Source organism: Trachurus japonicus, chromosome 19 (assembly GCF_045865225.1).
Source record: "Trachurus japonicus isolate A0001 chromosome 19, Traja_1.0".
In the NCBI taxonomy this organism is placed as follows: Eukaryota; Metazoa; Chordata; class Actinopteri; order Carangiformes; family Carangidae; genus Trachurus; species Trachurus japonicus.
The window spans coordinates 8344731-8466336 of record NC_140925.1 but is presented as its reverse complement, the minus strand read 5'-3'; the positions used below and the strand labels follow the sequence as shown (position 1 = coordinate 8466336).

At 41.0% G+C, this 121606-nt stretch overlaps 11 protein-coding genes across 17 annotated transcripts; 3 read left to right on the top strand and 8 right to left on the bottom strand.

The window, feature by feature from the left end:
• Window positions 1-2224: 2224 nt before the first annotated feature.
• Window positions 2225-7035, bottom strand: LOC146967348 (G protein-coupled receptor 26-like). The gene is made up of 3 exons (XM_085761056.1): window positions 5957-7035; window positions 4986-5099; window positions 2225-2621 (listed from the first exon to the last, which is right to left on the bottom strand). Exons 1-3 carry the CDS (start codon window positions 6700-6702, stop codon window positions 2393-2395), a joined length of 1089 nt encoding a protein of 362 aa, XP_085617182.1. The 5' UTR covers window positions 6703-7035; the 3' UTR covers window positions 2225-2392.
• Window positions 7036-21417: 14382 nt separating this feature from the next.
• On the top strand, window positions 21418-36842 carry LOC146967347 (uncharacterized). 3 transcript variants are annotated; one of them, XM_085760890.1, is made up of 7 exons: window positions 21418-21540; window positions 21942-22069; window positions 22642-22742; window positions 23048-23196; window positions 23948-24176; window positions 24783-25003; window positions 35274-36842. In XM_085760890.1, exons 2-7 carry the CDS (start codon window positions 21954-21956, stop codon window positions 35439-35441), a joined length of 984 nt encoding a protein of 327 aa, XP_085617016.1. In that variant the 5' UTR covers window positions 21418-21540; window positions 21942-21953; the 3' UTR covers window positions 35442-36842. The 3 variants fall into 3 exon arrangements, with proteins under 3 accessions (XP_085617016.1, XP_085617017.1, XP_085617018.1); XM_085760891.1 differs by having other exon boundaries at window positions 21418-21544; window positions 21947-22069; XM_085760892.1 differs by having other exon boundaries at window positions 21418-21561.
• A 9760-nt stretch (window positions 36843-46602) lies between these two features.
• bub3 (BUB3 mitotic checkpoint protein) lies at window positions 46603-50691 on the bottom strand. Of its 2 annotated transcripts, XM_085761181.1 has the most exons (8): window positions 50504-50691; window positions 49557-49751; window positions 49383-49452; window positions 49113-49264; window positions 48585-48743; window positions 48260-48437; window positions 47825-48041; window positions 46603-46979 (listed from the first exon to the last, which is right to left on the bottom strand). In XM_085761181.1, exons 2-8 carry the CDS (start codon window positions 49749-49751, stop codon window positions 46970-46972), a joined length of 981 nt encoding a protein of 326 aa, XP_085617307.1. In that variant the 5' UTR covers window positions 50504-50691; the 3' UTR covers window positions 46603-46969. The 2 variants fall into 2 exon arrangements, with proteins under 2 accessions (XP_085617307.1, XP_085617308.1); XM_085761182.1 differs by lacking the exon at window positions 46603-46979 and having other exon boundaries at window positions 47821-48041.
• Window positions 50692-52288: 1597 nt separating this feature from the next.
• Window positions 52289-53967, bottom strand: hmx3b (H6 family homeobox 3b). Its single transcript, XM_085760974.1, has 2 exons — window positions 53245-53967; window positions 52289-52980 (listed from the first exon to the last, which is right to left on the bottom strand). The coding sequence occupies exons 1-2, from the start codon at window positions 53522-53524 to the stop codon at window positions 52388-52390; spliced, it is 873 nt and encodes a 290-aa protein (XP_085617100.1). The 5' UTR covers window positions 53525-53967; the 3' UTR covers window positions 52289-52387.
• Window positions 53968-56514: 2547 nt separating this feature from the next.
• Window positions 56515-60737, bottom strand: acadsb (acyl-CoA dehydrogenase short/branched chain). The gene is made up of 11 exons (XM_085761044.1): window positions 60686-60737; window positions 60239-60401; window positions 60027-60127; window positions 59740-59946; window positions 59355-59525; window positions 58703-58828; window positions 58522-58614; window positions 58352-58441; window positions 58096-58233; window positions 57707-57806; window positions 56515-57248 (listed from the first exon to the last, which is right to left on the bottom strand). Exons 1-11 carry the CDS (start codon window positions 60716-60718, stop codon window positions 57172-57174), a joined length of 1299 nt encoding a protein of 432 aa, XP_085617170.1. The 5' UTR covers window positions 60719-60737; the 3' UTR covers window positions 56515-57171.
• A 284-nt stretch (window positions 60738-61021) lies between these two features.
• LOC146967343 (zinc finger protein Pegasus-like) lies at window positions 61022-64693 on the top strand. 2 transcript variants are annotated; one of them, XM_085761052.1, is made up of 4 exons: window positions 61047-61136; window positions 61346-61501; window positions 61596-61787; window positions 62595-64693. In XM_085761052.1, exons 2-4 carry the CDS (start codon window positions 61366-61368, stop codon window positions 63524-63526), a joined length of 1260 nt encoding a protein of 419 aa, XP_085617178.1. In that variant the 5' UTR covers window positions 61047-61136; window positions 61346-61365; the 3' UTR covers window positions 63527-64693. The 2 variants fall into 2 exon arrangements, with proteins under 2 accessions (XP_085617177.1, XP_085617178.1); XM_085761051.1 differs by having other exon boundaries at window positions 61022-61501.
• A 62-nt stretch (window positions 64694-64755) lies between these two features.
• Window positions 64756-67746, bottom strand: pstk (phosphoseryl-tRNA kinase). 2 transcript variants are annotated; one of them, XM_085761053.1, is made up of 6 exons: window positions 67396-67746; window positions 66038-66293; window positions 65504-65705; window positions 65321-65396; window positions 65142-65235; window positions 64756-65044 (listed from the first exon to the last, which is right to left on the bottom strand). In XM_085761053.1, the coding sequence occupies exons 1-6, from the start codon at window positions 67627-67629 to the stop codon at window positions 64827-64829; spliced, it is 1080 nt and encodes a 359-aa protein (XP_085617179.1). In that variant the 5' UTR covers window positions 67630-67746; the 3' UTR covers window positions 64756-64826. The 2 variants fall into 2 exon arrangements, with proteins under 2 accessions (XP_085617179.1, XP_085617180.1); XM_085761054.1 differs by having other exon boundaries at window positions 67399-67726.
• Window positions 67747-68117: 371 nt separating this feature from the next.
• On the bottom strand, window positions 68118-75273 carry adam9b (ADAM metallopeptidase domain 9b). Of its 2 annotated transcripts, none has more exons than XM_085761170.1 (22): window positions 74917-75273; window positions 74486-74589; window positions 74322-74398; window positions 74148-74223; window positions 73985-74061; window positions 73517-73709; window positions 73335-73397; window positions 73018-73089; window positions 72725-72894; window positions 72527-72617; window positions 71925-72055; window positions 71566-71737; window positions 71185-71274; window positions 70892-71087; window positions 70649-70760; window positions 70159-70339; window positions 69896-69982; window positions 69698-69803; window positions 69352-69481; window positions 69142-69241; window positions 68900-68937; window positions 68118-68801 (listed from the first exon to the last, which is right to left on the bottom strand). In XM_085761170.1, exons 1-22 carry the CDS (start codon window positions 74981-74983, stop codon window positions 68678-68680), a joined length of 2457 nt encoding a protein of 818 aa, XP_085617296.1. In that variant the 5' UTR covers window positions 74984-75273; the 3' UTR covers window positions 68118-68677. The 2 variants fall into 2 exon arrangements, with proteins under 2 accessions (XP_085617296.1, XP_085617297.1); XM_085761171.1 differs by having other exon boundaries at window positions 68149-68801; window positions 74322-74395; window positions 74917-75085.
• A 219-nt stretch (window positions 75274-75492) lies between these two features.
• Window positions 75493-94676, top strand: LOC146967340 (poly(ADP-ribose) glycohydrolase). The gene is made up of 17 exons (XM_085760615.1): window positions 75493-75927; window positions 76036-76124; window positions 76216-76976; window positions 77454-77576; window positions 77660-77746; window positions 77959-78033; window positions 81291-81383; window positions 82329-82483; window positions 84723-84802; window positions 84919-84979; window positions 85148-85223; window positions 86481-86628; window positions 89749-89827; window positions 90478-90586; window positions 92422-92527; window positions 93638-93766; window positions 94035-94676. The coding sequence occupies exons 1-17, from the start codon at window positions 75809-75811 to the stop codon at window positions 94208-94210; spliced, it is 2466 nt and encodes an 821-aa protein (XP_085616741.1). The 5' UTR covers window positions 75493-75808; the 3' UTR covers window positions 94211-94676.
• Window positions 94677-107867: 13191 nt separating this feature from the next.
• chatb (choline O-acetyltransferase b) lies at window positions 107868-117622 on the bottom strand. The gene is made up of 15 exons (XM_085761552.1): window positions 117488-117622; window positions 116815-116931; window positions 115805-115996; window positions 115098-115216; window positions 113808-113861; window positions 113533-113704; window positions 111785-111962; window positions 111498-111667; window positions 111321-111421; window positions 111105-111233; window positions 110861-110983; window positions 110627-110768; window positions 110312-110374; window positions 109638-109775; window positions 107868-108599 (listed from the first exon to the last, which is right to left on the bottom strand). The coding sequence occupies exons 2-15, from the start codon at window positions 116857-116859 to the stop codon at window positions 108333-108335; spliced, it is 1893 nt and encodes a 630-aa protein (XP_085617678.1). The 5' UTR covers window positions 116860-116931; window positions 117488-117622; the 3' UTR covers window positions 107868-108332.
• A 709-nt stretch (window positions 117623-118331) lies between these two features.
• slc18a3b (solute carrier family 18 member 3b) lies at window positions 118332-121306 on the bottom strand. Its single transcript, XM_085761573.1, has one exon. The coding sequence runs from the start codon at window positions 120717-120719 to the stop codon at window positions 119151-119153; it is 1569 nt and encodes a 522-aa protein (XP_085617699.1). The 5' UTR covers window positions 120720-121306; the 3' UTR covers window positions 118332-119150.
• Between the last annotated feature and the right edge of the window lie 300 nt (window positions 121307-121606).

Sequence of the window (121606 nt, the reverse complement as noted above, 5' to 3'; positions counted from 1 at the left end):
CCACATAACACCATTACCTCCCTGCTCTCTGTCCAAATCCATTGAAAATACCATTGGAAGAACGTAAACTGAAAATAAAAATAAATAAATGTTAATTATACATATTCTGTATTCTCTGTCTGCTCAGTCTAAATCCCTCAGATACAAAACAGGTAAATCAGGCGATGCTGTGTGAGTCAAGAGGGCTCGTGACCTGTCTTCAGGAATCGCCAGGAAATAACTATACAGTACAAGCATTATGAATAAATTAACATACAGAATATGTATCTAATCAGTGTGCATGTAAAAGTGCGGTATTGCAGTCCCTATATAGCTATTCAAGGGACCTATGCTGATTAGTGATTGCCATCAATGTATCACTAAAAATGTCTTCATTTTAATTTACATGGATATATCTAAGTATAAAGCCGGAGATATAATTATACAAGTGTTTCATCTAGGCAACACTGTTCAGCAGGTAAAATAATTTAAAATGGGGAAAAAATCTGGCACCTCTCATTTATTGAATTATCTCATTTAACCTGTAACCTTATCTACAGTACTTTGCATCTTTCACTGGATGTTCATGGAATTTAACTACATACACTATACCACATTACAATACCCAACATGGTGCAGATTCCTAGATTTAAGTTTAGGTTTTTTGTAATAACTTGGCCCTTTGTTGACTAAACCAAAAGCTCCAATAGGTTGGTTAATCAAAACTAACAGTTGAATGTGTCGTACTTCTATTCTGATAAATTTGATAGTGAAGAGATGATGTTTCATGTGTTGCCTTGTTGCCCTAACTATCATTCCAGCTCTTACACAATCCTGTGCCAAAAGCCTAAACATTTTAAATGTGTAACCTGTATTTAATAATGGAAATGTGAGTGTTACAGGGTGATTTTCAAACATAATCTATTGCTTTATTTTGTAGCTTAAGACAGTTACTGTCTTTATTTAAAATCACACCTCTTGAGGTAGAAACTATTTAATGACAGTAAATATTATGAAATCTACTCCTTACAACACTAACCTAATATAGTGTTTCTGCCATAGAGAGGGAATCTATAGTAGTTTGTTATCACTAGCTCCCCATTTTCAGAGCGAATTAATTAGCTAGCATGTTAACTCCTTAAGAATACGTAACTGCTATAGCTGATGGAAAAGGCCGTCAATAATATTATTCTATACAACATAGTTCAGGCATGTTGTGTGTTTGCTAGCTCAGAAACAAGAAAATAATTTCAATCAGGAGAATGATGAAACCTTCTCTGAGCCTGAATAACATACTGACCAAACAAATATGAGGTGCTGCTTTCACGATGCTGTCACAAATATCACAACAACAGAAAATAAAGACATCATGTACGTTTCCCTTCCCTGTCCTTCTTTCCCAAGTGTGTGAGACAGCACGACGCAGTCTCTATGGATTACTCCTCTCTGTGAATAACAACTGAGGAGAGTACAGTCGGTCACGCTCCACTTGCCTAAACAACCTGAGGGGTACACGTCAGTCATGACAGCGAAGGCAGCCGGTTTTGAAGGCCCATTTTTCCCATTAAAACTCTGCTTGGCCGGGTCAGTAAGCCCTTTGAAATGGGCGCTGACAGCACAAATGTGTGAATACACATCAAACACATACTCTTGTTTTTTTCCCCCCCTCTGTTGGCCCAAATGCAGTATAGCCTAGCTACTACAAAATAAAAGTAGTCTTAGGAATCTATTCTTCGGGGGGGTGTTTTACCCAATTTTGAAAAAACCTGAGGCTGACTATGCAGTGGTACTGTCTTCTGTCTTTCTATACTGTATGTCTTATACAATTAGGGAATAAAATATATAATCAATTTTGGTTAGGCTAGTTTTCAGTGCTACATACAGTGTGAACCTATCAACTTCACTTGCAACACTTAGCACAGACTAAAACAGACATACAGCCGTTCCCGTCTTTTTTTTTCAAAGATAATATGAATATATGCTACAGTAATGTCGAAACAAAACATATACTGTAAAATAAATATATCTTATGTCAGGCTGAAAGCTACTCTAGTTAAAATAATGAGGCTATGAACTGGCCGTTCTTCTTGGGTGAGCACATCTGTCTCCAGGTGGATGTGAAATCTGCCATTGTTTAATGTCCTCACAGCAAGTTCGCTGCACTGATCTGCTGTTCTGGGAACTCAGTATGCAAGCACAGTGGTATTCCTGTGCAGGGATTTGCCCTTGTCTGTCATGACTCCTCTTCTTTTTTTTCTTTTTTTTTTGGCATGTCAGACCCAATTCAAGCAGAAGTGGACAGGAACAACCAATATTTGTCCTCTTTTTCCTCATCGACGATAAATCAGCTTCATGTTTTCCCTGACAGTTGCCAGGTCAACCCTCAGACCATATCCCATCAGTGCACGCTCTGTCACTCCACCGTCGGTATGCTGTTGCCTTGATTCTCGTGCCCGCGCCCAGACGTGTTCAAGGAGCTGCGCTTCAGAAGCCTATTGATGATGTCAGTGCATGTTTTCTTGTACTGATGCCGTAGCAGGGAGTACACGAAGGGGTCACAGGCCGCCTTGCTATAAGCTAAGCACTTGGAGACAATTCCCCAGTGAGGATTGATAGGCACCGCTGGAAATAACTCCACGATCCTGCAGGCAAGGGAGAGGGGAGGGGGGGTGAGAGCAGTGGAAAGGCAACTGAACACACTGGAAAAGACATGCATGCCCTAAGCTTATTATGCAGAATAAAAAATACATTTGAAAGACAATGTTACCCATAACATCACCATTTATTTTTCTTGGCCTGGAGCAGGGAGCTCCTTTACTGCTGTGTAATTATGTAAAGAAGCAGCATTTATTTCTGAAGAGAGTCACCTTAGAAGTATTTCGTGTTTAGTTATTGTTTGCAGTCGCCCCTGCATGATTAAATATAGGCAGCTGGCAAGTGAACTTCCATGAAGAGCTTCCCCCTCATTCTCTCGTGTGTGGATTTATAGTGCGAGGCTAGTTTTCACCTCATTTCTCATTTGCAGCCAGCAGCATTTCATGTCAGAAAAGGCAAAGGCAGAGTCCCCGGTAGAATAAAACAGACCTGTCTAAGCAGTAATGAGTGTCTGGAAACAGGCCAATTAACTGTGCTTGTGATTTAATACAGTATTAGACTGAAGGCTAAGAAGAAAAAGCTTAAATGACAGAGGACGGAGAGTTCTTTCAGCAAGCCTAAGGGATAAAAAAAAAACCTCTTGTGTACTTAAAGTACTGTATATTTGAGTGAAAGGGTCACCTAATGAGCCATACAGCCTCGTCTGTTGTTGGCTTTTCAAAGCGGCTCATCTCATGCTCATAAAGACACTAAATTGGTGCTTTCGCTCTAATTTTTGTCAAGTGTTGAAATATTTTACAGTATGTGATGTCATAAAAGGTGTAAAAAAAAAACAGAAAAGAAAAAGAAAATTGCTGATCCTATCCTCTTGCACTCTGTATGATTACTCGGTCCACAATCGAGCTCTGTCAGCACATTAACACTGGACCAACATGGGCCAGTAGCCATCACTGGCATTTGCCCACAACACTCCACAGCATCGTATAGTGAACAGGAGGTTAAGTCAGCTGCCACGCCGCACAGCAGGGTTTTTACTATACACACGATGACCCTGACAACAAATGAGCGCTGGAGAGGCAGTGGAGGAGCTTTTAGCGTAATATATTCAGATTGTTAACTGCCATTTGCAGAATGAGAGCATGCACAGTGCTGTTATGGTCATTCATTACTGTCAGTTTACTAATAACACAACAAGTTGTAGCTGCCCGTGGTCCGAATGGCTGGAAAAAGTCAGTGATAACCTGGTTTCAGAGTTCGGCAAAGTCCAGTTTAATATCTTAATAAAAGACGTTGATAAGCAAAATTTAGAAGATGATATTCAAAGAGCGCAATCATCACCTAATCAGTCATTTTATCTTCATCTTCATTACTGCAGTGTCGTACCAGTAGAGATTCATGTTACATAAGATATAGGCTATTAATATGATGTCTTGAAGGGCCAGTTCTGTGTGGTATTGTCTTTTTATTTACTATATTAGAAATTAATATAGCAGAAACAGATACTTGTATAATCAGATATTAATCAAACTGTGACTTTAAGAGTCGTGACCTAATTAAACTTAGAGAAAAGGCAGAAAAATGTTTTCCTAGAATAGTTATTTACTGTTTTTCTGGGGTGGTCCTGGAGCTGTTTACTGTCATCTGCAATTAGTTTCACACTTTCTTTTTTTTTTTTCCAGCCGTAAGCAGCTCATTTTGAAATTTACATTTTTTGAGTGTATTTTAATTTGTCACTTTTATAGTTTGGGAATGGGGCACGGATATATTCTCTGTCTTACTCAATTGGTCCCAAGCCATACCCAGCAGGTAACAGTGATGTTTTGAGATAGGCTGAACTTAGTACGTCTGAGATTAATCAACTTGGGTGTTGAGAAAAAAACGTGTCTCTGTTATTCTGTATAATCATTACCAGGAACTATGTCTCTGTTGAAATGTAACAAAACTCTCAAAAAAGGTGAGAAAATTAGGTGTTTGTGATGATTTGATATCCTCGTCTCCTTTGTATAGATTTTTTAACATGTGCAAATAAAACTCACATCCACTTGCATGTCACACTCACTATAGGCCTTGTCTGACATGCTGTCTTTATTCCCTGATTGATGCAAGTGGATTCTATACCTAACTGAGATGCACCCATCAAACTTGAGGAGAAAAGTGCTAATGCAGCAGCAACAGCAGAGCAGAGGCATATTACTTATCACAAGGTCAGCCAATCTCATCTTCCAACTCTTGCTGGTGTGGAGAGGCAGCAGAGATGAGGCAGAGGGGAGGAAGTGGGGGCAGTCGACAGCAGGGGAGGGAGGTTTGGGGGATGCCAGCAAAACAAAAGGGCTGCGTATACGCCGCAGTGTGTGTGCCAGGCCAGCAAGGTTTCCCTCTCCTCCTCCTCCTCCTCCCTCTTAAAGACTCACCTTGTGATCACATAGGGAGCGAAACAGAGCATGAAGGTGCCGATGAAGGTGCTGATCTTCCTCGTCGCTCTCTGTCGTCGCCTCTTCTGCTCCTCCAGGCAACGCTGGCGAACGCTGGGGAACACAGTGTTAATAATCAGTGGGACAGACTCACCGAGGACCTCAAAGTGTCTCCAGATATTTCATAAAAGACAGAGAGGAGTGGGTGTAGGCTAACTGCTGTCTGTTTCTGCTGGGGTTGAACAGAGAGGCAGCCAGCAGAGCAGATGAGCTGAGGCTAAAATAACCAATATATCTCAAAGACACTTTTTGTAACAAAGAGGGAGGGATTCCCTTTACCCAGAATTACAATTACAGCACTTTATATGTGTGCATGTGTGAGTTTTGGCGTAAATCTGAATGCAGCATGGCTGTGATGTCATGATGACACCCTGCATTAAATTATAGTTTATGGAAATTAGGTCATCAGTGTGAGGCAGGAGTTAGAACATCAGCATGTATCTAATAGAAAGTAGCTCACAGTAGTGACACACACACACACACACACAGACACACACACAGTGGGTTTCCAGCCATACTATATAAAGGCAGAATAAAGCAGTCACTCTGTATGACATTTCGGTGTAATCAGATTTTGCATCCCCTCTGAATACTGAGGGCACAACTCAAATGTCAGAGCAAAGCAGCATTAACTGTACTGTTTTGTCCTGGCACAGATACAGACCAGTGTCATTTCAGGTTTTAAAATCAACATGAAGAGGGACTGAACACTGACAGGACATCTTCCACTTTTATGATCCCAGGGTTGCTTTGTACAGTTTGTTCTTTTTCTTTTTTTTCCCCTCTTTTTTATTTTTTTAAACTGAACAATCTTGAAATAGGCGTTTTCTACACAGAACTACAGCTCTAGGATCAGTGGCAAGAAGTGCTTCAATGAACAGAAACAAGAGTGATAAGTGAAAGGAGCTCACCTGGGGTGTATGTCCACCAGCAGCACCAAAGTTTGCATTGTAATAACATCGATCCTCTTACAGTGAAACCTTGCCACTTTAAGCACTTTGAGGTATGTGACACATAACACTATAAAAGACAGGAGAAAGGTGAAGGAGTGGAAAAAGACGGTGAAGATTACAAACTGGGTCCGACTGCTCGCCCTGGGGTTGGACAGGGTGCAGGACGCGTAAAGCCGGTGGTATCCCACCCAGGAGAGGCAGGTGGCCACCGTGGAGAAGGACATGGAGTGCACCCACGTGTAGCCGAGCACAAAAGCCGCGTCTTTATGGCGCATTTTGGAGTGATACCTCAGGGGGAACACCACCGCGATCCACCTGTCGATGCTCAGAGCTGCCATGCTCAGCATCGAGTTGGTGGACAGGAAGGTCTCCAGGAATCCCACGATCTGGCAGAAGCCGTCTCCCCCCGGCTGCGCATTACTGACAAGTCCCACCAAAGTGAGCGGCATGTTGGACACGGTCAGCAACAAGTTGCAGAAGGTGAGGTTGAGGTTGAACAGACCGGGGACCTGCTTGCGGATCTCCGGGTTGTACAGAAAGCAGATCAGCACCAGGACGTTGGACAGCAACGACACTATAATAATCACAACCACCAACACAGAGAGAATTACCTCCGCAGTGTCCATCCTGTGGCCCCCCCGAAACTCACTTATCTCCACTTTTTGTGCACATATCCATTCTTGTTTCGCCGCATTAGATGGCATTAATCACCCATAGCCGTGTCCATGCATCCCCAGATCTCTCCACCGGAGGAGATCCCCGTTTTCTCTCCACTACATTGTCTCATGCGCGAGCCAGCAGAGATAATCAGGAGGATCCCGGCATGATAAGAAGTATGTTTGGGGATTCGCAACGTCGATTTCCCCCTCTCTCTCTCTTTTTTTCTCCTCTCCACACTAAACTACATGAAACAAGCTCCCGTGCCAAAGCTGCTCTATTCTGGCACTGCGTCTTGCAGTGGGGTTTTGTCGTCCTGTGATGCGCTCTTGAGGCATCACCCCTCCGCACACACTGCACAGTGTGTGGGCTACTTGATCTCTCCCCCGTCTCCTCTGAGAAACAGTCAAAGACAAAGGGCATTAATAAGAGTGAAGTGGGGGATTCTCAGCAGAGATAGGAAATGGCATCGATTCCCCTCAGACTTTCCTTCCTTTCACACAATCCAAACTTATCTTTGGTGGAAATTGGAAGAACTAATTTAACAGTAAATTGCACATCTGTAAAAGATGTGCAAATGTGTAAGATGATTTGGTTATTTCACTTCCCGGACTATTTTCTTTTCAGATGAATAATTTATTGTGAATTTCCTGCTGGCATTAAGTGATGTCATCCTTTGCCTGATGTACTATTCAAGGTGCATTTGTCTTTCTTCTCAGGCAAAGGGAGACCTGGCCAAGGAGACAGCAGCACATACAGTACATGACAGGTAGAGAAAACTGCCACACACTGCACAGCAGAGCATAAACATAAGCAGACTTTTCTCAGTTCTCAAAAATCATCACACCACATGTTACCATCTTCTCTCTGCCTCATTTACTCTAATCACATATTTTTGAACCAGACTCTCTGATAAAAGAGGAAATGAAATCATGTTAAGCTGGTTCAAGTTGGGTTCCATTGCGCTTTGAAACACCATTGCATTCCAGCAGCATCTCATCCTCCTCATGCTTTTCTCAAACATCTTCACTAATTAAGTCTGCCTCATCAGATTGATAAGGAGCAACATCTTCCGTTCCCCTGGAAGCCGGATGACGCCCCCGCATTCTGCTGCTGCCCCTCTGGACTTGGAGTGTGGAGAATTTTTCCTCTGAAGCGTGGGACTCATCGGAGTGTGCTGCGGCACGTGAGCCACTGAGAGCGCTGGAGCAGGGTGAGGTGGTTGGTTGTGGTTGCAATAAGGGAAGGGGTTGGGGGGGGGGGGGGGAATGTGTGGGTGGAAAGAGTTATTGTTACTGCAACACACATCCACATGGTGTTTGACTGTGGAGATGTGACACAATGCAGGCCACCTTGTTCTCTTCCACTTTCTCCAGAGTGGCAAAAGGTGAGATGGAAAGGGGAGGGGGGAAAAATAAGGGGGTTGGATGTAAGGCTCATTAAAATACCATCCTGTAATGGTGTCTGAGGAGTACATGGGATGGATGTTTGCTCCTGATGCAAAGGGAAGGCGCCTGCAAGGGAACGACCAGACACCTCTGGCAGCTGCTAGATGTCATTAGGCTGAAATGCAGCCCGAGTAAAGCTTTTGCTATGATGGAGGCATTTCCAGCATTACACTCTCACTCTTATGTCATGGGAGGGCGGAGGCAATCAGCCTCTTTGGAGAGATGGCACAATCATGCTTTGTCATGCCAGCCCAGCGCTCCTTCAGCTCTTTCCTGTCGGCCTTATCAGCACAGAGCCACCAGTTGATATTGAGCACAAGTGCAGCTCTTTCTTTTTTTTTTACGCTTTAATTATTCTTTTCATAATTGAATGGCAGTGACACAGACAATAGTGCTTGTGAAAAAAAGTCATTGTAAAAATATAGCTTGCAGGCGACTGAATGTTGAATGATGCGGAAGGATTTTGTTGTTCCAGGTGGAAAAGTCACTAAGATTAGGATTTTTTTTGCTGAAGAGAAAAACAAAGCAAGACAACAAACATCTTCACTGAGCATCATGCCACATTAGACAGATGCGTATGGAAATAGCTTTTGATAAATATGGATGCTGTCTTTCAAAAATAATACAAAATATCCTCTTTCATTCCACCTGAAAGAGTATTTATTTGAGGGGGAGTATTATGTGTATGCAGATCCATGTAAATGAGGCCTTATTCCAACTGGACACATGGGCTTTGACAACTCCAGACCTCAGGTGATATCACCTAGAATGAATAGAGCACAGCAGCTCCTTTGTCTGATGTCGGCAGAGTGCGCTTCACTGTCACATACAGGCTGTTTTCATTATCATTTATTCTGCTTCTTTTTTTTTTATTATTAATATGTCCAAAGATGCACAACAGAACAAAAAGAAGCCGGAACCACTGGATAAAACCTCTGGGTTCATACTGTGTTTGAGACAAGATCTTAAGTCCGCAGGTCCGCACTTTGAAGATAATACCTCTTGTCAGAAGATTTAACAAGTGCAGGACTTGACTGTGAGAGATGGTAGGACGAGAGAGAGCCTGCAGCGCTCCTCCTCCCTTTTTGCTGTGACAGTGTGGATTTGAATCCGCTGCCAGTTCCAATTCCACACTTGAGTTCCCTCAGATTGGCAGGCCAGCATAAATTTTAAACCTAGATGTATGCTTTAGCTCCTACGTTTTCCTGACTCACCTTTTGAGTATAGGCTTGTCACTTGTATATATTCAACATATCTCAACTAGCATTGCAAGGTTTTTAATGATGACTTGAGAGGAACTTACTTTTAAAGTTTGGGGAATTTGGTTCAAATGTGACAAGTTGGATGACTTGTGCGTTACGTAACTCAGGAGAGTGCAGCCGCCTTATGGCTCAGAAGGGTCTCATAGGTGAAGACAGGAGGGACACTCGCTCAGACAAGAGGCTTTATACAAACAGAGTGAAATGCCAACCTGCAAGTAAGGAGAGGAAGGTGTTGACAGTGCTAACGATAGTGCTGAGACGCCAACTCCATTTTACCCCTGACTTATCACCACTGCAACCAGTCTGATATTGACCAGCTTGTATACACAGAACAGTATAGCATGGTTTTTTTTATCAATATTTCATTGCAAAAATGTTAAGCCTGTTTATGGTTAAATGAGTTTACATGACAGGAAAGGTTCAACATTTGGGGAATCACATTTATTTGCAGGGAAATGTCAGTCTGATGAATCCTCTGGGGACTACGAATGACTGCAGCAAGTTAAATGGCAACTCATCCCATAATTTTAGTGAGTTTTAATGTGTGATATTTCAGGATGGACTAGTAGAAGTAGACAGACATTTCCACCCAGAGCCTAACAGCAAAATAAAACTTCAACAACCAACAATTGTTATTTTATCATTAACCTCATTACAACAAAGAATAGATAAGATTCAGACACAAATAAATACAATCACAGCATCAACAATAAAAAAACAATATAAACTCATTCCGAGAAGTTCCTTTTAGATCAAATGTTAGGCACGAAAAACTGAAGAAGAAACCAATAAACACATTATGAGTCCTTAAAGTTCTCCAACCTGAGCAACAATGGTTGATTGATACCTACGATTGCAATATATCCTGTCCCTCCCCTCAGGAAACACCTCAATCTGTGCTCCTAATTGTTCAAGTCACATTCATCTTAATTTAAACATATCCGTTAATGACGACAGGCTTCAATGCTCAGGGGAGCTCTCGTGATGAACCTGAGCAGCGCTTTTGTCACATCGTACATGTCCCACTACCTGTTCTTGTCAGACAGACACATCTATAATTAGTAAATGGTTCAGTCAATGAGAGCTATGACAGCGACAGGCTTTAAAAGGCTGTTGGAAACCAATTGAGGATGTAGAGCTAAAAATAAAAACCCCGTTCAGATCTCTTTTTCGTCTGTGATTACATCATATTATCGGCCGCGTCTGCTTGTTTGAACAATGCCGGGATGCTTTTGATTGTGTAACGACAGGTTTATGCTTTGAAGATCAAGCCTGTTAACACTGAAATAATTTGACTCCCTCTTGTTCATTGCTATTAAGAATATGCTCTTTAATCCACATAAACACTGTCTGCACTTATTTTACGTCCACACCGTGTAATAGTGGTGCAAAGTTGTCAGGCTCTGCCCTTGAGTATAATTTTGAGGCGCATTTATTTGAGCTTTTCCTTTTTATGCTACTTGATCATTCTACTCTGCTACATTTCAGTGGGGAATTTTACTCCGCAGCCTGCAGTACATCAGGCAGCTACTTACTGTTTACTTTGCAGTGGGAGATTTTACATAAAATCATATGGCATATGCTAACGGTGTTTTTGGGGCTGTTCTTTCTGAATAAAACAAAACTGCGATATGGATGCATAAATGCAAATCTAGATCTGATGATTAGACTAGTTAATACGTCAGGGAATCAGCAAATTCAGTAGATTTCATCCTCTGGGGACCATGAATGTCTGTACCAGCCTTCTTGATAAACTTAGATACCTTGATACTTGATAAATTACTTACTTTTGATGCTGCTGCTACTAAATACTGCACATGCATTCTACCAATGGCTTTCTTCAAACTTCTTAAACTATGAACAGTCTTTACACTTCCAGTAGTTACATTTCAGCACTCTGCACTGCATAAAGGACACATCATCACCCTCTTAACTATAAGGCACTGCTGCTGCATCATGGTCCAGAGGCATTTAAAATACAGTTCATAAAGCACTGCTGATGTTAATGCATCACTAACAATAATCCAATAATGTAATAACATATCACTGAGTGCTGTGTATGAATTCTAGGGAAAGCCTCCATGATAAGAGGCTTTTGTCCATGTCCTCCATCTGTATGTCTGGCCGGCCGGGCAGTGCACCATCCAAAACCCCCCTGAACAGTCTGAAGCCGCTGTCTTTTCACGTTAGCCTTGGTGATGTCGAGGAAACCCAGCACCGGGCTTTAGCTCGCCATCAGCAATTTATAATCAGCACACTGTTAATATGGGCTCTGGACTATGGAGGAAAAGCTCCTTTTTTTTATGGATCTGAGAGGTTTTTGGCTGTTTAACAAGATAGCCCTGGCTGCAGTGCAAATATAGGCAACAGTAACAAACACAAAACCAAACAAAGAAAGAAGGATTTTAGCTTTTGCATGTGCTTTACAGCAAGTTGTGACAAATAGCCTCTTTGTTAATATGTGTATCATAAAACCTTGGCCTGTAATTATTATCCCCAAGCTGGACAGTTTTCTGCAAATATTTGCTGTGTGTGACCGTTCACTGCTGGATGGCGTGAGATTTATAACATAATTATGTTAAAACTGTTGATCCTCACAGACAAGAGCGGGAATGAACTACATTTTTGTCTGATACTGACGGGAAAAAACTGCAGCTGAGTTTGTTACCGGTGGGATTTTCGCCACATTATAATATAAAAGACAGATGTTTTTGCACATTCACCCTTTACAGTGTCAAACTGGGTCATACAGCAGCTCAAATGGGAGGCAGTCTGTCTTTCATCTCTTTATTTCACAGATGAGTTCACGGTGTCATTATCAGCTGTTCTTTGAAGCCTCAGCTACATCAAACAGCAAAAGCAAACACAATTTGCAATGTATTGATCTTCTTATTAGAAGTTCTCAAGCGTTTTTGGATTCAGTAAGGTCCAGATAAACATGAAACAGAGAATCATATTTTGTCTTGTGATTTTGGCCAAAATGCACAAATTGTATTTTTTTTCTAATGAATTAGACTTAAATGTGTTTATATACAGTCTAAATGGTTTAGATGGGTTCTTAAATTTGTGGTGTGAATTGATATCTCTCTTTGTGGCAGCGGTTAACGTTTCACATAATACAGCAGTAATGTGAAGGGGAAAGTATAGTGCTGCTTTTTTATAGACTTGTTTTCTAGGTTTAGTGTCTGTCAGCCAACGTAGAAATTACAGAGCAGATCTGACAATCAGTCCACTCCGTGTGCCATCAAGAGATAAAAAGCCAAGAGCAACTTCAACCTTTGTATGACCCTGATAAAAATGAACCCTCATAGCTCCAGAAAATGTCACCTGATTCCAGCATGTTTCCCTTGATTTTATTGTGTGGTGAGAGGAAATCTGTCAAGTATTTGATGATGACTCGCAGCAATAGTTTACACTAGGTCCAATACACTGTGAGTCATCAAAGTGTAAATCAGTCTGAATAACTGAGACTCACATCCAAGGAGTGGTTTGGTTAGCATAGCTTAGCTTACGTAATAGATGGAGCGGAAAAAGAAAAAAATATGTAGCCCAGCTCTGTCTGAAAGCTGTAAAATCTGACAAAAATAACAGTTTAGAGTGAATTACTATAGTATAGGCTAGCAACTAACAGAGCAGTCACTAAATTATGAGATAATAGTGATCTATGGAGAACTGGCTTTCCCTGGCCTACAGTCTTTAAGCTACTAAATTATGCTAATTCATGGTTCCATATTAAAATAAAAAATCTTTTGATCTATTTCAGTAATAAAACAAATAACCTTTGTTACCAAAATTCAAAAGTGTTTCTTTATGACGTTCTATAGTATAGGCTACATGTCCATATCAATCTGAATTGCAGTATCCCTCAGAGCAAGTGTGTACCTTATACTGGCATCGTTCTCAAACACAGTGTGTTACCAAAGTTGCTCTCAGGAAAAGTTTTCTGGGATGCAAATCCATTTGGGAATCAACGCAAAAACATAGTTTCTGAGTGGATTGTGGGAATGCCTAGAAAATACAGCAAAGAGAAGCAAAAGTGTCTCTGTGCAGTATGTCACAGACCAGATAAATCAAGGTGCATGAGTGTCAAGGAAAAGGCATGTGCACCGAGGAGCCAAGGGCACTTCTCTTGGCTTGCAGAGATGAAAAAAGGGGGAGAGAGAGAGAGAGAGAGAGAGAGAGAGTTATGAAATTGAGTCTTCTGCTCCTCTGGATGTTTTCTGGACGCTCCGCCCTCTTTCATGTGCATGTCGGCCTACAGTATGTGAGCATTCTTCAGTTGAACAAAATCTGCTTCGATCCATCCTCTTTAATCACCTGTGCTCCGCAACCTGAACTGTGTCTGTGTTTTACACCGATCCAAGCTTCTCATCCCCTGCTTTGTGTTGAAAAGTCAATTTTCTCATCCACTGATCTAATTCACTGCAAGGATTAATTTGCTACCCTAATTTGATTTCACAGTAATTTAATAAATCCCCTAAAAATTCCATCAGTGTTCAATTCACCTTTGAGAGAAACCTTAATTAGAACCACTAATGCGTAATTATTCTTTTATTTCTGGCTTAACGTAGCCAGCGTGAATAGAATGCAACAAGGGGGATGACAGCAGATTTGGGCTTCAGAAAATTAATTTCATATCAGCATGATTGCATGAAAATGAGAGAGTAATTTTTTCTCCCCTCTTTGCATGGAAGTGCCGTATCCAGCTCGCAGGAAACTGCAATTAACCTCTGGTGTCACCTCTCCAGTCTGCAGCTCTCACACTGTGATGTAACCGTTACTGCATCAGTAAAGTAACTTTCTTTCTGTGATGTGCAGAGGGAGTGGAGCTTGATCGATTTACAAACACACTTATTATCAAACAATATGACTTGCAACTATCTCCTCCATGAGTGATTTTGGTGTATAGAAACCAGCTTCACATCTCTGCAGTCACCACTGATCAGGCTGAATAGCAAAATCTGTGACTCTCCTGTTTGTTCAGGGGGGTTGGCTTATAAAAGAGATTATCTCAGACATTCACTGTCATGATGACAGGAGCTCAGACATTAAATCAGTCACTCCTGCCATCTAGTGAAGAACTGCAGTACTACAAACTAATTCAAAGCCCCTGTTGAACTGTTATTACACCAGCGCAGCAAAATTTAATCACTGGTTCCTCCTTGTGGTAAAGCAAGGTCAGTGCTGTTTTTGTCTTTGTCATATTCATGTTATTTATAGTTCATATCTTTCCCTGTGGCATTTGTAAATTGCCTGCTTGGCTTCTCATAGATAAATGAATTATTTGATATGTTTTAAAGTAAGTAAGAGGTGACCTACAGGTAGGGCTCTGAGCCAAAAGACTGTTCGACAAGTTGAAATGCTATTACAGAGTTTAATTTTATAAGAAATAACAAGGTGTTAGATCAGGTGGTGTCGATATGCAACTATCCACAAAGACTCTGCTTCCTTTTAAAGGTAAAATAGCTTCTTGTGCCAGAAAAGTGACATACGACAGAACAATACTCCTGATTTGATAGACAAATTAATGGCAGGTAAAGGTGAGCACATTGTTAGAACTAATTTAAATGTCAAAGGTCAGAGTAAAGGGCCCAAGACAAACCTCCATTTTAATCAGTGCAGTATTTTGGGAGCCGTCGTCCTGCCCCTGCAGTTGAGATCAGTGCCACTTCACTCCTTGTTGAGATTAATAGCAGGCACACATAGGGGGCCATTAATGCTGAAAAGCCACTGCCCCACCTCTTTCCCCGCGCTGCCCTGGGAGCTACAACCTCCAGAAAGGCTCCACTCTGCGAATTAATGGCGCTCACCAGCCGTATGAAAAAAAACTGGATTTTAATTATAGGACTCGGTGATACCAGAGGAGAGACATGAAAGAGGGCAGCAGGGAAACCTTTTGTCCTTCAGAGGCAGCACAGCTGAGCTCATTCAAACTTTCATTGGATCCCATGCTAGAGCAGGGTTTTACTACTGGTGAATAAAAATAGGAAATTACGAAACATAGTACTAAATGTGTTTGACTTAACCTCTAAAGACTGACTTTTTTTTTATAGGAAAAGATTTTCAACAGACAGCAGGGATTGATGACAGGGGTTATTGAAATTTCTTCTTTATACAAATGAAATGGAGATAATTTCACACTGCCACTGCCTTGTAGCCATTTGTCAGACTGTACTGACAGTTGACTGCCGCCACAGGCCCCACACCAGGCTCAGGACGCTCGCCTGCCAGTTCTGTAACAGTATCCAAACGGAGATGGTCTGGTAGAGTCAGCACCTCCAGTAAATGTCTATAATCCGCTGTCAGCAGCCAGAGGAGGATTTCCTAAACTCCTGAGCAGAAGCCAAAAGATCCCAGTGTGCAAATAAAACATACCATCATTCAAGTTGTCCTTCAAGACATGATAGTCTGTGCTAAATATGTCAGGAATGGCTGAGTGTACTTTAAGCGCAACAAGACAAAAATAAAATGACTTATTTTAGAACTATCTTGAGTCATGAGTTGGTCTAGACTTGAATTTAATTAGGGATGCTTGTTTTTCTCTGTGCCATTTGCTGATCAGACAAACCTTGTTCTATTATTCATTCCAGGACAGATAAATAATGTCAATCACAAACTATGAAGGGGTATTAAAGGTCCACATCCTGCCGCATAAGTAGGACATTCATTGCCCAACGAGTCCTCCAGAGGGCAGGGGAGACAGCCTTCCACCTGAAACCCAAGAAGCACCTCTTAAAGAGAGTCACTTGCAATCAGAAAGCCTCCATTTAATTACAACACACAGGAAATTACTGAGTGAATGGGTCAGGCGCTGATAAGAGGCTGAGCCCCGGGGATGACAGCTCCTGAAACTCGAGAAGCCCCCCACCTACCCCCGCCACCCCAATCTCAAAGCTGACTTATCACAAAGGCCAAGTCTGGAAGCCTGACAATCAGATTGTACTGTCATCCAGATTCATAATTAATATATTTATCAAATTAATCGCTGAAAAGAGCCCTGGCCTCCCGAACAGTGGGCAGATTCATCTGCCGCTGGCTCAGCTTACAGCTAATAACAGTGTTGTCAGTGAAATAGGCCCGGAGTGGGCCGATGCCCCAGACCTCATGACAGACAAATTGCTCATCTGTGTAGAGATGATATGGGGAATTTAGAGAGTGAAAGAAAGAAAAAATGTCATTGTTTGGTGACAACCACAATTGCACCCTTGTTTCAGACTGTGAGTACCAAGTTGGAGGAACATGAAAGGGGCATTTTCTGTTTGGGGAGAGCTGAAAATACCTGTTGTTATACCTCTGGTTTGACAAATCACTCATCAAAGGGTCTGTGTAGCTGCTGCATGTTGTTCAAGTAAGGAAGAATGTTTATAATATTTCATTACCTAAATGAAAATGAAAGACTCTTATATAACACCCCCTAAAGCTGTTTAAAGTAGAAAACACAGTTACTTCACTTAATCTACATTTTAACAACAACTGTTTGTAGAAGTTTATAACTTGTGTTTTTCTCATTTTATTCTCAAAAACAAAGACAAAACTGTGTGTTTTAATAATTAAAACACACAGTTTTGTCTTTGTTTTTTTGTTTTATTTTGTTTTTTCACTTTTTTCACCTTGTCCTCGGAGAACAACTTCCACCAAAATGTACTGGAAAAATGTGTAAAGATAAATATGAAAAATGACAAGGCTTCTCTTAATAGAATAGCCATTTACTTTGTTAAGATGTCACCTCTGATCCTTTCAGAGCTAATTACAGACTGGACACATATGGTTCAATTCAGAGCACTAATGAGAATCTTGAGAAGCTGCTGGAGGAAAATGACGTGGCATCTTTTGTCTCCTATAGATTCACATCTGAGCCCATTGAAACTAATCAGTAATCAGTGGTCATCATTTCAGGTCATCAGTCAGTGGTATGTGTCAATGTAACAACAGAATGAATGTCTGTGTTACACAGAAACACACATTAACTTTATATATAATATAAATAATAATATAATACCCTAACCTCTTTAAAGGTATATTTCAGCTTTATCATTTGTTGTTTTGCTACATTATAGTGACCCTTATTTATTTTATATAGTATATGAACCTGCACATTTCTCTTTATTGTAGATGTATTGTCTTGTTTAATAGCAGCCTGTAGATGGCAATGCTAGGCTTCCTCATTCTTTAGTTGTAAGGAAATAAAGTAGCTTTGTAAAATTAAATTAACTCACTGAGAAGTCATTGTACAGAAAAATAATGTAGTCACTGAGCCAAAACTCTGATCTGGGCTCAAGAAAAAATACACCCAGAGGACGTAAACGTGCAAAACCTCCCAGGGTGACATACACAGTTGCAAACTACACAACTACAATGTTGAATAACACCGATGATCCTTGTTCAAGTCAATTGCTCTACCTTCTGTTTATAACGTGAAGGTGAGAGCAAGAAACGTTCAAACCAATCTTGTCCTGTTTACTCTGTGATAATGTTGTTTTAACATGTTGTCCCTCAGTAGCACTTGTATAGTTGGTGTTTACGCTGTCTGTCAGCAGCTAGTTGAAGGCCTTTTCCACACTGAGGGCTTGGCTGGTTCAACTCCATCGCCTGAATGGACCCACTCTCAGCTGCCGGCGACTGCGCCAGGCAGGTAGCAGAGGCTTTTCAGCGAGGCCAGCCTGCATCAGTCAACTTAGTGAGAGGGCTCTCTCTGTAATTGCCAGCTATTACAATATGCGGCACGAGGAGTTCAACACTATTTTCAAACATGATGAAATGGCATCAAGGCCTCCTCTCACATCCAGTGATAATTGAACAATTAAACTTTAGCATACAAATTACCTCTTCATATGGCATAACTAATTACTGAGGCAGGCCAGTCACAAAAAAGGTTCTTTGAGGTCGAAACCAAAACTGTTTTTCACGCCTTCGCGCTTCGTTTTTTGAGCCCAGGTTTAACTGGGTTTATTATATCAGGGGAGATTATGAGTTGTCTGTTTTGTTAGTAATTTGGCTTTCAGCACATTAGCCAAAAAACAACCCCATAAAGGGTCATTTCACCTCATTTCTACAGCCTTATTTTTTCTGACCTCATTTCAGTGCCTGGGCTTTTTCAGGTGAAATGGTCCTAATTATGCAGGTGATTGAGACCCAGGAACATTTTGAGACCATTTACTTCAGGTCATCGAGCCGCAACCCCTATTAACCATCTTGATTAGACAGGGTTTAAATCACACTGTTTGATTGGGGCAGTTAAGCTCTTTATACTCTTCACTCTAAAATGGTAATTCTCTCCAAAACGAATGGAAAAGAATCCTCAATCCAGCATATGGAGAATCTCTCGTATTAATAATTCAAAGGAAATGAGCAAAAATTAGTGAGCTGAGCGTCAGCAGTGTCCTGTAGCCATTACTTCTGCAAATGAGATATTTGATTTGAAGGATTGAAAATGGAAATATCGTCAGCATACAAAATTATCTCTTCTTTTTTTTTTGGCAGTACTAGAAACTGAATATCATATTAACATCATCTGCTTGTATGATGTTCAGATTCTGACAAATACACAAGATCATACTTTTATCATTCCCCAGATTATGCTTGTTTTCGTGCTACTAAGGCGACTAAATCCTCGATACAGTCGTAGCTAAGCCCCCAAGTGTGAACTCTGATGCCTAATTAGACTTTAGAAAGCCCCAGAAAACCCTCGGCAGCTCCTCACACACACAGCTGAGCTCTTCAGGTGCATTAGGTGAAAATGACATCGACGCTGACAATAGTAGATGCAAAGCTTCAGGAACCACTTGAAGCCTGCAGTGGACATGGAGAGGTCCTGCATTTCAGTCCACGACAAAAGGCTGAACACAACATAGGTCTTGCATTTAATGACACCAGAATAACCATGTTGCTATAATTCCTCAGCTAAATTCTTCTTCTTTTTCTTTGGGGTATTGAGTGACTAAAAGGACATAAAACGTTGCAGGCTAAAATTGTTGCGAGACACACATGCGCTTATGACAATGTTTGACACCATGAACTCCTCGGCGGACAAGCAGAGATGAAACAGATTATAAATTTGATATTAGTTCCAACCGAGAAGGCCAAACTAGGAGCATGAATCACATTTAATATATAAACATGGCTGTGTTTCTCACACGCGGACACGCACAAGTCATTTGCAAGTTCCAATACAAGATGATTATATGTGTTGATACGTCAAGGCAAGAGATGAAAACGATTGGAAATGTATCATGAGGTGGTGATTGTGGACAATATTAAACTGCACAAAGAAGCTTTTGTTCTTGAATTCCTGCAGCAGTTCAGCCAGTATTGCCTCTGCTTTAATTTAATATCTATTTATTTTACTCCATTGTGTGGGTTTTATTGAGGTTGCGCCTGCTTTATCGGCCCGATCTAAACCAGAAGTGAAGGTCAGAAGGGACAGAGTGCCTCTGTTTATTGGCTTCCATTGAGCCCATATGAGCTGATTTGGCTATCTGCTCTTGATATTAAGCTCTTTCACAGTATTTTGTGCTATCCGGATATTGTTTATCAGCACATTGAGATTTTCACTGTGTATTTACCGCTGAATTAAATATTCTTCATCACTTTTGTAATATCCTCTCTGTAGGCTCATGCAGGATGTGAGAATCCTGTTGAATGTGCAAGAAAATCCTTAGTTCTCACTATCTGTGACTTGAGGGGAAAAGAAAAGCCAATATGGGAAAAACCTGAATAAGAGGTGGTCTCAGGCTTTTGGACCCACTGTGTATTTCCTCAATGTCTTTCCATACACAGAATATAAAGCCTTAATCTTAATGAATATCAGTTTTAGTCCTTAGGTCAACTACGTTTTGCACAGCTATAATAAAATTGATAATATATCGGAACATGTTTCAAATAATATAACCACAACTCAAACTTGAACCCAGCTATATATAGCTCTCTGAATTATTCTATATTTATCCTCTTGGGCCAGGCTGAAAAACTAATCAATACAATCACACGCTACTTTTCAGTCCCAGCAGGTTATTTATTAGGAGGTGGATCAGATATGAAGCCCTTGGCACTGACTTGAGAAGATAAAACTTTGTATGGTGTTTACCTTGCCACATGTCAACTTAGTAGATTTCCATTATTCAGTTGCTGTTTTTTTCTTCTGAACCTTATTGTACAAAGTCCCTGACAATAATACAAACTGCTAATCATGTGATGTGAACCAAACTCCAATACAGCAACTTATTGGACCTCATGGTGGGACTAATTTTCTCAGCTGGAGATGATGACAAGATTTCCATCCAACAGCACATAATAAAATGCTAATCTTTATCACAGTGAGTATCTTTTTCTTTTTTTAACATTAGTGTTTAAAAGACATTTAGTGCATGTAGACTCCTTGCACAAGTCTTTTTTTTTGCCTGTGGTGTTGACATGGATAAATAATTGAACACACCCACCAAATACGTATATCCACAAAAAATGCAAAACAACAATGAAGGGATGTGTCCTAAGAGAGATGCAAAACAAACAATAATAGATGCAAAATGCTTACAAACAGAGGGAAAACGAACAAATCAGACAGACAACTACAATGTAAGAGAAAACCATGACAAAGTAGCCTAGATACAAACCATCTTGTAGTCTAAATGAGCTGGAAAAAGTGACATTAGACAATCCAAAACCACAACAAACTGATGCAAAACAACCTCAAAGTGATACAAAGAGATGCAACATAAGTCGACACAAAACGACCACAAATGTCAGACGTGTTTCCTCTAGCAGCGGTTGTCAAGCTCGTTCTCGGTCCGAAGAAGCATCAACAGATAAACATCACGTGGAAAAATAGCAGGCACCGTTCCCAGTTCCCGTTCCCTAAACGCATCACACAAACACCGCAAGACTACATGACGTGCTCTGACGTCACGTCTCGCGGGGGCGAAATATGATGCTGCAGGTCGTGCACGTGGTCTCTTGTTTACTTCTTCCAGGAAAGCTGGAAGTGCAGTCGAAGAGGAGGAGGAGGAGGAGGAGGAGGCGGAGCGGAGAAATTGTGAAACAGCTCCTAGATAGAGTTACATCGCTCGGTATTTGGAAAAACGACATTAACGCCGGGAAAATGTCGAAGTGAATCCCCTCTCTCAGTTTTTTCCTTTTTCTTCAGCAGCGGCTCTCAAGGCAGCGCGAGACCTGTTAAACAGTACGTGCTGTTGTTGTTTCGGTGCGTGTCTGTGCCGTCTTGTCTGTGCTCTTTGTTCTCTTCACAGGCTGCTGAAGTTCAAGTTCCAGCGTCAAAGTGTTGTCAACAAAGCTGTTAACCCTGAATGCAGCAGCCAGCATGCTCTCAGGATGCGTTTTAAAGCTAACAAGAATGCACGAGCCGCCTTGCACGAACTTATAGCTGAACCTGTACACACGTTTGTGTAATTAGGCTAGTGTACAATACATTACAGTACAGTATAATGCAGTAACAGCATCAATTGTGTTTGCAGCCAAACATCAGAAGCTGATTACAACTTGTATTCCACAGCCTTTGTTCACTGTGTCTTTATCAAACTGCCTTTGTCTTTTAGATGTTTATTTTGATGTTTTTGTCCCCAGACTAGAACTAGAATGCCTCAGCTTGGAAGCCTGTTTACCCACTTCCAGACCAGCTCCAAAGCAGAAAGTGCCCAAGGCCAAAGCCAACTGCACACACAAACACTACCTGAATTTGTACAGCATGTCAGGTAAGTAGCTACTGAGTTGAGTTCACCAAAACTGAACTAATAAAGAAAGAAAGAGGTGTCACTTGTTGTGATGAAACCAGAGAATTGACTGTTTAGCCTCAGGCTATATGTGGGACATTTTAGGGCCTTTAAGCTCATTGTTTTGGTTTTACAACCTGCCACTTTACTGTGTTGGTTTACACTCTCAGTATAGCTAGTTGCCCAGCACCAAACAACAAAGACACAAAGACATGAGTGGAGCAGATAGTTTCCTCTGGAGTCGACAGAGAGATTAAGGCAGAAGTAGAAGAAGTTTGATTATTAGCAATATATTCATCAGGTGTCTAGAAACACAACTACAACTGGATACAAATGTTGCTCTGTATCTGCTGGGCATGTTCACAGCCTCTTTTAAGAACTTTGTAAGATTATATTATCACAAAATTGTGTATACAGCTTGTTCCACTGCCCCCAAGTGGCCATAAAAAACAATGAATACAACTTAAATTTCATTTTGTATGATACTGAACCCAAGATTTCATTCTCTTGACTTGTTTTTTTTATTCCCACTTGACCTTGTGCTTTCACTGAAGGAAACTCACCGGGCTGAGAAAGGAAGATGTTTACTGCAATCTTCGTATCCCTGACCAGTTTCAGACTACCAAAGATGATATCAACATTGTTATCCTCATAGGTCGGTATCTGTAATGAGCAGTGAATCAATATAACATTTATCCTATGATTTAAAATTCAATATGGTCGCAACATTGGTTATTATTATGTGTCTGAAATGATTGTTGTAGCTTAGTAACTGTACATAAAAGTGAGTAGTGAATCATTGCACAAGTTAGTTAATACTGTCCATGTCATGTTAATTTCTATTGTCTATACAGTATATACCTTGCATTTTGTTGTATGAAATGTCAGTTAAAATACTAATGGTGTTTGAGGAAATAGTTCATTACAGTATTACACTAATGTTTTTTCTTATGTACGTAGGCCACGGGATCTTCTGCATTGATGTAAAACTCTGGAGAGGCACGGTGTCGGCACACAACCAAAACTGGCACGTGCAAGTGAAAGAAGAGGACCAAAACTTTACCAATACCCACATTGAGCAGACTGAAGATCCCCTCAAAGCTATCATGGTAAAAAGACACATGTCGCTTGAATTGTTGAAGCAGCATCATGAAAACCAAAATGTCAAACTGTCTGGCACATCTAAGTCCAAGGTCCAATCAGTTGTCCAGCACATTGTTTTCATCCAAACCCCGCCGTGTTAAGAGATTATGAGTCATCATAACAATTTATATGGAAATTTCAAACACTACACTGGGGCTTCCTAAACTTCCCAAGTGGGCGCTCTTCATTTGAAAGGCCATAATTATGTTGATAGGGAAGAGGTGGGGGGGAGTGAAAGCAGGCAGGTGCCTAAACACAGCTGTCACCTTATGTGCCTGGGTCTGTGAGGAGTTGTTCATTTCCATCTCTATAGATGCTCAATTTGGACTGGGAGCTTGACAGAAGAGTCTGATGGCAAACACACGCTGCATTATTGAAATAGTTCTGCTTGAATTGGATCTATTAACTTCATTAATTCACACAAAGCAGATAACAGTTTGACCGTCTGTGCCAATTTGGGAGAGTATAATTTCTGAAAATAGGTCCATTTAGAAGTTAAAAATAGGCCAAATTTGTGACTAAGACATCATGTATTTATCTACAAATTAACTTTTAATTTAACCACAGAATCCGAACTTTTGTAATGTTGATTATTTTGCTAAACACAAGCCATACAAAAAATGTATTTTAAATTAGGAACCGATTACAATGGAACAAAACTACAAGTCAAATCTGTTCTGAATCTGATCTGTGGCATTTAACTGTCTTCTCCTCTAGACCAAGACGGCTAACTTATGTGGCCATTTGAAGAGGAGTGGAGTGTCCGTGCGCCAAAGCCTTTTCTTCCCCAGGGTCATCTTCCTCTCCCCAGACTGCGAACTGGAGGAGGAGTTGAGGAAGAGGAGGGAGCTGGTCTCCCACAGCCAGATAGACGACTTCCTCAGGTCTTTCAGGGAAGGCTACGTGGCCTGGATTTCAGATGCACTGACTCCCTCCTGGCTCTCTGGTGAGTGGGTCCATAAAAGCCACACATGAAATACTTAAAGAATCCAATCAATGGTCTGATACAGTCTAAGAAATGCTTCCATCTTAACATGTCATTTGTTGCGAAAGGCGAAAGACCCGCTGACATTTTTACGGTGTTTGTAATTTGTTTTGTTTTGAGAAACTGACAGAATAAAACAGACAGTTGTGCCAAAACCAAGTGAAATAATGTATTGTAGTGTGTGTTTTGTAACAGCCTGTTTACAAAAGGAATCCACTTTTCTTAAGAATGATTCATAGCCATTGTTTTGTTCTTCATATCACAAATATGTGGTCCACCTTATTCTGTTGTTTGTCTTTGTTTTTATGATATTTACACCCACAAAGTTTTGGGAATTAGGTTGATAATTAATCGAAATGCCCTCAGTTTGAATTTTTCAGGATACCTTTGTCCTCTTCTCCTTTCATTTCATCTCTTTTCTTTGCCTGGAGATTACATATTCATTCAAAGACTTTTAAAACTCAACAGATTGACCTCTTAAACTGCAACAAACTCCACCATTTCATATAATTAAATTTAGCAGAGCTCTGATGTGGTCACCTCAACTTGTGTTTTTTTGTCCTGCAGGTCATCTGTCGTACAGGCAGATGGAGTCGGTGCGGGAGGTCCTGAGGAGGGTGGGAACATGGGATCTTGTGCGGCTGCACTGTGGCGAGCAGCTGAAAGGAGACTTCCAGGGCTGCCAGTACATCGCTCTCGACAGACAGGAGACGGACACGCTTGAGTTTTCCAAAGTCAAGACAATGTCGGCTGATTCACTGTGGGCCCTGCTGGGACACGCTCCACAGGTCAGTCCGCTGCACTGGCTCTGATGAACTACCAGCAAAACATACTGTCTGTAATGACAGTTGAAAACTCAGTCAGTGGCTCCAAATAGCACAGAGTTGACATGAGCCAGAAGACCAGCAGGTGGCAGTAGTACTGTATAACTGTCTTGTTCAGATTTCAGTCATTCCTCTCATTTACAGAGAGCTGGAAAAACACAGGTTTGATTTAGATTCTCACAGATATATAAAAACTGTTAGGCTCATTTAACAATTTCAGGATATTAATTATGTAAACACCAGATAAAGTTATTGCCATAATCTTTTAGTTAAAGAAAACATAATATTTTCACCTAAATACAGAGACATTATTTATATTGTTCAAGTAAGTTCACTTATTATAATGACGTAAATCATTATAGTGAGCATTTCCCAAAAATGAATCCTAATTCAGTCTAGAAACAACTGAATGAAGCTTATTTGAAACCTGTATGTCTGTCTTCACTGTATGATCCCTCAGATCATTTCCAGTAATACTCTTCATGTTAATTTCTGCCTTAAACCTTCAGTTTTACTTTGAGCTAAGTCATTCCACCTGCCTGCAAGCCACTACAAGCGCGCAGCCTAAATAGCATCGTCTCAGCCTATTCACATTCTCAGATCAGTTGATATTTTTTAATGCAAGGGGTCGGGGATATGATAAATATAATACATCTTATTTATTACATTGACAGAGAATCTAAAGGTTGAATGAGTGATTTACAGAAAACAATGTGATATTTTACCCCAAAACATTTTAATATTTCTGCTTGTGTGCTTCTCTCCTGCTTGTTACATAAATATTTTGAATAAACTACATGTTAGACAGACAAAGGTCAGAGCTTTTAAGGTCCAGGGAGTGTGACCCCTGCTCAGGAGCCATTATACACTCACACCCACTGTCAGCACCCAAACACTCAGCCTGGGCTTTCCTTACAGACTCCACTCAGGCTTTAGTTTGCCCCCCCCCCCCCCCGAAGCCCCATCCCCACCACCCCCAACCCCCCAAACACCCAGACTGTATGTACTCTCCCCTCTCGCCTCCAGCTGCTGTGCATTTGATACATGACCCAACAATCATTAGACAGTCTTCAGCAGGCCCTTTTCCAGCCCAAGGGGACACACACGACGACAGTGAAATATATTATTTTCAAAGAAATATTTGTAAATGGAGGCAGAGTGAGGGTCGCACGTTGCCCCCATATTTCACAGAGATATGTGACTTTGAAAATAGATGGTAAATACACTGTTTTTCTGTCTGTTTCACCCACACTTAGCCTGCTCAAACACTGTATACACCTACATGCCTGTTTCCTACTATTACATTTCAAGTATTCAGCTGCAGTAACCACTAGGAAAAATGGTTTCACCCCTGGATTTCTCCAATCAAATTACACATTTTGAGATTTTGTCCCCGACTTGATGACTGTCGCCCTTTCTTCTTGTGGGGAAAAAAAAAAAAAAGATCTTTGCTCGTGTGTAGCAGCTGCGAGGGGAAGCTTGAGGGGGGGTGGCAAAGAAACCTGATAGCTCCCCCAGGCGTATTTTCAGACCCCAGAAATAATGCATGCTTTTGATTTGTTACTTGTAAACACACAGGGCTGGAAGATCTGCGATATGACCTACAGTTTCACTCAGGCATCTGTTTGGTTGTTAGAAGTGGCACCAGATGTATCCACAAAGCCACCGCCGAGGCACTAGGTGTGTTTTCTGTGGGCTCAGTCAATTACTCTGCGGAGAATGGGATGTCTACATGTCCCCAAAGTGGAGAATGATTGAGTAGAGTGGCTGTAATTTATTAATTATGGTCTATATTCTTAGACCACGGTTCTGGCTTCATTCAATTTGTATGGATTGAGGGGTAATTACAGTGTGTGTGTGTGTGTGTGTGTGTGTGTGTGTGTGTGTGTGTGTGTGTGTGTGTGTGAGTGTGTCTGTGTCTGTGCTACAGAGAGAGAGAAAGAGCTTAAGATCTATTCATGTCATAATTTAAAGTGCAGGTTACTTGTGTTGTTTATCTTCATGTCGTCTCCTACACTGAAATGTCACTGTTTCATGAGGCTTTTGTACCAGTTTGTATAATTCAATCTATTCAGAAGGAGCTGATATGGAGCCCCTGTGTTTAAAATAAAGTCTCCCAACTCACAGTCAGCATATAGGATGTCTACTAATTGCATAGCTGAGGAACAACAATTGAGTTCCTTCAACCGTAACTTGACTACACCACCCCGTCAGCTGATTAACAGAAGCAAAGCCACAGTGTGAAAAGCTGCAAATTTGACCGACAACATCTCAGGCGGACAAATAATCAGGCCTCGTTTTTCTGGAGATACATCTCGTTTCTGTGACTGGCTACAGATTCCACACAGATGTAGCTTGTTAATTTAACTCCACGCTGACATTCCTCTCTGTTTGGCCATCTCCCAGGCTGCACGCGTCACAGGCCTGTAATGGACAGGCTGCTGCACTCCGTGCTTAGCACAGAAAAGGCAGAGAGGGGAGACATCAACCGCTTTGTGGTGATAATGAATGGAGGCACACAAAAGGCCAGGAGCTGGCCATTTACAAAGCCTCAGATTCTGCTGCCTAAATAGATAATATTGGCAGCCACTGTGGCTTTTTGGTGTCTTTATATAGAGAGAAAAAAAGAAATGAAGCCATTTGAAGAAAACATATGCAGCCCCCATTATTGTTAATTATAAATGATTTGTAATCATCATTTACAAATATGGCAAAATCTTATGTTTACTGATAAACAAATGAAAAAATTCTCTAAAGACCCATGAACTTGTAAATGGATGTTTGTTTGTTTTTTGACCACACAAACAACTCGGCTATATTTTCAGTTTCCAGACATGAACCAAGAGAGTTGTTGCACCAAACATGCAATTTATCAGATTGTCAGTCCTGAGGAGTTCGCTGCTCATCAGGTTCATCAGGTACTCCACTAAGCTCAGTGGAAGTATGGTGTCCGCGAGTTTAAAGGGAAAGTTTTTTTGAAGAATTTTGCAGAGGAAAAGATGTATTAGTTGCACGCCATTTTCCGACAAAAATGAAAATTGTGGGGAAATTACCAGGATGTTCAGATTTCTGTAATTGCAGCATCGCTCTCGAAAGGAAACTGGAATTGGAAATAATTTGCACCAGAGTGTGTGTAGGAAGCTACAGAGGAAAGCTAACCATGCAATTACACATGAGAAGAGTGCTGCAGAATCACAAGTGTCTGTAATGAACTAGTGAAGACACCAGCACTTACACGGTGGAAGGCAATGATAAAAGCTGCCTTGTAATAGCGTGTGATTAAACTTGGTAAAATCTATTTTTTCACTCGAGCACTAAACCGCAGTGGAGAGTCCCGTGGAGAGATTCTGCATCTGTCAATTTGAAGATGACTCAATGTGTTTCCTCCAAATTCATCACCCAGCCTGCAATACCAGTCATGTTAGAGAGCTCTTCAAGCGCTCTTTTGTTAATTTAGTTAAACATCAACCGCCAGAGTTCATGTTTTACACATTCCTACTTAATACAGGTGGAGATTGAGTTTGAGTAAATTTGAATACATGTTTAAAATAAAGCCCCAATCCATTAATATTCATTACATAATAATTTCTTTGAATGTAGAATGAGCTGTGGTTGTTCATGAGCATCCAGTAATATCTGCGATATATTGTATGTTGTATTCAGTATACTGTAGTGTATTGTATAATGTGAATGAAAAAAATAATCAATAAAATCACAGGAAAGGATTATTTATGGATTTTATGAGGCTGAGGGGACGTTAGAATCAACAATATGACATTTAACAAAAGCCATCATCATGCAAGATGTCACAAATAAGAACAAAAGTATTTAAAAAATCACATGGAAAATAACAATAATGTTCAGTGTCATTACATGTGCTTCATTGTGATGCTTTACACCAGTAAAACATTTGATTCAGTCACTTTTTGCATAGAATTATTCATTTCAACGGCAGAATATTGTAAAATACTATCTTATGTCGAGCAAAGCACTTAATTATTATTTCAGTAATTTTTCAAGCAAAAAATATCAAATATTTACAGTTTGTCATATGTGTAGATCATATGCTTTACTTCAATAGAACTGATTGTTTATTGGATAAAACGAGCATCACTTTGGACCCTGGGATGAACTTTTTTCCTTAAAACTTTATAGATGTAACAATTAATTAATCAATTTAAATGTAGATTTGGCAATGAAAATAATCATTTGTTATGGCCCTAATAAGATGATCATATTCTTAGTCAATTAACCATAATATTGAATTGTCACCCAGCCCATATGCAATGGCATATCTAGTAAGATCATAGACAATAGGCTTGATACAGGATTTTACATTAACATTGACTTTGTCATCATCCAATTTGGAACCAAATGCTGGATTTAGCTACTATCTGGGCCAGGATGTTAATTTTGTCTCGCTCAGCTCATCTATTTGTTTTGGGGATTCAGGATATTCCAGTGATCCCCACAGTATAGGTTGTACGATGTGATCAATAGGGATTCATGAATAATGAAGAGGCCGAGTGGAGCAGAGACACTTAATTACAGTTTCAAAAGCCATTCTGGTTAATTGAGGAGAATAAAGGTGGTGAAGTGGACTGAATGGCTACGTTAAGAATTTTTTATCTGTGACTTTCTATTTTTTATCATTATTGTCATTATTCTTTCTTTTTTATTATTATTAATATTACTATACAGTGAGACCCTCAGTGCAAACAAACACCAGCTGGGAATTGGTGAGTTCTCACTGTTTTCTCAGATCGGTCCCTTTCTCCGTTTGGCATTTAATATCATGTTTTATTTTGTGTGCCCGGTTCATTTCCCCCCAACCACCTGTGAGCAGACTATCGTTCTTTTAATGTAAAGGCTAATATGCTGCATATCCAGACAGTGTGTGGCCACTGTGTGCAGCAGATACAGTATATAATTGACAGCCCTGCCATCTGTTACAGTTACGTGAAATTATGGATAAACTAGTTAACAGACACTTTGGCCCATTGTCTGTTGTTTTGATAATCACCCTTAATAACGGACGGCATCAATATGGTCTTTAAACCTGATTTGGGAGTTAATGGAGTCAGATGGGGGCAGTCAGTGTATGCTCTGGGGGTAATTCTGTTAGAGATGTTCGTAAAGAGCAAATTAAATCAGTCATAGATTGTGCCCTCTCAAGTCAGCCAGACAACCAGACCCATTGAGGAGAAAAAGGAGGGGGATTCATATTTTAACCTCTTGCAGAAAATGCACTTATGTGGATGGAAATAAAGTCAGAGCTGGGTGAATGGATGTAAATGGTTATTGCCAAGAGTCTAATGGCTTCCTGTTAGCTGAGGCAGGTTGTTTGGAGGCAGAGACGTAGCTATTCGGAACTTAACCAGTCATTTTCTTTAGACAAATGTAGTTATGGGATGTTATTCGACCGTAACGTCACCAAACCAAAGTTTAGGCATCTTAATGGATGGTCCAGAACCGGCATGCATGAGAGTTCAGTTATGATGTTGCAAGATGTTGCGGCAGCGAGCAGTCACTGGACTGATGCCATCCTGTGGGTTTATTCACTCTGCTGAAACAATTAGCAGATGAATTGATTAGATGGCCAACAGACACTTTTCCAGAAATGTTGATTAGCAGCTAATTGGAAAATTAGTTGCAAATCATCATTGTATATTGAATATCTTTAATGGCTGATTGGACAAATCAGGTGCTACAGAAACATCATTATTGTCTGCTCCTGGAAGATGCAGAAGCAGATTTTCCACTATTTTCTGGCATTTTATAATGATTAAGAGATTTATAGAAAGAATAATTTAACTGGCTAATCAATACTGAAAATAACCATTTTGTTTCAAAGACTCAGCAGTTACACATTTTGCAAATGTAATGCATCAGTCTTGTAAACGAAATAAAAATGCTGCGAGCAGATGGCACCAGTTTACTAACTGATTCTTGTAGTTAGTGATATCCCTGTTAATTGATTCATATTGTGAACTTCTGCTGCTGCTGCTGCACTGCTGAGAGGGAAATGTGCTCAACACTGTTCAGGCAACGATGAAGAGATATTCAAAAATGGTGGAAATTGTTTAACTAGTTGAACCCTTTGACATCGAGTCGGCTTTTTGAGAGTGTTTTGCTAAATTAAAACAATGGGACCATTTTGTATGAATTTATTTCCAACATCATATTATTAAGGCTTTGTACAGGTGACGGTAGAGGAAATGCCTTGTTGGGAAGGTGTTGGAGACTGTGCTTTGCTGTGAATTGTCTGTGGAATTATTTAAAGACAGCATTATTTTTGTAAAAACAGAACATTGATCACTTTGATTAGTTTATTAGTACCATAAATCTGTTAAAGTTCTGTCTAAAACCAGTGGCAGAACAGTTGTTGGAAAAAGATTTATTTGTTTTTTATTTCCTTTTAAATGGAAATGGTTTCAGAATTCATCATCATATTTTAATTCTTACAATACCTATCTATAAAATGTTTCTATCATCTAATATGAAAAACATTTTTTTCTTCTTGTGTAAGAATAAAGACTAATTCATAGACAATAAATCCAAATTAAAATCAACTATAGAAAAACAAAATCTTGTCATGGCTCAAACTGACAAATTCAGGAATTGAACTGAATCAAATCAGTGATAATCCTGTGATTCACACACCTCTCCTCCCCGGTCGTTAATATATTCATATGTGTTTACCTAATTGCCTCGTTACATCCAGCCGGAATGACAGCGAAACACTTTTGGTCTGATTCCATCGCGTTTTGGCTCGTCGAAAAAAGATGTTTGGTGTGCCAGAGGTGTGTTACTGGGTGTTCCTCCCCATCTGTGTCTGGTGAGACACGGCGCGGAACAAAGAGCCCGTCGTCTGAGGCTGGTGTGGCGTTACGCTCACTCAGAGTTCACCTGAAACACTGCACCCATGGCTCCAGGTAACAGCCCCTGCTGACTGATACCCCGCTGGGATTCTTTGACTTTATCAGTTGAAGAATCTGAACTTTGTCAATGGCAATACACACAGGTGGTGACACGTCCCTACCCAATTACACGGCTCCTCACATTATTCACGTTCATCAGCCCTGTCAAGACCTTCAACGGCAGATAATCTTATTTGTAAGTGAACAATTAGATGATCTGCAAATTCATTCAAGTAGAAGATAAGGAAGCCACTGTTGTTTGGTTTTAATTTTTTATTTTTAATGGGGAACGAGCTGTTGTCTTGAGTTTAAGAGGTTAAAAGGTCAACAGTGAACCAGAGGCAGGATTTATGATTGTTAGCAGACGGTAAATAAGAACACGAAGTTTGTCTCGTTGAAATGTGAGGAGTGATGTCATTCACACGACTCCCCCGACACCGAAAGTGAGAGGCTGAACAGGGGGTAGACACCGTTAGGTGAGCTCTCAGCCCTTTGTGTGACACCCAACCTTAGCCCCAAGGGTCCTATCCTCGCAATGAAGAGCTATACACACACACATTCAGGCCTGTCTGTGCTTGAAATAGTAATGATTCCCGTGCATTTGTGAGACAGTTCACAGCCAAAAGTGAAACGTTCCTAGCAAACCGTTTATCTTTGCTTTTTGACAGCTGAGCAGCTGTGACGTTTCGCTCTTCGTCTTAACTGCAGGATGCAGATCGCACTTTAAATAACATAGTTTAACGTCAGCAGCTCCTTTACACTTTATCCCACTGTAAATAAGACACCGTATCGCCTTCACCCTCAGACACTTGCCTCAAGTGGCTGAAAGAGTAACATGTAGCAACAGTTCCTGTACCTGACACATCGCCTCTAGAACGACACCTGGCAGGCAGGTAGTCTAGACCACACAGAACTTCCCTCTTTGATTCGATGCCAAAGACGGCAGTGTCCTTCCTCTGTGTTATAACAAGACCGGTGGAAATCAGACTTCATTCAGATTTCATTCCCTACAATATTTCAGTGTAGAATCTTTTGGTATAGCACGTGTCCATTGAAGCCTAAATCGGCCACCATCTGCTTTTAATTTTTAGTCACCAACCCTTAAAATGTCATTGGTTTATTCCAATGAATATACTTGAAAAGGCCTCTACATTTTTTATTTTTTATTCTTGGAGGTATTATATTTTATTTTTATAACATTTTCTAAAAAACAGTTTGCAGATTGTTGATGATTGTCCAATCTGTAAGGCATATTTTCTATTACTAAAGAACAGAGGATTAGAGGATTTTGCAGCCTGTCACACTGCTTATGTCTGTGAATAACCGGTATTGTGTCTGTGCCTCTGCAGCACCACAAAGACTGAAGCACTCAACTTTAGCCCCACTAAATTAGTTAATTGCTGATTACCAACTATTACATTTGGTAATTTGTTAGAATAATTTCTCCCTGATGTTTTTGTGTTGGTTTATACGCCTCCCTGCCACCAGCTGTCATGAAGCTATTTTTTCATGCATCCCAAATTAATAGACACTCACTCACTCTGAAGTGTCTGATGCTATTGTAATACGAGCCATGTGGCTTTCGGCCAAGGCTGCAATATAAGACACAATTGTTTAGTTTTTCTCTCTCTTTCTCCCTGTTTTAATGCACACTAATAAGTAAGTAAATGGTGGAAAGATGTGTGTCTGAAATCGCAGTGGCCTTTGTTGCAGATAATTAGGTTAGCAGCAAGAGTGTGCAGGTGTTGTGTGCTTGTGTTGTGTTATCGACTTGCTCATATTCGTAGGCTGTCAGGGGTGTCGCACTTCCCATCAGCCCCAAAGCTCACCAACCTCTTCACTATTAAAATGATCACTTTCAATAGCAGACAAAGGAAAGAGGGAACATATCTAGTGCAGGGTATTTTCCCCACCTCTAATGCTTATCTGCCTTTTGATGTCGGCGTAATAAAAGGCCTATTGGGCTTCCACAATGACCTGCAAAATGGACAAGGGCCGATATACTGGGCTCTGACTGTCGCTACCATTAACTAAAAGGCCCAGACATTATGGAGAGCCAGGGATGAAAGAACATGGAAAAAAAAATAATAATTGAAAAATTGCCTAATGCTAAAGTGAAAGAAAATGGAACTGTGAAAAGGCACTGTAATATTCTGTTATCCCCTGTAAATGCAGCCAAACAAGAGATGCAGCGAGGCATTCTTTTTGAAATGGATGTGGTTCAGTTACCTGCATGTCTAAATCTAGTTAGTCTTCCATTGTCAGGCTCAAACATAACAGGCAGTTTTGATGTAGTGTTAAAGCGTATTATGCCCTACAACCTACATAAAATAGAGGTATGACTCCATTCAAGATGTGGAGGGGAATTAAAAAAGCTCACAGCCAGAACAAGGTTAATTTAATATTTATTCTGTGTCTGACTGCTGCTGGATCACTTTTCCAAAATGCTTCTCCGACACAGTATTTTCACAGGTTGATGGAAAGTTAATTCTTTTTCAGATGCAGTTTTGTTGAGAAATTAATTGATTCCTAAAGAGCATCTGCAGACACCACTTAACACAGGAAGTTTTAACTTCCAATAAAAAGATTGTTTATTATGTAATACACTTAAAAATACAGACATGTTCAAACTATAAACATGGTACAACTGAAAAATATCAGGCTATTAATATATCAGTGGTAGTTGAATATCTTTGGGGTTTTGACAGTGCTTTCTGTCATTTTTATATATTTCACAGAATCATCAATAAATGTATTAATCAAAACAAAATATTTTATTAACTGGTAATTAAAAAAAAAAAGTAAGTTGCCACCTTAAAGCAATGGACATTTGCTGGTGTTTTGGCATTACTGTTAAAACTTGGATAAATATGGTTTAAACAAATGTTTTAAACATTGTACAGACATGGAACATTTTATTGTGTTATTTAATTGACTATATTTCAATGGATTTACCAGCTATAAACTGATTTCAATTTGATGGTAACAACTGTTTCAAATCTTTATTTTCTGGGTCAAAATAAACCTCTATATCGACAAATTATTTCATTTTTTATTTTAACTATGATTAATCCCACTCCTATCAACAAGCTTCAATCTAAACAACAGCTTGTAAATCTAGCAGTGAAAGGTGAAAGTCATGAGTGTGTGAGTAGCCCTAAGCAGAGGTCACAGGGTCTCAGTCGGGTCATGACCTCAGGAAAAGCCCTGAAAAGATAAGAAAAGAACCAGTGTTTGTTTATTTTTAATAAACTCTCAGTTTCTTCAATCATTAGCATTTCCTGTTTTTCACATTTCTCTTTCCTCCTCTGCAGGTAACAGTTAAAATGTATAAGCGTGGCTCTCGTGGCTGGCTGGGTAAAACGCTGAGCGCCACCACCACCATCCCATCCAACACCTTTGTCATCTTCAGGATCAGCGGGGAGGAAGCAGATGCCAAAATCCCAGCAAACACCATTCACAGCATCACACTCAGCATGTAACCGTGTGTACGGGCAGTAAAGAGGGTCACCATCACAACAAATGCGCAGATGCAGAAACAAACAAACTCTGTTTTGTTCTAACTTAATCACATTTTTACTGAGTGCCTTTTACTATGCAGTGTTTGTATTTTATTAAATCGTACTAATTGTACAAATCATGAATGTCTTTATTAAGGAAAAAAAAGAAAAGATGAGAAAAAAGTCCCATTTGCCAATTTCCCTGATTTCCCGATCCTCAGTGGCAATATTATGTTAATGAAGATGGTTTCAGACAATTAGCCTGATTAACTTTCTCTTGTTTTGAATTTCTAGGGCTAGACCACACTTTACACTAGCCATTAATTGATCATTACGTTAGCTGATTGTGTCACATCAGTTCAGGATTGAAGTGTTTAATGTGTTAATTGTGGCAGTTAAAAACCGGTGGCCTCCAGTACAATGAGGGGACGAGCATGTTACTGCCTCTGTGGGTTTAATGGGAAGTGATTTACGGTCTGTTTAGACGGTGTAACTGTAAGGTGCTTTATTAATATGCTCTACAGCACAGAGGAGACGATAACGTATTCAAGAGCGCACAGGCGCAGCCACCAGCACCATTCATAACTGTGTCTGAGTCACTTTCCATCAGTTACCAGGCTTACACAGCTGCGCTAACAGCTAGCAATTGTATTTACTGGGCCTGGTAGTGGCCAAAATGAAGTTATTTCCATCAAGATATCAGTGCCTTTAGCTAATGCAATAGAGGGAGCTCTCCGTGTTGATGGTATCTCTTTGCATGGCATCTCTCTACCTGAAACATCATTACACTGTACTCAAGCTCCTCACTTTTTTCAAAATGTCTGTTTACTGTTTCACCTGAGGGAGGAACAGATCACTGGTAGTTGTACAAACAGCACTGGGCTGTTTGCACTAATGGGCGCACATTTTTTAGACTCCGCTTGTTCCGAGATGTCAGTGAACATCGCTTGAATTTCTAAGTGTTTTTTGATGAATTCACCGTCTTTGCATATTTAAACTTCAGTACTAAAGAATCTCCTCAGGAACAGTTTTCTTCACAGCACTTGACAAACAGTAGCGGTAATATTATATGATCTGGGTTGAGAAGTCAAAATTACTGTATGTAATTCTGATTCTCCAGTGGTGGGTGCATGCAGGTTTTATTGTATTTTCATTAAATGAATAATTTGTTCATTAAAAAAAACAAACTTAAAGCACTTTCAGCGTCACGCCAACTCAAGAAGCATGATTGCAAACCATACTCTTAAACTGATTGTTTTACGCATGATGGCTTTGTTTTATTTTACTAGTGTGTGTGTGTGTGTGTGTTTTTCTGTCATTGTGTTTTTATGTTTACATATATTTGTATCATCTGATGTTATAATAAACAGATCTAAAGATTCAGTGGTTCTTGTAATGATTTACACCGTTTTGAACGAGGTGGCCTCTTCCAGATTTCCTTCCTTCAGATCTGCAGAGTGCCAATGATCTATAATAATAATTTGTTGCGACTGGATCATACAGATTCTTCAGAGCTTCATTTGGGAGATGGAGGGCATGCATCAACAGCTCGCTCTGCTCTTTGAAAGCATGCAGCACGTCTCCACAGCGGTAAAAGACTGGAGATTAGGAATGGATGACTGGCCACAGGGACAAAGCGAGCTCTGTTGGGCGGCCTGGTGGTGACTGGGGTGGGGGGGAGTGGGGCTGCGGGGTGAGGAGGGGGCTGAGCGGAAATGGACATGGAGATCAGACCAGAACATAGTGTGACAAGGTAACAAGGTAAACTGATCCAGGCTGCAATTCCTCTGGAAACTGAATCAATGAGGGTTCTGTTATGGAAATCCTCCCAGATATCGAGTTGAAGTGAATCTATAGTAAAACACAATCAGCTGTAAATATGAAGTTTGTTTTGCAGTAAACATGTACAACACGTGACCTATTAGACAGGTGTTCTATCTACCTATCTGGTAGATCTATATTTTGACATGTAGAAACACTTGAACACTTACTGGGCTGAAAAAGTGAAGAAGCACAAGTCTTGACCCTGCAATAAGACCAGGTGTCCAACTTTGACCTGTAGCTAAGTCAACACAGTCCCCATGGGGTTGTCAGGTCAGGTGACCATCTGACCTCTCCTTTGTAAAGGACCTGGGACTCCAGAGCAGCCTACACATGACAGACAGATCACTCTCAGATGACATATGCGAAGGAATGAGCCGCAGCCATTCAGCAGGAAATCCTGCACCACAGCGCTGTATTCATATTGGTCAGTACCTGAGGACATTAACTGTTTTCCCTCTCCAAAATCTTTGCAAAGCTTTCTTCTGCCTACTCAGGTGAACAAACCCAGCAAACAGTTTGACCCCAACATGTGAACCTGCCTCATTTTCTGTGATTTTGCTGCTTCAGCGCAAAGGTTCGGCTCACACGGGGGGGTCAACATCCTCTTTTTAACTGTAATGTTTTCTGAGATGCAGGCCTGTTTCATCTGTAAAGGGCCCTAGAGATGAGATTGTGTTGTACTAAGAGTCTAACCCTGCAGGGAAAAAGCTGTGTTTACACTAAGTGGGGAATGACTCTTGGCTCTGATTGTGCCCCAATATAAACACAATATAAAAACACATTGAATCTGTCACTGCACTAGAAGTCGATTCTGAAAGTCACTTTGCATGCCATCTTTTATCTACCCATCGGAGCTGACCCCAGCCCTAAATCCATCACTTTCAAGTATTTATCCCCAAATATGGCTGTTGGTGAATTTTCTCTGCCACTAAATATGGTTTCTTACTGGGAGCAAGTGAACCGTTGTTGTGTTTTTTAAACTAAAGGGGTTTAATTTCACCTCTGAGGAGCACTACATTTTCAGCGCAAATTGGAGGCTGCTACAATGAGTCGGTATTGGAAAGTGACAGTAGGGAACTATAAGTCCTGTTGCTTTTCTGTTGTTTTGCTAACTCTCCCCCTGGCCATACAGTGTGCATTTTGCAAGATTGCAAGAAAGTAATCCATGGAGCGCTGGATAACGCTATACGTATGTTACGATGTGTATCTGTGTCTAAACAAGAGATTAACTACTGGTTACAGCGTGTTTGTGTCATGGTGCCACCAAGACGAGAGTTGGGACACCGGATTGGAGGCTCTGATCTTGCAGGGTTCAGATGCTGTACAAACATGGCGGCGCAAGATGGCGACACTCTCTAAAGCAAGACCCTTATACTGAATAAGAATAATTATAAGGCTACAAAAACCAAACAAATTTATTTGATAGCGATTATACACTTATAGGTATATTCATGGGTAGTATATTCAGATTTCGCCAATAAATCTTGACAAACATTACACACACCTTTAAGTTAACAGCTGTTATTGCTGATGCTAGCTATGTAAAAATTACACCAGTTATTGTGATTGCTAATATTAGCGTTTATGTTATACCAGCTATGTAGCATCAAAACTTACAAATAACTCCTTTAAGACCTTAAAGGATTAGAAATTATAATATTAGAAAATTTGAAATACTGCACTAGTTAACCTGTTAAAGCCATACAAGGCAATCTGTGAAGGGAAAAATAACTAGCCTATTTGATGTTCACATGCAATTACATTGTTACAGTTGGATGCAAGCATGTAAATACTTATATAAATGTAGCATCCATGGGAAAAAAGACCGGAAATACACAACATAATGCATTTCACCTCTAAAAAGTAAGCAGATGCTATTCCCCCAAGACCTTTCTTTGCAGCTGTATTTGTATAAAACTGGTGTATCTGAGGGTTAAGAGTGCTTATGAGGGAGGGAAAAAATGCACTAACGTGAGTGTGAAAAATCTTTTAAAGCATTTTACAACAGGATAGAGTGTAATTGTGGTGAAAATGTAACTACGAGCTACATTTTGCAGGCTTTTATACAACTACTGCAATGTGATGATGAAAGGAGACAGGTCTTCCCGCTAATGCCCACCAACCTCTATTCTGTGACCACTACTTTACAGAACAGCAACAAAGCTTTCAGAGTGTGAAAGCAGCAGGATTCATAAGAGATTAAATGTTTTTCCACTTCTTGCACATGTTCAAAATTTAAGTAGGGTACTCAGGTATCGCCAAGACACTGCTAAATGTTTGGTTATTAATACACTATGGTGTTCACCAAATTTAAGGCAGAATCTTTCCTTTGTGTACTCATAAAAAATATAAATGGGCACATGGTGATGACAGACAGGGGGGGTGGAGGGCTCCAGAAATTAGCCAGGTCTTTTTTTTTAAACAACCCTGAAAGCACCACACTTGTAAAAACCTACAGGACAACAAAAGACATACAGGAGTGAATGAAATGAAGCTTCCTTGCCAATTACTGTTGCGAACATGGCTGCGTTGGGGCTTTTTGTGCTTCACACAAGCAGTCTTCTCTCCCCTTGTCCCTGGCTATTGAGAGGGATACATTAGCCATGCGGGATGGATGGATGGAGTGGAGCAGAGCGGAGCGGTGCGTTCGCAGTCATACAGCTCACTTCACCCCTGGTGTTACAGACCTCTCTTATGACTTCACTCACAGCGTTCGCACAGAATGTGATTTTTACTATGTCATTTTCTACCTCCTTTCTAAGACAGAAAATATCTGTTTACATGTTTTTAATTTTAAAAAAAAAGAAAAATGTGTGATTATTTATGATGGAAAATAGATTAGATCCACAAGCTAAAATACACCTGCAGGGCTGTCGCCCGATATCTCAAAAAGATGTGTTGAGCCTGTTCTTTCGGCTGCTCTTTCCATCCCCTGGCCAAGCTTGTTTTTCGTCTTTACCAAGCCAGTTTGCTACTGTTGATATTTTTCTAAAAACACCTCGTAAGCTTGAGGTTACCTTTGCCAATCTTCCTTGAAACCTGCTAAAATCTAAATCCAAGTCTAAAGTTTCACATCTAAATTAAATAGTAGGCTACACTTGTTTCAATAGACTGTAATTCAGCCTGTTGTTTGAACCTGTTTAACAATGATGTGTGGTCATTAAAATGGTGTTAAAACAATTGTTAAAATGTAACCCAGAGGAGCATAAAAGCCCCTGTTTTCAATCAAATTTTGTTCAATTTTCACCTTGACATATTTTGACCTGCTAATGCTTGCTGAGCTGCAACACTGTGTGATACTGTATTGTATTTATTTGATGCACATGCCTCTGGACTGGCTCACTGAATGAGCAGCTCTTTATTTTTTATGACAATCCCAGCAGGCTCTGCAGGGCTGCAGCTATGTGTGTGCATGTGTGCGTGTGTAAATGTGTCGCCTGTGACAACTATTAGCAAGGTTAATGCTGCAGATAACAACATCCATCATTCAGTTTCATTAGCAGTGTCCTCTGACCTGTTCCACATAATGTTGTCAAATGTGTCAGGCGCCAGATTATTGGGAGGTATGATGGTCAATAGATGAATAAGAGCGCGCTGTGAGCGACGTTGCTGGCGTGGCTGCAGAATAAACCTCGATCCGGCATGCTGCTGGCTGCCTGTCACAAATCTGAAAAACAAATGGACCAGCCCCAGGCAAGAGCCATCAATAATAATATAATGTGTGGACGATGATGAATTAGAGCCAGACTTCTCAATGCATCGCCGTTCTACACACATAAAACATCACTGGGTGAATGCATTGATCTCTGGATTCACATTAGTTTGCTTAATCTGCATTTGAGTCGATGGGTCAACATACTGTTTCACTTCGCTGGATTCAGAAAAGTTAATAATGTCCGATAATCAAAAACTGTTTATGAAAGCACCTCCTTTTTGTGTCATTGATTTGGCTCCATAATGCACTGTAGTCACAGATCACTCAGACAAAATGCACTTAGGAAATGACAAATGTATTTCATATTCAATAACATAGATTTTTCCCTGCATATGTACTTTAATTTATCAAGTTAGGTTTTATTTAGCTCAAATCTATGTTTCCTCTTGGTTATATTTCTTTTTGTTACAAAGAACTTATAGCCCATTCATGCCATATAAAAACGGTTATTATTAACTCAAGAGTGAGAGATGTGTGAGAGCCTTTCAGTTTTAGGGCCTGAGAGCAGTTTTTGGTTGTACTATTATATCTGTTGTAATTTTTGCTCATAATTTTATAAAGATGCATTCACCTGCTCTCAGAAAGCCCCCACAGTCCTCACTGAAGCCTACATATTTGCTATAGTTTTCAAGCAAGGCTGCAGAGCCAACCTACATAAACACTCATGAATTCATATACGTATAAACTATGTAACATTACACAACACAGAGAAGAACTAAGAGCAGAAAACAGCTTCAAGCTGCTTTGCCGTAGCAGTGGTGTCACTTAAGACCCATGAGATCCCCACGGCCCACAACTGCTGCCACAATAGCTTTGGTGTAAATGTCCTTGTGTACTGAAAACTGTCATAAGATCACAGTGTCTTGACCTACATGTCACAGGGCAAAACCAAGTTTTTGTTGTTGTTGTTGTTGTTATAATGCAGAAATGTGACAAAAAATATGAAAAATTAATGCAGAGGGACAATGAAGCGGAAATGGCCTGTATTGATCTGTGATGTTCAAATGACACAGGAGACGAGGCGCTTGTGCTAATATTACTCTAACTACATGACCTGGAGCTACACTGTATGGTAAACATAAGTCCATCAACCATCTCCTCTGTTTTTTCCAAAGAGCACCAATGTGTCACCGACACTTAATTGGCTGATAATAGTTGGCTTGAAATGATATTCTTTAGGGGGATTTTTGCCAATAACATCTAATAATGCAGGATGAAATGGATACAAGCAGTCAGTTAAATCTTGCCCGCAGTCACTCAAGAGGCACACAGGGAACTTGAGCCTCAAAGATGTGGTGCATTAGTTCTGCTAAGCTAACCGTGAATGCTAATTGCAGGAAGGACAAACTGTAACCCTTGCCCTGTGGCCATGAACCCATTAAACAGCACAGAGGGTTTCATAGACACAGGCAGCGTACAAAGAGGCTGGCCTGAAAAGCCCTGCAATCTGATTTCAGTTTAAATGGGGATAACAAGTTACTGTTTTCCAAAGCCCCCCATGGGATCTGCCCTTGTCTTTTTTTTTTTTTGACTGGATAAAGAAAACTGTCTGTCACTCCAAAGCTGACCGCAAATCATCAACACAATGCAACAGGTTCTATGTTTTCAAGTGGAGTATGTTGTGTGATCCGCAGGACGTGTCCTCAGTTCTCACAGAGCCTGACAGGTGTCTCTCTCTCTATGGGACATGGATCAGTTTAAGTGTTTTGTGGTTTCACCCCTGAAGGAAATTGACAACCCAATCACAAGTACAATATGACACCTTATACATGGACATGGAGGAGTGTCCTGCATCAGAGGGAACCTTCATATATCGTCTCTCCGATTCACAAACACCTTGAACAATGGGAGACTCAGAACAAAACCTGAACAAATCAATCAGTAAAGCCGATTTTTTTTAAAAATCCACTTGTTTGGGGCTGAGCTGAGTAACAAACAGTGTGAGAGTTTGGTTTTGCTTTCACCTCTCTGGAGCTCTGGTGCCCCCTGGCCATACATTTTCAAACATGACCCCAGATGCACCGAATGCCCCCATTTACCTTATACGTAACGTTCATCAGTTGGATGGGTGACATGACAGCTCGTTGATAACTGCAAGTTTCTTAAATTTACTCTTGAAGTGAATGCTTATATTGTTATAGGTGAACATTTACAGCTCTGCTAGTGTCCATTTGCAAGTGAACACACATACATTTTGAAATGATATTGTCATAAACTTAAGTACTGGACACTTTGAAATTCTGAGATGGAGATCTGCATGATCATGAAAGTGATCACAGTTCATCTTCAGGGGGACATGAATGTCTTTACCAAATTCCATGGCTATTTTTCCAAAAAATTGTAGGGATATTTCACTCCAAACTATAAATTGAACCTCTTGTAAAAGAGGAAATGTGAAGTAATTATAAAAGTTCATCCTATGGGGACCATGAATGGCTGTGATTGATTTTATGGCAAATCATCAAATAGCTGTTGAGATATTTCTGTGGTTCATAATGGTCAAAACTAATCCTGTCCTGAATAACAATGGAGGCCTGATTCTGAAACACCAGTGTCACATGATTCATTATCAAATGATAAATCTGCAACTAAAAGCCTAGGAGCCAAAATGGCACCTCGAGCCCAAAATCTGTGACCCCATTGTCACGCCCTGAGATTTTTGATTTACTACTGCCCAGATCCCAGGTGAGTGTCCTCCAGTAGTCAGCCCCACGCGGCCTGCCTGCTCGGCCTGTAAAGAGATGGATGGCTGCGAGTGTGAAACCCAGCAGTGGGTTACATGGCCTTGAGCTTAACCGTCTAATTAGGCCCTAATGGAACTACAATGCTCTGCAGGAGATGCTGTCTTACCCACCACCAAAGCTCTTTAAAAGCCTCCTCGGGGCAGGGGCAAGCTTGGAGTGTACGTAGGTGCTGCTGGGCCATAGCCACATCCACAGGATCAGGTTTCATTCCTCAGATGGGATGTACAGGCAACAGGATGCCAGCTCTCTGCAGGATGGGTCCACCCCTGTGGTTGTGAAGGTGTTGATCTCTAAAGGACACTAAAATTAAATAAGCGATCATTAATGTTTTACAGATCAGTAATAAACATTAATATCAGGAGCTTCTACTAAATGAAAGTCAGTGTGGGTGGTGTAGATCCTCCAGCACCATATCCCTGCTGTGTTTTACGTACTTCTTCTAATTCATCAGGAGGAGTCCTCCAACCACTTACCCTGTGGAAAGAGCTGCAGAGCATCAACACCAAAATCAATCTTTTTAACAAGTTATTACTATAACTTGATGGGTTTTTATGAGGTGAAAAAAAAACCTCCGGCTGGGTTTCCCTGAGGAAACCATTGAGTAGAATATCTGATTCATTTTATTCTAGATTGTAAATGACACTAATGCTGAACTGCACTTTTTTTTATTAATCACTTTATAAAGAATGCCAGAAAATAGTGCAAGTGCAAATTACTTGAGGTGTTTTGGTTTGTTTAATGGCTGACTTTTTAGTAAACAGACAAGGGTTACATCAACCTCTTCATCTAATTCTGCAAGAAAACAAAACTGTTTTCCCAAAATGCCAAGCTATTCCTTCCTGAAACCTTTATGCAGTGTTGATATGGAATAACTTGACCAACACCTGCAGAGCTTCTAAACTGCTACCAAGAGAAACTCATTTTAATCACCACCTTCGTGGAAGCATTTCACACTATAAAATTATAAAGACTTGCGAGGAAACATTTCATTTTTTGTGTGAAATTATAAAAATGTGCTCTGAGCTTATTAAATATGACTGAAATGTTTAATTTTCTGCAAACTGCATTATGATGTGGTGTCACCGGTGTCTTCATCTTGGCTCTGCAATGTGTGGCAGTGAAACAGAAAACCAACCACAATACAGAATGCTGTCAATATTTTCCCGATGCATCATGTGATTTCCCCCCGATTTCTCCACAGCTCATGGAGGACGGTATCATCAGCTTGATATAATATTAGAAGCCGGTCTTGAGAGATAAGGTGTCTGGTTGAAGGTCATCTGTGCCCTCTTGAGTGAACATAAGAGCCTTTTGTGGTTGGGTTAAATGCACCTGACAGGCTGTTGGAGCACAATCACCCATTTTAATTGTCATGTAATGGTTTCATGTAGAGCCAAACTGTCTGCAACACTTCAGCGGTGGGAAACCAGAGCCTGGCCACACAACCACAGATGTGGTTAGCTGGGGCTTTGCTGAAGGAACAGAAGAAGAAGAAAAAGCCCTGGAGAGAGCTCTGTGGAAACAGGCTCGGATGAAGATGCTGATAGATAATGCAACAGATGTATCTGCTGCAATTTGTTAAATTACAGCCCTTAATAAATCCTGTAAGGTACCGAACAAAGGACTCTACATTTATAACTCTTTGCAGAACTGTGTCAAGGTCCCAAAAATACTAATTGCTTTAATGCACCTGACAAATTGGTACCTAAATTACTTTCTCCTATAAAATAGCTTTCCAGCACTGACAAGAAAACCGTAACAGTTATAATGCACACTCAAAGAACTCAATTTTCCAATTTAGCAGAAGCCAAAGATGACAGGAAACAAGGTAATTCGCTGTAGCCCAAACAACAAAACCCCTGGCCATTCTGCATCTGCTTCATGAGCAGTAATTACATCCCAAAACGAATGCCGTTTCATATTAAGCTGCAGTCACAATCCGACGTCAAAGACAGACTCATTATTGACAATCATGGGAATTAGTTACATCATTTAACCAAACCGGGCTAATCATTTCCAGGATACCGCAGAAGCAGATAGAGCCATTAGAAAAAAAATTGAGGCTCTTAAACAGAATAATTGACATCTATATCTTCATGCTGCTTTGGCTGAAGGGCTTCAAAAATTGCATTAGTTGCAATTGAAAATCTGAACTGAGGGAAAAAAACACCACTTAGACTTTTGCAGGGCACTACTGGGTTCGCTGTTCCCATTCACTCGATACAGAATACTGCATTAAAAAAGGTCTGCGCAGCGTCCGACTCTGTCACCAGTGTAACAACTTGCAAAACTGCAGCAGATAAATTCAGCGATAATGACAAAAAAAGTACGAGCCGCCTGAAACATTGCTTTTTTATCTTCTATATAGATAAATTAGTGTAATGTGTCATTTTTAAATTGCATTTCTTTCTGTGCTACTCTCAATAAATGAGTTAGGAACAAACCCACAGCACAGCGAAAGTAAAGATGGAGAGAACTCGGGTTTACAGTTTTGCGGCATTGGAAAACCTAAATTTACCATCCAGGCTTTTCCGTTAGACATACAATCTGTGAGTGAGCTTTCTTGATGATTAAACTTTTCCTCCTGCCAGGTGCAGCCAGGTCATCCAGTTTAGTGGTTTTCTCCTAGTTTTCCCCACTAATAAAGCGGAATCTGCTTTAGGTCGCAGACCTCTGATGTCTATCAGCACAGGTCACTGTCTGGGGGCAAGTGGAGCCCTCGGCAAGATGAGTGGATCATCACTTTCCCTCAACACATCATCAAGAGAACAACCTCTCCTGCCCTGACACATTCCTAACATTTCTAAGGTTTTCTTCCACAGGTATTAAAAGTGACAAATGTTAAAGACCATGAACCGACTTGGTCAAAATGTTCTTTTAATTGTACTCAAAAAGTTCATATCAGTGTTAAAAGACTGATCCAAGGACAGCTTCAGTGACATGTTAACAAGAGTCAACATAAATGATCAGAAAATCAATTTGTGTTCCGTTACTTCATAAAAAGCCATGCAAAAAAGGTGTATATGAAACACACACACACAAAACAATGAAATATTTAACAAAAGCCAGAACAGAAAAGAACATTTAACAAACATTACTTACAAGAAAGAAAAACTGGAATGGAAATAAATGACATAAAACAAGGTGGTAATGATGCACTGGATGCCAGCAGATAACCCAAATGTGATCAAGATTTTCATCGCAGAGGGACCTGTTCCCGGGTGGATTTAGGTCGACCTGTAACATAAAGACAGAAGAGAAGAGATTTAATCAACTAAAGAGCAATCAATGACCCAATGCATGGGGCATGGGGCAAAGTCATGTCATACTCCTTATGCTGATTATAGAAAATGCTGCTTCCTGGGTTAAGATAACCACTATTTTAAAACAATGTCTAGTAAATGTAAAGAACACGGTCTATGAAAAAACAAAGTTAAACCAAAGTTTTGCAGATTTCATTAACTTCCTAACAAAATGTGTTTTACATAAGTATGCAAAAGATCTTCTTATGTTTATACATCAACATAGAGTTGTTATTGTGCGAGTAAAGTGGAAGCATTTTGTTCTGACATGACAACAAAATCCATCGTACTTGCTCTTTTTCTTTCAACTGAAACACTCTTGAAAACTGGTAAGTGGATCTCTCAGAAATTCCCTCTGAGAGAAAACCAATTAACCAACAAGCAAACAAGACTTTCTGGTGTAGTTCAATCCAATATTCCCACCTCCATATTGTTAATAAAAGCAAATATACCCTAATGCTGCAACCACCCCCCAAAAATGTATGTTTCTAGTTTCATGGAGGTAGTATTTAAGCGTGGCTGCTGTTACAGATTTCATTGCACAGCAGGTTTCTCTTCGTCTGAACACTGGCAGCACAGATACAGACTGGGGGGGAAGGATTTTCAACTTCTCATCTGTGCATCTTTCAACTGTCGGATATTGAAAAGTGGACGGACAGAGATACAGATCAGCATATGCCGCAGCTGGACGTGCTCCTTGTAAATGCAGCTGCTCACGGATTCAGCGAGTAGCGAACCGCCTTGGTATACATGAGACAACGGGGGGTGAGGAAGACTCACTTGGGTTTGGTCTCAGCATCTGTGACTTGGCGGATGAAGATGGCATCCTCTGGGTGGCTGATGTCTCCCTTCTCGTGCATGTAGGACGAGGCGATGGCGAGCATGGTGCCGTCGTTGTTGAAGGCGAGCGAGGCGATGCTGGTGGGGTAGCGGTGGAACTGACACAGGCGCTTCTTGTTGAACGGGTCCCAGATGTTCACAAAGCCGTCCGAGCCACCTGGCAGAAGGAGAGGCTCAAGGTCAACCTCAGAACATTTAGGCCGTGTTACTACTGAGATACAGATCTGTAATAACGGTGTGTTTGATGTGCGACCTTGGCAGCCTCTGACTAAATAGGTCACAGGTAAAATCTATGAGCTTCGCAAAACAAATTGTCTTGTTACAGCGACAAAACGTATTAATTGCTTTTGTCAAGTACAAACTAGCAGGTCGTACCTGTGGCAAATGTGTTATGAACACTGTGAAACGAGATGGCATTGACAGGGTAGACGTGTTCAATTCCTTCCTCCTTCAGCCTGTGGCACTTGAATGCGTACTTCTTCTTCTGAACCTCCTGGCTTGGGTCCAGGTACTCCACAGCTACACGTCCCTCGATTGAACTCAAGACGTAGCCCTGCAGCCAAGACAGAAAATGCAAAAAAAAGTTACCAACTGACTCTTTCACACTAACACGGGAATCTGTATTTGTCACATGATATTCTATTCAGGTTAAATTCAGGGTCAAGACTTATTGGATTAAGTCGGTTGTAATTAAGTGTACCTGTTTGTTGGGGAAGGCTCTGATGCAGCGGGTCTGATACTTGAGGCTGGACTCTCTTCTTTGCTGTACGTAGCCCATGTTCCTCAAATCCCAGACCAGGACTCGTCTTCCAGCTGTGCCAACGATTAGTCTATCACCCGCCACGGAGAGAGTATACACCTGTCACAGAGATACATTTATGAGACAAGTGGGAGACACAACTCCTACACAAACAGTTGTAACTAGTAACTACACCAGTGTAAAAACACCCTCCACATCAGATTTCTGTATTTTCTCAGTCACTTTATTATAGCTCAAATCATTTTTAAACATGTATCTTAAAAATGTCATGTTTTTGTAACCGTCTCCTTTAAGCTTAGAAAAGAAGTACTAACCAGTAATGGTAAAATTGTTATTTTTCTGTTAGAAAGTCAAACATACCACCTTGCACATTAACAGTTTATGTAAACCTTGCTATAATTACCATTCTGTGTAATTCTTTCTGGCACAAACAACAAGGTTAAACATGAATGTGTCTCCCGTGCTCACCTTTTCAGGCTGAGTAAAGGTGCCAGCGTTGCAGGGTGTCCTCGGGTCCCACAGCCGAACTGATCTGTCCCAGCTCCCCGTTACCATGACGTTAACCTCTGGGCAGTACTCCACACAACGAATGGGGGCATCATGTGTTCCAACTATTGTATCTGTTTAAGGAGAACATTAGACACAATTGAATATGGGATATAAATAAACAGAATTGGAAAATTCAACTCTTTGTTATGAAGATTTGTGATACTATGTATTAACAGGCTTGTGACATACCTTGGTCTGTGTTCAAATCGTGAGTTTTTAACTGTGCATCTAAACCTCCACTCCAAGAATGTGTTGGGTCCTGCAGGTGAGAGGGTGGATATCAACTATTTGTACCAAACCTCTCTAGGCTTTGACATGAAAAAACAGAAAAGATAAAACAGATACAAAGAATCTGTGACATACATAGAAAGCACAGTCAAGGACTGGAGCTGTGTGCTGATACTTCATCCGCATGGTGTTGCCTCCGACATCATAGAGACGGACAGTGCAGTCCCACGAGGAAACCAGGAGGAACTGAGTTGTGGTAGGGCTGAATTTGACAGCAGAGATGCTGTCCTCTGGGCCCTGGTTCAACTTGTACTCGTTTGAGCCTGTCATCTGAAAAAAATATATATATACAAAAAATAATCATCGACTATGACATCAATATTTAAAATATACAAGGGGCATACAGACAGATTACAACATGGATTAGAGCCATTAAATCTGGCTACAAACCAAAGCTTTAAATAATGTAGTTTAATTGACACTTACTAACGTTAACCATGTTATATCGCATTCATTAGTTGAAATGAAATTCCATTAATCATTTATATTATAGGCTCCACAGCTATAGTGTTAGTTTCCTGGACTTCACCTTCAGATTGTAAAGGTATTCCTATTTCAGTGAAAACAGTGTTTACAGATTGTTACCCTAACCCTATAACTGATCGATCACTTTGAGGTTTATTGTGCATAAATTGAAAAGAAACTAACGTTATGCACTTGTTGATTTGTTACTTTCTATGATAACGTTTCCAGTACAGCTGGGCTTGCTGAAATAGGTAACTTACATTGAATGCTGCTGTTGAATGAGTAGTAAAGCATGGGTTGTGATCTTCTTAAAAAAGCGTCTATATTTTCCATTTTCGACAAATTGGGAATAGCCTCGTGGCTAACTTGTGGGACAACAGCTGTGCTGCTTGTTGTTAACCGACCCTTTTGAGATAATTTGCTTTCTATTTCATATAAAACAACACAAACCGTTCCGTTACATCCAGCAATTAGACCAAGCCCATTTCTACAGCTACCGGTGTTTGCTAACAGTGTGCCCAACGCAGACCAGAAGCCCCGGTCCTCACTTCACTTACCGCTTCGGTTTTGGTGCCGCTCCGCCTAAAATGATCCTCTGGTTCAACACGTCCCTTTGTAACGCCTTGATTTTTACGATAAAATCCAAGATATACGACGTGGAAATCAGTCGCTAGCAAAGCTGGCTACATGAAGCTAACTCCCGGCTATGCACGAACTGCCGAATGCTCCAGACGGCGCTGATTGGTTGAAACGAATGTTCGAATTCCCGCCTGCAACGTGATTGGTTGTTTTGCCCTACCGTGTATTTCCGTTGTCTCTGCGCAGGTCACATGACAGGGGACTGCTCTCTCTCTCTCTCTCTCTCTCTCTCTCTCTCTCTCTCTCTCTCATATGAATGATAGCCTATGGGAGTTTATTTTTTCCGAGTGTTTATGTTTTTCTACTAAAATAAAAACGGCACAAAACATGTTAATAAACGACAATAGTCTGCAGTACCAGCTACTGGGGCTAAAAGTGGCCATATAGGTTTAAGCTGGTGTAGGTTAATTAGGGTGTTGTAGCCTATCTTCTTCTTCTTTTTGGTGTTTTGCTAAGAAGAAGAGAATAAAGTGTCTCATTTCATAGCAGGTTGTGTTGTAGGCGATTAGAGATATCCTCTGAGACGATAAAAAAAAAAAAAAAACTCTTCCCCTCTTCAGAAAAAAATGACTGTGGTCAAACTTGAAAAATTAACAGCCTGTCTCTTTAATTGTCCGAATTTGCATTTTAAATTCCTCGTGACCACCTTATTCTAGGCTTAGGCTACAGGCCATAGGTTATTTAATGGACCTAATCACAATTTAATATTTTAGGCATAACCAGAAAAGTAATTAATCCTGCAGGAAATTTGGCTAAAAGTCAAAATAGTCAATGTCAGCCTAAATGTTTCAAAATCCAGTTTCAACTGAAAAACTGATGGTGTTTTTCAACGTGGCAGATGTTTTTAAATGCCCATCATTATTAAACGGTTAAAATGTTGATAATGGTTGTTTTGGAGCGCACCATAAAAACACTGTGCATTAGGCTTTATCTGAGATATTTCAAACAGACTCCTAACATTGAAAACCAACATTTTTAGACAGGACTTGATTAATTTCCCTTCACATTACTGGTATATTAAAAATACATACATTTCTTTTTGGAACGAAATCTTTACTGAGTGTAAGACCATATAATATACAGAATTTCAATAATAATATCAGAGGAAAACCATACAGAAAACAGAGGCTATTTTTGGCTATGTCATGGCTTTGTATTTACCGTAAAACACTGCGTCAGTGAAACAACTTCCTCGACACCTGCACTTTTTCAGGGATTTTTTTTAAGGATCACATGATTGTCCTCACTGTTACAAAGAGAAAAGGATAGCCTTGTTTTTTTTCCTAAAAGTAAAAGTGAACTATAGGTGATAAAGGCTTGAAGCCTAATGTGAAGCCAACAGTATTGCACAATATTGGAAAATATCAAAATATTAAATTCCACATTTTTAGCTACAAACACTGACACAATTCTCTGGAAAATACATATGGACAAACCCTGTTCAAAACAAGTTCTTTTTTCAAATGGAATACATTAAAATATATTCAGCCACTTTAGAGATAATAATAATAACAATAAAAAATAATAACAATAGTAATAATAATTATAATTTCTATTTTCCCTTTGCAACACATTTTGGGCTGTAATAGGAAGTCTGTGCCTTGCTCAACGACACTTCAGCAGGATAAAGGACCAATAAAAGTAATTAATAATAATGATAATAATAATAACAAAATGACCTAACATTGTGCCCATTCATCTACAAAATATACAAAATTGTATTTTTTTTTTAATTTTTTTTTTTCAATGAAGGTCACTCTCCTTTAAAAACATATTTACAGTTCATTATGACTCAGTCAGTGTTAAACAGGCCTCAGCAGCGGGACTGGGTGGGAATAGTACATGTGGTGGGGAAAAGCCACGAGTGACTGGCTCCCCGATGAGTTTGCAGCGGGGCCCCCGGTCGTTTCTGGGGCTCCGTTCTCGTGGTAAAGTATGGGCACCCTCACAATCCTCTGCGCCGCCGCATGGCTCAGGTTGGCCGCCTCCAGCTCCGCGGCCAGCTGCCGTTTCCACTTATTCCTCCGGTTCTGAAACCAGATTTTGACCTGCGTCTCCGTCAGGTGCAGGGAAGCGGCCAGGCCCGCCCTCTCCGAGCTGCTCAGGTAGCGCTTAATGTCGAAGGTGGACTCCAGCTGGAAGACCTGACTCCTGGAAAACACCGTGCGCGTCTTCTTCTTCCGGCAGGGCTTCTTGTCGGAGTCCAGCTCGTCCGTTTTTCTCCTCCAGTCGTCGCCCTGCTCCGACTCTTTCTTTGGCTCATCCGTTTCACTTTCATCCAGCGCGATGTCGTCGTCGGCGCTCTCCTCTTTGACATCATGCTCACTTTTGTGGAGATCCGGGGAGCGCCTGTCCGGTGCCGGTGATGCCTCCCTGAGGTTGGCCTTCTCAGACCCTGCAGAAAAGATTACAAGCGTGATTCTTTGGACCCTAAAGCCTATTATCTGCAAAGGCAACCACCTGTATTTCAATATGAAATTTCCCTTTCCTTAAAATATCCATATAAATCGAGAGTTTATATTCCTTATAATCAAGCAACTCATAACAATCATTTACACATTTTCACTATATCCAAGCAGGCCCTGTGCTGTGACATTCATCTAACTCAAGATGATTTCTGCCGTTTTCTGACATGTAGAGTTAAAATAACAATATTTACCCCCGGTCCTCAGATGAGCCCCAAACGTGTATGGGTACCACCAGGCAGACGCTCTTTCCAAATACTGCCCCGATAGTCCAATTCTGTGTGAGGGCAACTCAAACCGAGGGAGAGACAGGTCACCGAGCCGAGAGAAGAAGCTGCTCTCGAACACTCCTTTAGACGAGCCGAGGAAGCTTTTCGGCTTCGCGGGTTTGTCCTCGATGTTCAGCAGGTTCTTTATGGAGAACGGAGAGTCCTTTGCGGGTTGGCGAGTCTCTTGCGCATCAGAGTCTGCCATCACCGGTTATTGTCCGATGTGGATCAACATTAAAAAAAAATATCACGAGGTAGGAAAAATGCCTTAAAACTGATTTTCTTTCTTTATATTTGTTGTTAAAAGTCAGAGAAAGAGGAGGAGAGGGGGAATAAAAAGAGAAAGTCGCACGGAGCCGGGTCCACCTCCTGGGGATGATCAGAGTGAGGACGCACAGATCGCTGCGTCAAACTTGCGCCGGATTGTAATGATGAAATCAAAAATGCCATCCGAGTTAAAACGCGCCTCTGTTACGTCTCTGCTATTGGGCAGGTACAATAGCAAATGAGGTTTGAGATGAATCCGCGGGGGGGTTGTGACGAGAATAGACTCAAAAGAAAGAAAAAAAAAAGAAGAAGGGCCGCGCAAGCGTTTTGGCTTCGGGCTCAACAGTAGGCACACACTTATCATCCAATTAGATTAAAGAGGAAAATGTCTCAAGGTTTTTGGGGCGTGCGCAATCACCGGTCAGTAAATTGAATACATGGTCCAGAGATTATCACACTGCAAGGCAGAGCATCTTGGCCTTGGCACAAATATTACGAAGATTACGCACAGATTTTACGCATTAATGCAAACCGCCAATTATCAAACAAGAATCTAATAGGGAAACATTTTGAGTAGCTATTGCACAAACAGTTTTCTTACTCTATTCCTGCGCTGAGGCTGCTGCTGCTGAACACTGCGACCTGCTGAGGCTCAACCTGTCACTCATCTGTTGCATTTCAAGTTTCCTCCCTTCCCTTGGTGCAACAGGAAAGCAATACACGGCTGTGCGCTTCACCTTGACCGGAGCTCACTGACTTCAGTGTAATTTTATTAGTCAGGAAGTGCTACAGGCAGACATCAAACTGAAGGCTTATACCATTGCGATAAAGCCCTTTTCAAATCAGCTTTGCACAAAAGCCTGCAGACCCACAATGGCAGCAGGTGGTGTAATGCACAACACAGGGCTTGTTTCTGTCGCATGTTACAATAGTGCTGCAGCAGCTCATATTTGTAATGACACATTCATATAGTTGACTGGGATCAGATTAGAAGGAAAAGAGGGAGTAAATGGAGTGTCCTTTGTGTATGTTTCTGCCATCAGACTAGAAAAAAGCACATTTAAATTACAGATTGATGCACAGGATGACTTCTGATTGTAACATCATGGCTTCTCTGAATTACATGCACACACAAATCTGAAAACGCACAAAAAAATGATGTGTCTGCAGGCCTTTGATTGAAAAATAAAAAGCACCACAGTGTTTTTGTGCATATCTTTAGGTGTAATTTGAGGTAAAATTCAGCTCATACATGTTGATAGCAGGCAAAAAATAAAAAATAAAAACTCAACATTGGCCGCATTTGAGATTCATCATTTAAACCAAACTTGAAGCAGATGCAGTGAACTAATCAAACAAATTGAATTTGCTCAACCTACAAACATGCAGCCTGTCCTTTTAGCTCATGGAGCGCTCTCCAGCTCTAAAGGACAACACTGTGTTTTGTGAAAAGCTACTTGAATCCCTGCATAATTAGAGGTCTCATAGCTGTGTTAAAGATGGGGGCGGAGAAAGAGGCCAGTTGAGCTGCGTTTGCCGATTCAAAGTGAAAAACAGATAGCTGTGTTTTCATCAGATTATGTTCATTAAGCAAGGGCTCCTTCAATAGACAGAACAAGTCAGAGTGGATCAGAGGGGAAAACAGAGAACACTCAATCAAGGATGCAAACGGCGTGTGCCTGCATGTGCTTCCCCTTTTCTGTTTTGTTGTTTAAGTGATTTTTGGAAATGTCTCATCTTATCAATTAGATGTCCACATTACAATATATCTCTCCAAGCCTCTGTCATGTTCTCTCACACAGTATAGCACTAACATTACCTGCAGATGAACCACAAGTCTAGAGGTTTATATCTTATTACATCATGTCAGATTATTAGTTCTTTCAATAAAGACCCAGGGCTAAATTATAGCCTACTTCTTCAGCAGCCCACTGAAACACTAATCATTTGGCCTTTTTTTTTTTTTTTTTAAAGGATATGATGGTGATGAAATATAATGTACATGTGGTCAATCTCTCTCTGACAGTCATCTAATTTAACTCCATACATGGGAATAGTCTTAAAAAACACATATTTATTAAATACTGTGTGGAGAAAAAAAAGGAGAGCTTCCCTACCATGATAGAGAACAGAATTAGGCTTTAGACATTTCAATTAATTGTACCATATTCAGTAAGTGGAATGATCAATAAAATATGAGGAGAATGCTTTGTCATATTAATGTCTTTATATATATGTCTGTTAATCTTTTATACTCCAGTTTATGTTCTTTTCATCTCAGTATATTATTAGATAGAGAATTTTCAGAAAGAGCTTTTTTATCTCCCTGTTAAAGCAGCATTTAATTAGTTTTAAATGGAAAAATGACACAATCTTGTACAGTAAGTGTATGAAAACACAGTTATCCATTAACTTCATGGAAATCATACATTCAAATATGTCCTATAATTTGGAATCAAAACTGGCAGTAGCTAGCATTCCAGCAATTAGGAATAAATTCCACTCTGGTTAAATATATATATAAAATCATTTAACTAAATACCATGAAAGTACGTGTATAGATTTTTTTTCTGAGGTGTCATGGGGGTCTGTATATTTGGACACAGCTTGTCTGTTTTGTGTAAAACAATAAACCTCATTTTACGCAGCATGTAGGCCACGGACGTGTAATCAATCTCACCTGCAAAATGATCAGTGAGGCAATTATGCAAGGCAGGCTCTTTTCATCTGAAGCACTGGCATAATTAAATTGACATAAAATATCATTAGAGGTGACAGGCTGTTATGAGACGTGGTAATTGACTGCTCTCTCAGTGAGAAGCTGCCTCGTGTCCGGGTGCTGCTGTCACTCTAGACAGTGCTCCCATCTAGTGACAGAACTTGGTACTAACCTACAACCAGACACAAACCAAATACATAGATATAGCACAGTATGATTCACATTTATTGATTTTGTAAGTTATTGACAGATCACTCTTTACATGTAATATTTTGTTATGATGCGAAAATGCGTTCTCATTTTGCCAGTAAGGCACTGTACAGTATTTACGGTGCACGATGTGTGCAGGACCGATACAATCCACCTGTTTTAAAGTATATTGCAAAGAAAATGCACCATTAAGTTACTGATCTCAGTCACAGCAGACCTTCTGAATGCAGTCAAACATTTAAGGAAAATCCTTCAATAACTCCTCTACATTATTGCAACACTGGATGTTATTCTGATATGATTCATTGACATACTGTATATCAATAAAAAGAACACAAATATGGCCAGGTTGGGAAATGATACAGATCTACACATGAACAACACTGTGATAGAAAATGAATGGAAAAGTGAAAAAGAAAAAAAAATCATCACACCAAAGAAACTTTAATCCCAAACCGGAGAAGATTAACTACATCAGTAACGTCAGTGGTGGGAACTACTTTACAAGTATACAAGTTGAAACTGCAACAAAACTCTAGGAAGATGAGAGCAGCTCTACAAACAAAGCAACGCTGCCGTATTTATCCCACCAAAGTCATTTGAGGGAGAAGAAAAACCCACATGGAGTGTAACACAGAGTGCAATCTACCAGGCTTTCAGTGGTCGTACTCCTTATCAATGAACTTGGCTATACTGGATAGCTGGATATTCGTCGTGCCCTCATAAATGGTGCCTGCACATGAAAACAAAACAAGACAAAAAGGAGGAAAAAAAGAACACAAGGTCAATATTGTCAAACTCCCCTGCTCACTACACGAGTCTGCAGCTTTCACTATCAGGAGACAAAGGAGGCTCATTATGCCTGAGCTCCAGCTGGAGAACTGAGGAGCTGAAATGGAAGTGATGAAAGCAAAAGTGACATTTTGCCCTGGCAAGTTCCCTTGGCTGTGTGTTGGCATAATGACACTCTGAGAGGGGAATTCCTGGAGAGTCCGATTACAGCTGCTGCTGCTATCAGCCCTCCGCTCCACCCCGCCGTGGTCCAATCACACACAGCTACACCTGACCTTCCTGTAACTCTCATGAGCTGTGTCCTTTTCCACACAGTGTGGCTTCAGTCTCGGTCGCCTGAACCACTTTTGATCTAAACAGAGGTTTCACAAATATAAGTATTCGTCTGGTCATACTCACCAATTTTACAGTCTCTGTAGTATTTCTCTATGGGGTAGTCCTTGGTGAACCCTACCCCTCCCATCCACTCGATGCACTTCGATGTGGTTAGGGTTGCAACCTGAGGAGGAGAGAAAATAACAGGAAAATAACTTTAATATAACTTTTTGAAAGTTTCCTGGCTAAGATCAAAACAACATATCGAACATGTAACACAGAGATGGCAAAACATGACACACAGACATTAAAAATCTGAATTCTGAGAATGATACAGGTTCAGCAACTTCCAAATAATGTGTAAGATTAAAATAACCCTGATGATCACAATATTTTCTATTAAAAGACAGTCCCCAAAACCTTGGAAACATCATCCTTGTGTGTCACTTTAGTCTATGATTCAGTCGACTGACCTCTGCTGTGAAGTATTTAGCCATGCAGGCCTCCTTGATGAACGGTCTCCCAGCTTCCTTCAGACGAGCAGCGTTGTACGTCAGCAGCCGAGCAGCTTCAATCTGCGTTGCCACGTGAGCTATTTGGTGCTGCAGGCCCTAGAATAGATAAAGCACCATAACACCATACTGATAAACACTCATTATATAAATTATTGGCAACCAGCATAATGTGAGCGATCACAAACTTGTTATGTAAAAGAAAGGAGATCGTCACCTGGAAGTCAAAGATGCGTTTTCCGAACTGTGTCCTCTGTCTGGTGTAAGGGATGGTGTGGTCAAAGCAACCCTGTGCCAGGCCAAGCATCTGAAATACAAGACCAATTAGCACATACAACATTTTCATGATACATGTAGGCTAGTAATGTTAAACGGAGCGTCGTTTACCTGACTTGCAATTCCGATCCGGCCCTCGTTCAACATCCCTATGGCGTATTTGTACCCATGACCGATCTGTCCCAAAATGTTCTTCTCTGGTACCTACAGTAAGAGAGTGCACGGTTAAGAAAAGTGACAGTGTGTTTGTTTCACATTAGTCTGGTTCACACAGTAATGTGTGTGGCAGCACCTTGACATTGTCCAAATTCAGCGGGCAGGTGGAGGACGCACGCAGGCCGAGCTTGTTCTCCTTTTTGCAGATCTCAAGTCCCTCGGTGTCTCGGTCCACTATGAAGCAGGTGATTCCTCTGTAACCCTATCAATCACAAGACAGTCTAATGTTACATTTGTAATTGTAGAAGTGCCAGTGTCAGTGAGGCATTAAATGCATCTCTGCCAACGGGGTGCGAACATTCAGTAAATCAGTAGAGATGTCGGGGAGTTCTTGATTTAACTCTAGGCTACAATTTTAAACATGTAAGTATGTATGTACAGTGACAATAAACTTTACTAAACTTTGAAACAAACACTCTCAAAGAACAGTATTATCGATGTGGATTTTTCTTCATTTTGTATCACTGGAAACTGAATGGACAAAACAAGACATGTGAACACATCACCTTGGCCTGTAAGCAAATATACTCGGCTTTTTCACTGACAAGACAATCAAAATAGATTCAATAGCTAACTGAAGTATTTACCCTATAGCATACCTCATTATTTTATGCAGACAGAGAGCTAGACACTCTTACACTGAGACATTTCCTTAAGAAATATTAAAAAACTAAATGAAGAGGCGGCATTTTGGCTGAGAACTGGCATCAAGATGGAGAGTTACTCACAGCTGAAAGGTCCACATTGGCCATCACCAGGAATACACCTGCATGTTCTGCATTACTGATCCACATCTTGGATCCGTTGATGATGTAATAGTCCTTGTGTTTTTCAGCACGTGTCTTCAGTGAAAAGGCGTCGCTGCCTGACTCGGCCTCAGAGAGGCAGAAGCTTCCAACCTGTGTGACATGAGAACAGGTACCGGTACATGAAGTAGAGAAGGGAAAAAAATCCCAGGAAGTGTTGTGCAGAATATGCACAGGCAATAAAGTGATCTTTTCAGATTGTTCAATGGCTGTTCGTCAACTAGCTGCCTTCACCTTTAAATTACAACCAGGAAGCACCACAGGTTCAAGTCACAATAAAAAACTAAACAGACTGTCAGATGCTCACCATGTCAGTTGACAGTCGGCTGAGGTACTTCTCTTTCTGAGCCGGGGTGCCCAGATTGCTAAACAGTGTGTTGATCAGTGTGTTCTGGATGTCACAGAGCACAGCCACAGAGGGATCCACCTTCGCCAGCTCCTCAATAACCAGAATGGAGGAGAAGAAGGTCGAGCCAGTGCCGCCGTACTCTGGGTCGATCTCAATACCCATGAGCTGTGACAATACAATATCAGAGTTACCAATGGTATAATAAACATAATGGCGTATCTGATATAATGTTGCACTTTACATACTCCTTGTTCGAAGAGAGATTTGATCACTTCCTCATCCATGACTGAATTTTCATCCATCTTTGACACAAATGGGGCGATGCGTTCTTGTGCATATTTTTTCACTGTCAAGCAACAACACAGATGTTCAATGTATCAGGTATATCCATGTCCAGCAGCAGATCAGCAGCTGTAGTTATTTATGCATATAATATATGCCAGATATCCCAGCTCACCTGCTTCTCTCATCATGCTCTCCTCCTCTGAATATGTCTGAAGGGGAGGGAAGGAGACCACCCCAGATGCCTGATCTGAAGCCACATCTGGGGCAGATCTGGTGTTCAGGCTCCTCCAACCAGCCTGACATGCCCCCCATGGCCGAGAGATCTGTCTGCAAGACTAAAGGCAGGGCAGAGAGAAAGTTGGAAGGAGGATATAATAATGAGACATGTTGATTATCGGACATTACTAATAGCACAAGCTAGCACATTCACCCCTTTCTTCATTTAGAGTTAGCATAACAAGTTAGTTTGTGTACTAATGTTAGCCGTCTGCTAGCTAGCAACATAACGTAAACAAAGGACGGACATGTTAGCCAAGCTTTACGGGATAAAACCGGGAAGAGGGAGTTAAAGTCAGCGTAGAAACCCTGTAAATGCACTTAAACATAACCATAGTCTCACCTTTGACAAAATCCTGACCAACGGGGCAGCCATGCTGTGTTACGAAATGTTTACATGGTGCCTTCACTTGCCTCTTTTACGAGTCGGATTTTGTGCTTGTGTAAAAATGATCAACAGTAAAAACAATAATAACTTGTCAAGTAAGTAAAAAATAATTAAACGGTCGAATATAACTGAATGTATCAGTGGCTCTGAATTAAAACACAAAATACACAGGAAAAGCCTATCCGCTTGTATGAGAAGCGTTTCTGTGAACCGTTACGTTCCTATGGGCGGTATTGATGGTAATATTTTTTCCAACTGTACCCGAAGGCAACAGTTACGTTTGGTACAAGGGGAAAAACGGAAGCAGTGTGGCGTTGACCTGGTAACGATTGTAGCTAATAATTTATCAGTGCATAATTTCTATATTTATCTCCGTTTAGCGGAAATGTTGTTGGTTCACTAAACGGTAACGTAAGATGAGATATACGGGGAAAGTTGTTGTCAAATAACCGGTGTTAGGGGACGTTAGCTCCGCTGAACACCTGTGAGCACGTCGGGTGTTAACAGGCAAGCTAACAGTTACGTTAGCTACTTTGTAGTCAGCTGCTGTCAAATGTGAAAACAGAGTTGGCACATCATGTCTGATTGATTATTATGAACTAAAATAGCGAAGAGTCAACACACCAAAGGAAGAGATGGAGGAGATAAAGACCGAGCCTGTGGATTTTGTGAAGGAATTTCAAGAGTATCTGACACAGCAAACTCATCACGTCAACATGATCTCAGGCTCTGTTTGTGGGGAGAAGGAGTCAGCGGATCAATTTCAAGCCGGTGAGGAGGACGCACAATCATACAAAAAAAAACAAAAAAACAAGTACACAGTAGTATAATGATGTTAAAGTCATGGTGTTTGTTTTGTCTGTAGCTGCTGCACCCAGAAGTGAGCAGAATGGTCTGGACCCTCCGTCTGTGGAGGTGAGCCTGTCCATGGAGGACGGGTCAGAGGTGCAGATGGACGGACTGGAGAGGACCTGCGACGGGAAGTACAAGTGCAGCTACTGCAGCTATGCCAACAAGGGCATGGCTCGGTTAATAGAGCACATCCGCATTCACACAGGTCAGTGTTTACAGTCACACATTTGCATTTATTCACTCAAGGAACACCATGGGCAATATTTTTTATGTCAGGGCGATGAGGAAGTCCACTTTTTTTCCACTATAAATGTTCAAATTTGGCACAGTCAGCATCAGCATCCATGTTTTTTATAATCAGTTTATGATTTGATCTTTTTCCCCTAGTAAAAATGCCAGACATTTCTCAGTCCCAGCCTCTTCACTGTGAAGACAAATGAAACAGCCCATTTTAGTACATGACCCTGGGCTGCTAGAAATGACATGTTGTTTATCTGTTGTTTGCCATTGTTATGGTCTTTTATCTGATTCTATTTGTTCTATTATTATCATTATCCTTGTTTTTAGGACTTATTGTTCCTTGATTGATTATGGTCCTATGCTTCTATCCTGACTGTTTTATCTCACTCTGTAAAGCAGATGAGGTCTTTGGTTTTATGTTTTTTTTAATGTTCTTGTTGACTGTGTTATTTTAACTTGTTCTGTAAAGCACTTTGTAACTGTGTTTTGAAAGGTGCTATACAAATAAAGTTGATTATTAAATATATTATTATTATTGCCTGGAATTGTTTAAAGAAAACAATGGCAGGGTAATTGATAATGAAATTAATCATAGCAGCAATATTGGAAGAACTCATTGCTCTTTCTTTTTTTGTCTCTATCATACAGCTCTATAATCCCTTTTGCAGCATACATAAACTGTCCTTTATGCCTTGGCCCTTGTTGCTGTTTTTGCTGCAGAATATGTAATGTCAACTAACAGCATTTATTTCCTCTCCTGACTGTCACCCAGGAGAGAAGCCTCACCGCTGCCAGCTGTGCCCATTTGCTTCAGCGTACGAGCGCCACTTGGAAGCCCACATGCGCTCGCACACTGGGGAGAAGCCGTACAAGTGTGACCTCTGCGCCTTCCGCTGCAGCGACCGCAGCAACCTGTCGCACCACCGCCGCCGCCGCCACAAACTCCTGCCCACCAGGGTGGTCCGCTCTCCTTTCTCCAACAAGAGGATGCTGAGCGCCTTGCAGAAGAGGACGGGCTCGCTGGGCTTCAGCAGGCGACTGCTCATTAATTTCAACTCCCCCTCCATGGTGTTGCCAAAGTCAGATTATCTAAATGACTTGTCTCATAAGATTCACCAGCACATGAACGGCAGCGAGTACAAGAACCTCCCCAAGGTGGATGAGAACGACAGCTGCAGCAGGGGCAGCAATGGTTTGACGTTTAATAACCCGCTGGATCAGCTGTCTACGCTCGCTGGTCAGTTGGCCGACCTTCACCCCGAGTCTCAGACCCCTGCGTCTCCAGACAGGGAGTCCTTAAAAGACGAGAAGCCCATCCTCATACATCAGGTTTCTAGCGAACAGGTCGCAGCGTGTTCAAACAGATCGCACACGTCACCGTCTAAGGAACAATCACCAACCTCGGGCCACGGCGCTTGCAGTCCAGATCCTGGCCTGGGTTTTGTCAACAACATGAACGCCCTAACTGCGAGTGTAAACAACAGTCAGCCGGGCACACCCACCGCTGCCCTGACCATACCGGATCAGCAGCTCTTACATAAATGCCAGCACTGTGATATACACTTTTCTGACAATATCCTCTACACCATCCACATGGGCTGCCATGGCTATGAACATCCTTTCCAGTGCAACATCTGTGGACACATGTGCATAGACAAATATGACTTTGCATGCCATTTTGCCCGTGGCCAACATAACAAGTGATTTCTAATGAAAAGGAAGCACATGGAGTCATAGGTCCTTTTTTTCAGTATTTGGTTTGCGTGGCATTTCAATACAATAACATTGATTTCTATTTTTGTTATGTACAGTTTACTACTTATGTTACACTCACTACCTGCACTATATTTTTTGCCTTCTATATTATTCTCAACTTTGAGCCTTTCACAATAGTTTTGAATGTGCAAAACCACAGGCGCATGTCGCGGCACAGTGTAGTCTGCAGCCTCCTACAGTCAGTGTTGCTTGTGTTTAGAAGATCTTTGGTGGTTTGCCACATCTCACCTCTTTGCAGTTCACTCAGCTCTCTCAGTAAAGCACAATTACACGGGCAGCTATATGTAAGACATTTCAAATAAAAGACCAGTTAACAGTATTTATGTAAATACTTAAGAGCTTCAGCAGCACAAGAATCAACCACAGGGCTGTTGAAACTGTCACTTTGCCCACCGTCTATATCACCCTTTCAGGTTAATTATACACCAAAGTTTTTTTAAATGAGTTGGACTTGTTTTGCTGTGAGAACCCGCAAGTGGGATGTTCAGAGACTGCGGCCTTAACAGCTCAATGTCAAAATAGACAAAGTATGTGTCCATCTAGGCTTATTATAATCCTGCTTGCTGTTCTGATATTTATTTATTTATACCTCACTCAGAGTGTAGGTGTCCAACCAAGTGAGCAAGTAACATTTTGTTGTTGTTTTTTAATTATTAATTTACCTTCAATGCCCTTTTTTACAAATATTTATGAACTTTCTTGAGTAGCTTTGTGATGCTGTATTTCAATTTTTAGTACAAAATAAATCTCAATGTAGCCACATCATATTTGTGTACTAACTGATGTTGAGGCACTGTAAAGATCCAGGGTAACCCTGTGATACCGTATTGTGAAATAATGTTACTAAACCCAGTTTTACTTTAAGAAGTAGTTTTTGATTTTGTGGAAATAATAAGACTTAATTTATAATCATGGTCCAAGGTAAAGACTTATTCTGGTGGTACGTTATTAACTTATGGACAGGAACTTTTAGATTAATGGGCACTTGAACCTTTAAACTTGTGTATCCTGACAAACAAGGTTAAAATGTTATCTGATGATATTTGCAAAAATCATGTACTTGGCGACTTCATAGTGGTTTATTTAAAAAAAAAATGTATTTCATGTTTTTATTTCAAAATAAAATGTCATGATGTTCCATGAAACTGAAGAGCAAGTATCCAGATAAAGTACATTTTATTTACATTTGCAATTTGATGCAATTAAACTTGCTTTGTGGGGGAGAAAGTCATTGATGGTCATTTATGATCCTCTGTAAGATGTCCTTTTTCTCATGGTCAAAAACATTCACTGCTGTTTTCACCACACGTTCCACATCAATGTCCTCCCCTTGAGTGAGACACGTTTCCTGAAGCAACTCCTTCCTCAGGTTGTGTAGAAATGTTGCTTTGGATTCGTTCAGCTGAGTTGCCAGAGACCTCATGTGTTCGGAGGCCACTTGATTTTCTGAAGGTAACAAAAGCATCATGAAGACAGAGCTGCTGGGTGACCACAAAGTGAGTCAAGTGTGAATTGTGTGACATCATTCAAGCCATCGGCTCACCTCTGGCAGTTTTCATGGCTTCGGAAATCAGGCGTCGACAGGCCTGGTCAGCCTGGTGAACCACACTAGAGGCACATTTTAGACGGTCAGCTTCCTGCCAAGTATGAGATGACAATGACAGATCAGTCCTCCACCTCTGTAGGCACATGTATAAAACACTTATTCAAACACAAACACACCTTTTGTTCAGCGTTGTCCTCTACTGGGCTCAGCGGGTTACTCAGTGCAGAGGAAATCAACTCTACCACCCTCTGGCTGAAGACAAGCAACACCACAAGAAGAGACAGACAGAGGCAACCGATGAAACTTTGTCTAATGCACTTTAGTAAAACACTCAATAGGTTCTGATTCTGCTTTCTTACATGTCACATTTGGACAAACTATCTGTAGTGTTGAGCAAAATGCTTTTTGTCTCCCATGGGTTCTTCTGTGCATTTGGAGACTCCAGACGCTTCACCATCTCCACTATCACCTCAGTGGGAACGGGCTCAGGCCTACTCTGGTTTCTGCTGATGCATGACTCCAAATCGCAATGTAGATACACCTGACAGAACCCAAGTGAATCTGTAAAGACAAAGTAAATCTGTAGTTTGAATATTATTCATTTTCCATAGTGCCCTGTGGGTTTAACTGATTAGATTTGCTGAAAACTTCCTATAGAAAACATGCAGTTGTCTTTAAATTGGCCTATCTTCTGTTGCAAGACATCTGTTGTGTTCAGGGGCTTGCAGGAGGCTCCCGGATTTACAGGTTTGAATAGCTTTACAGCATGAAATCAGCTCCCTTTAAACATTGTAGGCAGATATTTAGAATATAAAAGGTTTACAATTTAGGGGCTAAAAGTGCAAGACTACCACTACAGTCGTTCATGTACATTCAGTGGCTTTTAACCTTACACTTTCTTGCAAGTTGGTACACTTCATATCTCATGCTTGGATAGTAGAAGTTGTCATCCAGTAGAAGGACAAGTGGTGCACGGCCAGCGTGAGAGTGGTCCAAGGCTTCAGGCTCCAGCAGAGTGCGAATGCATCGTTCCCATGCAGCGCTGTTGATCTGACATTTGCTCGGCAGCTCAACCATCACTTCAGGTTTCTTCAAGAACTCCTCAATGCACTGCAACACGGCCTGTCTGTGCAGCTTCCACTCAGTGTGCTAGTAAGAAAGAAACACATTGTTCTGCCAATAAGACCCTGTAATAAGTAAGTAGTAGTAATGTTGAAAGTATGCAACTGAATTTTCATTAATAATGGGCGAATCAAAAGTATATTTTAACAAACAGATGTTGACACTGACTTGCATGACAATGACATTTACACTCATAGGGGAAAGTACCCTACAGTATGTGACCTTAATGCAACATGTAATCATAGCTATATGTGAAACTATAGTGGAGTTAGGCATTTAATAACAGCTCTAACTTGTTGTACTTTTCCTCTTCAGTACATAATTTCATGTAAAGAAAAAGTCTTGTGAAACTAATGGATCGCATGGGATTATTACTCAGATTATTATTTAGTCTTGTTAGATGTCTTCAGGGCCAGCTCTACGCAGGGGCAAGAGGGGGCAGCGCCCCCTCAAATAAATGTCTTGCCCCCTCAAATCCAAATTTTAGAAGTTGAGAAAGCACATTTTAATATACTCAAAAAATGTGTATATTACAAGTTGACAAAATTATCTGCAGTAGCACAAAAATCCGCCGAAAAAGGGACACTGTTATTTCTAAAATGTTCTGTTCTTTTTTTTTTTAGTATTCATAAGACTACCTTTCAGTTTTGTAAATCTTGACCATAGTAGACCCCCCCCCCCCCCCCCTCTTCTCAGAGTACACCAGAATGCTTCACTCACATTTTAAAATCACAAAAATTTTATGACCCCCCTACAGGGGTTTAGCTACTCACCTTTTTCACCCCCTCTGGGTTTGCAATGCATCTTCAGGTATATGCACCCCTAACACCCGTCACCCCCCATATAATGTGGCTCTTTGCATTATGACAGTAAAAAAATTGGGCTCTAAGACCCCGGTTGGCCACCCCGGCCCCTAGTTGGACAGGTGGGTAGAGGCCTGACAAAGTGCAGTCCACTTCTCCAGGTTGGAGTTGGACACATACATAGCCAACAACCCAATTCAATGAAGTTACTATGAGCACAGAGAAAAAAAAGTGCTGGAGCATGATGTGTTCACATGATGCCCCCTTCACATTTCTGACTGCCCCCTCATATATGCCTGCCTAGAACCGGCCCTGGATGTCTTTACCACATCTTGCAGTACTGCGACCTCGTCCTCCACCGCTCTGGTCTGAAAAGCATGCTCGGGGATCAGGTCGTCATACGGCACCACAGTGGCTCTCCATCCGTGCTGTGCAGCGGTGCTCAGAGCCGTGCGGGCCAGGGTGGACTTCCCAGCGGCAGGCAGCCCGCAGAGGACACACAGACAAGCTGGAGCCCGACTGACACCGACACCGACACCTGTGTCCTCCTCTGCTGCCATGCGCTGCTGCTGCTGCCAGGAAGCCGGTTAAACACTCAACTTTTAACACAGTATTACTGCCATTCATATTTGACATACATGCAGGATGGTTACAGCTGACTACCTACTTCCGCTATACACGAGGAAACATGTCTTCCGGTCACAATGCTTTCAAAATAAAAGTCCACACTTAGGAGGGAGATGTATTAGGAGTGGGTCTGATTTACTCTATTTCACAACTGTCTCCGTTTGTCAAATGTCTATTATGCATTTTTCATCTCCATCTGATAATATTTTATCAGAACCCCCTAACCTCTTTCATTCATTTATTTTACCTTCAACATTTTGATGGAAATTTTAGCATAAAAGTTGCCATCTATGTATCACCTGCAGTGAGCATTTTCCCCACTGCTGCTGTTTAGATCAGCTCTGTCTCTAAGCTCAGGTGAGAAATACAAGAAAAGAAACTATTAATAGTAATCCATCATTCATCACATTAACTGGATTCAGTGTGTAATAATGAAAGAGCAAATGGCACCTGGTGGAAGAAATACTCAAATCCTTTACTTGAGTAAAGGTTCCAATAAAGCAATGTAAAAAAAAAAAAAAAGTCATAATAAGAATTTTTTTTAAAAGTCCCAACGTAGCAAAACGTAGATAAAGTAGTAGTAGTTCCTCTGGCTGTTATTAGACATGACATATTAGAATACTAAACCATCATTGTGTAAACAAACAGTAGTGCCTCAAGTATCATCATTATATTACATTGACACATTTTTTTTATTACAATCAAATTAGTATTCACAAAATCTTTAAAATACTTTTGGGAAAAACATAATGGAAATACAAAAGTGCACATATTTGCAATGATTAATAATCAGGAATCAAATAAAACACATATAGCACTAAGTATTTACACATTTAACAGCCTCATCCACCACCGTGTTACGACAGCCTCCCTTATAAAGGTGCTGGCAACGGGTCACAGTGTTTAAAATTGTCCTTAATACAGTATAAAGCTGTAGTAAACTCTATACATGCATACATATAATTTGGTTAAAGAAGAGGATTAATTTTCTGGCTGTTTGGGAGGGATTGGTCTGGGCATACCAGGGCCCTGCTTCGGGGGTGGCGGCCTTGCAGGGCTAGTATTTTCTTCTTTATTCCAGTAATCCAGCTCTCCATATCTGAAACTGATGTTATGCGGAAATTCAGGTTAATCAGTCATACAGGTTTGTTAAGTGACAACTCTGAATTCTCTGAATGTGAGGTCACTTAAAACAGTACATACCCAGAAGCTGGAGCTGTGGTAGCTGGCGGATTTCCCGGCTACAATTGAGGAGGAAAAACAAAACAAAACAATATAATATGTTAAATATACTGAAAATGTAGCTGTTACTAGTACCTGTTAACTTCATTGCTGTTTGTTTTCTTTTGTGTAACAGCATTTTTAGTATTGAAAACCTGGTTTTCCAGTTACAGAATAAACATGGCATTGTTTTGCCGTGACTCACAGAAAACAAAAATACTTACTCTATCAGGTGGAGTCTGTGCTGGAGGCTGGGTTGTGGCACTTGAACGGACATTTCTGTTTGGTTGTGTGTTTGAATTTATATTTTGAGCATTATTTGACCTGTAATAAAATCAAAAACTTATTAAAAACAATAATCTCTCCATCAAAATTTAATTTAAGACATTACCACAGCAGCTTTTAAAATATATCTAAAGTGATTTGATGCTTACTTCCGCCTTCTACCTAGACACGGTTTCAGAGTATCTCTCCTGAAGACGTAGAGCAGCACCAGAATAAGAAGGACCAGAAGAGGGACCACCAGCAGGAAGAAGATCAACAGGCCGTTCCTGAGGGAGTAGTCTGAGGATGCCGAAGTCATATGTGAACAAGGAACAATATATTTAACCATACTATTTATCATAAACAGTCATGTTCATATTGCATATTCACTATATATTTTTTCTATTACAGAAGTTACAATAAAATATCAAGTTGTAATTGCCAAAATAATAGGCATGTTTTTTTTAAATTGATACAAGTGGCGTTATAAAATTGACAGAATCAATTAAAACCCACCTATCTGAGCTGGACCACTGTCTATGCTTCCACCTCGACCTGACCTGTCACAGTTGGGTGGGGCCCACCCATTATCACAGTGGCAGTGTCCTTGGTCATTACATACCTGAAGAAAACATCATAACAGCAAAGTTAGACTTTCCATTAGTGGCCAGCAATGAAGTAAAGAAAGTGAGGAATTTTTTTTTTTTTTTTTACCCCTCGGCCATTGCAGGTGGTCTGGGCATCACAGTCTAAGTTTGGCAACAGTGCAGTTGCATTTACACACTTAAAATCAAGGCAGGCCTGAAAGAGAAGATCAAAAACGTAATATTATCTTTCACACTTTATGTGGTTAAAATGATGTGTCATTGTGGCAGAGTCTTCCGGGAACAAGTCACATCGCATTAGGTTCCTTATTACATTCCTTCTCTGACGTGCAAACATCCTAGAGTAGTTTCCAGTATTCAAAGCCTACTCACCTTTCCTTTACCACAAGGGCTGCCGGGGTTAACGTAGGCAGGATCTAGCACATCTGTGCCGAGGTTGAAGTCTGCATTAATACATCTTGACCCATCGACTATTTGGATGCTGACTTGGGCTCCAGGAGGGGGGTTGTTGACGTCCACATTGGTACACTGCACCTTTCCACACATGGTGTTTCTGCAGTGGAAGTTCAGAGAAAATTGTTCATCAGCTAAATCGTGGAAAAAAATGACCTAGCCCTTAACTGACAAAATAATATTGCATCACATAATTTTGCTAACATAAGCATCAAGTAATATATAATGCATAAAGTACATGACAACATTGATGAAACTGTATCCATGTGAGTTCACAAGCCCAGTTCCCAACAGGTGTGCTCTGTGTTGCTGTATCATGTAATAAATAATTGAGTTTCATCTCCTGAACTTGATACTAATTATAAAATGACTGCTGCGGAGTTACAGAAAATTTTAAATCTGAACTTACTCCACAGGACATTTGATGTAACTTCCACTGCTGGTGATGCCACAGTTTCCAAATGAATTTCCTTGGATATTTGCATGTTGAAAACAAGTATCTGCTGCCTTTGTCGCTTGATCTGCCCAAAGAGCAAATAATAGCCAAGATAAAATATTAATGATAAGAAGTGAATTAATATCTTGCCAGATGATCAGTATCTCCTTGTAGACTCTTAACTGGAATAACAACATTAGCATATACTGGATGTACCTGATACAAAGAGATGTTTGCATTGGTAATCATATGTCTGGCATCTGCCCTCATAGCAGTATGCAGCATTGTTTTGACAAGACAGGCCATCTTTGAGATAGAAGTCGTTGGGACAGAACGCACTGCTGCCATCACAGTACTCAGGGAGATCACAAGTGTCGGCAGACCCTCTGCATGGCGTTCCAGATACTTTGATCTAAAACAAACAGCAGAAAATGTAGATTTTTAAGTGCAAAGAATGGAGGATTTATTGCCTTCATTCACTGCAGTCTTGAGTCTAGCAGAATGCTGACCTGACAGTCTTCGCAGCATTCCCCATGAGCGCAGGTGGCCCCACGTCTAAACAGACAGGTGGCAGCAACACAGCAGCTGTTATCACATTCCTGTATGAAATGGAAACAGAGCAAAACTATACCCGTCACCACACTACAAAGACATATCAAGGGTTAGACATTCATTCACGACACCTGTCTAAACTGAGAATAAACCACAAGACCAACCCTGACATTGTTTCTCTCTGTGAAACTTTTCACATTTACTAGTTGTCAGATTTAAAACACCTGCATACAAACACTTAGCTCCCTCTATATTACACGACAATAATGTACTCAACAACATGAAGTGCTCAGTTCTGTAACTTCTTGAGTGTACTGATCAGATAGGCGGTGCTCTACCTCGGGTCTGCCACAGTCACACTGCTCTCCTTTGTCCAGACGGCCATTTCCACATTCAGCAGAATCAATCACATCTGAAGGTGACGGCTGGTTTCTCAGACACACGCCTCCTCCACGGAGGATGAGATTCTCAAAGTCTCTCTCACTGCAGCTGCTGAAACTGGTGGAACCACTACAGGGTGACAGGATAAGGTATTAATGAACAGACCCACAAAATCAATGGTCCGATCATATGTCTGCTTCTTATCACCTCCCCATGACAATATGGGTGTTGTAAAAGGCACAGAATAATTATTGTTGGATTTTAACTACTATTTAAAGTCAAGGGGTTAAGAAATAATTTATAGAAGATGTTTTACCTAGCGCCGGCAGACATGATGCAGCTGTTGTCAGTACATCGGCAGCCTGTGTTGTCATGATTCATCCCCAGGTTATGCCCCATCTCGTGCGCCACAACAGTAGAGACAAAAGCCAAATTGTCGTTGCCGAACTGTAAAAAGACACATGAACATTCTGTGCTTAATTTACCATACATATCCAAACATGTTGTACTAAATTGAAAATCGTCCATTTTATAGTCACAGTGACAGAGTGTTTTTAGCCAGACTGATTTAATCTATTTCCTGATTGACGATTCAAAAGTTTGACCTAATTGGCAGCAATTCTCATCTTGTTCACAGGTATGTGGTTTATTTTTAGTTGGTCAGGAAGATGTATTTCCTTTCAGTATGAGCATAAAAAAAATCTGCAAAAGAATCTAGGGAATCCAATGAGAAAATAAAAGATGCCTTGTCATGGAGCTCAGGAGCACTGTGGTAAGTCTAACCTGTTTGAAAATGAGCTGCACTTATACAAGGGTACATGAATAATGCAGGGAGTATCAGTTTCTACACAAAAGCTCACGCTGCCAAGGCACCGTAGTGTCAGCTGGTGTTAGAAGTTAAAAGGGAGTTGAACTGACCACGTTGATTCCTCCAGCAGTCGCCACGGAGCAGACAGTGCCCACGAAGGCCATACCCAATACACCTCCATCGTACACCGTCGGCCGACCGCTGAGGAAGAAGTGAACCAAGAGATAGATCAAAACATCTGACCTGTATCAAACAGTGTCATGATGGCAACATGGTATTAAAAAAAACAAAGGCAAGAAGTTACTTACACAATGAGTTGTCCAATGTCGTGCTTGATTCTTGGTAACAAAGTCGCCTTCCTCCATTGAACAAACCTCCCCAACACGTCTCCTGCAGATCCTTCCACACTGAATGGATTACTGTTCGTAAAAATCTCCAGCCCGACCAACACGACACGAATATTCAGAGGTTTGTAATACTAGAATAGAACAGAAAATGCAAGCAGATTGTCTTAAAGCACAGCACAGCACTAGAACAGAAACAACTTAAAGATTAATTCAAATTTTGCATCGTTACTTTTACAAACAACTTGAATTCTCACCGCGTCCAGCAGGTTAGCCATTTCCACCAACTCTTCGCGCACCGCTGTCTCATTTTGTTTCTTAAAATTATACTGTAAAATAGATTTCACATAATGATAAAAAAAATATTTCATATCTATTTGCATACATTGCTTAATACTTTGGTCAATACTGTATAATCCACAGCACAGGAAAAGCATTATGACATTTATGGATGGAACAATAAGTGATGAGTCACTTGGCTGTACAGGGTGTTAACACCAACACCAGACCTATTGCAAGGAATTCATTCTTGCTTTCACAGCAGTCAACTCATGCACACGCTGTGTACACCCACCCGGAGATTATCGGCAACCAGCACCAGTTCCACGTAACTGGTTTGTGGTAAATTACGCTTCCTCTGTTGAAACAGAAAGCAAAGAATAAGAATAAGTCACAAGCATCAATCATGCTATCCAAAACCTATTCACACTGACTGAATATAATATACATTAAAGTGAATGTAGTGTGTGTCCTAACCCGCAACAGTGAGGTCAGTGAGTGTCCAGGTTCAAAGGGTTGATGGCTTTGCGTCGATCCAGCCTCACTGACGACCCCACAGGTGACAGGTTCAGACTGAATGTCCTTCATCAGGTACAGAATATGGTCATCGGTGGCAGATTGTGCCACGGGCTCAAGTGCATATGTCTCATTTCCAAAGATGATCACACCCCTGTAAAGAAGTAAATAAAGAGGTCACAGATTGTTTTGGCAAAATCGGACTGGTACGAACCTTTGAACCAACTGTATTTTGTTTAATGTGTGACCCAGCTCTGGCCTCAGTAGTACAGTTTAAATCAGCATCACTGAGAATTGTGTCTTAAGTTATATTTATCTGTTCAAGTGATGACCTCAAGCATTAATTCTACGAAAAACTATTATGAAATACAGAATCAGTATATGTCTGATTCATTGAGGAAGTAATAACAGGAACAGAGATTTTTCTACCTTAGGCCAGAGCATGTGCTGAGAGCCACCACTGAATTCTCATATCCCTCCACTTCTCCATGGTAGTAGCAGTGTGCCTGGGAAAAGAAAAATAGATCCGGGGTAAAGGTTGAGGTTGGGACAGCCTTATAAACCAGGATAGGGAACATACATGGTGACTTACATGTTGTTTGAATGATGAGCTGTGTGTCGTATTGGTGTCATGTGAATACTGAGCAAGGTTTGGGTGTAAAAAGTCCCTGAAAAAAAGAGAAAGTCAAATAAGTGGGACACTTGGTTTGAAGCACCAACAAAAAGGGACTTACAGTAATGACAGTATGAAATAAAGTATGCCTACCTGTTGATTTTCAGATGAAGCACCTGCTTTTTGTTGTTTATATTGATCGCATATGATATTGTCTCCTCTTCATCCTTCTGACATGAATTAAAAGAAAGTATTATTACATTTTAGGCTATCTTTAAGAGATCAGGTTAAAAAAAAATTAGTAAGGGTTGGCCGACCTCATTGTGCTCTGGCAGTCTGTTGACACTCCTTGTTCGTCTGTTAACGAGCTGAGGATTTACAATAGAGTACTTGGAAAGTTTTGATGTAATTCCATTGAGGTCTGAAAGAAAGGTGAATACACAAAGAAACTCTAAATACTGGGGAAATGCTAAAACACGTGATGCAATTTGCCCTCAGGACGTCATCTAAATAAATAAATAAAAATCACCCATTAAAAGGAAAGGTAGTATTGAAAATGTATCAACTTTCTGTGGAGTTATTATTACCTTGGTTTTCTGATTACATCGTTTTAAAATAACAAAAACAAACAGAATTGATCGTAAAAGTCTAGTGTTGGCTAAAACAGAAACGAAGCGAAGTAGCCAGATATTTTCCTGCTCTGTCGAAGTGTTAACACAATATATGATCCAGATAAGATAAACCTCACCTTTGTTGTCAATCCCAGATATGTAACAAAGCAAAAAACCAACGAATACGATGTATTTTCCGACCATGGTCCCGGTTACAGCATGAAGTCCGTCTCTGTGTCAGACCAACTGGTTGTCCGCCTGAGAGGGCAGTGCTCTGCTCTCGCTTCCCGGTGCTCAGGTGCATCCTCTCAGTGGGTGTAGCCAGGTGAGCTACAAGCAGGAGGCGAAGTAAAACAAACAAGACGCAAAGGCATATTGACAAGACTGCAAATATTTGCGAGTGTTTTCAGTACAGTTAGGCTATTGTGTCAAGTTTTAACTAACAGTTGCAATCTTTGTTTTACAAACAATCCTCTGCCATCTTTCACTTCTCCATGTATCATAATATTTAACATTGTTTATAAAATTATATTGTAACTATATTGTACAAAAAGTGTATTACAGTATGTAATAATAATAATAATGATTATTATTATTGTTGTTTTATTCATTTTTTAAACAACTGTGATTTAAAAAAAAAAAGAGTATGAAAGCTGGACGCGAGCTTTGGAGATATCGCGTGATTTCAGGAGCTGTTACGTCACCCGTATTGCGGAAGTTGAGCAGCGCCACCATTGAAATTTGTCAGACAGAAAAAGTACTACTGTTGCGCACTTAAACATTTATCAAATGTTAACAAATGAACTTCTTGTGCACTTGAAGGCTGTTTCTAACTGAAAGATTTCACTCTACACAGAACCCGGTCAAATGCTAATTTCAACCGGGCTGGTTTTTCGGTTGTTTTTGACAAACGTAGTTAGCAGGTGAGCTAATGAGCTATGTATAAAGCCGGTATTTTCCTGCAACGTTGAGAACTTCGCTGACGCTTATTAGTTGAACTAAAGCACCGACATGTGTTTTTTTTAGTAAATGGTGGCATGTATGGCTGCATGTCGTATTTTGAGATTTGCTCAGTTATTGAAGAAAGGACTGCCCACGAGACAAGTCTGGACCAAAACTTCACTTGTGGTGTCAGCTCAAGTTGTATTGTGAGTAGCCTACATATTAGTACTGTATTAACATTTTAAATCTGACAATACGCCGCTTTGTTTCAAAACAATATGTATGTCTTGTATTGTATGTCTCCTTTCACCCAGAATGACTGAACTGACAGACTTTGAGCCCTTGGCAAAGAGACTCAAGGTTGGAGACAGTTCCCCAAAATCTCCTTCATCGTCTCTCCAAGGTATTTTGGTAATCATGACATTAAAGCAATTTTATATGCTAAATAAGTTAAAAGCAGTATTTGATACTATTTTCTCTGCTTCATTCTTCAGGTTCGTTGTTATGTAGTAAAAGAAAAGATAATACTACAGTAGACGAGGAAAAGGGGCAAAACAACACAGAGATCAAGATGGATACACAGCCAAAGACTGGAGCAGGTGGCTTGCGACGCGTAAAGACAAATGCTTCCCATCAAAAAGTCGTCCCCAGACCGCAACAGAACTTCAGAAGTACACTTGACCGGTGGTTGGTCAAGCCTACAAAAAACCCAAATACAAAAGATGTGTGCCAAACTGAGGATGTGGTAGAAATGACAGATGACAGTGCCTTTCAGGGCACCTCGGCTCAGTCACAGGAGTGCCAAAACGCTGAAAAACATACAGTCTCTGACACAGATGAAGAAACCCAACCCTTGACACCACAAGACCTGGAAGACGGCGATCCAGTGTCGCCGCCGGGTTCAAAGGGTTCTGCAGAGACTCGGCTAATAGAGGCGCTGCCCGCTGATGATGGCGGATCTGATAAAGAAGAAATGGAAATATGTGCAGCAAGCTCAGAAGGCCCCGCCAAGCACAATGCGAAAATAACTGATTTCTTTTCAGGGAAATCATCACCACGTCTACCTGTGAAACGTGGCAGGCCAGATAAACCCACAGAGGAACAAGATACAGACACAGACAGTCCATCTGCTGATGTCAAGCCTGACGTCAAATGGCTGGGGACGCCAATCAGTGACCTCAAGAGGATGCCTGAATGTAGCAGACGTCTTCCTCCACTGAGGGATGTTCCTGCCCAACACACTGTGATGATAAGGGTTTGAACAGTTCTTTCTTTTTAAAACAACACACTACAGTACTTCAGGCCGCTACATAATAGAAACACACAGAAGGAGGTATCAGCTAGGCAGCGGTATCAGGTGCTCTCTTATCCTTGGGAAACTGTGGGAGAGGCTGCATAGCAGTTATCAGGAAGGATGGAGATAAGTTTCTTCCGTAGAGAACATTTATGTTATTGTAAGCATTTTCATTACTATCCCACTGTATTCACTCTGTTACATGATATTTAAGCAAAATTAAGCATCTGAGTCAGCATAAAGCAGGATATTTTTCACTGTGCACTGCTTTCAGAAGGTACAACTGACTTTGCTTATTATTTAACCATTAAAGTGTACCGCCTATATGACATTTATACCGGGGCACACAGCTCATTTAGACTCGTAGCCCAGTTTTTGGATTGTGTACAAATATTGCATCTGTTAATGCCATTTTTTTTAACCCACTCACATTGACAGACAGACCTTCTTCAGAGAGGTAAAGTTCCTGTTCCATATCCTGGGAGGTTTAAGGATACCTGGGACAATGTCCATGTCAAGATGCCCTGTTCCAGTAGTAACCTGTTTCCAGTAGAAGATGAGGTAATGGCTCAAGTGTTTATAGACGGCATCATATATACTGAACTCACCCTGCAGAGACCTAAAAACAGTTGGGCTTTTTACAGGAAACACGAGAACTGCAGAAAAAGAGTCGATGGGAGTTGATCAAAGAAACATTAAACAAGGAATTTACAAGTCCACATGGGTTGAAGGCAAGTTCCACATATTTCTTTTTATGGTGTGCTTAATTGTTTATTTGGTCCTCATCATGCCCACAGTGCTACAGTTGTTATTACCAGATTATGCCACAAGATGGCACCATGAGTCCAGAAACAGAGACAGACGCACAGAGAGACACACCAAGAATTTGTTTTAACTCGTACTTCCCTCTTCTGACTTTGTTTTCTGAATTTGTTTCTTTCAGAATGCAGTATTGAAATACAATGCATCACATGCCCAGAAATGGGATTTCACAGCATTATATCTATACTGCACTAAGGTAAGCAGTGTTAACAATGTTTTTAATCGCTGATCTTTTTATGAAATGTATTAAACCTTTAGGTTTCTGTTGGCCTTCAAATTAACATTGTTGGAAGGGTCATTGAATTGATACTGGCATGCAGACCTAGAAACACAGATTGGAGCACATGTTAAAGTCGGATTAACTGTGAATTAATGAAACATCAACTGTCCGATCATGACACGGCACTGCCCAGCAGAAGGCATCGTAAACCAGTGTTGCTGCCGCCTCTCACAGACCTCGTGTTAAAGAAGGTGCAGATGGCTCATTAGTTGGTGAGCATCAGTTTGTGAGAGGTGCAGGGATGTAAATGTCTCAATTAGCACCATATTAGATGTAACTTAATAAAGACAGTATTTAAGTGGCATTTGGACCAGTATCATTGATGGGAATTATCATTAGTGTACACCAAATTCACAAGACTTAAAGGAAAGGGATTTATTTGGACACACTTTATCTTGTCTTGGTATCTGGACATGTATTTTAAGTGTGATATATATTTTTTGGTTTTTAAATTATACTGGCCTCGAGTCATTTTCTTTACAGGCCAAGAGGAAAATAGGTCTGAGTTGCATCATGATGGCCAGAGCACTGTTAGTTCACTGGTCATTGCTCAAGAGTTGTCAGTGTGTTCTCCAGCCTCGTTCGGAGGCCATCCATCATCTGTTGTCTTGATGCACTCTGCGTCATCCCGTGTAGAGAAGCAGGGAGGGCTGTACTATTGTTTGGCTCATGAAGGGGATGGGAATATTCCATTTGGAGAGATGGGACATGTGACATGAGTGTTTTATACAAGAAATCCTGAGCCTATAAGACTGTACAAATGATAGGCTTCATTTTCATTACAGCGAGGGATTGCTCATCCACTCTGTGCTGGATGCATCATCTCGACTACATGCCACAGGTTTTATGATATCTTTCATTTCAGGGAGGAAAAGTACATGTAACACCAGTATGTCAAATTTGTTGCTGTCATTTTCGCTCAAGAACAGTAATGGATTTCGCACAGGAGAGTGTTGCAGCCTTTGAGAGGCAAAGTGGGAGTCTAGAGAAATAATGTAATCTTTTTGCCAAAAGGTCACATTTAGTAACTTGTCAGAACTGAAAATGGGTGGCATTATACCCCAGAGAGGGCTTTACTCCAGCCATATGCTGTTGAGCCAATTGTGTGCAGAACATATGCCATAAATCATATTAGAATGGGAGTTTTATTAGATAAAACCCGAACATGTTAAGAGGCTTTAGCCACGGGCAAAGTTTGGTTGTCAAAGCTGCGTTTGGTTTGCGTCAGGTCCACTGGAATGGCAAAATCTGATTTTAGTCAGACTGCAAAATGTCAAGTACCAATAAACGTATTGAAGTCGTTGGATTTCAAGCGAGATGCCAATAGAATCTAGCTAATTATATTAAACATTTGATTGTTTCGTCGATAGAAATGAAGAATGTGTGTTGGTATCATTGATTGATCATTAGTTGAGGGAGTAATATGTTTGGCTGTATAATTGTGTGTGATATATTAGATACTGTACTTGTAGATACGTTTTTAATGTTATTTGTATGTAATAGTACCTCTTACAGAGTACATTTACTTTATTTATATTGTGTATTATTTCAAAGCTGGCACACAGCTCCTCTTACCCAAGACTGTTTACTGCTCCTGCCCCTTTACACAGTTTATTAACAGCTTGATTGAGTAATGAATCTATCTTTTAATGGTCTAAAATGCTGAAGAGGCAGATACAATCAACCTACACATGTTGTATTTACAATGTAGTGACAGAAATTAGCCTTTATAGCACACAGAATATAGTGTTGGTGTATTACACATTTAATTCAAAGAGCCAATTACACAGGATACTACAAGTTTGATTTATTTCCAGTGCAACACAAACGTAAAAAGGGGGAGCAGCAAACAGGGCAACGTAAAAGTACCCCATTTTTCACTTTGTTACTTTACTCTGGAGAGGGCAGAGTGCAGATACTGTAGCAGGATGGTTTTGAGTGTCAGAGAAAAATAGACGTGAATGGCACAGAATGACGGGCTGGGCACCTTCATTGAATATTCATCCCAGCGATCACATCTTATGAATAACTGAAAAGCTGTTGATGGACAGCATCACTTTTGTTCACGTCTCATTCTGCAGCCAAGCCAGCGAGCGCTGTATTTATGGTTATGAGGATGCGAGTGTTTTTATTTTTTACATGGTCACACGTCCACAGACGCAGTCAAGCAGATTGCTTTATTGCTCAGACCTGCGGGGAATAGGAACCGGGGCGCGAGGCGCTGTTTTAAATCTACATGGGGAGCTCTGGTTTCTCACTGTCCAAACCCTGACATCTTGCTTGATTACTTTGTCAGTTGGGTGTGATGTACAGACCTGTATCAAGTCATACAGAGAGTTAGCTCAGTTGATTTGAGGCACTGTCTTCTGCTGATTTAAGGAGCTCGGCTTATACTGCCTCAGCTATATCCACCGTCTTTCTGTCAACCGCCTTTCATTTATTACGCCCGTAGGAGCAGTTTATGATGTCAACCAGGTCATTACTTATGACAGTGTTTAGTCAGGCTTCCTTTGCCATAATATAAATGTTCTGGGCTAAATCACCAGTCAAGGCTCCTTGTCCTGGGAACACGCTGTCCTTTCTATTTCAAACGCTCGGTCATTTGCATCTATTCCAGGAAGACTGTTTAATCAGCTGGCGTGGTCCTGCAGCCTTGATGAAATTGCTTCGTGATTGATCATTCTGACATTTTGTAGCCAATATGGGTGTAAATACAGGTAGAATGGTATATTGTCTAAAATACTGTATGTTAGTGCACAGACGCTGTGTTGTTGAGTCATGGATGGTTGGTACTTTACTTCAATATTTGGTTCTGGTGGTTCATTATTATAGATGAACTGTCCACCTAAAGCCAGATGTATCTTAACTATATCTTTCATGTTCCCCTTTTAAAGTTCCCCTTTAAAGTTAAAGATATACAGGTCTGCATGCACAGTATTATAAATGAATCCTTTCAAAGGAGGGTCTTGTTATTTGGTGTTCTGTACTGCTTGTTATTTTTCATTAATTTGTTTCTCTGTAAACTTGTACATGAAGTCTCATCATCTTGATAGAGACCATGGCTGTAATTTGATCTGTCCATCTCAAACTACTCAGCCCAAACAGCTAATAATGTCACAGCTGAGTTTTGTGGCAAAACAACAAACATAAACAGATCTCTTGCTCTCTCCAAGGTCCTGGAGCCTGATGCTGCCAAACATCTGTTTGGCTCCTTGTTGCCAGACATGGTGCAATTAGCACTGAGAGCATCTGAGCTCTGTACCAAGGTAACAGCCATCACTAACTAATGGACACTGACTCGCTGGTCTGTGACACAGTAGATCACTGCAGCATGTTGATCCCAAAGGTCACAGCAGGACAAATAAGCTTGTGAAATGGTAGCAAAAATTGTGAGGTCAAGGCATATAGCTATTGATAGTCATTTATCACATGTGTCATTGTCCTTTTGCTAATGCAGGATTTTTTTTTTGGCATGTACGTAGCTGTGGCTGGGAAAGTCTCATTAAAAAGGTTTTTGTGCATTCATTTAGCCAAGCAGACAATCGTTTAATTTTAATTTTACATCTGTATGTAAAATTTATTCTTAGTTTGATTAAGTGACCCACACAAGTGTATCATTTTCCAAGCAAACAGATTTGTACTAAAATATTACTCAAGCACTGGCAAGCTGTGTTGTAGTAGACCATCTATATTAAACATTGGTCATCACATATGTAGCATAGACACTTGTGTTAGTTCATTGCTGTTTGTTATTCTCTAATAGAACAGAATCTGTTTTAAGGATATAAGATATAGTGGCTGGTTTAAAGTTAATCTACTGAAAATGACATTGATTCTTTTGAACTGATCCTTGATTAAGGTAGAGAGATGAAGAGATTATTATTAAGAAAACTAAATGGATTATCCCACTTGTGCATTATTATAATGTAAATGTGATAACCAAAACAATAAGCCATCATTATTTGTATCTAGTGCCTGAAACAGACACAGAGCTGGTTATACAGATTGTTTATTTATAAATCCATAATCTTTATTGGAAGTATGGATCACATGTGCGCATGAACAGACCTTGATTATAATTGCTGATTCAAGAAGCACAGAGTGCTTTAAAATTATTACGTTTATGCAGCATGCTTCACTGTTTCATTTGGCAAATGGACCAAACAAATGATTTTGACCTTCCTCTGTTGTGCCTCTGTTCCTCCTTTTAGCCGATACCCCTCCTCAAGAGGGGCATGAACCACTCCATCACTATGTCTCAGGAGCAGGTGGCATGTCTGCTCGCCAACGCCTTCTACTGCACCTTCCCGCGACGCAACTCCAGAAGAACTGAATACGGCAACTATCCAGACATCAACTTCGTCAGGTAATAGCAGGAATGTGGTACGATGCTTAACTTACACAATCTAAATGATACAGCTGTGACAACAAGCTTCATTTCCATCAGGGGGCACTACTGTATATGCTTTTCTAACTAACCATTTTTATCTTCTGGATGTTAAAGCAAGCAAATAGGCAAATGATCACATCAGTCACTTTTCATTGGGACATTTTTTAAAAAGCTACTCTGCTTTTAAATTGTGCAATCTTATTGGTAAGAACAGTTTTATCACTCACTATTTACCGGAACAAAATGTTTTGGTTCATCTGGTCACAAATTAATATCCACAGCTGGGCATTTTGTCTCACAAAGGGATGTATGCTTTTGTACAGCTTATTGAGACAAGGGCAAAATGATTAATTGGTTATTATGAGGGATATAAACAATAAAGAAGACAAAGAATAGGAGGTTTGCATGGCAGGCAACCCTTGTTTCAACCATCTTATCTTACTAATTTGCTGAGTTTGCTGTCCTTCTTTATGTGTAGCTCACAAGCCAATCTTTTTGTTTTTTTCAGTTTTGTTGATCATGACAAACAGGGTGGCAGGAGGTTTTTTTCTAAACCTCTGCAAAATTTTCACTGAGGAGAGCGTCTGGGTGGTGTAATGCAAAATCAGTCTGCAGTTCGCTTCTCAGTCATGTCCCCCATCTCTGTTGGCATCATAGTGTAATTACCTAAATGGAGGCGGGAATTAGATTAACATTGACTCAGATGGCTGCCTTTGACAACGGAGAAGACCATTGGCTGTTTTGCTGAGGACTGTGACACTGAGTTCAATCGCATCAGTATTTCATTCACATAAAGGGTTTTGCTGTGATATAAAGGAAAGCAAGTTCCATCTTTTTAGCCTCTGGGTACCACTCCTGAATCACCAGGTGTGAGGCAGATATTAAATGCTTTGAAATTTCCATTTATTTATTTCCTTTTTGATCACATTCTTTGGGTCCCAAACTCTTCTTTTTTGTCCTTCATTATCATTTCACAAGAACGTTCACGCCTGATAGGTAAAGGAAGTAAAAACAAAGCTTTTATCTGCAGATGTTCTTTGAACTCAGTGCTGATTTCTTATTTGCATTGAGATAATTGAAACTTTTTATGTTTTCCTGGTTTGTACGTCTGCTCTGTCATTCAAAGTGTTTCTCAGAAAACTTTATTTTACCATAAAGTGCCATTAGCTGAGTTTTCTTGTGCTGATGATGCAGAAACCCAGCTGTCATACCTACTGTAGTCACTTATACCCTTTTCCTTAGTTACATCATAGCTTTCTGCACATCTGTGGGGAGTATGGTGATGTTATATAATTTTGTATTAATTCCTTACTCCCAAAAGACCCCATTGGGATTTGTTACTAAAAGCCTACTCTCACTAGTGGCTAGCTTATGTCAAAGGCAGTTTGCCCTGAGGACTACACAATGTATGATTGTTTCTAGGGGCCATGTTAACTAAAAAGAGAAGCGAATGCAGGAGTTGACTTCGATGAATGAGTTTCTCAGCCCCTGAGGGGGCCCCCGGTGCATCATGCTTTTATCATTATTTCATTTCACTCACATGAAATTACTTTCTCTTTATTGTGGCTCGTGAGGCGGGCTGTGGGGCTCTTTATGGATTTTCTCGAAAGGGAGACGGTGGGCTTAATGCTGAAAGTTCATTCAAACACACCAACTGCAACTCGCTGCCAGCAGCTTTGTGTAGTGCGCGTTTGTGTGTTACTTTTCAGGCGGACTGACCTCTTGCCTCCTGAGGATGTTGCTTAAAAGGGACACAGGGCTTCTTAATGTATCCCCAAGGAGGGAGCCCTGTTTCCCCTCTCTGCTCCTTTTTTTATGTGAGTGCTGTGAAGTGGCACATGAGTGTGACTCTGTGATGGCAAGCCCGGGGCAACTCCATTGTCGTAACAGTGAAGGAGCTCCTACATTATCGTCTAGTGACTGAAAGAGAAGCTGAGTGAGAGATGAACTAATTCATATCAAAAGTTAAAGCATGACTGAACTCACATGGCCAAAGTGGAGGTCTTGTGTCTCTATGGCACTGGTTATACAGGCAGTCTTTTTTCCAGGTCTTGGCTAAAGCTTTTTGAGTCTAAGACTTGGTGTTTTGATGCTATAATTCTCATGCTCAAAAGCTGTTTTAATTCTTTCTTTTCTTTTCTTTTTTTAAGCGTCATATCTGTAGCCTAACTTCAACAATAATTTGATGAGATTTTACATTTCTCTTTGTCTTCAGGTTGTTTGAGGGGTCCTCTTCAAGGAAGATTGAGAAGCTGAAAACCCTGATGTGCTATTTCCAAAGCATCACTGAGCAAAGTAAGTGTTAAGATTTTAAATTTCATGAGAAATTTAAATATTTTCAGTAATGCATTCTTATTATTGTAAAGTACGGTACAGTTTTAACAATGTTACTTACTTTTCTTGCTTTTCAGAGCCCACTGGACTTGTAACATTCACACGAAAAAGTTTGGATAAACCCATAAACTGGAAAAGGTGTTGTCTATTGTACTGATTGAGTATAGAAAACCTTATAAATGGTTTAAATATATATCTGTATGTTGTTTCTGCGAACCCAGTAGGCTATTTAGAAGCAATTAAAGGTCCATATCCTTCATTTCATTCACTGTTAATAACCAGAAAACATTTTATCCTTTGTTTCAGCTCACAGACTCCACTCACGAAGCTCCACATTACTTGTGAAGGAACCATCGAGGATGATGGTTATGGGATGCTTCAGGTAAGATGCAGAGAAGAGAAGAAATGTCTCAGTCGGCTCAAACTGTGTAAAGACAACATGATGGTTGTGCTTAAAGGAAGTTTAATTTGCAGAGTGATAATATTTTTTAGCTTGAAGCAGTTTTTAGTTGGAACGATACTCCTCCTTGTCCTCGTCTCCCGTTCTCTTTTCCACTGAGCCGCCTCTTTCTGGAGTCTTTCACCCAGATTGCTTACTACTGCTGAAAAGGCCTGTGAGGGAGCCTGTGTCACATCCGAGGGAGTGTGTGCTGGGACTGGGGTCGAGGCCTCTGAGCCTCCTCCGCTCAAAGTGTCGGCCGAGCTTCCTGTACACTGTCAGGACGGCCCGCTTTGCCTTTCACCTTTTGTTTGCCTCCAGTTGCCACAAGCTGACAGCTGATGTGCACACATGACCAGCTCCGGGGCACACTGCGGCCCGGATTGATGGATGCTCTGCTCTGGGTAGGGGGGTGGGGTGGGTGCTGACAGCCTGTCAAAGCAGACTTTGGAGCCTGGCTTGTTGTCCCAGAGTTGAGTGACCAGTTTGGGGAGATCTGCTCTCAGTCTGCAGCTCGCCCCCTTTGCATCTTCTTCCTGAGGTTGTGACAGGGTTGGTCTGGGCTCCTCTACAGGCCAGTGAGCAACAACTGTCAGTCCTGAAATTGGATTATATGTATGTTCCACGTGGCTGCTTTCTGACTAAAACAATGAGTTGCCACGTCTGTGTCTGAGCTGAATTGAAGAGGTGCGGATTTTCTTTTGAATCGTAAACAGACCCAAAATGAAGAGGTACACCAGTGTCACCTGAAGATCTGTGCACAAACCTGGAAAGAACACAAGCAGCCAAAGATATCGCAGGCATCAGTCAGCAGTCAATTTAGCAGCATGTTATGACTGGAGGGAGATGTTTGCTTTGGACTCCAGGCCTGCACTTCTTGTTGTGATATTTGCTATTGGCAGCAGCAGACTGAAGTGCCGCTCCTGGGGAGAGCTCATTTTGGCATGGGGGACAGAGGCCTGAGTAATGTGAGCACCTCAGGCAACCTCCCCAACAAGCTTGTCTCAGATTCTGTCACAGGCAAAATAAAAATGGAGGATATCCTTCTGTGAGGTGTTTTCTTGAAGCGTCAAATACAATCTTTAGTTCCTTTCATCTAAATGATGTTGTTTGTTTTTTTGTTTCAAGCATGTGACAAAAGATCAGATGTTTTTAAAGTCTTTTTTTTTTTCATTCTCATTCATCTGTCCTGATTTGCAGGTGGATTTTGCCAATCAGTTTGTGGGAGGAGGAGTCACCGGCTCTGGTCTAGTTCAAGAGGAAATCCGTTTTCTGATTAATCCTGAGCTCATTGTCTCTCGCCTCTTCACTGAAGCCTTGGATCATAATGAATGTTTGATCATCACAGGTCAGTGATCAAAAAATCTCTTACATCCTTGTCGAACCATAATTTCTGCTGGAGGACTCCGATGATGCAATTATTGATCATGCAATCCGTTCATCCAGATGAGATCAATAATGCCCAGGTTCACTTTTCTCATGCTTGACCTATAATTTGACAGACGAAACATAGTAAATGTTTCTGGTCACACACAGCGTGGAGTACACACCTTCAATTTACCCCCATCCTGGCTCAGCGAGAGGCAGAAGGATGTTTGTGGCAATTGGCCTGTTTTCTGCATCTGTCCTTGTCACATGTTTCCTTTTGATTGGCTGTAAAGGGGAGAGCTGCGTCAGTCAGGAGCAGGAGATTGGGCTTTCCTGATTGCTCCGTTGCCCGTCTCTGTTGAGTAATTCCCACTGATTGTACTTCAGTATTGAGTGGATCTGGCAGACAAGGTTAGGATGGGCCAGCAGACCCACTAACAAGGGCTAGCCCTGAGGAGTCCCAGCAGGAGGCTGATGGTGCCTGTCTGGTTTTTTTTGTGTGTTTTTTTTAATCAAACAGTTTGTCTATGTGAGATAGTAACTGAAGGAGCTTGGAAACCAGTGTTATGTCATATGGCAGTAGCTAATCAAAATCAAAGGCGGCCTGCAAAAATTAATTTGTTGGTCCACTTCACTAAAATTTAATCATTTAATCAGCTGCTGCCAAAGACACAACTACAAATGAATGCTAATGCTCCATCCATATTTTTTGCTACATGTGTAAAACGCCAAAAAACAAACAATCGTCAATACAGGTTCATTGTCCCAGGCAGATATCAATGCAGTTCCTTGTTACTTTGTCAGGTTGTATTATGTAATGCAAGACCATGACCAGTCGCAGTGTTATATTGGAAATGACCACATCCCCTAAATAGATGAGTTGCTTTATCATTACATAACGCCTGGGCTGGGTTTGAACAGGAAGTGATGCAGCAGAGCCTCCACCCTCCTGATAACCAATCACATTGCCGTATCAGATCTTCTTGCTTCGGCGGAGTCACCTTCAGACTTCTTGCTGGCCATCTCTCCCCTCGCCTCCACTTACACCACTTAACTTTATTACTGGAGCCCAGAATTAATTATAGCTGGAAGACCTGCCCAAGACCTGCTCCGCTAATGGACTCTTCCATTCCATCATCTTTATTAAACCCTGCCCGTATCTCTAGTCCCGCCCGTTGTAAAAGTCCAAGTCTTTGGCTGCGTTGTGGCCATGTGGTAAATCATATTCCCCTGTGATACATTTTGGCATACAGTAGGGAAGCTAATGGATCTTACGTCTGCACTGAAATTTGCAAAAGTGCCCTGGCCTAATTGAATTTTCCTTGATTGCTAGGTATCTGGCTGCTGTTGGGGCGGTCAAAAGTATAAATAGTATCAAGGAGAAGTCATATGATTCATTGAATGGCAGTGCTGACCAGAAACTACAGTGCAAGGTTAACGCAAGCAGGAGATTGTAGCATAGGGACAACTGTCTTGATGCTGCACAAAATCTTGCTTTTGCATTATCTTTTTGTATCAATAGCAGACTTACATTTTTGAAAATAGTCTTTGGAGAAACCAATGATGGCCTTAAATGGAGATTTTTCTTCAATTGAAATTTTTATGGAAAATTTTTTTATGGTAATTAACATTTATTCTCATTTTCCTACATGCAGACCTTAGCAGTAATACAATAGTTAAACTCAATGAGAGGCACTCCTGACCTTTTACAGCCTCAGGTACAGCACAAATATGAGACACTTTGTTTTAACGTATTTACACATGAATGGAACAACCTTCAAGACCATTGGGGATCATGATCTTTATGCAACCTGTTTGTTTATAAATAATTTCTAATAACCAGACACATCTTACCCTGACCAAGATTGATCCCCTCCACACAACAAATAACTGAAAATGACAAATGGGTTGCATGGAAAATCAAAAGCATAATTTGTATTTTTTCCTGAAGGTTATTCCTTTCAAATGCAAATTTAGTTGATCGCAGGGTTTGATATTTTTGGAGACCCAGAAAAGGTCAGGTGTATGCATAGTTAACACAAAGCCATCTTATTTGGTAGTGGTAGTATTATTTTTGTTTTGAATTGCTTTACATTTTATTTAAAAATTCAAACATTACTGGAATATTTTTGTCCACAAATTGAGAGGTCCGAGTTCAACATAGATACAAATCTTCAATTAGCTCCCATGGTGCTGCAGGTTGACATGAGTGTGTGTTTTTATGATTCCAAAAAGAGGTGACACTGTCATTGCCCTCTGTCTCCGTGTCTTTTATTAACTGTGACTTGACAAACTACACAGTTACAATGCATCTTCTTGAGTCAGGGTAAAATCTGCACCTAAAAATCCTGGATTTTCAGTGAGACCAAAGCTCCTCAGTTTCTGATTTGTCCACACTTGAGAGACGCTAACTTGATGATGCCACGGCAGAGAACTTAATTTAAGCATCTTAAATTTATTATTGCAGCAGTAATTTTTACTTTTACGGTTTTAAAAAAAATTACAAAATGGGGGATGGAAGCTGATTATCAGTGAAATACCTGTCAAGTGGAACCTGCTAAAGAGATTCCCTCCCCCCCATATGCACCTTCTAATACATGCTGACTAAGACCCCACTACTAATCACTTGGTTTATCCACTTTCCAGCATGAAGCAGCCCACAAAGTGCTCTCCACGTTCAGGTTCTAATGAGCCATAATGAATGGGAAGTTAATTTGTGGCCTCATTTGTTTGACTGCTGTTGCCTCCCCACCTAACGCTCCCCTTTTACGGGTGTTGAGAGTTCCCCACGTGGGCGTGCGGTCAGTCGCTGCTTCTCACATCGTTTTTAAGAGGGAGCAATAACTTGACCTTCCTCTTGTCAGAAGACAGCTGCTCCTGCTTCCTCCGATCGATTAAAATCAACTAGTATTGTGTAGGATACCCTTTTTGTGTCATTATGTGTCTGCTAATGCAGTGTAATCTGGCCAGCCTCTTTAGCTTTGCTACAAATGGTATGTGCAGGGAGGACTCTTTATTTTTGACCAGGTTTGAAAAACTAATTGAGATATTCATGTCTTGCAATGGTATGTGGTCAGTATCCCTGTTTGCTTTGTACCAGGTACACAACAGTACAGTAAATACACAGGCTACGCTCAGACGTACCAATGGGCTGGCAGCCACAAGGACACAACCCCAAGGTATTTATGACACTCAAATGCATACATTTTAAGTTATGTTTAACCCATTTCCTGCCATCATTTTAGTGATGCTCGCAGCCTAGGCTAGGGGAGGGCAGTTTTCTTTGGCTAGTCCATCCATAAATTAAGTCCAGACTTGGAGAGCTCCACAACTACTGGATGGATTGCCATAACATTTTCATGGCCCTGAGAGGATGAATCCTTGTGACTGTGGTGCTCACCTGACTGTTATGATGAAATACCAGCAAAGATAATGACATTTACTTTGCATTTAATTCTAATTAACAAATGTTAGCATCCTAACAGGCTACGTTTAAATGATAAACAATATGAAAAAACATACTTGCTAAACTTCAGCATTGTTATCAGGAGCAAGTTTCTGTTCTGATGTTACAGCCTCACTAAGAGCTTTAGTTTAGAAAATGTTCATATTCTTTGCAACTTTGCAGATAGTGATTTGAAGATTCATGTGTCAGGTGAATTTTCATTTGCACACAATTTTCAAAAAAGGACATGGCTTTTAATGTCTCATTTGACTTTTGTTCTATTTTTGATATTGATGTATGAGAAGTGTATCACCATCTTCACAAAAGCCCAGCTGTTCTGCTACAAAAAACACTGGAAAAAAATATTTCTATGGTCTGTTTCAGAGATGGTTGGCAGAGAAGATGCACAGAAATTGTGGCCATTGATGCACTGCAGTTCAGGAACTTTCTCGAACAGTTTAGCCCAGAGAAAATCAACCGAGAGCTCAACAAGGTAATCTTAATTTTCCATTAACACATGTTTCTTACTAGATTTAGTCTTTTTTTCTCTTGTCTGTCTGTTTTGTTTCTTTTTTCTTTATGACACAGAGCATGAACCCTAGGTTATGCTTTTCGCTCTTGTGCTTGATGCAAGATCAGACTGTGGTTTAGAATAAAATGCCAGACATCCAAAACAAAACATGCCAGCTCACAGGAAAATGGGTGTTAGTGTACGTTGAGTGTTGCTTGAAATGCTTTTTTTTTCTTCTTCAGTAGACAAATAAAGTTTGTATAATTTATGACAGTGGAAGTAAGAGGGGAAACAACTGCTACTCTTTGATGTTATGCTTTGATCCTTCTATAGTCATGTTTCTGTGTTATGCCACAGTGATGCTGTTTTAACTTTATTTGCAATTTCACTTCATGCTTGGTTTGCGCAGATTTAATGGTCTAAGTGCGAGACCATTTAGCTGATAATCGGAAAGCTGCCTCTTCACAAATGTCAGCTGAGATGACACTGACTCATGTTTATTTTTCTCGGTAAATATTTGAACTATAGATAAGTGTCACAAGTGTGTAATACAGACTGATGCATTGTCATTTATGCAGAGAATAAGCTTAATCTTATTCATTACACTCTCCATTAGGCCCAGAATGAATTTTAATCAATGTAATGGCCTGGGGGATGCTTAATCACAATTATTATATTTACATCACATATTTTTTTTTAAAGTAGGAATGGTTCCATATGTGGTGCCCTCGCAGTCAAAGATGCTCATTCGTAATAGAAAATCAAGATGTTAATGTTGCCAAGTCGGCCGTCAGAGAGCATGGAGGAGTTTGACAGCTCTGACAGGGCTGTGAAGAATGCACCAACATGAAGATCAATCCCGTTTCGAATATTGTTTAGCTCACTGTCACATCTGCCCTTTCACAGGAAGAATTTATGACTGGTCAGGGATAGGATGTGCTCTTACCATTCAGTTTCACAATCGACTTCAGCTCCAATGTGAAAACTAATGTCCAGAGGCCCTTCAGATCCTTTATTTACTATCTGCTACCAATAGAAATTATTTTGACATTTGTGACATATAACCCCACTTGACATGTCGGATTTTGTCAATGTAAAGTGTGGGATTACTAATATGTGAAAACCCACTCAAATATTTCATGAGTGGCAGTGTGAAGAGGTGTTAAAAATGTATGTTCTGTCAGGCCAATAAACCTATTCACTGAACGACGTGTCGAGCACCAGGCCTTCAGGCAAATGGAATTACTTTGTCGCTCGCTTTATATATATTCCATTTACATTTGACGGTGAGGAGACGTTCTGTAGGCCCAGCTCTTATTAAACATACCACTGATCTGGAACATGGGGAGGTGATCCCAAGACCTGAGGCTCATCAGAGCCGATTCTGGCTTTTTGTACCTTGTAACCAACATATCATAATGAGGCCGACAGTTTGATGGAGCATCAGTCCAAGAAAACCTGGTTCATTCACAATTTTGATAACAGAAGAGTTATTGTGATGCAGTGTCTGTATATATATATATTTTTTGTTTGTTTGTTTGTTTATTGATTTTATTAATTTAGGTTCTGCATGTAAGTCCTAAACAATGCAGTGTATAGAGCATGCACAAAATCCTGGTGCAATAGCCTGTAAGTAACGTTCATAAGACAGTACATCATGGTAATGGTGTCTCAGCGTACTGTTCACTATTGAGTAAACTAGCAATTGTTTTCTATGTGGAGACTAATAAATATCTGCTACAAAACATTTGTCCTATCATATCAAATCTCTGTTTTTTTACATTTCCTTTCCTAATTTACCCCACCTTCTCATTTAGGCCTTCTGCGGCTTCGCTCGCCCTGAGGAACAAAGCGAAAACCTCTCCGCAGTGGCAACGGGGAACTGGGGCTGTGGGGTTTTTGGAGGTGACACGCGTCTCAAAGGTAAGCACTGACGTAAGACCGGCGTCAGCAGATCTCGTGGACAAAATGTGCTCGGATCATCTTGGCGCGTTTGGCAGTCTGAGCGGACTCTCCTCCTGGTTAAAGCAGAATACATTTCAGATTGAAAGGCTCCAGCAGATCAGTGTGGGCATCCATTTGTCTTCCGGGAATGCGTTCATTTACTTAAGGCCTATTCGTCGCCTTCCTTCTATTGATCAAATGACAAAGTTAATATGTTTCATTAATAGTGAAATTGATCGCCTGCTCGAGCCCATCAATCCGTTACAGCACTTTGTCTGAGCCTTGTATCACTGTCACTGAGCAGGGAGCTTAAGGAGAGTTTATGCTAACCGCTTCCAGTCGTATAGCTCTGCCTCTCGCTTTCTCTTCCTGTCTTAGCGCCGCTGTGCTTGCGAGCTAAACATACATCCGTACATATTTGTTAATTAGCTGAAGCAAGGGAAAAGCCCTCCACAGACACAATCACCTACTGTCTCCTTAATGACATGCCTCCCGGGAAGAGTTTGGTAATTCATACGCAGCTCTCCTCCTGGATTTACCTTCTGTGGCCTCACAAAGCCACTTATTTTTTAATTGTCAGATAATTTTTTGAAGAAAGTGGTCTTAACAGAACAGAGAGGAGAAACTGCTGAAGTGCAGACGTATTCAGCTCAACCCCTCTTCGGGAAAATGTTGATTCAGTTTTCCTCATTAACTTGCCACTGTCCCAACCTTCATTAATCAGCAGACACATTTCCAGTCTCCTGAAATATTCACAGCTCTCCAGGGCCAGACCTGGTCTCTCTTTGTAACTAATCCAGACTTCTCAGTAGGGGTGAGACCTATTCCCTCGATTATTTACCTTTTACTGTACGTGCCACAGAGGCAAGTGCTGCTCACTGTTAATTGTGAATCGGTTACTGGACGACGACTCCTCAGACCTCTTGTTTATGTGACCTTTGCTGTGGTTTCACTACCAGGAAGATGAAAGTGTGTGAACAAACCTGCCATGTTTCTTTGCGGTATAAAAATCCACTTTTTCTACTGCGGTGGAACAGATTTTGTGTCACTCTCACTGTTGAGATTTAACACAGGCTTCTTTTCCTCCAGCCCTGCTCCAGATGCTGGCAGCTGCTGAGGCGGGCCGAGATGTAGCCTATTTCACCTTTGGTGACAGCCAGCTCATGACAGATGTCCACAACATGCACTCCTTCCTCACTCAGAGGAAGATCAGTGTCGGTAAGGCAAACAACCATCCTGCCTGCTTCTTGTTTACACACTCTGCTTCTCTGATGTGCACTTTTTTTGCGAGTGCTCTGCCAACACTGTGGTGGATCATTTAAAACTATGATTGATAATTATTTTTCAATACTTGTTAGGATTTATTGTAAATGATGTGATCGCATAACGCAATGATGTAGCTAATTGCAGATACTGAAGACTGTAGTTCACATTTTCCTTGCTGTGAGGCTACACAACATACACAATCTCCTCGTCTCCATTACAGGGAAGGTGTATGATCTCCTGGGCCAGTACTACAGCTCAGTGTGCAGGAGCTGCCTCAGCCGGCGCCCTGACGTCAGCCTCTATTCCTTCATCTACCAACAGGTCAGCTCCTCCCCGGTGCCCGACGAATCCGACAGGCGCTCGGCCAGACAACATGTCCCCACAGACTGCCATTAAGGTCAGGTGGCTGATGAGTCACTGTGCCTTATCTTCTGAAAAGCGAAACACTTACCAGTCTGCCTTTAGATTTATTTTTTATCTTAATTTCTTTTGTTGGACAAACTTTAAATGAACGGTTCCAAATGTGGTCTCCACCACTGGCAGCTGAAAATGGAAATCTGGCACACAGAGATCTTTTTTTTTTTCAAAAACGAGTGACCTGCGGAAGGGGATTAGTTAATGACCCTGTCTGTCGCTGCAGTCCAAGCAGCGTTCATTTCCCTGCTGCTGGTAATACGCCAATGGATTGAGCTTCAATATGACGCAATTGTGATTTTAATGGTGAGGCAAAGGTTGCCATCCATCTTCAGAGTTTGTCATGTTGCCTTTTTTTACACCCACACATATCCAGCCTAATTGAATTGGCTGTCAGAAATCAAGTTAAAGGAAAAGAATAACAAGAACAGGGTTTGGAAAGCTTGAAGCCTTCTACGGAAAGCAATATGCTTTGTGAAGTAATCTCCTACCTTCTGCATTTCTAGCTGTAAAATTCTGTTTATAGTCATGGGTCTATGAATACATTTTCTGTGGGATCTTTGTTGTGCGCCATAAACATTTTAAACAACCCAGCTGCACTTAAAATATTAATTGGATTTCTTTGTTCTGTATTTTACAACTGATTTCAGATCAAATCTGTTTCTGATATTTGTTAAATCTGATGAATTTTGCTGAATCTTCCTGAGAATTTTTGTTTTTGTTTTTCAAACCATCCTAATAAAAACAAATTAGTTTTAAGTCAATGTCATATTGTAATCTTTAACATTGCATATTGTGTAGCCGTGTTTGAAATGGAGCCACAAATGTCAGTTATACATCTCCCAGCAATCAGTATGATGGCTTCTTGTCCCATGGATGTTACGGGCGAGATGAGTTTCCGTACAGCTGTGCCATTCATCTCTCCCCAGCTATTGCTTCACCCTTTCACTCACAGTTTAATAAGGTCATACCTTTTATATAAACTGTACATGACACCTCATTAAGTAAAGAGTAGATCATAGAACATCCAGTCGGAGGCGGGAGTCAGGCGGTGGGACTCCCTTGTGATTTCTCTGTCTGTCGGACAAAACACAGCGTCGTTTGCATTAGGAAGAAGCTGCTTGACGGAGGTTTGACCTTTGACATTTTGTATTGTGGTTGGATGACATTTGACAGGTTTTAAAGCAACATAAGGCATGTTGATATATGTATGTATATAATATCTAAACGTAACACCTTGCAGGATTCAATGATTGCTGTTTGGTTAGTTAATTATAGATATTACTATTAGTATTTCAGTGATGTGTGTTGACATTATTTAGTTAACACGCCTAATGAGCTGTTATCTCTCACTTAACAGATTACCCAGTCAGCAGGAGGTTATTGTCCAAATATTTTTTAAGTTAAGTGTTAAATTGGTTTTGCCCCCGGAGTGCACAGTAATGAATGGACTCCTGGGAGCCTGTACAGTAAGTGAATGAATGAATGAATGAGGTGTAGGTGTCTTTAAGCTCGGTGCTGTCTGCCTTCATGGATTCAGGACCTGAGGTACGAGGGTAGGGGCTGTGGAGGGAGAGGGGGGGTGGTCTCTTTCTCTCTTTGTAGCGTGCTGAGTTCAAAAAAAGCCTTTGGTGGCGTCTCTCTCGAGGGGATCCACCATAGACACACAGGGGTTTCCTACTGGATTGAGCCCTCTGCGGTGGGCCTCATGCGTGTCTTTGACCTTTTGGTTACCATCTGTCATAAAGTCATGAACATGAGCAGTGTTTAGTCTTTTAAACATAATCGCTCTATTGCTGTGTGTTAATGGAAAAGTCGAGCACATTATGCAGTTGGCAGATATCGAACGTTGTACATTTCAAAAATCGTGTTTCTTCACAAACACCAACTCACCCCTGTCAGCTAATTAAATTCTCAATGCATGATTGAAGATCCTGTTGCTTTCTACAAACTTGCTTCATGCCCTTTGTTTGGTCAGTCTGATCACACAACTGTTGGATGTATAACCATCACATGACTTCGGTGAGCCCGTCCCTCTAGATTGTCATTATGCAACAAGGGGAAACAGGGTTAGTTGAATTGAGCGATCACACCCATTCAGCACTTCACTTAAGTAATGCCAAGTTTTCTTTAGGCTGTTGTATAAATTATCAATGGACCCCAGAGAACAAATAACATGCATCAAACAGTTCATCATTAGATTCTTTTTGAAGGTGGAACAACCTTTTGCTTCGTTTTCTCTCCAAGAAGGTCAGCGCTGATAATGAAGGGTGCTGTATTATAAATGGGGGAGACCTATTTAAATTCATTATCAGCTCTTTACTTCATATTTCCTTGTCATTGTTGATCATTAGTGGAAAACTCCCTGTTGTGTTTGGAGGAGTTACGCAACGTAGTGTTGGCCACAGATTAAAGGCATTATCAGCTGAATATTGATATGTTTGATGAAACCCTGGGAGCTACAGCTTACATTTGTTTGGACTGAGGACATAAGACAAAAATAGGATTCGTTGTCATGAGCTCTCTGGCTAATTACCATATTATGTCCTTTCTATGATAAAATTATCATTTAGTGTAAAAAAAAAAAAAAGATGCTGCACAACAACTCGGGGCATCGGGATGCAACCAATTTGCATTCAATGCTAAATTTGGAACAGTAGGCCTGAATTATTCTGCCATAAGTCTAGTGGTTACCAAGATTGTTAATGTGTTCAAGTCCTCACTGCTAAATATAAAAAAGATTGAGAGTTCGATAAGCTTTAACATCTGGGTAGTCAGCGTATTTCTTTGTCATTTGGAAGCCTTTGCAGTATGACCACGCAGAGTTACAGAAGTCGCCTGTTCAGAATTAGAAATTACATTTTAGGCATCAAAGAGCTCACGATGGTGGTTGTACTCACCTATTCTAATTAATCTATGCACTTGCAGTTTTCAAAGGGATTTATTAAGACATGTTTTTCTGGCACGACCCTCAGCACAGGTGCATCTTGTTACAGTAGTTCAACTGAGCGGGACACAGTCGAGCTTAATGTTGAGTCTGAGGTTTTACACTTCAGCAAGATGCATAAAACCCAAAATGTGATTCTCAAGCTGTGGTAGGGAGAGGAAGTTGCAGGATCTAATTGTTGTTATCTTGGAACAAATTGCAGCCACACCCCTCAATATTCTCTCCCAGCCATCAGCAGCTTTAATAAACCATTAGTGAATCGTGCAGGGTGGGTATTGTTCTCGAAAGTCAAACATTGCTCAAATCAAATTTGTGTGGTCAGTCACAATTTTAAAAGAAGTAAAAAAAATCTTTTGTCCTCAACTCACACGGCTGCATCCGTGAGCTTGTTTGAACTCGGCTTGACCTAAATGTTTCACCACTTCCTCTGTGTCCTGTGTGGTGCATCAGCAGTGGCGTAGTTGCTATCGTTTGATGGTAATTGTGTCTCTCCTCCGGCTCTGCACATGCTGAGATGGTTCCTCGTCCAAAGGCAGTTCCTTCACCGCTCAGAAAACCTGCTTGCATTGTCTTTTATTCAGTCTAAATAGCCTGCAGTCAAAGGCTCTCTTAAATATGACCTGCTGTGGAGGAGGCGGAGGTGGTGTATAAATCCATAACCACAGCAATTATTTATTAGTGACAGCTTTCTATGGCCATTTTAGTTCAAATGTTTCCACTGCAATTGATCCCAAAGAAAAAAAAAATCCATTTTTATGTGATAGCTGTAGCTTTTAACCAAACTGACTGCTCGCTCCGTAAGGTCAAGGATTGAGTGAGTGAAGTTATTTTTGCTCCTAGTGTTATTAGATTGCCTATCTATCATTCGAGTGTCATGTGATTGATACTGAGTCAGCTTGAATGAAAGATGGAGCAAGGCCGTCCCTGCTTGCGCACAAGAGTAAGGAATGGCCCAATCGTCACAACACCTTGTGAAGAAGAAGAAGCACTTGAAGGATATATGGGAGAAAAATGTATTAGTTAACTTCTTCTTGTGTTGCACCATTTCTCATTTAAAGTTATTTGAAATCCTGAGTTCTTCACTCACTCGGTTCTTCTTCATCATAAAAACTTACAACCTCAGCTTGTGTAGTGGAATAAAAAAAAAAAATGCTGGACAGGCAATTGTGGAGGGATGATTACAGTAGCTCTGTGTGTGTATGCAAATGTTTTTCACATATTGCTGACCACTTACATTTGCATGAAGCGTTCATTAGCTGTTGAGTATGCTGGCTGATTTCATTTTTTTCAACATAAATTCAGAATCTAGATGTCAAAATGAACCACCCGGAGGCAGCGGAGCGGGTATGAATTATTCTATATATCGGCTGAATCGGTTTACTTACTCAAGTTTATGTTTTGAACTTGCAGGCATGTCTTCAGGCCTTTAATTGCACACTTGTTGCTCCTTCCACCCATGAGGCAGATAACACCATCTGTTTCGTGTCCGCACAAGGCCAATCATAATTTCAAAAAGAGAAAAATACATTCAGTTTCCTGGCAGAGATTTCAAAGAGCTACACGAAGCTTGTTAGGGAATAAGCGCAACTTTTTAGTTTCGCTTTTAAGAATATTTTAAACTATAACATGACTTGTAGAGGGGGAGGGGTGTGGTGGAATGAGATGTATAGACGTGTGCATGTATGTAGGTATTAGGGTACTTTGGGCATGTTACCACATCACACAGATTTGTCTCTCTGGGGTTCCAAAGGTGCCAGAGACAGATGCTTCCCACACATTTCAAAGGAGACAGGCTTTTGGCCTTGATCATTTTCGGCATATGATTAGATTCCAACACATGGTCGTTATCCGGTAGAAAAACAAGGCAAATAAGTTTGAATGTACTTTTTTCATAGGATGTAGAGCCGGAATGATTCATTAATTAGGAATAAATGATAGTGGATTAATCACTAAAGTCGAACTAGCAGGTGGTTCCGGCTAATGATAATGTTTTATATCATTATATATAAATGGAGCTTGTTTTGGGTGGTGGACAAAGCAGAAATATAAAGATGTCACCTCAGGCTGTGAGAAATGTTTTCATTATGCTGACATTAAGTTGGAAACTATCGAAGTGCTTGATATGTTGCTCGCTGCATGTATGTGTGGTGTCTGTGACAGTGGACTGTGGGGAATAGCAGAGCAGAGCGACTTGAGGCGCGGGCCTGTCACATGTCACAGGTTGACTCAGTGTGTGTGTGTGTGTGTGTATAGAGAGAGGAGGGGAGGGGATGGGGGAGGCTGTCTGCATGTGGCTTTAATGTTTTTCAGAGTAGGGTTGGCAGAGTGGACCTCAAGGCTCTGCCGTGCACTGGACTTGTTATGGAGCTGTCACTGTTAGCGTAGCAGCACACAAAGCAAACTGCGTCCTTTCCTGGATGTTGGAGAGGAGTGTTACTGAAAGGCAAAAAAACACGTGAGCTCTGTTTAGACCTCTGATTGTGCTTCCTTGATTGTAAAATACATAGATGTATCGAAGAACCAAACTGTATTTGTTGGTTTCGCCATGACAAAGCTGTAATTACAGTGTTTTGAAAGCACAGTTATTCACCAGCGAGGCAGCACGGGGGGGGAGGTTGAGGATTTCCTGGTTAGAAAGTGAATCCCTGCTGGGCCTTTTTACTGAATGTTAATTGGATTTCATCTATGAAAGCCCTGCAGTCCTTACAGAGACATCCTTTTTAATCCAAACATAAATGAGACATGCTAAAGTGGTTGCAAGTATCATAACTCTGGGGGATTTACAACTTCTAATTAAGATGAAAAATACTTAAGATAGATTCTTTTATCTTTGCCCTCTGCTCAGCACCTCATTCATGATCAAATACTTCATTTGAAAGTAAGACAATATATTAAAGCAAAAAGCAAAAAAAGAGTAAATGTTACTTAATTTGACCAAAAAAGATGACAGACATTGTCCAGAAACCCTCAAAGACCTCACTGCATCTGACAAAAAAAAAAGCTCAAGTGGTAACTGAGAAGTGTTGAGCTTGCCATTGTACAGTAGGCCGATTCATTTCCAACAGCTGCTTAAAACTAAGACCAATGTCTTACAGAGCATTGTGTTAATTCGGACCATCCTAGTATAAATGTTTTGTTTTTGTGCCTCCTGGAAAAGTATTTCATTTTTTTAATGTGGTACTTTTTTTTTAATATCCTGTAATGTGCTGCACCAAATTTCAAGATGTCCACTCTATGTCATATTGTTTTGGTTTGTACTTGAGTACTTGAGTGTGGAGGTAAAAGTCTGACGTTTTTTTTTTTTTTTTTTACTTTCACTCTGGACAAAAGCAACAGTGAGTCCGTGCCAGCTGGTATTTCTCCAAGCCAGTGCTGCAGAGAGGGGGAAATGCTATATAGCCAGGGTAATTGTAAACTATAGAGACAAAGCCTATTTGTCCTGGGCCGTCTGAGCTGTCTTGTGGGCGAGTTTCCCTGACAAGTGTGGTTTTAGGGGCCATAAAAGCGGCACTGCCACCATCTCTCAGCCCTGTCCTCTGTTACATATGAACTAGTGGCTAAACTGACAGGCTTATTTACACCAGGACACATGTAGCTCAGATGATACCATCGCTCCAGCGCCAAACGCCCCGAGCCGCTTCACAAACACATTTCATTGACAAACTACTATGAGTGAAAGGCAAACAGAAGGGGGAAGAGAATACTAATACCAATTCACCAATCATTTAGCTTGGGTACACTTTCTTTACGGCTAAGTGGATTAGGCCTTTTTACCTCTTTGCTGTTCAATTATCCGAGCGCCCATAAAAACCTGAAGTTCTGTCTCCAGAGTGAGATACTGTCGCGCCGGTCGTGGCAATAAGAGCGAGATTTAGGATGAGTCTTTCCACTGTGACAGAGACTCGGCAGAGGAGAGCCCTCTCTGTCACCAGATATTGCCGTCCCCAGCCGCTCATTAAAAAAGGGAACCATTACTTTAAAGCCCCGGCTTCTCGCTTCTCTCTGCCGCCGCCTCATCTACCTTCACAGCCCCCCCCCCACCCCACCCTCTGGAAGTAAATACACACAAATGAGCTCAAGGATGTACGGAAAGCTTCATGAGCCAAACCTGAGTGTGAGAGGAGGCCAACAGAGTATTACCTCACAACTGTGTGGCCCATTAGGTTCCTAATGCCTCTGATTTTATTTCTCATAATGTCTCTTTGTGGTAGGATAAAGTTTATTTCAGAGGTAAACTCCCCTGTGAACTACTCAGCACATTGTGTTCATTGATCATAGAGAGTGCATTCCCCATGGTGCTGTTTGCTTCACCTGTGCCATAGAAGTTAATACTTTCTCCGATTTTAGATTTTATGTTTGATAGCATAACTGTTGACTTACAGAAAAGTGGTATTTCAAGCTTCCATGGATGATTGGATGTAAAACGGTGCTTTAATTTTCCTACACCTGACACCTAATTATGGCAAAAGACTTTCTCATCCTAGAACTGCACTTTGGCAAAAAAAATAACCTCATAAATGCCTCATAAAAACTAAGAATGATCCACTGTGGAAACTTTAAAGTCTCCTCGTGTCCCTTTGGACCAGCTCGTTAGCATCAACATAAGCTTTGTCTTTACTTCGCGCCAAACAAGCGGATGAACAGTTGAACACACCTCCGTTCATCCATCTGGTGAAGCCGCGTTCGTTCCTCATAATGGGTCACTGTAATTGGCGGAAGTCAGGAAGCGAGGGCGCCGCTCCATGGCGTGTGGTTAAGTTACCGGAGTCCTGAGAGTGATGGAGCCACTGGCAGCTGTGGTGCTCACGGATGCTGCTGCTGCTGCTGCTGCTGCTCCACCACAGCGGGCCTCTTGTTCATCTCCCCTCCACCTCACATGGCTCTGCTCCACGGGGACGATATTACTGGGACAAATGGCCACCTGGGACCTGAGCACTTAGTGAAACTCACCTTTTTTTTTTTTACTCCTCTTTTCCTCAGTCAACCCCCTTTTTTACCAACACCAACAATTCCCTCCATCTCACATCTGGCCTGGCAGTGGGACAGATCTGTTGGGGAGTGAGGGGAATTGCCTTTTCCAAAGTGTATGTGTATGTGTGTGTGTGTGTGTGTGTCTCACATGACCAGAGCCACAAAAGCCTTTACATGCATGCAAAGCCAATGCCTTTTTATTTGCCCTTGTGACAGTGCAGCTATTAGCCTGCCTGGTGGCGCTTTTCACTTGTCACACATTATGAGATATCCTTCAGAACTCATGGCCAGTTCAAGAATTCCTCTGCATTACCGAGATGGGGTTTGTGAGGAAAGAGTGCGGCGTCTCCTAATGAGTTCCCTCCATCTAACTTTCCTCCCTCCTGTCGTCTTGGATCCATTCATATCTGGCACTTATGCAACTGGCTCTCATGCTGAACTGGGAGGCCATGCAGGCGGAAGAATGGTTGTTACTCCGATGTGAGGGGGGCATTTAAGCATTTGTCTCTTCGCGGTGCTTTTGTGGATGATTGACTCTGGTCTGAAGATGATGGCCTGGCACAACCATTTACCTTCCAGAGTCTTAACTCGCAATCCGGTCATGGATTCTCACTTTCCATCTCTTTTTCTTCTTATTTCTGTTCAGACCTTGCATGTTGTGTGCTTCAGAGAAGTCGTCTATACCCCTGTGAGCTCCACACTGTGCTTATGATAATGATCATGATGATAAAGCTAATGATTAATGGCTGCTGAGGTGTTTTTGTCCTCCACACCAATCATGACTTTCTGCACTTTCTATAACTGTAACACCCTGACCCTTTCGCTTACCATCCGCCCTATTCACTCACCGGGGCCACTCAAATTAGCCCCCGGCCGTTCGATGAGAAGCCCCAACCGCTACAGGACATGTCGCAGGGGCCGAGGCATAAATCATTCCCCCCCGGAGCAGGAGCTGTGGCAGGCCTAGATGCGCATCCACCACCCTGAGATTTACGCTGCACACCGAAGCACGGCCCCGCAATCTGGATCCTCTCCACCAGGTCATCTTCAAATTGGTTATTGATCTTCCAATCCCAAAATGAATCATACGTTGCCAGCACTGTTTTAGGGTGCTACGTTTACAGTAGCGTGGCTTTGTGTTATGGCTGATATGCAGCCCCCGTGGCGATGGATTATTGTTTAGGAACCGTGAGAAAACAAGTCGCCGCCGCTGAACATGGAGTAAATGGGAAAAGAAATTAGAAGCAGTCCACCATGAGATGAATAGGTGTCATGTTGTCACCCGGCAGAGAGCCTCATTATAACGTATCAAAACAGCTGAAGAAAACTGTTGACAGTCTCTGAAGTGAAGAGCTTGAAGTTCGACTGTAGTGATATGCAACAATGTGAGAATAGGACTGCAGCCTTTTTTTTATTATCTTCTATCTGCATTTATTGATGTGCTTGATATTATCATACAACTGTCCTTCAGAAGAAAAAAACACAAACAGTATGTGCTTTATTTTAACTATTCCTCTTTGCATATAATGCTGATTCATTCCCAGTTTCATAAAATGGAAGCCACTCAGTCACTATAAGAAGCTGAAATACACTGGGCCCTGTCAGAGCAGAATCAGTGTTTTTTATCTTTATTCTAACTTAAATGGGACAGGTTCCATGGAGGTACTCCGTTTCAGCTCTTGTCATATACTATATTGTGGCGTATTATTTAATGGGGCTTCACTTCTTGGCCAATTAGGCTCTAAGACGGTGTGTAAGTGTAGCGAGCTCCTGCCCTGGGAGCAGCTCCTTCATAAATGCCAGAATGGCCATTATCAGAATTCCTTTGTGAATGAAAACAGACAGCTATAATATAGAGCCAGGCTTAATTGAAAGATTGTAACAATGGCAGTGGTGATGTTTGAATTTCCTCTTAAATGTCAATATCTGAAACAGAAGACAGTTGGATTTTTTGGGGGGAGGAAAAATGTCAACCTCAGATTCTTTTTTCTTTTTTTTCCTTTTTTAAAAGATGGCTGCATCATTGCTTGTGGCTTCTGAATTATCTAATACATTAATAGCATGGGGGGGGGGGCACATTTGGATGACAGGTTGAGTGTAACTAATTAGCTGTAGAATAGGAGTTATATTGTAATCTTGTGGCTGTTATTTTTGATTCATGTGCACGTGTTCAATTACAGAGGCTCATTACGGCGACATGGCGATTAGTGATTACAGAGCATGATTTGTGAGAGCTGACATGCTCATGGGTTTAGTCATGAGTGCACATCCTCTGGTCAGCTGATAAGAACAGGAAGCTGTAGCCTTTTATGAAATGATGCCTCATGCACTTATGGCTCTGTTAAAATATATTTGCAATCTCTGTATTTCATGATATTTCAGTCAGATAATAATGCCAGTTCCCATTGAGATCATATTCAGTTTCTTTAGTAGATCTCTTTCTAACTCACTTTCCTATTGAGGGAAGTGTTTCAAAGTATGAGGTTTAACTTATGAAATTGTGTGGCTTTTACCATTCAGAGCTGAGGTAGCAGCCCGGCCCTTCATTTCTCTGAGACTCGGGCCCCTGAGCAGTGGGGGTGGGGGAGGGAACATGGATGGACAGCTCTGCTCCCCTTTGCTCCCCTCTCCAGTCGATAGCAGCCAGCAGGTGAGGCTCTGTCTCCGTCTGCAGCATGGCAGACACTTATTAGTGGTAATATTCTCCCATCATCCATCTCCAGGTGGGCTTCCGCCATTGATCTCGACGCCAAGGCTTGTCACTATAGCTGCTCCTCACGCGGTGAAAGCGCCGGTCGCCTCCAGCGCCGGCCTTAGACGTCCCAGCCTTAATGTTCTGTCGATACACTCGTGGCTGTGGGCAGCCGGTATTAGACCTGTGAGGTGACTTCCACAGCTGTGTGAGCTGTTTCCCCTCACAGTGCTCTTCGATACAGCCTCAACGGGAGAATGTACACCTGTATTCTCTGTCAGTTAGGTAGCATCGACTATTTTACGATACTGTGAAATGGGCTAAATCTGGCTGGCTGTGTGAAGACTGACAGTAATGACAGTAACCCTGCATGGAAAACAAAACACCTCTTGCTCATTTTGATTGGAGTCTCTGACGTCACAGCCTGAGCCAACACCGAGGGCTCTGGCACAACAATACAGGCAAAATAAAGTAGACTCACATTTTGATGCAATGCAAAGTGACATTATCTGACAAAGCGCTGTGTAAGCCGGTTAAATACCTCCAGTCGCAAAGAACTCACAATCATTACCTCTCAATCACTGTGACAAAAGGAAGAGTAGTAGCTGCTGAGTATTATGAAGCACTGTGCAAAGTTTTTGGCCTCGTATTTGTATTGTGTTTGTTGTATTATTGAATCCTTCTGCATTTAGTTCACCCAGCCTCTCAGCTCAGCAGTGAAACACACAGCCGGGACAGTATACTGTATACCTGTTACCACTGACACACTGAACTGTTTGTTGAATCCATACTGTATGAGTCTGCAGCTTCAGCCCAGTTTGTGTTTCATATTTAATAGAGTACAGTTCACGGAGGCTTGACTAAATGTTTCGTGTTTTTTTGGGCACTTGGTCGACCTGGTTCAGTGGTTTAACCAATGGAGAATTAAATTTGGGTCTCTCCCCAAAGACCTTATCAGATGCCAATGAATGGAGGCCATCTGTTGGGAGCGAGTTAGCGTTGTGTCGTCGCTGCAAAGAGACAACTCCGGGCAAACTAATCCAACTGTTTCTCCAATTACAGCTGTGATTTAGACTGATCATCATGCATAGGGATTTACTTTACAATAATGTATAAATCACTGTTTGGATACTGAAATTTATTTGAGTAAATTGGCTTTTTTTTGTGTAAACAAACCTTGCACAGCATCAGAAAACAGCTCAGTCACCCAGGTCATAGTTTGAGCTTTACGAAATGATCATGCCTTTAGGATTGAGAAGAATCTGACTGTTGAAATATTTAAGTCATGTGAGCAACATCTGTAAGAAAATTGTCCATCATCTACATGTTAAATTCAAAATGAATTGTTTCCATGGTGTCTCAAGTGGAAAACGTGATGTTAATGGCACAAATTTAAGGCCTAATAGTCTCAGTGCTATCATTTGGCCTTAGATAACTTGCTTTATGGATTTCCTTTTAGCATTATCCAAGCATTTTATATTTTAAAGACAATTCATTACATAGTAGAAGTGATTGTTTAAAGTTCATTTTATTTCTGGAATTGAGTATCAGATTTAGCTACATGGCAGTTTTCTTCCATTTTTAATTGGTGATTTCTTCTCTAAGCAGCAAAATACAGTTTTAACATAAAAAAAATACATTTTCACTGAAAATTCATTGAATTTTAAATGACTCAGTAAAACACAATATTCTCCATGTCAGTGACATTTTACACATTAGTTGCCATCCACAAAAAGAAGGAGGTGGATTATGGATGAGTGTAACATTAATTTATCAATCCACAACATTACTAGACTGTGGTATAATACACATAACATCCTGATTTACTCACAAGTTACTTTTCGGAACAAGACAAAGGGAAAACCCACCGAGTAACACGTGACAAATATTACATTCTTTTACATGGACAACAAACACCAAGTAGATCAAATGAACATTTAACATTTATAGAATATCTATCAGGAACAATGGAAAACATTTGCATCCAATTCTTTTAAGGCATTTTTGTTGCTTGTTTACCCTTCAATAAGCTCTTCATGACATACAAAAATACAGTTAGTATAAGAATAAACATGCATGTATGTCTTTTCTTGACGTTAACCATCAACGTTGTTCACATTCACTTAGTTTGGCTGATGATACACAGATACATAAACAAACAGTAAGTGTCATCTGGACACAGGACAACAAATATCCTCACATTTTCAGACCCACATTATACATTTGCAGATGAATCCAAGTCACAGTACACTTTGCATGGACACTTCTGACCGAGACCGAGCATGCATGTTGTTGATTGCCATAATTCATTCGAATGACCCCCCATGTTATGTTTCTGAATATCAAAAATAGCAACCATAGTTAGGCCTAATTTCTTTTCTTTTTTTACATAGGCTCCATGCATCTAAAGAACAGATTTGGTAAAATTGCACATGTACCCTCACTGCACTTGCTATTTAGTTATTGCACAAAGTACCTACAGTACAACAATACATCACTACCCTCACTCTACCTCTAAGTGCAAATACAAAGCACTTATATACACAGGAACACAGTGGTTTGCCTCGCCTATTCACCACTGGACTGTATCTCACTAATACAGTAGCGTTGGTCATTACACCTTTAAACTATTGCTATGACGTAGAACACATAGATACAGTACAACTAGATGACTTCAAATGTGCCACTGGAACCATATCACACATTTCCCTTCAACACTCACTATTTTATAACCAGTCCTCTATAGTATGTTTACAGTTATTCATCCATGTCTTTATATAAATATTTTAAAGTGCCTCCTCAGACAGACTTCACATATGCACAACCTCTTTGGCCACCTCATGGTGTCAGTACAATAAAACAATTTACATACCGCATATCGAGTAAAAATAGCTTCAGCACATTAAAATGAATCCTTTAGGTAACATTGATTGAGTTGTTCTACATAAAAGCAGACACAATGTGAAACAGGTTGGAAGAGTCACATTTACAGGATGTAATGATTGTTAAAGTCACTTAAATATACTATCTTTTGTTTTTAGTTTTTTTTTTACACAATTCACAATTTTGTCTATTATTCTACTACTTTAAGTGTGTGAGATATACAGTGTGTATATATAATATATATATATATATATATGGGGATCACCCAGTGTATTCACTCTCTGATGGAGGAGTTCCCCCTCACATCAGTGCTACAAAGCAGACATGGCTTCAGTTTCCTAGGCAGCAGACCAGTTAATCTCGGTCTACTGGTTCAAGCGGAAATCACTCTGTCTACACAGATCCTAAAGAGAACTTGTTTTCCACTTTTTTCACATTTATTTTTATATTTATTTACACATGAACTTTTAAGGCTTTGCACTTTGTCGTGAAGGGAACACTATTGCACGGACAACAAAGACACATGACGGTATCTCGACTACTGAGCCTAAAGCTAAAGTCTAAAGAGTGCTGAGAGGAGCAGCTGAGTGGGCGTGCTTTCCCGGTATGGCTTACTTCCCTGATTTATGAGGCTGGCCGGCTCCCTGGCTGCTATCAGCCGGTTTGGTAGCCGCAGCGCTGCATTTATTGCACAGATCCCTGATTTCAAGCAGGCCCTCGTTCAGGGCTTTGACGAAAACGGCCGAACTCGTCTCGGTGTTCTCCCAGAAACTAGACACACAGAAGAGGATGTGGTCCGACTGTGGGTTGTAACAGGCACCATAGCCGTTGGGAACCACCGGGCCGTAGCAGCAAAACATCTCCACTGTGGTTGGAACCTGGAAACAGGAGGACACAGGATTGGGACATAATCAATACACAAACAATAGAAAGAGTGACTGAGAAAAACTGATCCAATAAGGGCTCTTACTAATGATCATTTAGTCTATAAGCTGCCAGGAAATGTTCATTACAAGTTTCCAGAGCGCAAGGTGACCTCTTCAGACAGCTTACATGGTCTAATGAGCAGTCCAAACCACAAATATATCTCATATATAAAACAGGAAAAACAGCTAATTGTCACATTTGACAAGTAAAAGATTATTTTAACTTGTCAAACTATATATTTGAATAGTTGGTGATGCATTTTCTGTTCTGCGTGATTAATTAACCAAGCTCTAGATTAGTGAGTTTTATTGCTCTGTTAGGTTACAGTTTACATCCTGGCACAGCCATCTATAACTGCTGTAACCCTGCATTTGTTAAAAAGGTGGAAATCTTTCTCCTGGTCTGAGGGATGTTACAGCTGGTCGGTTGTTTTTCCTGTGACTGCTGTAATGCTCAGTGAGGATCCTCATTTGTCATTGGTAAAATTTCTCCTTTTTTTTTTAGCCCATGTTCTAATGTCTTCAGAGAGGAGTTTAGGGTCTCTTTAGGACTTCCCTCTGTCTTGTACACCTACTGCCCATACAGTTCAGTCTTAAATGCAGTGATGTTGTGAAGTTGTTAGGTTTTTACCAACAGATATTGGACATAGGTTGTAGTTTCTGAGCTCCAACTATTCATAATTTATAGCCAAGCGAAGAAGCAGACATCTCTTTTCACTGGTTAATCAAACTAAAGCATGCATCTTAGTTGATATCCCCATTATGTATCTGTTTCTGTTGTGGTGACTGACAGTGTTTTATCTTCACTGTACCTCTGTCTACACAAGGAGGAAGTTAGAATTAATGATATGTAAAACAGAGAAATATTATCATCCCAAGTTTTTTTTTTCTCAACAGCATCTCCTCTGTATGTGTTCAAGCCTCTGGGGAAATGTGTGTAATAATTCATTGCAAGAAAATGTCATAGGATATAAGGTGATTATATGTTACCTGGCTGGTAGACAGGATGAACTGGTTACTGGCCAGATACGTCTCATCACGGAAGATTTCCGGCTTCTCCATGTTGAGGTCCTTTGAGATCTTCAGAAGCCCAAGCAAATGATTGTCTATTGCCATTCCTGTAATAGCCTGAAAGACATTGTTTTCGTGCTCAGTCCTAATGAAATATTTTTTCAATTAGAGCCCTGATATGAGCAGGGATGGGCTCTATCACCCCAAGTGCCTTTTCCACCATAATGGTCACAATGGTTAACTTGGCTTCACATAGAGCCTGACAGCAGGGAAATTGCAAACCTGCATCTGTCCTTTTACACTGACTAAGTAATATCCTGCAATATCCTTTATCTTATACTTGTATAAACATTGAGTAAGTCAATGGAGAATTAGTCCAGTACATTCACATCTTTAAAACCACAACTTGGCGTTTTTACATGTGAGTTTTTGCAAGGATTAAAGACATATTATGTTACAGTAGCTAAAATAAGCAAAATTAACTTGATGATACAATCATTGATGTAGTTTCATATTTATAGGACCGACTCAGCAATTCAATTCAATTCAGTGAAAGAGCGAAGAATAAGTTTGTATGATGCAACATGTTTATTTTACACATTTAAATCTTGGTTTTAACAATAATGAACTGAAAACAATATTATTATACTTACTGCAACTGTGTAACTTGTCTGGGCATTAATTGCATCCCTCAATCGTTTCATTTTTTCTGAGTCCTGTAAGAAAAGTAAATACTTGTAGAAAAATATAAAGACAGGTCCTTTTTCATAAAGAAGTACAAAAAGGGAGCAGGAAACTCATTTTTCAGAGACCCATTAAATCAGCAGGGAGATCATCTGTTTGAATGTGGGGACTGGGTTTGGTGTGCTGAGGTGGCCTGTCACACCTGGTTCATTTAACCAGACTTGATGAACAGTGATATGGGAGTTGCTCAGTTAATTGGGGTCGGAATGAGAAAAATGACTCACTGTGAAAGTGGCCCTCTCATCTGCCATGGACATCACAAAGGCGAGGGCCTCAGGAGTGGCAGAGCGAATGTTATCTACCCGACCTTGTTGGAAACGGCGGATGGACGCACTCTCGTAAGTGGACACGAGCCTTTTATTGCATCTGCATGGGAATATTCATATGGAAAAGGGTTATTGAAATAAAAAAATATCTTTTTATAAAACTGAAATATAGATATAATGAAAGTTCTTTACTTGTAAAATGCAAGCTGTAAGGCGACTTGTATGAACGCATCTGGACTCATGTTCTGCTTTTTGATGAATTCTTTTCCATAAGTTTGGAACTTGAAAACATCCATGTCAAGATTATTCACCAGCCTAAAGGAGAAAGCACAGAAGTGATACAGTAAGATCTCAAGTCTCTAGAATGATTTGTGGATGTGGTTCTGTGTTTTCATTTGTTTGTTTTGCACTCTGCATTTGTTTGTGTTGGCCTTGCCTCTGAAGCCTGTCTCCAGATGCCGCAAGGAGTCCTTGCATGTTTGCATTGCATTTCCAGAGCAGCTTCCTTGGAGGGGGGAGCTCTCTGATGTTGGATACCCTCGCCATCTTGGAGGGACTTGCTATGCTGTTTAAACCAACAACACGTGTCATCCTCAGCAGCACTGACTGAGGTAAAACTGTGATTACATCTTGCTCCAATGAGCTGACTTACATGTATTTCATTAGGTATTCAGAGCACTGCACCAGAACTATTCCCTCGAATGGCGAATGATCACACACGACTCCACATATCCCGTCCATTCCTACAACAAACTGCAAGGATCTGGATTAGTAAATGGAACAAACTCTTTATCTGTGGAGGATTGACATAACTTTAAGGTGGTCCTACCTGCATTGACTTGTCATACCAGCGGTTTGCCCCGTTCTTCTCACGGCCGCCACCGTGCAGCATCAACAGGGCCCTGTTGGTGTCACTGGGCATCAGACCGCTGGGTTCATCCAGACACACCACACACAGACAGCTCTCGATCAGGGCCAGAGACTCCCTGTTGGTTTGATCTTGATAGAGGATGATAAATGGATAAACAGCTCAGGATAAATGGTTTATAATTGATTAAGAGGAGGGAAAAAAGTGATCATAAGCATAGCAAAGATGAGACATGTTTGATCTGAGACCTTTAATTAGTGCTTCTCTGGCTTGAGCCCACTCTGTTCTCCCATCTGATGTCAGGATCCCAACAGGAGGGAGTCTTTCTTCGGCGTTTTCTGACATTTTCACAATCTTCTCCAGTTGGGATAAGATCTCCGTCTCGTTGAGCTGCTTGCTGTTTGCGACGACATCCAACACGAAAAACTAGTGAGAAAAATAAATTACAGAAATCACGTGCTTCTCAACTATCCCATCATGCACCGTAACACCTCAAAGACACATTATCATTCCTGCTTCCATATGTTGTTAGTCTGGTCTGAGATACGAGTAACACTGACAGGAATTACAAATGGTCAGGTGCTACTGAAAAGATGGCTATTCTCAGTTAAGATGCTATTCAAGGAAGCTCCCAGACAAGTGGGTGATTCAATCAGCAGTAATTAAGTTAACGGCCTGTATCTCCATAGGGACCGGCCCTTGAGTGCTGCAGATTGATAGTTCCCAGAGCCATTTCCAGGTGAGAACGCCCACTGTGCCTTGTTCTGTGGACATTTCAAGTTTTTCGTGAGAGAAACACTTTTTATTTTATTTTATGATCCACATACTGTAAGATCCATCTCTTCTGAATGGATAGACTGAACTGTGTTGTTAAAATGCACAGCACAGTTGGGGTAGTCTTGTAAGAGAGGACTGTCTGCACTGCTCTAGTGAGGCTTGGCAGTTCCCTAGAAAGAAAGATTGTATACAAAACACAACCTATTCCACAGTATCTGCGATAAAACTTCCTGTCAACCACATCGGGTGCTGGAGATCAGTGTCATTATCGATGGTTGTGTTCTTTTGATATGTGTACAAAATTTATACGGAAATCATTCTGACTGGTTTAAATATTCAAATAGACGCTTGAACACCTTTGGACAGTGTTACCTTGAGCAATTCATAAAGGTGCTGTGTTTTCAGAGTGAACCTATAACATGCAGCCATGAGCCTGGTTCTCCTGTCCCTTTAAAAATGTAAATTATAGATAAGATTAGTCCCTCTAACACTCGTGAAAGAGGTTGTATTATAAGTCTGGCCTGTGCACTGTGATAACTAGGTTAAACTTCACCAGTAGAGGTTGATGTGCAAATTAAAACAGTTAATACTTATTAGACCATATTATGGAGCAGAGTAGAGTAGGTGTAGCAGTAACAGCTGGTATGTCAGGTAACTGACACATATTTAGTCCAGTATTTTACATCATACATTGTTTTGTTTGTTGCAGACTATATTACATCAGTTTATTTGTGATTCATTGCATATTTATACAATCATACAATTGAGGCATTAAGTGTTTTATTGAATTTTTCCAGCTGCCTGTTATGGGGAAAACAAACCTTGCATCCAGAACCACTGAAATTGAACAGGCAGGTACATTGAACCTTTTTTCAGTTCTATACAAATGATCGTGTTCCTATATGATATCTTGAATAAAAAAACTCAAATATGGCATGGCTGACAGAAACAATAATAATATGTCAGTATAGTCCTGTACTTTGCAGGCTGATTAAGAAATGGTTTATTTGCATAAGAGGCCAGTATTGCTGCAGGAAGTGAAATATCTCCATCATATCTGTAGTGATAAGAAACGCAGGAGCACTAACTGCTTTGGAAAACAAATCTTCTTTCAGTATCTATTGATAAACTGAACAGTAGATTCATATATTTTGATGTTTTCTCTGAAATGGACTGTCTTCAGTTATGAGTGCGTGTTGTGAAAGGCCGGTGGTCTGACCTGGTTCTTGCATGCTACAATGATGTGTCCCGGTGTTGCGTTCATCTGGACCTTCAGCGTGTCTGTCTGTGTCCCTGGGTAGCGGTAGGAGGTGAAGAGGCGGTTGTACTGCTCCATACACTGAGGAGTTCCAGCTAACTGGCCCCGAGTAAAATCCACCGGTAGTGCTCGCCTGAGAGACGTTAATACACACATCAGGACTCACACAGACTCCGATTAAGATTGATTCTGAGGACTCACGACTCATCATTACATGTTTTATACGTAGGACTTACTCTTCAATAAGTCGCTTATAATCCAACGCTCCTCGCACGATTTGAGCTGCAAATCTGAAAGGGATGAAAAGGATGAAATTAAAAGAAAACAGTGCACAGAGTTTGCAGTAAAACACTGAACATATACAGTAGAGTGGACTGACCGGTGGTTTTAATTAGATGTACTCTCTTCTCTCAAAGGACTCAGTAATCACATTATGGTAAATTAGTAGGATACAGTGAGCGAGCTGTATGTGTGTGTGTGTTTATCTGTGTTTGTGAGAGAGAGGCTGTCTGTATGTGTGAGTGGGCGGTGTGGGCAAATAGGGAAAACACAGAGCCCTGTCAGGTCTCATGTTGTATGTCATTTGTCTTGTTGTTATTATGTTCAAAGCTAGATCAATAGAAAGGAGGCGGCCGCAGTGCACCACACCCCGAAACGAGGCCTGACTAGCAGTCTCTGCGGAGAGCTTGGCCCTGTCACTCCCGATCTAATAAGTGGCCGTGTCAGTAGATTACCAGCTGCTTGGGGTGTTCTGGAAATATTCAGTTTGTGCAGCATGAGCTGACAAAAGCTAATGTTGAGTTATAGGGCTGGGCGGACTGGTGTAATGTCTTGTTGACCACGGCTCATTTAATAATGGGAAGAGATTTGGTCAAGAGATGATGCCAGTGATTCTCTCCATGTCTGTGATTCAAATCTTAATCCAAGTCTGTGTCTGCTTGGAGGAACATAAAGCCTGTCAGCGGCTGCACAGCTGAGCAACACATACATTTTCTACTGTTAGTGACAGTCTACAGAATTCACTCTTGTTAACCTTTACTTTCTGGTGTCCAGTGTCTTACAGAAGACATACACTTAGTTAAACAACCAGCTTCCACACTTCTAAAAAAAAATAATCTGATGTAAATTACTTTTTTGGTGCAACATGTTGCATTTAAATCTGAGTTTTAACAACATTTCTCAAAATAGCTTGAAATTAGCTAATACTAAACAAAGATTTTTGGAAGTTTCACATTAAATACATCTGGATAGGATCTGGGAAATGGGTTTTTTGGTTTGTTTTTTGCCATTTTTTAAAAAGACAAATCAATCGATCAATCAAGAAAGTGAGAAAAAATAGAAATAGAGAAAAATAATTATCAGGTCACATGACCCAATACCTGACTTTAATTTAATCACTGGCATATATCTTTTCTATTATTATTAACTATTAACTTATTATTCTCCATTAGAGCTAATGGAGAAAGGTGGATGAAGTTTCCAAACTCACCATGTTCAACCAAATGCAGAAGACGTCCAGCACGTACCTGAGTGCATCTCTCTGATCTCTGAACGTCTGCTTAGGAAACACCATGACAGGGCTGGAGTTGACCGGTAGGGCCAACCTGTTGTTCAAGTACATGTCCTCCAGCCAGTAGTCATAGACCTAAATAAAAACACAGGGACGCTCTATGAGAAATGTTGCCTTGCTAAACGTTTTGGACTCGAGTTATTACTTTCAGAGTTGAGACCTGCAGGCAATGGAGTAAAAAACTATTACAGTGTATCACTGCCAGATGAAAAGGAGAGTGGGAGAGAGCGTCAGAGTGAGAGTGGGAGTGTGATAGATTTCACTGAGCTGGATGAGTTGTGGGCTGAGCGATCACCCAGACACAGGAGGAGAGATTGAAGCAACAGTAGATGAGCAGAGGCTCCGATAAATCTTTATCATCAGGTGTTTCACTTTTTTCAGCTCTCTTAAGAATAGGCTCAAATTTTGTCATATTGAAGAGAAAATCTGAGAGCCTTTATTTTTATGATCAGACTAAATGGAAGAAAGACAGACTTTGATACTGATATTACAGAAAAACACAATCTCTGCTGATGCTGATTATAATGTAAAAGTCCTTTGTGTGATCCTTTAAGTTTTCTAAACCAAAAACCAAACCAAAACCAGGTAAGAAGGAGAAACATGTACAGCTTATCTTAATAAAAGTAGAGCAGTGTTTTTTATATTGTAGATCTGAGAGTTTACCCAGTTTGTGGTCTTGTCCCTCCTCTCTAAAAGCTTCTTCTGGAGAACCTCTCCGACACCTCCAGGGGCCCCAAACTTCTCCACGATGGCCTTTGTTTTCTTAAACTGCTCCTCCTTCACCAGATGCTGGACACACTTCAAGTACGTGTCAAGAGTTTGTTTCAGTGGAGGCACGGGGACCTTTGGCAGCACCTGGTGCCATAAAAGAAACAGAATTGTATAAAGATGAATGACAGGGCAGCGGCTGCTGCTAGTTATTGCCTTTTGTTAAAGAGATAATTCCCTCACATGTTTTCTTTATGCTTTCATTATTATTGGGACCAGAGTTAATAATTCATCCTAAGTGCTTCGGGGCCTGTTTAAGAATAAATTCCACTGCCTCACTCACGGGACTTAAAACACTCTTGTTATTTAAGGATGTAACATGCAAATTGATTAGATTTTCTGTCTGATGTTTGATCATTTGCATAGCAGATACTGTTGTTAGCCCAAGATGTTAATATTGACCAGTGCATTTGAATTGTAAATGAAATGGTAGCCATGGGCTCCTGGAAATGGGGACTGTGTTGGGAGCTTCTGCAAAAGACACACAAAATACTGCCCCAGAAAAACAAAAAAAGAAATCAAATTCAGTGCAGCGCCACAATAAACCAAATGAAAACTCCATTCTGATGAAATCCATCACTGGTTCAGTGTTGATTTAATCACACAGCACAAATAAATAAATAAATAAATAAATAATGTTCTACATCAGTGTTTGGAACAAGGTTTTGCAGCATGAGGGGTGGAAACTCTGCTGCAGTTCTCGCCCCTAGCGGCCAATTAGCGTAAGCGAATCTGGCGCTGTCCGTGGTGCTGAAATGCCGCACCGCCGGTTTGCCAACTTCAGCACCGCGGACAGCGCTCAGTCTGAGAAACTTTCTCCAGCTAATGTGGAGGATGTGCATGGGCTGAGTGCTGATGTAAGGAGCAACAGTTTGACAATAGAAAACAGTGACATGTTTTCATACTTGGCTGTCTGGGTCTCTGGCCGTCTCTCTCTCCAACACTGGCATCTTTGCATTCCAGTTCACTCAAGGGAGAAATAATGCGGAAACCCTCTAGAGGTGGTTTGAGTTGAGCCTTCCCTGCACGAAGCACGACAAGACATTGGATGGAGAGAGAACAGAGAAGTATAAATGAAATCAGGCCTACAGAGAAATAGACAGAGGCACACAGTAATGTCTGAAAATGACCCAGCAGGCTTCCATCCGTTATCGTGATTCAGCCTATAATGCAATTTGCAATTTGTCCTTAAATTCCAGCTGCGCCTGATCGCTCACCGCTGTAAAGACATGTGCATCTTAACAACTCAATTCATCTGTGTATTCAGCATTAAAAGCTAAAGCAAGCAACAGTGTAGCCAGTAAAAACTAATTTCTAATGCAATTTAACTTTTTTAAAAGCAATTTAATTATAAGATATAGTATTTCTTTATACTAAAAATCTATGAGAAATTGTAATTGTATGAATGGAAGTTGGAAATAAAATGCTTCACAACTAGAAAACTTTTCAGAATTCGTTCTCAGAGCAAAGTTGACTTTTAAGAAAAGTTGATAATCTTCATCTTGCAAATATATACAGTATATATTTAATAACCACACAATAGCCCCTTGTTATTTGAAAGAGAGAGAGAAAAGTTACCTTACTTGTTCGGTGTGCTGCCCAGGTGGTCAGAGAAGTGTGTCTGAGTTCACATCGCCTCCCACGTCCTCGCCGTGAAATCCCATATTAGAGTAACAGTTCCTTTCCGGTGTTCCGGTGCTGGGCTGCTCCCCGGTCCCCACGCTTCAACATAAGGCTGTGATTCCACATTAAAAGCGCACCGTGGAAAAGATGCTGAAGGTGTTCGCGTCTACCTACCCCCTTGAGGCACGAAACTCCTCCCATCCACATCTATTCGAGGAACATATTATCTGACAGCTTGCACCCCCACCCTCACCCCACACACACACACACAGACACACACACACAGACACACACACACACACACACACACACCCTCCCCGACTCTTCCTCCATGTCAGATAATAATTTAAATACATAAAAGAAAAGAGTGAGAGTTTGTCAGTCACATCCTGTGTTGGCTTCGTGGACATGACAGTGACGGTGTGGTGATATATCTCTAAGATTTACATACAGGATGCGCTCACTCTTAAACTGTTGCGCACTTTGGCTCATTCATGGTTCATTCAAGGTGCTACAAAGAGCGCTTTTTATCTCATTTCATCGCATTTTATGGCAACTTTGTGCAAGCCAAATGTATCAATTAAACTGGAGATTTATTTTTCATTCGTTACAGAAAGTGTCATGTTTTGTGCACCTTTTATACAAAACAAAATCCTACCCAGACTGATTGTTTTCTACCTTTAATAATGTGAATTACTTTAATAATTAAATTCTTTATATTTCTAACGAAAAAACGTATATATATGTTCTTTTAATTCACGTGAAGCGTTAAATAAGAATAAAATCACAGTCACAGTCGCACAGATTCAAACAGAGATTTATTAAAACGACAATTGATAAATGAATACATATTTGTTCATCTTAAGGAGACTGACTTCATTGGCTACGTCTTCACAAAATATTTCATACGTACACGCGCGCGCACGCAAACACACACACACATACACATACTTTGTAGAGGTCCACGTATTTTTGAACAATTTACATTGTGCATACAGTATATCCACATATGTACAAAATCCATTTATTATGATACATTTAATTTCAAACGACAACGAAAGAAAAAAACATTTGAAAAACAAAAAGAAATAGCAAACAGACACACTGATTACAAAATCAAATCAAATGTCACGATTTTCTTTACCAACAAAAACAAGAAAATGAGGCCTTTGATGTGCAAGTAAAAAAAGTTTCCTCAGAGACTAAAAATATAGGCTATTTTCGTGTAAGGGGGGGAAATGTGCTGCTTATAGTTGGTCCCATATAATCTTGTACGCACATTTATCTATTTATATCTTTTTACAATACTCAGTGATACACACAAATTCAACAGTAGCTGATAGATCTCTCACAAAACTCCAGTTATACGTCCATGACAAACGCTACATAGACAAAAATCACAGTCAAGAAGAAGAAGAAGAAGTAAAATAAAACTTTGGAAAAAGGGGTCACACAATCATGATTTTGGTGATTGGGTGTTTATATTGCACATCGGTACTTACATAAAAGTTGAAATCACTAGATTATAGTGTGCCTGCCTCAAATCTTTTCAAGAGGAATGTTTCAGGGGCGGGTGGGTGGGTGTGTGCGGGGGGGTGGCGGTCAGAGTGCGGCCGGTCTAAGTGAACTCTGGACCGGACGACTCTTCTGACAGTGACCGCTGTGCTCCGAATGGGTCAAACCCATTTTCATCTACCGGCAGGCAGTTCCCTGCCGAACTGTAGCCCTTCTTTTTCGCTCTCCTCTCCTCCATCTTGATAGTATCGTACAGCCCCTGCGGACCCTCGTCTAACAGGTTATCTCTCTCTGAGTAGGACGGTTTCATTTGGCACACGTTGCGCAGCAGCAGCAGGGCTGGTGCGTAAAGCACATTGACGAGACCCATACCCAGATTAAGCTGTACAAACCCGCGAGTGTGCACTATCTGCCCGGCTACTATAGGACCCATGGCGTATGCAACAGAATAGGAAATATCTGCTATAGCGTAAATACTACCGTACACAGAGACGTGACGCACGTCTACTAAAAACGCAAGTGTCGGCAGCAGCGCAGTGTCTACAAGTGCAATGCCAAAACAAATGCCGCACAACGGGGCAATGAGCTGTCCAAAAGTTTTGCATGCAGGGACTGTGCAGGAGCTCGCGCCTATGATAACCATACCTACAGCTCCGTAGAACCACTGCAGATTTGGATGCTGTGCTGCCAGTTTAACTGTAATGTACACACCGAGGACGTGAGGGAAGAAGGCTGGGAGCCAGGTGAGTCCCATCTCCCACTGAGAGGAGTGCATGGTGGTCTCCATCCAGTTGGCTATGGTGGGCTCTAGAAAGGCCAGGGGGATGTTGCACACTGTGAGCGCCCCGGCCACCACAGCTATGTACGGGTCGATCATGAGTTTGTATATGGGGGTACCGACTGGCATGTTCTCTCTAGTCCTGTTGGAGAACGGCTTGATGACGATCAGCACCAGGAAGCCGTCCGCCAGGCAAATGCAGGCGAGCACGATGAAGGGCACTTTCTTACCCGCGAACTCGTACAGGACCCCCCCGAAGGGAGGCGCCACCAGACTCCCGAAAGAGATAAACGCCAGGGCGATACCGAGCGCCCTGCTTCTCTCTCCCTCCTCCGTGTACTTGTCGGCTATCATCGCGATCCCAGAGGTGTCGGCGAAAGCAGACCCGAGACCCTGCAAACTTCTGGCCACAAAGAGCGTCGCATAGTTCTCCCCAACAGCGAATATGCAGGTGGAGAGAAACATAACAGTCAGTCCAATTAAAAGTGGAATGTCATATCCAACCCGGTCTATGAAAGTTCCCGACAGCGGGTTAACTAACAGCTGCAGGATGGCTTTAGAGGCAAAAAGTACTCCTATCTGGACATCTAAATTGTCCCTGTTGATTTTGTCTTGGCTTGTGCTGTTGGCTGAAGTGTTGGGGTGCATCACTAAGTGGACGTGCTCTGCCTGCTCACTCTCCAGATCAGCGAGATAGTCTGGAATAATTGGCACGATTACCATGTAGAGCATATTGTCCAGCAGGAGAGCCACGCAAACGATCACTAATATGATCCGTCTTTGCTGGTGAGGATCCCACATCGCGGTGCCTAACTGCTTGGTTCTTTCTCCCATCTCGGACAGTTTTACGGCGGCTGATTTAGCCAGCCCGGAGGATCCCCCTTCTCCATCCATGGTGTGCTTTTTTGTTTTGTTTTGTTGCTGTTGATGCTTTTCGGTTCAAAATTGTAGTTGTGCTTTCTCCCGTCTGCTGCCGATCTTTCAGCACCTCGGATGACTCATTGGGGTTTTCCTTTACATTGATGTGATGCTCTCCGTCCTCATCTCGCCTGTGCGTAAAGGGAGAGGCGCAGAGGAACTTGGCTGCTTCATCGGTGAAGATGGCTTTCTTCAGCTGCCCCAACTTGCCCTCGCCTCAGCCACATCCGATGCTGTTTCATGATCTTCCGAGAAGTGACGTGTTGAAATCGCAGATTTTCTGCCCCGCGCAGAAATTTTTCGCCTGCTAATCTTACATGGCAAAGTTTTGTTTGGCAGCAAATTTCCTTGGTTACTTATTTGCAACACCTAAGACGCGCCAAGTCTCTCATCTCCTGTGCTCGTGCCTCCTATCACCTGTGGCACTTTTGCGCTCAGCTCTGAGACCACGAGTGACTTCGTGGCCATTGGTGCACATTAACCCGCAGGTTCGGTGCTATTTTCGTCCCTTTTTTTGTCTCCCCTTTTCACCAAGAGCTATGACGCATCGCCAGCTTGCCCCCAAGTGGATCCCTTCGTCACTTGCCTCCTTTATGTTAATTTCCAACCATGGCAGCAATCACTTCAACCAATAAGAGCCCAATGAGCACCACATCACGACCCCTCCACAAGAGCAGGGAAGAGAAAATGGCTTTTTTATTCCTAAAGAGTGGCACTCTTGACTTTGCTGTTGCGGAAAAATATAATTGATTCATTTATAGGCGTGTATAGTACACACCCGCAGAGTCGAGATCGAGCATCTATCTGCAGTGATAAATATTTTCTTAGGCTGATGTTCATCTCAAGATAAAATACAAATCCAA

Bases quoted from the DNA above. Each gene is read 5' to 3' on its own strand.
- slc18a3b (XM_085761573.1), bottom strand. From the start codon at position 120,719: ATGGATGGAGAAGGGGGATCCTCCGGGCTGGCTAAATCAGCCGCCGTA.
- LOC146967343 (XM_085761051.1), top strand. From the start codon at position 61,366: ATGGAGGAGATAAAGACCGAGCCTGTGGATTTTGTGAAGGAATTTCAA. The intron at 61,502-61,595 runs GTGAGGAGGACG...TTTTGTCTGTAG, and splicing joins AGCGGATCAATTTCAAGCCG to CTGCTGCACCCAGAAGTGAG. The intron at 61,788-62,594 runs GTCAGTGTTTAC...ACTGTCACCCAG, and splicing joins GCACATCCGCATTCACACAG to GAGAGAAGCCTCACCGCTGC.
- acadsb (XM_085761044.1), bottom strand. From the start codon at position 60,718: ATGGCTGCCCCGTTGGTCAGGATTTTGTCAAAG. The intron at 60,128-60,238 runs GTGAGCTGGGAT...GTTGCTTGACAG, and splicing joins GAGCATGATGAGAGAAGCAG to TGAAAAAATATGCACAAGAA. The intron at 57,249-57,706 runs GTGAGTATGACC...TTTCATGTGCAG, and splicing joins CTACAGAGACTGTAAAATTG to GCACCATTTATGAGGGCACG.
- chatb (XM_085761552.1), bottom strand. From the start codon at position 116,859: ATGCCAGTGTTGGAGAGAGAGACGGCCAGAGACCCAGACAGCCAA. The intron at 113,862-115,097 runs GTACGTGCTGGA...CATCCCTTTCAG, and splicing joins GATCAGAGAGATGCACTCAG to ATTTGCAGCTCAAATCGTGC. The intron at 111,234-111,320 runs GTAAGTCAGCTC...TGGTTTAAACAG, and splicing joins GAATACCTAATGAAATACAT to CATAGCAAGTCCCTCCAAGA.
- hmx3b (XM_085760974.1), bottom strand. From the start codon at position 53,524: ATGGCAGACTCTGATGCGCAAGAGACTCGCCAACCCGCAAAGGACTCT. The intron at 52,981-53,244 runs GTAAATATTGTT...TCTTTTCTGCAG, and splicing joins GGCTCATCTGAGGACCGGGG to GGTCTGAGAAGGCCAACCTC.
- pstk (XM_085761053.1), bottom strand. From the start codon at position 67,629: ATGGCAGCAGAGGAGGACACAGGTGTCGGTGTCGGTGTCAGTCGGGCT. The intron at 66,294-67,395 runs GTAAAGACATCC...CTTTCTTACTAG, and splicing joins TCGCAGTACTGCAAGATGTG to CACACTGAGTGGAAGCTGCA. The intron at 65,236-65,320 runs GTGTGTTTGTGT...CATACTTGGCAG, and splicing joins AGGACAACGCTGAACAAAAG to GAAGCTGACCGTCTAAAATG.
- adam9b (XM_085761170.1), bottom strand. From the start codon at position 74,983: ATGGTCGGAAAATACATCGTATTCGTTGGTTTTTTGCTTTGTTACATA. The intron at 73,090-73,334 runs GTGGGTGTACAC...TCTATTTTACAG, and splicing joins TGGTTGCCGATAATCTCCGG to TATAATTTTAAGAAACAAAA. The intron at 69,983-70,158 runs GTGAGTAGGCTT...CTTCTCTTTCAG, and splicing joins GCCCTTGTGGTAAAGGAAAG to GCCTGCCTTGATTTTAAGTG.
- LOC146967340 (XM_085760615.1), top strand. From the start codon at position 75,809: ATGGTGGCATGTATGGCTGCATGTCGTATTTTGAGATTTGCTCAGTTA. The intron at 85,224-86,480 runs GTAAGATGCAGA...CCTGATTTGCAG, and splicing joins ATGGTTATGGGATGCTTCAG to GTGGATTTTGCCAATCAGTT. The intron at 93,767-94,034 runs GTAAGGCAAACA...TCTCCATTACAG, and splicing joins TCAGAGGAAGATCAGTGTCG to GGAAGGTGTATGATCTCCTG.
- bub3 (XM_085761181.1), bottom strand. From the start codon at position 49,751: ATGACAGGCTCAAACGAGTACAAGTTGAACCAGGGCCCAGAGGACAGC. The intron at 49,265-49,382 runs GTATGTCACAAG...CTCCTTAAACAG, and splicing joins CGATTTGAACACAGACCAAG to ATACAATAGTTGGAACACAT. The intron at 48,438-48,584 runs GTACACTTAATT...TCTTGGCTGCAG, and splicing joins GAGCCTTCCCCAACAAACAG to GGCTACGTCTTGAGTTCAAT.
- LOC146967347 (XM_085760890.1), top strand. From the start codon at position 21,954: ATGCCTCAGCTTGGAAGCCTGTTTACCCACTTCCAGACCAGCTCCAAA. The intron at 23,197-23,947 runs GTAAAAAGACAC...CTTCTCCTCTAG, and splicing joins ATCCCCTCAAAGCTATCATG to ACCAAGACGGCTAACTTATG. The intron at 24,177-24,782 runs GTGAGTGGGTCC...TTTGTCCTGCAG, and splicing joins GACTCCCTCCTGGCTCTCTG to GTCATCTGTCGTACAGGCAG.
- LOC146967348 (XM_085761056.1), bottom strand. From the start codon at position 6,702: ATGCCATCTAATGCGGCGAAACAAGAATGGATATGTGCACAAAAAGTG. The intron at 5,100-5,956 runs GTGAGCTCCTTT...TGTGTTCCCCAG, and splicing joins CTGGTGGACATACACCCCAG to CGTTCGCCAGCGTTGCCTGG. The intron at 2,622-4,985 runs GTGAGTCTTTAA...CCTTGCCTGCAG, and splicing joins GCTCCCTATGTGATCACAAG to GATCGTGGAGTTATTTCCAG.